The 140,460-nt window shown below is 43.6% G+C and overlaps 17 protein-coding genes and 1 long non-coding RNA gene across 37 annotated transcripts; 8 read left to right on the forward strand and 10 right to left on the reverse strand.

The window, feature by feature from the left end:
* LOC8065620 (U3 small nucleolar RNA-associated protein 18 homolog) lies at positions 9,190-10,351 on the reverse strand. The gene has a single exon (XM_002438964.2). The coding sequence runs from the start codon at positions 10,349-10,351 to the stop codon at positions 9,392-9,394; it is 960 nt and encodes a 319-aa protein (XP_002439009.1). The 3' UTR covers positions 9,190-9,391.
* LOC8065621 (U3 small nucleolar RNA-associated protein 18 homolog) lies at positions 13,614-17,469 on the reverse strand. Its single transcript, XM_002438965.2, has 2 exons — positions 17,203-17,469; positions 13,614-15,616 (listed from the first exon to the last, which is right to left on the reverse strand). The coding sequence occupies exons 1-2, from the start codon at positions 17,452-17,454 to the stop codon at positions 13,925-13,927; spliced, it is 1,944 nt and encodes a 647-aa protein (XP_002439010.2). The 5' UTR covers positions 17,455-17,469; the 3' UTR covers positions 13,614-13,924.
* On the reverse strand, positions 17,663-21,100 carry LOC8065622. The gene is made up of 5 exons (XM_002438966.2): positions 20,744-21,100; positions 19,509-19,681; positions 18,978-19,020; positions 18,361-18,424; positions 17,663-18,278 (listed from the first exon to the last, which is right to left on the reverse strand). Exons 1-5 carry the CDS (start codon positions 20,937-20,939, stop codon positions 18,158-18,160), a joined length of 597 nt encoding a protein of 198 aa, XP_002439011.1. The 5' UTR covers positions 20,940-21,100; the 3' UTR covers positions 17,663-18,157.
* Positions 34,603-35,375, forward strand: LOC8065624. Its single transcript, XM_002437541.2, has one exon. It carries the CDS (start codon positions 34,603-34,605, stop codon positions 35,311-35,313), a length of 711 nt encoding a protein of 236 aa, XP_002437586.1. The 3' UTR covers positions 35,314-35,375.
* Positions 37,833-39,022, forward strand: LOC8064985. Its single transcript, XM_002437542.2, has one exon. It carries the CDS (start codon positions 37,833-37,835, stop codon positions 38,934-38,936), a length of 1,104 nt encoding a protein of 367 aa, XP_002437587.1. The 3' UTR covers positions 38,937-39,022.
* LOC110431202 (protein FAR1-RELATED SEQUENCE 5-like) lies at positions 39,813-42,810 on the forward strand. The gene is made up of 6 exons (XM_021449933.1): positions 39,813-39,958; positions 40,038-40,116; positions 40,258-41,191; positions 41,357-41,393; positions 42,033-42,093; positions 42,715-42,810. Exons 1-6 carry the CDS (start codon positions 39,813-39,815, stop codon positions 42,808-42,810), a joined length of 1,353 nt encoding a protein of 450 aa, XP_021305608.1.
* Positions 54,750-56,604, forward strand: LOC8068582. Its single transcript, XM_021450523.1, has 3 exons — positions 54,750-54,888; positions 55,035-55,098; positions 55,227-56,604. Exon 3 carries the CDS (start codon positions 55,266-55,268, stop codon positions 56,385-56,387), a length of 1,122 nt encoding a protein of 373 aa, XP_021306198.1. The 5' UTR covers positions 54,750-54,888; positions 55,035-55,098; positions 55,227-55,265; the 3' UTR covers positions 56,388-56,604.
* LOC8069181 lies at positions 59,918-61,594 on the forward strand. The gene is made up of 2 exons (XM_002437544.2): positions 59,918-60,162; positions 60,265-61,594. Exon 2 carries the CDS (start codon positions 60,617-60,619, stop codon positions 61,301-61,303), a length of 687 nt encoding a protein of 228 aa, XP_002437589.1. The 5' UTR covers positions 59,918-60,162; positions 60,265-60,616; the 3' UTR covers positions 61,304-61,594.
* On the forward strand, positions 63,005-64,630 carry LOC110431415. The gene is made up of 2 exons (XM_021450524.1): positions 63,005-63,095; positions 63,408-64,630. Exon 2 carries the CDS (start codon positions 63,447-63,449, stop codon positions 64,596-64,598), a length of 1,152 nt encoding a protein of 383 aa, XP_021306199.1. The 5' UTR covers positions 63,005-63,095; positions 63,408-63,446; the 3' UTR covers positions 64,599-64,630.
* LOC8064988 lies at positions 67,601-69,338 on the reverse strand. 2 transcript variants are annotated; one of them, XM_021450526.1, is made up of 2 exons: positions 69,198-69,338; positions 67,601-69,024 (listed from the first exon to the last, which is right to left on the reverse strand). In XM_021450526.1, the coding sequence occupies exon 2, from the start codon at positions 68,996-68,998 to the stop codon at positions 67,796-67,798; it is 1,203 nt and encodes a 400-aa protein (XP_021306201.1). In that variant the 5' UTR covers positions 68,999-69,024; positions 69,198-69,338; the 3' UTR covers positions 67,601-67,795. The 2 variants fall into 2 exon arrangements, with proteins under 2 accessions (XP_021306201.1, XP_021306200.1); XM_021450525.1 differs by having other exon boundaries at positions 67,601-69,028.
* LOC8069182 (UPF0183 protein At3g51130) lies at positions 69,845-74,200 on the reverse strand. Its single transcript, XM_002438971.2, is given in 16 exon segments — positions 69,845-70,189; positions 70,303-70,351; positions 70,434-70,538; positions 71,020-71,093; positions 71,175-71,274; positions 71,380-71,493; positions 71,815-71,862; positions 71,947-72,009; positions 72,443-72,612; positions 72,711-72,771; positions 72,879-72,984; positions 73,142-73,209; positions 73,594-73,668; positions 73,749-73,831; positions 74,009-74,161; positions 74,164-74,200. Coding segments are annotated over 15 exon segments (1,290 nt in total). The 5' UTR covers positions 74,186-74,200; the 3' UTR covers positions 69,845-70,189; position 70,303.
* Positions 74,287-76,202, forward strand: LOC8069183. Its single transcript, XM_002437545.2, has 3 exons — positions 74,287-74,423; positions 74,557-74,649; positions 74,779-76,202. Exon 3 carries the CDS (start codon positions 74,814-74,816, stop codon positions 75,921-75,923), a length of 1,110 nt encoding a protein of 369 aa, XP_002437590.1. The 5' UTR covers positions 74,287-74,423; positions 74,557-74,649; positions 74,779-74,813; the 3' UTR covers positions 75,924-76,202.
* On the reverse strand, positions 80,983-82,882 carry LOC8064989. The gene is made up of 3 exons (XM_002438972.2): positions 82,727-82,882; positions 82,548-82,632; positions 80,983-82,444 (listed from the first exon to the last, which is right to left on the reverse strand). The coding sequence occupies exon 3, from the start codon at positions 82,420-82,422 to the stop codon at positions 81,256-81,258; it is 1,167 nt and encodes a 388-aa protein (XP_002439017.1). The 5' UTR covers positions 82,423-82,444; positions 82,548-82,632; positions 82,727-82,882; the 3' UTR covers positions 80,983-81,255.
* LOC8069184 lies at positions 83,490-90,243 on the reverse strand. Of its 8 annotated transcripts, none has more exons than XR_002448419.1 (8): positions 89,925-90,241; positions 89,509-89,628; positions 86,153-88,282; positions 84,942-85,030; positions 84,755-84,869; positions 84,530-84,665; positions 84,262-84,440; positions 83,490-84,019 (listed from the first exon to the last, which is right to left on the reverse strand). It is a non-coding gene; the product is annotated as an uncharacterized LOC8069184 (long non-coding RNA). The 8 variants fall into 8 exon arrangements; XR_002448420.1 differs by having other exon boundaries at positions 89,984-90,240; XR_002448417.1 differs by having other exon boundaries at positions 86,153-89,628; positions 89,984-90,243.
* On the reverse strand, positions 91,369-103,973 carry LOC110431213. 10 transcript variants are annotated; one of them, XM_021449965.1, is made up of 4 exons: positions 103,570-103,973; positions 101,968-102,050; positions 93,271-93,443; positions 91,369-92,771 (listed from the first exon to the last, which is right to left on the reverse strand). In XM_021449965.1, exon 4 carries the CDS (start codon positions 92,764-92,766, stop codon positions 91,690-91,692), a length of 1,077 nt encoding a protein of 358 aa, XP_021305640.1. In that variant the 5' UTR covers positions 92,767-92,771; positions 93,271-93,443; positions 101,968-102,050; positions 103,570-103,973; the 3' UTR covers positions 91,369-91,689. The 10 variants fall into 10 exon arrangements, 9 of the variants coding, with proteins under 9 accessions (XP_021305640.1, XP_021305638.1, XP_021305639.1 ...); XM_021449963.1 differs by having other exon boundaries at positions 101,968-102,084; XM_021449964.1 differs by lacking the exon at positions 93,271-93,443 and adding an exon at positions 95,167-95,533 and having other exon boundaries at positions 101,968-102,084.
* LOC8069185 (UPF0183 protein At3g51130) lies at positions 107,061-111,975 on the reverse strand. 3 transcript variants are annotated; one of them, XM_021449213.1, is made up of 15 exons: positions 111,483-111,975; positions 111,224-111,306; positions 111,055-111,129; positions 110,346-110,413; positions 110,081-110,186; positions 109,920-109,980; positions 109,657-109,826; positions 109,161-109,223; positions 109,029-109,076; positions 108,595-108,708; positions 108,389-108,488; positions 108,237-108,310; positions 107,651-107,755; positions 107,520-107,568; positions 107,061-107,367 (listed from the first exon to the last, which is right to left on the reverse strand). In XM_021449213.1, the coding sequence occupies exons 1-14, from the start codon at positions 111,790-111,792 to the stop codon at positions 107,521-107,523; spliced, it is 1,425 nt and encodes a 474-aa protein (XP_021304888.1). In that variant the 5' UTR covers positions 111,793-111,975; the 3' UTR covers positions 107,061-107,367; position 107,520. The 3 variants fall into 3 exon arrangements, with proteins under 3 accessions (XP_021304888.1, XP_002439019.1, XP_021304887.1); XM_002438974.2 differs by having other exon boundaries at positions 107,061-107,407; XM_021449212.1 differs by having other exon boundaries at positions 107,061-107,423.
* On the reverse strand, positions 112,390-115,505 carry LOC8069186 (NADH dehydrogenase [ubiquinone] 1 beta subcomplex subunit 9). The gene is made up of 5 exons (XM_002438975.2): positions 115,215-115,505; positions 115,069-115,110; positions 114,832-114,913; positions 113,372-113,427; positions 112,390-112,666 (listed from the first exon to the last, which is right to left on the reverse strand). The coding sequence occupies exons 1-5, from the start codon at positions 115,488-115,490 to the stop codon at positions 112,628-112,630; spliced, it is 495 nt and encodes a 164-aa protein (XP_002439020.2). The 5' UTR covers positions 115,491-115,505; the 3' UTR covers positions 112,390-112,627.
* On the forward strand, positions 132,109-138,503 carry LOC8069187 (CDPK-related kinase 3). Its single transcript, XM_021449595.1, has 11 exons — positions 132,109-133,006; positions 134,539-134,669; positions 134,969-135,010; positions 135,105-135,213; positions 135,397-135,475; positions 136,200-136,496; positions 136,688-136,797; positions 137,238-137,342; positions 137,470-137,532; positions 137,805-137,972; positions 138,097-138,503. The coding sequence occupies exons 1-11, from the start codon at positions 132,371-132,373 to the stop codon at positions 138,232-138,234; spliced, it is 1,878 nt and encodes a 625-aa protein (XP_021305270.1). The 5' UTR covers positions 132,109-132,370; the 3' UTR covers positions 138,235-138,503.

The following is a 140,460-nucleotide window of genomic DNA, read 5'->3' on the forward strand; positions in this document are numbered from 1 at the left end:
ATCATCCCCAACTTCGCGGCCATGGCGGGCGACTTCACGTTCACCGTCAGCTTCAACAGCTTCACCGCCATGACCACGGAGGAGGTGTAGATCCGATCTGCGCCAACCACTTCTTCATCGACGTCGGCCGCGGCTCCAACCACGCTGGCTACGACTCCAACTACTCCAGCAACGTCTCCGACCACGCCGACAACGCGTCACCCGCTTCTCTGCTACAAAGGGAGGCAGATCGACGACACCGACCTGCTCAGGCTATCGACCAAGTTGTTTGGCCTACTTGCTCTGACCACGAGTCGCAATAATAATCGCCGCGAAGAACGGCGCTACGACAGCCGCGACCACCATCACGACAACAAGTCAAGCAACTCTCCCGACCAGACTTTCGTCCAAAGATAAGTACACTTCTAATATTTTATTTATTTTTGGCATAATATTTTTAATATTATTATTCTTCAAAACAATTTTTTTAGCCGACTAGTTTTTTCTCCTACACGAGCTTTCCAGAGCCGGTACTGTCTCCGACTCCTCCCTACACGTGCACGAGATCCGCCCTCTGCGTTCCGGGTGGTCGGCAGTAGCTCTCTGACGTGGCTGACAATCCTACGCGTGCCTAGGTTCCGCACCTCATGCTGATTGTTGGCTAGACCAGAGCTGGTACAAGCTCTAGGACGAATTAACTACTCGTGCTAATTTTATAACAAAAAATCTAAAACTTATCTCAGTACTGATTTTTTTTATCTAGAGTTTATTTATACATCATGTACTACCTGTTCTCTATATTTATTTTTCAGGAGTTTGGTCCAGTCGACAAGCTACGCTCGGGGACTCGTCGACTATTCCCTACGCTGTGTCCGGGGACTGCTCCGACCACCGAGCACGTTTACGTTCCCAACCACGCTCGGGGACTTGTCGACTACTCTTTACGCTGTGCTTGAAGACTGTGCCGACCACCGAGCACGTTTACGTTCCCAACCACGCTCGGGGACTTGTCTACCAGTCTCTACGCCGTGCTCGGGGATTGTGCCGACCACCGAGCACGTTTACGTTCCCAACCACGCTCGGGGACTGGCCGATCAGTCTCTATGTCGTGCTCGGAGACTGTGACTACCGATCGTGCTCGGAGACTCATCAATCACTCCCTGCGCTGTGCTCGGGACTTGCTTCGATCACTCTCCGACCACAGCTCGGGGACTGCTTTTCTCAGTTACATATGAATTGGACTGGATAACTTGAATTTTTTAGACCTTGCTACAAGGCTCATACTTCGCCTTCCAGCAAGCTCGGGGACTACATCGGTACGATGCATCTGGCGATGCATCTCAGTTTCAGAATTTCTTTGAGAACTTTTCTTTTGATCCTGGCACCACGTGCCTACGTCACCTACTACCAGGCTCGGGGACTAAGTGGGCACACTTCACCTTGCGGTGAATATGCTTGCTTTTTGAAAGACTATACTTTTCAGAAAAGTAAAGTGGGCACACTTCACCAGGAAAGAAATCTTTTTTGATTAAGAGCACCATGCATTTTTCGAACAACCTGCTTCTTCGATGTCAATGTTGATCAACTGTCATTTGAGTTGGTCAAAATACCGTTGCAACTGTTTGGGCGACTTTCCTGCTTATTGAAGACGTCAAGCCTCACTGATCGAAGAAGCTCAAGACGGCGTGTTACATCATAATACATGGTGCTCGGGGACTAGCTGTGGGGGTATAAACCCCTATACCCTCATGGGCCTATATGGGCCGCACCATCAGAGGTGGCTCGGCCCACAGGATGAAGACGTGCGGCGCACGACTGGTCGGCGTGCACCGCAAGGCTACAAGATATTGTACCAAATAGGATACTTTGCTTGTAACTCTGTCCCTTCAGGATATATAAGGAGGGGCAGGGGTCCCCTAGAGGACAGGTCATACACACGATATTCTCTCAGCACAAATCAATACAACCAGACGCAGGACGTAGGTATTACGCCAACTCGGCGGCCGAACCTGGATAAAAAGCTTGTCCGTGTCTTGCGTCACCATCAAGTTCGTAGTTTGCGCACCGTCTACCGATAAACTACTACCGTGGGCATACCCCAAGGTAGACTGCCGACTAGCTTTCGTCGACACTTAGCTTTCTTGATTTTCCTGGATTTGGGAGCATGCCACTCAATGTGTTCCCCATCACTTTCTTTATCCAGGAATGACTCCTTATCCATCATGTCTTCTGCACATTCACCCCCCTTGGTGTTTAGCATCTGACCATTCTGAGAAACAGAAACATTCACTCCAAGGGACTGTGACATCAGAGATTCTTCCTGAGTCAAGACTTCCATTTCTTCTGTTGTCTGAACCTCTTTTTCTATGGGAATGATTAACTTGGGCCACTTGCATTTGTCCATCAAATAGTTCCCTTCTCGACCATGTACCAAGATCTTAGAATCAGAGTGGGAATCAAATTCCTCTATCACATTCTCAACAATGTTATCTGTAACCCCCCCACCAGGGATCACTATTTGATTTTTGTCATGAATACCATCAGTACAGTTACCTGCAGCATTGTACTCCAACATCAAATCTGAGTTCAGCCTCCTAGATTCCTTTCTAGCTTCACTTTCATTATACTGTCTTCCAGCTTGCAAAATATCCATCACACCAACGCCTGGACAAAACATTGCCAATGGAGTAGCCACTACCTGTTCAGACTCCCCCTCTGTCACTTCTGAGTTGCCCTGAACCTTCTCCAGATCTTCTTCCATCGAATCATCATGATTAGGATCCATTTCTTTATCAATTTGGCCCATTCTATCAAACTTACTCATGCTCTTTTTAGTATGATCTTCTTTAGAATGCTTGTCTCTGTCTTTGTCAGGCTTGTCATCATACTTATTAGATCCTGGAGGGCCTCCCATTCCCCCCTTTCCAGAACTTTGTTTTCCCCCTTCTACCTCAAATCTGATGAGCTTGCCACTACCATTGAAGAAAACTTCTATTGCCCCTTTGATAGCCCCCGGATTCCTGCACCTCCCCTGTACCCTAACCGGGTCTTCCTTGATAATGCTGAGCTCATCAACCACAAGAGGTTCAATCACCAGACCTGCAATCTCCTTAATAGACTCCACATCCCTAGCCAGATCAGGAACCCCATGGATCTTTATCCAAACAGTATGTAGGATAGAAGAAGTATCATACTCCCTTGCAGTTTTCTCTATCTTACCTTTCAAGCCATACAAAGACATTTGGAATTCAGACAATTTAGAGAAAGTCTCTAGAGAAATTTTGTCTGGAAAAACCACTAGAAACTCATGAGTGTGAATCTGTTTAACCTTGAAGTCCCATTCTTCTCTAACTAAGTTCTTCAGTTCTCTGTCCACCCTCTCCTCAGTAGCCTCCCCAGCTAGGATAATGAGTAATCCAGTATTCTGATGTGTCTTGATTTTTGCTTCTGTAAAATTCATGGTATAAAACCCCTGCCCTGGCACTCCAAAACCAAACATCTTGAGTTTTTTGTACTCATCTTTCTTGCAGTCCATTGCCATGTGGCCTACCTCTTTGCACTTATAGCAAACTGGATCATTTGTGCAGTCCACCTAGAAATGTCCAGTACCTAGGCATCGAAAACATTTGACATCTTGGTTAGGGACACGGTTTCCCTTGTTGCTGATGTGCCCCTGATCTCCCTCTTTACTCATACCTTGGACTAGGTTAAGATCCGGCTGCCTTTCTCCAGAACTACCAGTAAACCGCCCTCCAGAATCTAGGTTTCGATTGCCATGCAAATTTGGACCTTGAGACCAACCCCTTTGCTGCCCTAGGTTACGAGCCTGAACTCTGCCCCCTTGATGACTTTCTCCTCTACCACCCACGAAACCTTTGCCACGGAAGATCCTCTCATGATCAGGACCGCTAGGAACCAGAGCTCGTGAGTAGTTACCTTCTTGTTTTCTCCCCCTGACACTCGCATCCAGATATCTTGGATCCTTCTGCAGTTGGCGTCTCAGGTCTTGATCTTGTTTGAAATCCTCTTGAAGAAGATCGTCCTCCTCCATCCACCCTTCAGTCCGCCAATCCTCTTGCCTTCTTTTTGGCGGTCTGAGATGCTCCCGGTTTGCCATCCCAGCCTCCACTATCCTGGAGAACGAATGGTAGAGCGGCGCAGGAGAAGGAAGACGACGGACCTTCTTAGCTAGGTATCCAAATCGTCTGATCTCTTGTTGTTGGGCTGGATAACAGGTCTCCATTGTAATATTTCCTTTAGGAATCCAATACCAGCCTGGCCCAGGATCCAGCCCATTAGGAACCCAAGAGTGGTCAAACCTATGATCTATCTGATTCTCCACTATCTCCTGCCCCTGCTTTGTGGGCTGTTTCTGCATTTCCAACGCACATCCCCATTTAACCGACGACATTCTCCCCATAGCTGACTCCAGGTTCTGCCAGGACGAATCCAAGTCCTCCATTTCCGAGTTTGTTGGATGTGTAAAGATGCATTGTCTTATCTCTTCCTCTAACTGTCTCTTCGCTCTACGTTTTCCCCCAACCGTAGACAGAGTGTATCCTGACTGATCCTTTAGTGTAACTGGTATAACCTTCAGACCCATTGTACCTTTATTACTCATCGTACTAAAACCAAGCTGAGGCCAATTTTTGTCCCAATCTGAGTCGGAAGAGATAATGGGTTGTTCAGAATTACTATTCTCAGTCTCATTCCTCTCCCCTTTGCTTGGGCAGTGTGATAACTCCCCTGTCATCACACCCAAAGCAGTAGACTGAATCTCCTTGGAATTGCCCTTTAAATAGCTATGACATATCAGATCCTTGTTCCCCACATGATCAGCACATCCTCTCTCATTTGCACCTTCCATTTGTGTTCGATCAGTTTTATCACCTGGAACTATTGGTGTGCGCGACCCCTGATTCAGAACAGACCTAATTTCTAAATCCCCTGGAGCGAAATTGGGCAGCACCAACCTCCGTGAACAAGGAGTATTCAGTTGACATGTACTAATCCGATTATGTTTTTTAGCCAGGAAATTTGCCTCATGAACATGTTTGTCACAATCATCACAGAGGAAAGCATCATCCGCCGGACAAAAACAGGATGCAGGATCATCACAAATATCACAGAGTCTTAATCCTCCCACCATGGCGAACCTTAAACGCTCAATCCCTAAATGTGCGATCCAAGGAGGTTGAGGAACTCACCGGGCTCAGTGTCGCCTCCCGAAGCCAATCACCACCCGCCGGAGAGAAGTTACCCAGAGGCGGATCGCCCTTCGCCGCGCCCCAGAGCAACGACCCCCCGCCGTTCCCTCCCCACCCTCGGCCGGCGGTCTCAGCGTCGCCTCCCAAAGCCGGTCGAAGCCCAATCGCGAGACTCGCCGGAGAGAAGCGAGATGCTCGGAGGCGAACCGCCGGAGAGTCGCCCTCGTCTCCGCTATGGTGACTCGCCGCCGTCTCACCAGGTGATTTTCCCCCTTGACAGGTTCACATCTCACTGGCACAGCCGACCCCGGCTCGTACTGTTTCTATAGCTATTAGCTAAACCATTGGACTTGTAGCACGGAGTGTAAGCTATACTATTTGATTACTGTGGGTGTTGTTACAAGTGCTTTGCCCGGGGAGCAGCAGCAGCTTGCGCATGCATGTCGAATGTGGCAGTCAGATGAGAATACGAGATGTGCCGCGCGCCGCCCCTGCCCGTTCGTCTTCGTCCTCGGCTTGACTGATGACCCCTTTTGTACTGTACCTGTACTGGATGCTTCTTCCCTTCCCTCGGCTGGCGCGCGGCTGCACCCAACTCGCAAGTCGCAAGTGGCGAATGAAAGCAGCAGCCGCCCCGCACGGCGTGTGTCGACGACCGTACCCCGAGTTTGGAAAACGTCCACGTCGTGGCTCGTCAGAGGCTTCAAATCCTGTCGACGGCAGCAGCTATGTTGGAAGCGGCCTGGCTCCAAGACGGACTCCGACTCTGATCCTGAGCCGCTGCGACGAACCGTACCGAAGCGAACAGGGCAAGCGCCGACAATAAAATGAGACGCGACACCACCGACTCCTTCCTCAATCGAGAGTTCGAGATCTAGAACTAGGGTTCCAAAATCCCAATAGACGAAAGGAATCCCCAAAATCTCCAGGCGCGGCAGCCCAGATCCACCTACGGTCGGCGAGGAGGATTTCAACATGGTGAGCACCACCAACAACGCTGGTTGCAGAGGAGACGGGCGGTTTTTCTAAAGAGGCAGAGGCGGCGGCGGCAGTGGTTGTAGAGGAGACGTCTTCTTTTTCCATGGATGACAAGAAGGCACGTTCTCCTACGGTGGTGCAGGACTCTAAGGCCGTGGCCGATGCGGAGGAGGCTGTTGCTGATGCCAAGGCAGCAGCGGCCGCCGCCGGTGGCGACGGAGAGGACGAGTGCCCGACGTGGATGACCTGGACGCAGTTCGTCGTGGCCAATAAGAGGCTATCCCGGGAGGAGATTGATTCAATCCTGTCCCGGCAGCGGAAGCCTTTCGAGTCCACGGATTTGTACGAGGATATGATTGAGGACAGCTCTACTACTAAGGAGGATCTTGAGCGTGAGGCTGCAGATCACGAGTACCACGAGGACAAATTATCCGTGTGGCGGGACAGGGTGCGCAAGGAGTATGCAGACAAGGGATTCTTCGCGGTGGACGACGATTATATTGCCGAGAGGCTCGAATTGGAGGAATATTACAACCAGTCTGTGAGAGAAATGCTCTCTGAGCTTAATCTAGACGCGTCCATCTTCGGTGACGAGTGAGCAAGACAAGGAAGTGAAGATTAATGTGGAGATTTATATGTAATCTACCCAGCTGGGATGATTGCAGACTATATGTCTATCTTTGTTTTTTTTTATATCTATCTTATATTCTTAATTATTTTTGTTGCCCTCCACCAATGTAATGGGTCTATCCGTCTATGAAGACAGTGTCTCTGTCTATCTTATTAGCAGCTATGATGCCCAATGAGCAGTACATGTTGCAGACCAGAATGCTTTTGTTGATTGAAATGATGTTTTCAAGGTCTTGGGTTCACCGAGCATGAACTCTGGATAATCTTTAATATCATAAATTCATAATATCGATCTATGGTGTTATCCTTTTTCGTTTCTTAATTTCTGTTGCTTCGACACCTCTTTTTTCTTCTGTTATTAATATGTATTAACCAGTTCAATGCGCTGATGACACTTTATATAAAAATCCTGTTTACAACAATGTGCTATTAATATGCCGAGAGATCCAAATTCTATGGTGTTAATTTGTGCAGTCCTCTGTGTTACAACAATGCGTTGTTCAATTCTTCATTGAAAGATCTAGTAAGCTTGCATGAACTGGCCTTTGTTCAGACATGCTGCTAGAGAAACAGTGATAGCTAACATAATTTCCTGGTGTGTGAAGCAACATGTGGCGTTTAGTTATTTTAATTATTAGCAACTACTCACTCTGTCCTGAAGGTAGTACTTCTATTTTCATATAAGTAAAGTTGTAATTTGTGTTACTATAGACCCAAATAGTTGCTTAGTAAAGCATGCCCCAAAAGTCAGTATTTATGTATATAGTTAAGGGGAAATAGTTGAGGTTTTGTGATGTTAACCTTGCTAGAAAATATAGTTGCTGTTTTTCCCCTTTACAGTAATCTTTTCTTTTTCCAATGGGTTACAGTTTTCTTGATCAATCAAAAGTTTCAAGTATAATTGTTTGGTTATTCGTTTTCGTTTGCTTTACAGTTGAAGTTTCTGAATGCCTAGGACTGCAGGATCATATTGCATGATAGAATGATGGCCAAGCAGCCCTTCAGTCTGATTAAAATCAATTGGTGCTTTATCATTGTATTGTCATATAGTCTTATAGACTATGGCTGATAATCTGGCTTGTCTCATTACAGTTTGGGTGCACACTAACATGAAGATGCTGACAGGCAGAATGACTTCTTGACTTCGGTGACGAGTGACCAAGATGACGACTTCCTCGACAAGGAAGAAGGAAAGGCAGATTAATTTGCAAGATGAACCCTTGTATGACATATGAGGTCTTTCTGAGAGTTAATTTGCAACCAATTCTGCTATTAAGGGAGCTCTGTACGTTTCCCCTATATTTTCTGATATCTATGAAGGAAAGTGGTTTTCGTATCTTACTGAAAAACATTTGCCATGTTGATGGTCACATGTGAATTGTGAGTTTTGGATACAGCTAGGAAGTACTTCATACATGAACATTTTTACCATGAATAAGAGTTAATTTTCCATAATCTTTAGTTACTTTCAGATCTACGGCTATCATAAAAAAGTATAGGATTTTCATAGGAGGGCACATCAGCATAAATTACAAATTGATGTATTGGAAACAGAGAAGGGGACTGCAACACTAGAAGCAAGAGCCTCTGTCAGGGAATTTAGCTTTGATGTCTTCAAATTAGAGGACGGCAGGAAATCCATAGTACATCCGTAGTTACAACATCTTTGACCGATAACCCTCGACCAAAGGAGCGACGCTCAATACAAACATGTAAATAGTACTCCTAGGCCAAGGGGTAATAGTGTAGCACCGCTATATTTTAAACTTAAACAAAGATTCTAAAAGTAGAACAACAGCTTGCATTTAGATAACGTCTTTTTTCTTGTATGATCTCAAATCAGAACTCTGTAACATCATTTCGGGTCTCAGATTAGCTTAAACAAATAATGCAGTACATACGAAGCAAATAAATGGCTGCTAGCAAAAGTTTATTCACAGCAGATGAAGCGCTCCATTCCCCAGCAGATTGTAAGTTCTTGTTGATTGGTGATGAGCACCCGGCACAGCATCACTTCAGGGAACATCCGCCAAGAAAGGATCAGGATCGCAGCAGGCGAACTAGACGATCAAAATCGCACAGATATTCAGTGAACATGCTTACAGATGGTAACAGCTGCCATGATGCAGGACTAGTGCTTCACAATTAACAAGCATTTGGGTTAAAAAAAATATCACAAGCGCTATATTTCTAGCCGTCGGAGATAGTTCACCACCAGCTCGGAAGACAAAAGGGGATGCTTGCATACATCCAATCCAAAGGATTTAGATTCTGACTGCAATGAACATATGAACATACCCCTGTATACTCGCATAATATATGGCTCCATACTCCAGGATGACTCCCATAAAAGCCCAGTAACAGGAAATTGAAATTCCGCAATCAACAACCACCATAGAGCAATAGCAGCATAACAAACTGCATACGACTAAAAAAGAGAAGTACGAGATTGCCAGCATGTATCAAGCATTGAAACCAGTGGCAGCAAAGCGTAAAGTGCAATGACTGGAACGAATCAGCATACACTTGATTCATGGAGTGTTCAAGAGTACAAACATAATGTCAAAACTGGGTTTTGCCAAGTAACCATCCTAGTCTCATGCGTTTTTATAGTGGTGAAGCTTGTATAGAAGGACTTTTCCACCCGCGTGTCCAACAGACAAGAACCCGCTGCCAGGGCTGAAATCCAGGCAACGTGGATAGTGAAGGCTGAACCGAGGCCCTGGCCAGTTCTGGAACACGCTGAACGACGGGACATGCACAAGCCTCATCCCATTCCTCTCTTTCCTTGAGCTGATTGCCAAGATCTGGGCATCATGGTTGAATTTCATTTCGCCAATGTCAGTGGTCAGGTTTTCGATCGTCTTCAGTGGCTTCCTCTTCCCACCAAGAAAATCATCCCTCTTGTACACATTCACGATGCCGCTGGTGGAGCCTGTGGCAAACAAAGAGCTGTCCTGCGAGGTGCAAAGTGAAATGCCAGCCAGGGAACCATCGTCAAAAGCCTTGTGGATGCACTTCCTCGTTCCGAGATCCCAGTGGTAAACATGGCCATCTCCACCGCTGCTCAGCAGCTGGTTTCCACCATCCGCAAAAGCCAGTGAACGCACGCTTCCGTTCATCTTGAGGGTTCCAATGAGCTGCTTTGTCTTGGCAGAAATAAGAAGGATGTACCCTTCGTTACCGACAAAAGCAATGGTTCTCGAATCAGGTGATATCTCAAAGCTCTCCAGGCTTTTCTCCTCACGCCCCGTCAAAGGTCCAATCTTGCTAACAGCAGCATTCACCAGGTCAAATGAGTAGAAGAACTTTCTCCTGCCTGATAGCATCACCTCAGAGCCATCAGGTAGAAATGAGGCCTTGTGTACTGGACAGTCCCCAATGAATATGCTCTGGATCTTGGGGTTTCTCTTTCCATCAATCTGGAAAAACCTGAGATGCTTGTCCAAACCTGCAGCAAGCATCAGCTGCCCATTCCTATGAAACTGCACTGAATTGATAGGACCACTTGATGGATCCTGGATATTGGCATCAACAAGTCTTGAGAACTCTAACATGCCCAGCTGTCATGATACGGGCTGTATGGACATCCCTATGGTCAAGTATTGCAGGTGTCATCCTTGGTTTTTACTCCACCCACCCTAAATCCGACCGTTGTCATCCCTACCTCCACCTTGCTGCCGTCAATGTTGGAAACGGGCCCTTCGTTGGATCTTAGGCCTGGCCCATCTATGTTGGAAGCGGCCTGGCTCCAAGACGGACTCCGACTCTGATCCTGAGCCGCTGCGACGAACCGTACCGAAGCGAACAGGGCAAGCGCCGACAATAAAATGAGACGCGACACCACCGACTCCTTCCTCAATCGAGAGTTCGAGATCTAGAACTAGGGTTCCAAATCCCCAATAGACGAAAGGAATCCCCAAAGGCACTGGTTGCAGAGGAGACGGGCCTCTTTTTCTAAAGAGGCAGAGGCGGCGGCGGCGGCAGTGGTTGTAGAGGAGACGTCTTCTTTTTCCATGGATGACAAGAAGGCACGTTCTCCTACGGTGGTGCAGGACTCTGAGGCCGTGGCCGATGCGGAGGAGGCTGTTGCTGATGCCAAGGCAGCAGCGGCCGCCGCCGGTGGCGACGGAGAGGACGACTGCCCGACGTGGATGACCTGGACGCAGTTCGTCGTGGCCAATAAGAGGCTATCCCGGGAGGAGATTGATTCAATCCTGTCCCGGCAGCGGAAGCCTTTCGAGTCCACGGATTTGTACGAGGATATGATTGAGGACAGCTCTACTACTAAGGAGGATCTTGAGCGTGAGGCTGCAGATCACGAGTACCACGAGGACAAATTATCCGTGTGGCGGGACAGGGTGCGCAAGGAGTATGCAGACAAGGGATTCTTCGCGGTGGACGACGATTATATTGCCGAGAGGCTCGAATTGGAGGAATATTACAACCAGTCTGTGAGAGAAATGCTCTCTGAGCTTAATCTAGACGCGTCCATCTTCGGTGACGAGTGAGCAAGACAAGGAAGTGAAGATTAATGTGGAGATTTATATGTAATCTACCCAGCTGGGATGATTGCAGACTATATGTCTATCTTTGTTTTTTTTATATCTATCTTATATTCTTAATTATTTTTGTTGCCCTCCACCAATGTAATGGGTCTATCCGTCTATGAAGACAGTGTCTCTGTCTATCTTATTAGCAGCTATGATGCCCAATGAGCAGTACATGTTGCAGACCAGAATGCTTTTGTTGATTGAAATGATGTTTTCAAGGTCTTGGGTTCACCGAGCATGAACTCTGGATAATCTTTAATATCATAAATTCATAATATCGATCTATGGTGTTATCCTTTTTCGTTTCTTAATTTCTGTTGCTTGGACACCTCTTTTTTCTTCTGTTATTAATATGTATTAACCAGTTCAATGCGCTGATGACACTTTATATAAAAATCCTGTTTACAACAATGCACTATTAATATGCCGAGAGATCCAAATTCTATGGTGCTAATTTGTGCAGTCCTCTGTGTTACAACAATGCGTTGTTCAATTCTTCATTGAAAGATCTAGTAAGCTTGCATGAACTGGCCTTTGTTCAGACATGCTGCTAGAGAAACAGTGATAGCTAACATAATTTCCTGGTGTGTGAAGCAACATGTGGCGTTTAGTTATTTTAATTATTAGCAACTACTCACTCTGTCCTGAAGGTAGTACTTCTATTTTCATATAAGTAAAGTTGTAATTTGTGTTACTATAGACCCAAATAGTTGCTTAGTAAAGCATGCCCCAAAAGTCAGTATTTATGTATATAGTTAAGGGGAAATAGTTGAGGTTTTGTGATGTTAACCTTGCTAGAAAATATAGTTGCTGTTTTTCCCCTTTACAGTAATCTTTTCTTTTTCCAATGGGTTACAGTTTTCTTGATCAATCAAAAGTTTCAAGTATAATTGTTTGGTTATTCGTTTTCGTTTGCTTTACAGTTGAAGTTTCTGAATGCCTGGGACTGCAGGATCATATTGCATGATAGAATGATGGCCAAGCAGCCCTTCAGTCTGATTAAAATCAATTGGTGCTTTATCATTGTATTGTCATATAGTCTTATAGACTATGGCTGATAATCTGGCTTGTCTCATTACAGTTTGGGTGCACACTAACATGAAGATGCTGACAGGCAGAATGACTTCTTGACTTCGGTGACGAGTGACCAAGATGACGACTTCCTCGACAAGGAAGAAGGAAAGGCAGATTAATTTGCAAGATGAACCCTTGTATGACATATTAGGTCTTTCTGAGAGTTAATTTGCAACCAATTCTGCTATTAAGGGAGCTCTGTACGTTTCCCCTATATTTTCTGATATCTATGAAGGAAAGTGGTTTTCGTATCTTACTGAAAAACATTTGCCATGTTGATGGTCACATGTGAATTGTGAGTTTTGGATACAGCTAGGAAGTACTTCATACATGAACATTTTTACCATGAATAAGAGTTAATTTTCCATAATCTTTAGTTACTTTCAGATCTACGGCTATCATAAAAAAGTATAGGATTTTCATAGGAGGGCACATCAGCATAAATTACAAATTGATGTATTGGAAACAGAGAAGGGGACTGCAACACTAGAAGCAAGAGCCTCTGTCAGGGAATTTAGCTTTGATGTCTTCAAATTAGACGACGGCAGGAAATCCATAGTACATCCGTAGTTACAACATCATTGACCGATAACCCTCGACCAAAGGAGCGACGCTCAATACAAACATGTAAATAGTACTCCTAGGCCAAAGGGGTAATAGTGTAGCACCGCTATATTTTAAACTTAAACAAAGATTCTAAAAGTAGAACAACAGCTTGCATTTAGATAACGTCTTTTTTCTTGTATGATCTCAAATCAGAACTCTGTAACATCATTTCGGGTCTCAGATTAGCTTAAACAAACAATGCAGTACATACGAAGCAAATAAATGGCTGCTAGCAAAAGTTTATTCACAGCAGATGAAGCGCTCCATTCCCCAGCAGATTGTAAGTTCTTATTGATTGGTGATGAGCACCCGGCACAGCATCACTTCAGGGAACATCCGCCAAGAAAGGATCAGGGTCGCAGCAGGCGAACTAGACGATCAAAACCGCACAGATATTCAGTGAACATGCTTACAGATGGTAACAGCTGCCATGATGCAGGACTAGTGCTTCACAATTAACAAGCATTTGGGTTAAAAAAAATATCACAAGCGCTATATTTCTAGCCGTCGGAGATAGTTCACCACCAGCTCGGAAGACAAAAGGGGATGCTTGCATACATCCAATCCAAAGGATTCAGAGTCTGACTGCAATGAACATACCCATGTATACTCACATAATATATGGCTCCAGACTCCAGGATGACTCCCATAAGCCCAGTAACAGGAAACTGAAATTCCGCAATCAACAACCACCATAGAGCAATAGCAGCATAACAAACTGCATACGACTAAAAAAGAGAAGTACGAGATTGCCAGCATGTATCAAGCATTGAAACCAGTGGCAGCAAAGCGTAAAGTGCAATGACTGGAACGAATCAGCATACACTTGATTCATGGAGTGTTCAAGAGTACAAACATAATGCCAAAACTGGGTTTTGCCAAGTAACCATCCTAGTCTCATGCGTTTTTATAGTGGTGAAGCTTGTATAGAAGGACTTTTCCACCCGCGTGTCCAACAGACAAGAACCCGCTGCCAGGGCTGAAATCCAGGCACCGTGGATAGTGAAGGCTGAACCGAGGCCCTGGCCAGTTCTGGAACACGCTGAACGACGGGACGTGCACAAGCCTCATCCCATTCCTCTCTTTCCTTGAGCTGATTGCCAAGATCTGGGCATCATGGTTGAATTTCATTTCGCCAATGTCAGTGGTCAGGTTTTCGATTGTCTTCAGTGGCTTCCTCTTCCCACCAAGAAAATCATCCCTCTTGTACACATTCACGATGCCGCTGGTGGAGCCTGTGGCAAACAAAGAGCTGTCCTGCGAGGTGCAAATTGAAATGCCAGCCAGGGAACCATCGTCAAAAGCCTTGTGGATGCACTTCCTCGTTCCGAGATCCCAGTGGTAAACATGGCCATCTCCACCGCTGCTCAGCAGCTGGTTTCCACCATCCGCAAAAGCCAGTGAACGCACGCTTCCGTTCATCTTGAGGGTTCCAATGAGCTGCTTTGTCTTGGCAGAAATAAGAAGGATGTACCCTTCGTTACCGACAAAAGCAATGGTTCTCGAATCAGGTGATATCTCAAAGCTCTCCAGGCTTTTCTCCTCACGCCCCGTCAAAGGTCCAATCTTGCTAACAGCAGCATTCACCAGGTCAAATGAGTAGAAGAACTTTCTCCTGCCTGATAGGATCACCTCAGAGCCATCAGGTAGAAATGAGGCCTTGTGTACTGGACAGTCCCCAATGAATATGCTCTGGATCTTGGGGTTTCTCTTTCCATCAATCTGGAAAAACCTGAGATGCTTGTCCAAACCTGCAGCAAGCATCAGCTGCCCATTCCTATGAAACTGCACTGAATTGATAGGACCACTTGATGGATCCTGGATATTGGCATCAACAAGTCTTGAGAACTCTAACATCCCAGGTAAGAGCTTGACAGTATCCTTGACAACAAGCTCATCGTTATTTTGAAGGATATCATCAACACAACCCTCATCATCAGACTCACCATCTGACGCGGCAGGAAGAGAAGTTTTCCGGTCCATATCAGCCCAGCCAGTGAAGGGGTTCAATTTGGCATGCTGACCACGCAGCCTGGCCTCATACTCTTTCCCTGAAATCAAATGCTCATCTTCCTCTTTTCTTAGCTTCCTCAACCTTGAAACCTTCACGATGTCCACTTCTGTCCTTTCTTCTTCCTCATCCACCCATACAGGCTTCCTCCCCTTGATACGCACCACATCTTCCTCATCTTCATGGGCCATATCCTCCTCATATATAGGAAAATGATCCACGCCACCACCAGCGGACCTATCTGTGAAAAACAAAGGCGCATCCCGGTCAGGAGCTACTACTGCAGCCCCAGCCTCAGTGCCAAACTCCAGTGGCGCATAAAGGGAACCAAACAATGAGCTCTCCAGCTGCCGCATCTCCTCTTCCTCTTTGTTCTGCTGGGACTCCTGCACCTTAGTCCTTTTCTTCTTCCTTTCCTTATTGTGATTCTTCAACTTTGCTTCCTTCCCAACCTCTGCATCTATGGAGGTCGGAGAGCCAATGTTCTCGTCATTGCCATCATCAGCTTCACTTTTCTTGAGGCGGCGCTTCTGGACCGCGTTCTGGGATATCAAGCTCATCTTTCCTGAAGAATTAGTCTGCCAAAACAACAAAGTCCTGTCAAAATCATCACAATAACATAAATCATACAACTTCTAATAGGGCCTGTTTGGTTCCCCTTGCTAAATTTTAGCCAACTAAAATTATTTTAGCTATTCTTGGGTGACTAATGGAACTAAACTATTTTAGCTCCTTTTTAGTCAGTGTGTTTGGAACTTTAGCTACTAAAGTGACTAAAGGTTAGTTGCCTAAAATTTAGTAAGGGGAACCAAACAGGCCCATAGTTATGCATTTGGATATAAAAGCTACAACAGATCAATAGCCTCATAAACCAAGACATGCAAAACAAATCAATGGTGCACACATAGATAAAGTACAGGTTCCTGGGTCCTATGTATAAACTATAAACTACTATGCACCAAGGATAAATAAGCATGTTTTTTTTGGGTTAAAGCAGTAGCAACATAGCATTAGCATTAAAATTGTCATTCATTCTTGCATTGTGCCATTTTGCTAATCTTTTCTAGATTTCTAATAAGCCAAACACTGAAGCAGCCAGGCAACCTGCTGTAGCTGCTGGCTCCCTCCACAATCAGACCAAGTGACCAGACAATTTGACTACAGGAGAAGGTCAGGAAGGGAATACAAGAGAGGGAACAGAGAATAAACTGGCCATGGACTTGCAGGTACTAGATGTGTAGTCCCTGACTCTTAAACACAAACAAACAGGACGTCTAGAACTCCACTCTATGAAGGAGAGTTATGAGTAGTTTCTCTCGGAAAGTGCATCAGATTGGTCATCCAAACTAGATAATGGATAGTTCAGAGGAAACATGACAGATGTCGCAGGACCATGACAACAATTAGTAGTTCAATATGATTGTAGATGAGCAAATTAACATGATCCTACTATACAGCTTAACATGTCATGAGATCAAGAACCCAAAGAAATAGGTCTCAATCTATCTCAACAACACTGAATGATGATAAGACGAATGAAACATTACATAAACAAGTCCAGCAAATGAGCACAATCAGCAAGACATCATGAAGTTCAGAGCGTGCAGTAAAATATCAGCTTACTCAATTGGGAGGGGGATTAAAAAATACCCAACGCTAATGTGTCTTAAGATTATAATTTCCAAAACTTAATAAACAAAAAAAAAAAGACTGCGATTTGCAATCCTGTGGCTAAAACTTGAAAATTCTACTGTGTTATGCTTGCTTGGCATTGGTTATACTTGACACCACAGCTATTTGAAAGTACCGATGAATCTTTATCTTTATTATAAAAGAATGAAATGGCTGAGAACAGAACTCCCTTCTCCACAATAAATACAATCTCTGGAGTGCATAACAACATGGTAGGAAACTCAAATGCTCACCCCAAAAAAATGCTAAATGGGACCTGTAAAATGCTAAACTTAACCTTGTCACCAGTTCAAAAGAGCAAGACAATACAGTGCCAGATATGCGCATACACAATCCTGAGTCCTGATCATGGGCATGGAGCAAATTCGCGTCTAGAACATATGGCTCTTCCAACCAAACAGAGCTCGAGACCTCCTGATTCACTGCTACCGAATTCAAAGCTTGTGAACTATGGCGGGGGATTCGGGCTCACCTTCAGAGGACCGGAGGGGATGGATGAAGACGGCAGGACCCGTGTGGGTGCGACAGTGGAGCGGTGGAGGGAGAGAGCGGGAGAGGCGCGAGCAGCGGCGGCGTGCGGTGAAGTTGGGGCGTGGCCGACTTGGGGGGTGCGGACGCGGCGTGCGGTGCGGCTGAGGCTAGGGTTATACCGTGGGCTGGGCCTTACTGCGGCTGCTTTCGTGGTCCTCACTGCGGCTGCTTTCGTAGTAGAGCCGTGGCCCATGGGCCCGTAGGGCAAAAATCCTACCCCACATGAGCCGTGTTGCTGAGATTTATTAGAGGGCGCAATGTGCAAACTAAGCTGACTTTGAGTAGCTTTGCATGTTTCTGTTCGGAGCTAATTTGATCTTGGCATGACCAGGAACAATTTGCACATGCATGCGTATCAAAATACAATCAGCGTAGCGAAATGCAAAGGCAAAAAAATAATGTAAAAAAACCAAGCACGCCAGATGGCCAAGGTCCATTATCATCTGATGAAGAGTTCAGCGGAACAACGAAATATGAGTCAGTTCGAACATCCTCTACGTACCCAGATACTGCAATGCTCCAAGAAAATACATCACTGGAACCCTCAACAGCACTACGCTACTATTCTCAAGAGGGACGAGACGGGGCTGTTTTAATGTTTTATTACATGACATCCTGTACATTACTGGAGGGACCTAGTGAAATAACAATCGCTCCCAAATGGGGCGAGGCAGTGGGGCTACGAGACAACGCGAAATCAAAGCCCCAACAGCTAGTGGATAACATGCTCCAATTGGCTAAACAATAATTCTTCTCAATTTTCTAGGGCTTCAAAAAACAAAAGAAAACTACTGCTGTGCCCGGTGTATGCGGGGAGTGATTGCTCCGACGTTCCTGGTCATCTAATGTTTACTCCCATACAGGATTTAGGTCTTTAGGGGAGACAGGTCTATGTTTTATTTGGGACGCTTGCGGTAAGGCTGCATCATATCACCCACAGTGTCTTTGATGTAGGTCCCAACTCTATTCAGGTTCTTAGCCACACCATTCGCCACAAGCCCTGCATTCCTCTGAAATCTGCGTTCAAAGACAGTTGTTGAAATGCTAATGCGAATTTCAGAACTTACAAATTCATATATAAACCAAAATACCAACTCACTTAGTTAAGAAATCATCTCCCACGTGCCCTGGTTGCCCTGGTTTGTAATGACGTCGTTTTAGATCTGTGGAATTATACAGATGAGTAGAAGTTTTGAGAACAGAAACAATGTGAATCCTGCAGGCAGATAATTACAAAATAATGCAAGAAAGAAGCATGTTTCAAACACGCAAAACAGCAAAAGTAATGCTTAAAGCACACAGGAGACAGACAAGATACTTGGTAATCAGATATTTTTCACAGTTTCACCAATGACGCGTGTAGTTTTAGGACCAAGTGCATATAAATCAGAACTAAAAATCAAATAGCATTGACAGTGTATTTCAGGTAAAATGCACATGATGGTAGATTGATCAACTAGAAATTAATATATTTGAATAAGCAAGTGCAACACATTAAGCACCTCTGTCAGTGACCAAACATTCGAACTTTTCAAGCATATATATTGTGGTAGCTTTGCCAACACTCTCACGGTGTAACTGGTCAGCACAACACGCCAAAGAAGCGGTTGGCTGAGCCAGCCCGGGTTCGAGTCATGGGACCATCTGGTCGAGTTTTTTTTTGTTTATATATTGTGGCAGCTTTGCAGTTTCTAACAGAAGACAATGTTTTCTTACCTTCTTTCTTAACATTTGTTGGGACTTTTCTATCTGCCAATAGCTGGAAAAGGGGAAAAGATATTCTTTGTTAGCAAAATAGACATGTGAATGATCATAAGACGCAATTTAACTTATAGCTACAAAACACTAGCTGAGCAGTTCAAACAGTCAGTGCAGAATAAATCTGGAGGAAAAACAAGACAGATTTCAGAATAGAATGACCGCATTTATTTGTACTGTGGTTGCGAAAAGAAAAGCTTGCATGATTATTGTAAGAAACATATAAGTTATGAAGATAACAAATTGACATGAATATTCATCCCACCATTCTGACATTCATCAACATAACTAAAGCTCAATTTTCTCATTAGATCCTGAGTCACAATCATCTCTGGTACATCAGCTATAGTTGGATAATGTTCACACTTAACAACATTGAAGACACCATTGTGCCTAACTGCTTCCTTATCCATCATGTCACTCTGACATGGTCCTGACTTGTGAATGCATCATAAATGCATAGGAATTACTTGGTTAAGCAGATATTACCTCAACTCCAGCACAAACAGGTAGTTGTGCACGTGCCTTATCTCGTATCCCTGTGGGAGTTTCCTTGTCATCTAAGTACATTGAATAGCCAATGCATCCATATCTGAAATCTGCAAGATAGCGACCTTCTTGGATAGCTTCCAGTTCAAGTTCTCCAACCATACGCTCAGAAACTGATACACAGTTAAGAGGAAGGAAATAGTCAATCAAACAGTTAAAAAAGAATGGAATCAGATAAGAAAATAGACAGACCATGAAACGGAGTTCAAGAGTAATACTGCTCTCCTTACTTGATAAGACAATAAATCAAGTATATATGTTATAGACACAGGTAATTTTGCAGTGAGTCACAGGAGAGCCTTAGCACAATTTTACAGGACAGATCAAAGTTTAGATTGTCTATAACCTACGCTTTTGGTTGGTAGTTAACTAGCATTAACAATTGCACAGGAGTTTATAGATGAACTCAAGTGTGTCAATTATATTTTTCAACTCAACAGAAGAAATTCCCCTAATAGTAGATCTAACCTAATGCTATTCGGTGGGATAATCTGGGACCCTAAAACTGTACAGAAAAGCTTATATTTCCCGGAACTTTTGGGGACAGCTAGTAGCACACAATCCTAATAGCACCTATCATACATACAAGGTGGGAGAACCCAACAAAATCTCAAATTGAACGCCTCATCATGGAACAAAGTTACATCTTACACAATGTAATGAGCCAATGCAAAAACCCTAGCACCTATCATACATACAAGGGTTAAGACTAAATTGCACAAAGGTAATACTTGGTAGAGAACCTCATGTGAACCATATGCACCAAGCCAAGCCATATAGAATAGTTCAAATTTCGCACTGCTGAAAGCCTACTCATTTGGTTGTCATTTTTCATTGCTCTGTGACCTAGCTGTAACATAGGGCTAAAGAGTTTACATCTAAACCTGTGTGGATAATGGATTAATCAGGTTTGATGGATGATAAGCCCTGATATTACACCTTTCCTAGCACAACTTGAGACCATATACAGAACATCCCTTTGACAGAAAGGGATTCATAGATGCTGAGTGAGCAGCAGAGAGGCAACCAAGAGGAAACCACTACCCAGCAGGCCGCCACTCACAGCGGCGAACCCAGTAAAAGCGAGGGGGATTTGGATGCTGTGGCTGGCCGAATCAGCAAAACCCTAGCGCAGGCAGAGACAGGGGGTTTAGTGGCCGGAGAGGCGCGGCTACCTTGGGGAATGGCGCGGGTGACGCCGACGCAGACGGGGCCACGCGCTCGCGACCTGAGCGCCGACGAGTAGTAGAGGCAGCCCTTGCAGGACTTCCCCTTCACCATCCCTCCTCCTGCCCCCGCTCCCGCTGGCGCTGCCGCTCCCCCTCTCGCCGCCGGCGTGGGGGCGCCCGCCTCCCCGGCAGCGCGCTCCATGGCCGGGCCACGGGCGGCTGGGGCGCGCGGCGTCGGGAGAGGGGTTGCGGCGGAATGGGCGGATCGGCAACCGCGTCGGGAGGCGCAGGCGGTGGCGGCGTGAACTCGAACAGAAATGCTAGGCGTTCGCTGCTGCCGAGGTTTTTACGCCACGGCTTCCAAACGAGACCACGTATTGGCCTTTTGCAAGTGTAGCATAGACTTGCGCACATTGGACACACACCACAGGCCACGACGTGCCGGCAAAATGAATAAATAAATAAATAAATAATCGAACAAGGTGTTTTTCCATCAACAAATCAACATAATTTTAATATGAATTTTGAATCTCCGTGAAAAACTACTTATTTAAACCATCACGATTGCTTAAAAGCAAAGCGACTCATGCTTCGCGTCGCGGCTATGGTTCTAGCAAAACCTGACTCTCCCTTTTTTTCATCTTCATCTTTAATGGACATCAAAGGATTTCACGAGAAAAAGACCGGCCAAGCGCTAGGGGCGGTGGGAGAGTGGCTTAGGGGTCTTAAAGTCGATGGAGCTGACCAGGCTAGGTCAAGCCGGGGGCGTCGCGGCAAGCTCGTCGGTGCCGTTAGGGTTAGAGTGGGCGGGGTCAAGGGGCAAGGACGACACGGCAAGTATGGGCGCCGATCGCAGGGGTGGGGCGGGACGAGGATGAACACGAGCCTGCACGTGAACGGCACGAGGAAGAAGAAAGCTCTAGACGCGAACAAGAGAAGGAAGAAAGCACACCTAGTCATTGGATGTTGTTTGTAAAACCATGGCTGACTGTTCGTTGATTTGTTATGAGAAAAAATACTGTTGAATGACTGATATCAGAAAATAAGTCCAACTGACCAGACTCATAGATCTTGTGGTCTAGATTGTTAACTGCCAATTAAACAATTGTTCAGTCACCTGCCAAGGATATACTATCTTTTCTTAAACTATCTCAAGCACCAATATTTCAACTGTCCTTATATTTGGAATAAAATCTAATCACTAGGGATCATTATATATATATATATATATATATATATATATATATATATATATATATATATATATATATATATATATATATATATATATATATATATATATCTTAGGATGCATCGGAGGGAGTATAATATAGATTTTTTTACCAAAAAAACATAACAATAATTTTTTCAAGGCGATGATCATCAAACCTCTCTCTCTTGTTAGATTTTCACGTACTACTTTTTTTTTTTGGAACCACCATAACCGTAACTCATGATGACTATCACGAATTAGTGTTCTAGATAAAAGTTTCGTTTAAGGGGGTGTTTGGTTAGGATATTAAAGCTTAATAGGTACTATAGCATTTTCGTCTTATTTGACAATTAGTATTCAATCATAGACTAATTAGATTTAAAAGATTTATCTTGCAAATTACTTTCTAGCTGTATTTTTCGTAAATAGTCTCTGACAAGAGTTAAACTTTAGTACTCCATGTGTGTGTCCAAATATTCAATGTAACAGAAGTTAAACTTTATTAGCGTCAACCAAACGGGGCCTAAGTTTTCTTCTGTTGTGTTCTTGACTTCCAAGCCAAACATTGGCAAAAGGATATAATAAGCAGCCTGTAATAAAATCTGCCATCTACAATTCTACAAGCATGCACATTGTCAACACAAGCTTGCTACGGATTGTAGCAGCACAAAGGTGTATCTTTTTTTGAAAAGGCTCTTACAAAACAAAACCAATATAGAAATATAAGCAGTTTATTCATGATATCTTGGATCGTTGTATGACACATCTCTTATCTTAGTTTTCGACAGACTAATAAGACTTGCAGTCCATCCTTGTTTGCCTTTGAAGGGTTTGTGGAATCAAGGGATCGATGCACTGTGATTTCTGGACAATTCCGACGAACTATTTGCCAGATTCTTGTTCTGGACAGAAGAAGCTGTGGCTGAGATAGGCATAGCGGGTGCGACTGCCATCTGTGTTTCCACATTGAAGCTAAGGTCCTCGTTCAGTCGCCAGTTGCCAGTATCAACACAGATTTCTTCAAGAACGCTGGCATGGTCAGCGAAGAATTTGATAAGCCGCAGTCCAAGGCAGCTGGAGATGGAGTTGTTTTCCAGTCGAAACTGCAGGCCGACTCTTCTCAGAGTGCGTTGCAAGCACGCGAACGAGCGGCCACTGAGACCAAGGATACCAGGAACATCTTCAAGAACGCAGTCCAAGGTCGTCTTTGATCCTTTCCGGCACATGAAGCGATCGATGGACTTGTTGTAGTCCAATCTATCTTTCCGTTCTAAGAAATCACGTCCATATCGTGGGTCCTTGTCAGGGAGAGCCGTCATAGTAGTGCCCAGCTTCAGCATGATTTCACCAAGAACAGGGCAACAATGGAGCAAGTTGGCAATGGCCGCGGCCGCCGTCTTGATCTTGGGACGATGCATCCCTTCCAGCTCGAGGCGCTCCAAGCTGGGGAACGTACACTGCACGAGGCTGGCGCAACTCACCTCGCCAATGTCGGCGATGTCCTTGAGGTCGTCTCTCACCTTGAGCTTGAGGGTCCTAGCATTGGTGAAGTTGCGCACAAACTGCCAGAAAAGCACGCGTCTTGTTTGTTTCTCGTCGTCGTCCCGGAGGAAGTGCAGGTCCACCCGTGCAACACCAGGCGGTGTCGCCGCCGCCGCCGGTCGTAGCATGAATCGTCGCATGAGACCCTTATATTTGAAGGACTGCAGCCTTGGTGCATCGATCTTGATTGCCCAGCTGCTCTTGCCGCGGCGGCGATCCCCTGGTTCTTTGCCGCACAACGAAAGCACGAGCGTGGTCACAGCCTGGAAGCTCAGGCGGAGCACCGCTGGTTCTGCTTCTGCTCCGTCGAGTTCATCAGGGTGGGGCAACAAGAAGAAGAGAGACTCCAGTCGCACGGTGGTGAGCTCCGGCGCGGCGTCCAGCAGGGCCTGGAGAACCTTGGACTCGACGGCGCAGTACCTTAGCCGCAACGTCGCCAGCCGTGGGAGTGGGAAGGCAGCCATCAGATTCAGGGCACATCTGGTGAGGTCGAGCACGCGAAGGGTCTCCGACGACGGGAGGGAGGCGACCCCATAGATCCCCGTGTGCCTGTGGTTCTCTTTCTCAAGGTAAAGGAAGGCGCCGTCGGAGGAGACGTCGACGGCGGCGACGCGGAGCTCCTCAACGCGGCGCGCCGCTTGGTGGGAGACTAGAGCGCCGACCACGTTGGCATCGTCTGTGCGCCAGCCCCCTCTGCCATAGCAGAGGAACTGCTCGACGGCGCTCTCCCCGTCGTTGGACTCCACGCGCAGGGTGAGCCTTGTGATCAGACCGGAAATTCCGTAACTAGCAGCGGCCGTGCAGCCTATCTACACGGTCACAGTTCTCTCGAGATTTGCGCTGGCCCCAGCATTGCATGTCACTTTATATTTGTTTATTAAGGTGGGATCCACTTTGGTCAACTTCCCTCTCGCCTGATTCGAGAAAATGCCTGGCTCCAGTTTGTTTTTTCTGCCTGGGTGCCTGGCACGTTTTTTTCTGCCTGCCTTCTTCACGGTGTGCGGACTCCACTTTTCTGCCTGCCTTTTTCCCCCCTTCGCTATACTATTCCATTCCGCATCCGACCAACACGCAAAGCTGCTTCTCTCAGTTCGTCGTCAACCCTAGATCCCCAATCTCTATCCTTCTCCTACCTTCAATGTCGCCTAGCGGCGCTGCCATAGATCCCGGTGAGGGGAACCCGAGCAGAATCCACGCTCGAAGGATTCAGACTAGTGGTTTCTTGTTTCTGGCGAAGTGGTCCAATTCCAATCGGCTGCCAGTACGGTGCTGGACCGGCATGTGGCGCTGCCTTCCTGGGCAGGTCCGCAGGTGGGGTCTCCACTGTCTAGGAGCTTCAACATTTACTCGCCTCACTCCTCACTAACCTTTCATTTCCGATTTGTATGTGTTTACTTACTGATTTATCCTTCTTCTGCTGGATCTGGTATTCCAGGTTCATTTTTTGTTCTATATGTTTAATAGCTGTTTTTAGGGTTCTGTTCTTGTTCATTACATTCAGATAGTTCTGACGTTATGTACTGTGTTTTTCTCCATGGATTTATGTCATCTCAGTATAATGAATCCCTATTTTGCCAATAGTAGCTAGCTCGCATGTATTCGTTTTGCTTGTAACCAATGTACATCTAATTTAAATAATTTCCCATCACATTATGATCTTAACCACCCGTTTGTAACATAATGCCATCTTACCCTTAATGTAAAATCTAGTACATGGCTTCTAAACTTTTACATTTGTTTGATGTAAACTTTATTCTAGCTAGGTGCTTATATTATTTTTCCTATCCTTTTTTTTTCTCCATAACATGTCCTAACATGGATGTGTAGCAAAGATAATCCATTTTTTTTAAAAAAAAATTGCCTCGGTGTGTTAAAATTAAATTGAGATTGTTATATTGGTTCATGTACGCCCTCATAGATATCTATTTGTCAGTTATACTCTTAGTTACCCCTTTACACGGACTGAATATCAGTATAAGGTTCTGTTTCAAGCTAATTACCTGAAGGTGGGGACATGACCTTTTAATTAAACCAGTGTTCTGAGTTTTTTTTGGAGATCCATCCCGTGTACTGCTTCCTTCCTCTCGGAATTTCCTTTGCTCCTCTCCTATATGGCGATATTTTGGTTTCCCAGTGGCTGCTTCTCAGCTTCTTCCCGCCGAGAAGGCATGTGGAGCAGGTGTACGCATGTTTTTTTTTAGCACCTTCACCTTCCGTTTACTTCTTCTTTGCGGCTGCTTCTCAACTTCTTTTTGTTTTTTGTGGTTGGTACATTTTCATTTGTCATAGAGATTATGTACAGTTTATTGCTTTAGTTTTCCTGAAATCATCCTTCTAATTGTTGAGAAGTGTTCTGCAGCTATGTTCCTTTTCCTTTTCTTATTTAAAGATCTGTCCTTTATCCTTTTGATTTGAAGACGTTTTATTCATCCCTATATATATTGTGATATATTTTGTTCTATACAGATTTCCCTGTTCTCCTGAAGCATTTATACTGCTTTGTTCACCTCCCTATATACAATTCTTCTTCTATATTTAATCACGGACAATTCTTCTTCTATATTTAATCACGGTGAAAGTAAGGTACTGATTCATTTTTTAATGCACAATAATTTTGTAGAAGTTCTTCATTCAGATTTTGTTCCAGTTAAATATGAAATATATAGCATGATGTACTTTAGTTTATACTAGATTAGAGCTCTACTGCGATATACTTATGCTGATAGATCAGGCTGGTCCTTTGTGATGTGAAGTCCTTGTAGCCATTCTCCTTAAACATTTATTTTTTACTTTTCTCGTTTTCAGTGTTACCAAAGGCTTCACTTTTAATCACACTTGAATTAAGCTATTTGTTAGTCTATCGAAGTATAGTTATTTTATATAACTTTCTTAATCATGCAATTAAACATTTTAGCATTAGGTTAGTGGAAGATCTTACTTTGTCCTAGTTCGTAGGTACACTTGAAATTTTTTCATTTCTATTAATTTTTGAGTTTCATGGAAATATTGTGTTGTCCTTCTGTTATAGCTATCTTGTTATTTTTATATATTATTAATTCATGGTAATAGTATTATTTTTAGTTACACTTCCTCTTAATGAAAACCGGGCTGAACCCCCAATATAGAAACTAAAATTTTAGTTACACTTCGTACTTAGCATTTACATCACTAGTAATTGTATGATATCCTTTTATAACAAAAGATTTCTACATTGATAGTTATTTATTTGTACTCTATTTCTATTGAAAGGAAGCTTGAAATGAACCTGTTTGCTTCGCCAAAAAATTATTAAATTAATTCTTGGCCATGCACAAACAATCCTTTTATGGTATCTAGTTAGATATCTGAATCTAACCAGCACAGTAGAATTACTTTCCGGATTCAGTTTCCGAAGTACAACAGTCTTTTGGTAAGCTATGCATGTTGCTTGCTTAGTATACATGTTATTTTGGTGCTGCCGCTTTCTTGCTCTAGCACCCTAAGATGAAATACATGGTTTACTGTTGCTTACAGCATGTGATCATCTGTCATTGCAGCTTTAATTCCGAATTATCCTCGTGGTTCCTGTGTTGTTCTATAAGCGCTTATATGTCAGTGTAATCATAGGCACAACCAAACTTACATGTACAGAAACAAATCTGAAAAAATGTTAGCATCTACTCATGTTTTAGGACCATGTTGCAATTTGTGATATTGCAGGCAGCATAGTTTGCATAATATATAGACATTTCCTCATTCCACAGTCTGGAGTTCCATAGATTTGAAATAGTTTGATTTTTTTTAAGGAACAATTTGAAATTGTTTAATTTAATGCATATTCTTCACAGGTTTGGAGTTGCACGATGTGAATATTTGTGGCAACTGCCTCTACTGTCTTCAGTTGATGGCTTGACACCCACGATTTCTCCTTAGTTTGCTAAGTTGCCTAATCTTACTTACATATATACTGAATTTGTGCATTAAGATGTATGCACCATTAAGCTTAAAAAAGTTTAACCGGCAAGAAAATTATATGCGACACTTATTTGGGACAAAGGGAGTATTTTAGAACATCACATCAATACTATCTATGAGCTCAATATACTCTCTCTGTTCCTCTCTCTGTTCCAAAATAAGTACACATCGCGCCTTCGAGAAGCCAAATAAATCTTAGGTTTAACTTGATTTATAAATAATAATAATAATATTTGTACCTCTAAAAAGATTAGCAAAAACATATATGATTGATTAATCTAATGGTAATTATTTGATATTACAAATTGTAGTATTTTTTATGTAGATTTAGTCAAACTTAAGTTTGTTCGACTCCTAGAAGTACGAGATATACATTTATTTTGGTACGGTAAGTGTACTCCATCCGTCCTAAAATAAATGTTGTTCTCGCTTTCTCAGAAATGATTTTAACTTTAATCAAATATATATAATAGTAGTAAACTAATAACAACAATAGTACATAATTAGTATGAAGATAATTTATTCTATTTTTACAATAGACTTAATTAGAAATACAAATGTTGCTAATATTTTTATAAATCAATCGAACTTAAAATGGTTTAACCGACATAAAAACCAATACTTATTTTAGGATAGAGGGAGTATTTTAGAACATCAACCGGTACCATCCATGAGTTTACTGTACTCCCTCTTCCAAAATAAGTACACATCACGCACTTCGAGAAGTTAAACAAATCTCAAGTATAATTAGATTTATAAAAAATAATATTCACATTTGTACCTCTAAATACGATTAGTACAAAAATGTATAATATGATTAACCTAATGATAATTATTTGCTATTAGAAATCTTAGTATTTTTTATGAAGATTTGGTCAAATTTAAGTTTGTTTGACTCCTAGAATATGAGATATGTATTTATTTTCGTATGGTAGGTGTACTCCATCTGTCCCAAAATAAGTGTCGTTCTCGCTTCTCGAGAAGCCAAATGTTTTTTAACATTGGCCAACTATATAAGAAAATATTAATGATTATAGTACATAATTATCTATTTTTATAATAAAATTAATTGAAGATACAAATGTTGCTAATATTTTTTTAAAATCTAGTCAAATTTAGAAAAAGTTTAACTGGCACAAAAGCTATAACAACATTTATTTTGGGACAAAGGAGGTATTTTAGAACATCAACCGGTACCATCCATGAGCTCATTGTACTCGTTTCAAAATAAGTACATATCGCACACTTTCTGAAGCCAAACAAATCTTAAAGTTTAACAAGATTTATAGAAAATAATATTAATATTTGTATCTCTAAACAAGATTAGTAATAAAATATATGATATGATTAATGTAATGATAACTATTTAATATTATAAATCTTAGTTTTTTATATAGATTTGGTCAAACTTAAGTTTGTTTGACTTCTAAAAGTATGAGATGGGCATTTATTTTGGCATCTTAGGTGTACTCTATCCGTCTCAAAATAAGTATCATTTTTGTTTTTCGAGGAGTCAAATGTTTTTAATTTGATCAAATATATAAGAAAATATTAATAATTATATTACATAATTAGTATCATTAGATAGATCATTGGATATATTTTCATAATAAAATTAGTTGGAGATAAAGTTATTTTATATTTTATATGCTCTATATATGTGTCTAAATATTTGATGTGATAGGACAAAAAGTTTCTGGTGGGAACTAAATAAGGCATGAGTTAAAGGCGCAATGGTAATACTTGAGAATGTTCCAGAATCATACCTCTATATGAAAATCCTCAAGGAAGTGTTACCATATCACAGTTTTCTAGATGTGAACACAAATTTATCAAAATTGGAACATTGATGGTAAAACAGGAACAATAAACTGATCATGTCAAACTGTAATGTTCATTGGTTCTTTGACATCCAATTTATACACATGAATTTTTGGTTTCCCTTTTTGCAGGTTTTTATCAATGACAAGGCAGGATTTATTGAACATGTATGCAGAGGATATGGTCTTCCGTCGTGAATCTTCCAAACCAGATTTTCTGCTAGAAGAACGTTAATGGGACAAACAAAAGAATCTTAAGTTCAAAGACCTTGCTCTAAAGGAGAAATCATGGAGTTCCCATAGGATTTTTGCACAAATGTAAACCTGCACTAGAAATGTGCTCGTTATTTTTTCACTAGCCATATCCTCTCGTGTCCGTTGTCATTTAAAATTTTTATTTTTTCAAGAGTTATCATGTTTTGACGTGATAATTGTACAACTGGAATCACTTCTTACATTTTCAAGAGAGTCCATATCATCTCAGCATTACTGTTATTTGCATAATTATATTTCCATGGATTCTTCGACAAATATGATAATGTTGTCTCTCTTCGAAGTTATAATTGTTCTACATATCCCCATGCAATTTTCAACGAACTCCCAAAGCCAATAAATCCCATACGTGCAGGATCAAACCCGCCTGGCTTTTCTAATCTCTGTGCATGCATCCCGTCCTCCCTCTTTCTGGTACATGTCTATCGGCGTTTTGTCATGGACTCAGGCCTTGTTTAGATGCACCCAAAACTTTACAAGATTCCCCATCACATCGAATCTTGCGGCATATGCATAGAACATTAAATATAGATAAAAAAGATAACTAATTGCACAATTTACCTGTAAACCACGAGACGAATCTTTTAAGCCCAGTTACTCTATGATTGAACAATGTTTGTCAAATAAAAACGAAAGTGCTACCGTATCAAAATTCAAAAAGTTTTTGGATCTAAACGAGGCCTCAATGAAGGTTGCAGATGCATGCGATAGAACTGCTCCCCTTCAACGGCTGGCAGCTGACTGTTTCGAGGACCACCGGTGTCCATACTGCTCGTAGTAGAGTACATCCAATTTCTATTATCAGTCCTCCGGTCAAATCGCTTATGTACATAAATAGAGTACATCCAATTTCTTTAACTTTAGAGTAGTACTCCGTAAATCATTTAATTTTGGTACAGTAGCTCATGGAGACATGGGACAAGGGACTCTCTGGTCTAGTTTGTGTATGCATATAGTATTAAATATAGATAAAAATAAAAACTAATTGTATAGTTTATTTATATTTACGAGATAAATCTTTTAAACTTAATTAATCTGTGATTAGACAATAATTATTAAATACAAACGAAAGTGCTAAAAAAATCAAGAGGGCCTCATTGTCACATGTCACATCATTGTTCTTACTGTAGTTATGGAGACATGGGACTGTATCTTATCATAATTTTATTGTCAGTGTTGTTTCCGGTATGGAGTAGAGCGTTTATTTTCGAACTAGACTACCTCTATTTCCTTTTAAGTATTTTATGATATTCGAGCTGATCAATTTTTTTAAAATTTAATTAGAATTGTAAAAATTATAGCAAAATTTATATCTCTGAATAAGTTTATTATGAAAATAAATACATATCTACTACTTCTAGGAGTTAAACAAGCTTAAGTTTGACCAAATCTACATAAAAATACTAATTTTTATATTATCAAATAATTATCATTAGATTAATCATATCATATATTTTTAAACTAATTATATTTAGAGGTAGAAATCTTATTATTATTTATATAAATTTAGTTATACTTAAGATTTCTTTAACTTTTCGATGTGCACGATGTGTACTTATTCCAAAAGAGAGTACAATAAGCTCATGGATGGTAGCGCACAATAAGCTCATGGATGGTACTGGCGTGATGTTCTAAAATACTTTCTTTGTCCTAAAATATGTGCCGCTATGGTTTTCATGTCAATCAATCTTTTCTAAGTTTGACTAAATTTATAAAAACATATTGATACTATTTGTATCTTTAATTATGTAATATAATTATTAATATATATATATATATATATATATATATATTTGGTCAAAATTTAAAATGTTTGATATTCCAGGAAGCGAGAACGACACTTATTTGGGACGAAGGGAGTACAATCACAACACCAAGAAAATGCATATCTTAATACTCTCTCCGTATAGAATTTAGAAGTCATTTAATATAGCGGGACAGTCTCCAAAACATAACTTTGATCTCTTATTTTTATAAAAAATATTTAAGAAAAAATTATATATGTATACTTTTATGAAAGTATTTTTTCAAGACAAATTTATTCATATAACTTTCACATTTGCAACTCAACAATTTAAAAGTTATTGATAATTTATACGTCTAATGTTTGACCCAAACCTTGTTGATGATTTATATGATTTAAAAATATTAGCATAACTTAGAACTCCAATTAAGTTTATTATGAAAATAGATTTAATGGTCTAATTAGTAATGAGCTCGTTCGCAAAAATAAATGAGCTCGTTTGACTCCTATGGAAAGAAGACTAGTACTCCCTCTGTTCCAAATTATAAGTCATTCCAAGAATCTTGGAGAGTCAAAGCATTTTTAAGTTTGACCAAAAATATAGAGAGAAATATAAAGATTTATGTCATAAAATAGGTACACTACGAAAATATAACTAACAAAGAATCTAATGATACTTGGTTGGTACCAAAAATGTTATTATTTTGCTATATAAATTTGGTCAAACTTGAAAAACTTTGACTCTCCAAGATTCTTGGAACGACTTATAATTTGGGACGGAGGGAGTACTTATTTTGGGACGAAGACAATCACACTACCAAAATAAATGCAAATCTCATACTTCTAGGAGTTGAACATAATTTGATCGTAAATTGCAAGACAAATCTTTTAAACTTAGTTAGTCTATAATTAGATACTCCTTCCGTCTCTGAAAGGTTCAACTCAAGTTTGACCAACTTTACAAAAAAAGAGCATCAATATGTAGGCAACGTATCATATACAATCCAGCTTCGTGTGCAAATATGTATGATACAAAATGAGTATCTTATGAAAATATATTCTATGATAAATTTAGTGGTATTAATTTGATACTATAAATCTTAGTTTTTTTTAAAAAAATTCAGTCAAAGTTTTAAAAATCTAACTTAGAATAATTCTAAAAATTGCAGATTTTAGCGACAGAATAGTACTAACTACCAAATACAATACCGTAACTAAATCTAAAAACTTTTTAGAAGGCTTTGGGCCCAGACCTCTACTGCTAGAGCTGCCATCTGCTCGTAAAAAAAATATAAAAAAAATGGCTGCAGCACTGCGACGTCCTCTCAGCCACACATTTCATCTCATGTACTTCCTTCGTCTATTTTTAATTATTGCTTGCGCTTTTCAAAAAACAACTGCCGATAATTATATATTAAAAAATATTAATATTTATAATACATAAGATTTTTGAATCTAGTTTTTTAACAAATTTTTTTGGAGATACACATGTTGCATGTATTTTCTACAAATCGAGTCAAACTTGTGGCACGCACACCAACAACGGCAATTAAAAAGAGACAGAGGGAGTACGTATCTTGTATTCTTGTGCTAAGTGCTAACACTGCAAAATGTTACATACATAAGATTCAATATAATAGAAAATTTTATTTTTTAAAAAATTTTTAGGATAAACTAAACAAGTCCTCAAGAGAAAAATATAGCCATGAGAGGAACAGTTCGACACGTATTAACGTATGGAGGAGAAGCTGACAGCCGGACTTCAAAACAACCAAAAGAGGATTGAAGTGTGGAAGTGGAATCTGTCCGCGTGCCTGAGAAAACCAAGACCCAGGCAAAAAGTACAAGGGAACGAGACGGGTGCGGAGGCAAAAATGCCACACGAGGCACTCAGGCAGTTGACCAAAAGGGACCCACCTCTGCAGAAAGCTGCAACAGAAGCGCATGCAGCGGAAAAAGAAGCCAATCAAAGAAGAGGAATAAGCTCAACGGCCGCTGCTAGTTACGGAGATGCATTTCTGGCCTTGTGATGGAGACCTCGGCGGCGTCGAGCGCAGCCTTGGCGGCGTGGACGAACGCCTCTTGGGCCAAGAAGGCGGCCTCCTCTCTCTCTTCGTACGAGGAGTACGTTCTGTGGTACCGTCTGTTTAGGTAATCGTAGGCTTCCACGGCGAGGTTGACGGCGCCGGACGACCGCCAGAGCGAGCCCCACCGCCGCGAGACCACGCAGAGGATGCGCCGGAGAAGGTCGTCGCAGAGGTCGGACAAGCGGTCCTCGCTGCCGCCCTTCGTCATCGTCTCGTCGGCGGCGTTGTGACTTTGTGATGCGATCTTGATTCGTCTTTTTATTAATCTCGCACATAAGAGGATCTTGGTCTTGGCGGCTGGCGCTGGCGCATTTTGTGGATCATAAAAAACAGACTCTAAATTATTAGTGAAAAAATATCACCGATAATCGATCAGATCAGATCAGATATACTAGGATGTTTCTGATGTGGACCGATTGACAAGGGCCAAGGGCCACTTCACAAATGCATGCAGGCTGAATCCCTAAAAAAATGCATGCAGGCTGAAAGAAAGGCGAGAGGAGACGCGCCGCACAGGGCGAGTGCCCACTGGGGCGGACGGGAAGCTTGGCACCCTCCTCACGCCGGCTGCTGCGGCCGCCGCCACCGCGCTGGCCCTTTTCCTGTCCTGTCTCCTCTTCAGGTCTGTCGCTTGTAGTCGCAGCGATACAATTGCATCCCAACATCTTGTTATTTGTTAGGATTTTGTGACGCATGTCACGCATCTCGATATCAGCTTTAATTTGAAAGCACCGCTGCAGGGACCAGAAGGGCGAGTAAACGACTTGGGGATCGAATCTAGCGGGTTGATCGAGTTCATCGGCAGGGGCAGCTTGAACTCGAGGTTGGGATCGTCGTCGGCAATGGGCGTATTGAGCCGGCGGCGGTTCCTGAATCTGATCGTGGCCGGGTGCTCCCCCGGCGTCAAATCGCTGCGCCGCATCAACCTGCTGGCGCAGCTGTTTCACCGTGACACACCACCACCACCACCACCATCAAAGACGACGGAGATGGAGACGCTTCGTCTTCCTCGTCCAAGCTTCACCTTGCGTGCTCTAAACAATGGAACCTGAACTGCTTCCCGTTCGCGGACTCCAAGGTCATCTGCGGGGATGATCAGTTGGGGCTCGGCTTCATCTTCGACCTGGACACACGCAAGGCGGGGACCATGCCCGCGCTCCCCAAGCTGCCGACGGTGAAGCCCGTCTCCGTCTTCGCTCACAAGCCCCACGTCGACGACGACATATTTTGCCATGGCAACGGTAGCAGCCTCGGAGAGGGTTCCCCATCTAGAGCCGATCTCCAATGAAGCGCGGGAGAGCGAGCAGTTCGTCGGCTTCATCAACCATTATCCGAGCGGGCCTTGGGGCGCCAAATGCTTCGCCTGCCGCCTCCTTTCGCCGCCGCCGTTCGTACGAGAGACATGGAGCTGGTACAACAACAACCCCGAGATCACAGCCTATGGCGTCGGCGGCGGCGGCTCGCACGTCTGCATCTCCGTTCAGGGTGTTGGCACCTATTGCCTGGACACAGCAGACCACAGGTGGAGCCAAGTTGGAAAATGGACGCTGCCCTTCCATGGCAAGGTTGAGTACGTGCCTGAGCTCAAGCTCTGGTTTGGCCTCTCCGGCGATTCCCGGCACTTGGCTGCTGCTGACCTCTCTGACATGGATTCCCAGCCACAGCTAGTGGGCGGCCCTTGGAAGGAGCTTGATCCACCAGATGCATGGAAGGAATGCAAGGATCCTCAGTTTGTCAGCCTGGGTTCTGGCAGGTTCTGCATTGCAAGGTTCTTCCAACAAGCTGCAGGCTCTGCTGGTGATCAAGCGATCAATGAAAATGTCGTTGCTGTCTTTACTGGTCTTGAGGTCAATAGCAGTGGCACTGCAGGGAAAGTGGAACTGCAAATGGCCCCTCACAGATCAAGACGTGTCAACAACACTAGCATCGAGACATTGTTTTAAAATAAATAATTTTGGTGCTTAATTTGCTCTTCAGGCTCACTGTTTTAAGTATCCATTATCTATCTTCTGACTTCTGATGAGGTAATTCATTGTCATTGGGTACTTGGAGTGTAGGAGGCAACTTAACTGTCATCATGGAACTTGGACATTCTCCTGAAGTGCAGTGATGCACTGATGCTACATATTACTCAATTGAACTATATATCTTAATTTGATTCTGGTATCACCTTTGTATATCAATAGTTTCCTATGACGATATATTCAGTGATCTACCCTCTGTCATCAAAACAAATTAACTTTAAGGGTTATCACCAATCAAACTTGTGTAAGTTTGATAAACTTTTATAGTAAAGAATATCAACACCTATGCACACTGCCCCTCTTCTTCTTCCTCCCCTGTCACATGATCAATATTGATTATGCTTTGCTCCAAGTAAAATAAAATAATAATATGTGGACCCCACATGAAATACTCTCAATGGGTGTGATAATGTGCATCGGTGCATCCCTTTTGTCACTACGAATATTCATATCACTATATTCGTTAAGCAAGGAGATCCGATTTCAATGGATAGATAATGGAGTAAGCAGTCTGTAGTCCTCACTTTATCAACCTTCAAAACTATCCATTATCTTGTAGTTTAGCAACTCCTCAGATGATTTTGGGAGGGAAAAAAGTGTCATCTCCCAACAGTTTCCCATAAATCTCTACAAAGAAAAAACAAATTTAGGTCCAGTCAATTTTTTGTCGGTAGTTTTTTTTCTCGCGGGAATTGACAGGTCGAGTACCCTTTCCCGTGACGCCTGCCTAGGGCTGGATATCGAGCTAGCTCGGCTCGTTATAGCTCGGTTCGTTATGGCTCGGCTCGTTATGGCTTTTTATATAAACGAGCTAGAAGGCTGACTCGGCTTGGCTTGTTAGTGAGCTCGAGTAGCTCGTTTGGCTCGCGAGCCGAATCATAAAAATATAGTACAAAGAGACTATAAATTTATAAAAGCAATTGAGCAACAAATACATCACATGCATACTTAAAATGAACTAAATAAAGTACTTATAGCTTTAACAATTCAACAAACAAACTACATTTTTATCCAGCCAGCCCACTACGATCACGACCGTAACTACATGATAGTCATACTCATACAGTTTAAGCATCATCCATTGATGGATAAAGTTAGGGATTCACGAATGGGCTAGGTCGAGAAATCTTAGGTATATAGCCGAGCCAATTTTAGTTGCTAGCATGATAATTGACTGACTCGTTATGGCTCGCGAGCAGCTCACGAGCTGGCTTATTATAAAACGAGTCGGCTCATTATAAAACGAGTTGAGCTCGAGCTGAGCTATTACGAACGAGTCGAGTGAGCTAGCGAGTTACGAGTTTTTTATCTAGCCTTACGCCTGCCCACTGCCACAACTCAATTGTTGCCACCTGAGCCTGCGACGTCGTATTTTCCATGACTATGTTGATTTCACAAACTTTAATTTTTGGATTAAATGATATGTTAAAATTAATATTTAATTTTTATAGTATTGTTATCTTATCATATGATTTATGTATTTTTAATATAAAAAATTAATTATCCTGTAGTAACACACGGACACGCTATCTAGTAGTTTTATAAAAGATGAAAAAAACAAATCACACAACTCCACCTAGAAGATCAACGACCCACTTTGAAGCCGAGCATGAGTATACATTGCCATGCAGCCCATGGCCCAGTGCCACGGCCCGTGGCCCGACGATTTGGCCCGACCCGAGCACAGCCCGGCCCGGTAGTCATCGGGCCCGGGCCAGCCCGGTCTGAGGGACCAGGTCGTGCCTGAGCCGTCACTTAGGCACGTGGCACGGCATGGGCACGAGCACGACCCGTTCGAACCGTCGGCCCGGTAGCGGTCGGGTGAAAATTAACTATTAATATAGTTGTGACTATATATATGTTGTTAATTATTATACTAGTAAAAATGATAAATTATTGGTAAAAATGATAAAATATTTTATGGTTTGGAAAAAATATTGATAAAAATGAGTTGTTGTCGATTTAATGGGCCATGGGCCTACACAACACGAAAACCGCCCTGCGGGCCGTGCCTTGGGCCGAAGGCCGGACACGAAGCCCGTAGAGGCATGGCCTGCTAGGCACGACGACTCGTAACGGCCCGACGTGACGTCGGGCCGTGCCGGCCCGGCATGGCCCGTTGGACATGTATAAGCATGAGGTTTCTCCACATTAAACCCTAGATGTCCAGTTCCCAATATCCTTACTACTCCCCTTCCCTTCCCTCTTCGGGGCCATTCTGGTCGGGCACAGGTGTGGAGCAGCACGCCGGCACTTCGGAGCGGGCTACTACTCAGGTTCACCGCTTGTACATCTGCTGCACCTTCATCCTATTTGATCGCTAATACTTCTGTCGAACTGAATGCTTTATATTATATTACTAATTTCGTTCTTTTCCCGTTGGGTTTTTTCCTCCCCAATTGACAGATGAGATCGAACTTGGAGTCGACGTCCGAACCATGGGCTTGTCGCGGCGTTTTCTGAATCTGATTGTGGGAGGCCACGCGCCAACCGTTAGATCGCTGCGCTGCATCGATCTGAAGCGCCTGCAACTCTTTTACCCAACCCCACCGTCACCAACCAACCCCGCCGCCAGCACCATGGAGACCTTTGGGCTTCCCGGACCAACTCCGATCTTCCGAGCCTGCGATTCGGGTGCTGATTGCCAGTGGAGAGTTGCTTGCTACCCACTTTCACAACGGAGGGTGCTCTGCACAGACCAGTGTCGGCGCAACTTGCTCTACGACGCCAGCACGCACGAAGTGGCAGCTATTCCCGAGTTCTACAGGCCTAGGTTGGATTCTCTCTCGCTCTTTGTCCCGGCCAGCGGCGAAGAAGGTGAAGATGAAAAGGACCGCCAAGAGGGCAGTGAAGACGACGATGACCAACAACGTGGAGGCGGCGGTGGCAGTCTCTTTCTGATGGAGAAGATTCTCCGACCGGTAACTGGTGATTTAGAGGTCTTGTTCTATGGCAATGGCAGAAGAACCTCGCACTGCAAACTCTTGCCACCTCCGCCCTATATCCATGAGCCCTCCAAGATCGGGTCTTACGCTGTGGTTGGCAATGGCGCTCATGTTTGCATATCGGTCAATGGCAGAGGCACCTATTTCCTGGACACAGCCGGGCACACATGGAACAAAGCTGGTGACTGGACTCTTCCCTTCCATGGCAAGGTCGAATATGTACCTGAGCTTAAACTCTGGTTTGGCCTCTCCGCCAATGCCCAACACTTGATTGCTGCTGACCTCTCCACCACGGATTCCCAGCCACAGCCAGTTAACAGTTGGAAGCTGTTTCAGCCTCTAGAAGAATGGATCGAACACAAAGACGCTCAACTTGTGAACCTGGGCTCAGGCAGATTTTGCGTTGCAAGGTTCTTCATACATGACTTTGATTTTGTTGAACAAGATGACTCTCCCCGTGATTGTATTGTCTTGACCGGTTTGGAGGTGATCCCGCGTGTCCTCAATGGTAAAGTGAAACTCGAAATGATCCCTCACAAATCGATGCGTCACACGACTTTGCCTGTCTATGGAAATTCCGTCGATTTAGTGTTCTGATGAATAAAATTTGGGGATTTGCTTCCAAACTCTCTTTTATCATCATATGCGGTCTGGATGTTTCTGGGACTGCTAATTTCCTCTGAGTGATTGTGTATACTTTTAAAATTTTAAGGATTATATATAGGGAGCGTATGCTATGGAAACCAGCTTCGTATGCAAACTATGCAAACTCTTATCAGGAGCGTAGGATGATCATCCGATGGCTAGAGGCAATGGTGGGATATTTTCCGCTTAAACCCCCCACTCATCCTACCCTAGTTAGTTCTTTTGCAAATCAACCCCCTGAAACCCAGCAGAACGCACGCCGCCGTCACACGCGGAGGAACGTCGTCGCCTCGTCACCTACGCGAGGAACGCGGCTCCCGTTCAGCCCGTCGGTGGCGCACACGCACATGTCGAGCAGCAACTAATAATCAGCCGATTGTTTGTTGGTGCGGCAGTGGCAGGGATCCGGTGGCACACACGCGCCTGCTTCATCAGTTCGTGGGGTGCGGCACTGGTAGGGATCCGGTGGAAGAACTGGTGCGGCAAGAATTCCATATTGCAGAACATAAAGAAAGCTTTACCTTTGCTAATTCACCATATGACAAGTTTGCCATGTCTAGTTTATCCTTCAGTTTTGAGTTTTCATCACGAACTTCTGCCAGTCTGGATGCTAGTTTACCTTCTCTCCATTAAGTACATCTATCAATTTCAGCAACGAACTTTTTGGAATTATTTGCAGGTTGAGCTCTCTTTTCTACGCGCGAGGAACGCCGTCGATCGGCCCGTCAACCTTCACACGAAGAACGGCTTCGCGAACGGGAGAAGACGTCGTCGCCCCATCTTCCACGGCCGCCGCGCAGCTGGCCGCGGCCGCCTGATCACGTCACGATGGATCAACTTGTTGCCCTCGTCGCGATGGTTTCCAGCGGTGAGGAGACCGGCGCTGCCGCCGCCGCCTGGGAGACAGGCGCTGTCGCTGCCGCCATGGAGAACCTCGCTACCGGAGAGGAGGGCGTCGTAGGAGAAGGAGCACAGTAAGCCGTCGATACGCCAAACACTTGGATGCTCGTGATCGTGTGCTTTGCCGATCGTGTGCTATTGTGTGCTTTGCAGATGTTTGCAGCCAGAACATGCCCACCAGGGCGCTGATGTTGACGCCGATGAACATGCTTTCATCACGGTGGACGCCAGAGTTAGAGGTCACATTCAACAGCCTAGCACACCTAAGCCGAAACCTTCTACAAGTTTAGTAGTAAGTAATTTTGAACATGTTTTTTTTGCAACCAACTAGTTTTGCATGGTCTATTGCTTATACAATTTGATACACTCACAGATGAAACCCATGGTTGGAATGACATTTGATACACTCACAGATGTGGAGAAATTTTACAAATCCTATGCACACGACGCTGGTTTCTCTGTTCGTGTTGGTCAGCACAAGAAGCAAAATGAAGAAATAATATTCAAGCGGTATTATTGTTCAAGGGAAGGATATAGACAGGAGAGCCAAAAAAAAGATATTGATGAATCCGGGAAAAAAAGGAAGTCAACAAATATGATGGAAACCAGATGTGGCTGTGAGGCACATATTGTTGTCAAGCTTGAAAGTGACAAGAAGTATCGGATATCTTCAATGGTTGAGGAGCACACCCATGGTTTTGTATCACCGGATAAGAGGCATTTGCTAAGATCCAACCGTAATGTTAGTGAGAGAGCAAAGAGCACTTTGTTCAGTTGTCATAAGGCTAGTATTGGCACCTCACAGGCATATCGACTTCTCCATGTCAGTGAGGGTGGGTTTGAGAATGTTGGGTGCACTAAGAGGGATTTGCAAAACTATTTCAGTGACCTCAGAAAAAAAATCAAGGATGCAGATGCACAAATGTTTGTGGCACAACTTGAGCGCAAAAAAGAAGTGAATCCTGCCTTCTTTTATGATTTTATGGTGGATGAACAAGGACGACTTGTTCGTGTATTTTGGGCAGACGCTACATGCAGGAAAAATTATAGTCTTTTTGGTGATGTGATTTCAGTAGATGCAACATATACCACCAACCAGTATAACATGAAATTTGTGCCATTTACTGGAGTGAATCATCACTTGCAAAGTGTTTTTCTTGGTGCAGCATTCATAGTAGATGAGAAGATTGAGTCATATGTATGGTTATTGGAGACCTTTCTTAAGGCCATGGGTGGAGTAGCACCTCATCTAATCACAACGGATGAAGATGCAAGCATGATGGCTGCTATTGCTAAGATTCTACTAGGTACGGCACATAGATTTTGCATGTGGCATATCATGGAAAAGGTACCTGAGAAGGTCGGGCCCTCTTTAAGAAACGATGAAAAATTTTGGCAGAGACTAAACAAGTGTGTTTGGGGGACTGAGGATTCAGATGATTTCGTGTCACAATGGAATTCTATCATGACAGATTATGACCTCCTAGAAAATGATTGGTTTTCCACAAGGTTTGCCATTCGGGAATCATGGATTCTGGTATACTTTCTGGACATACCTTTAGCAGGAATGCTTAGGACTACATCACGCTCGGAGAGTGCAAATTCTTTCTTTAACCGTTTCATTCATAGAAAGTTGACCTTTGTTGAGTTTTGGCTAAGGTTTGACACAGCTTTGGAGTGTCAGCGCCAAGAGGAGTTGAAAACTGACAATGCAAGTCTGCACAGCACTCCTAAATTGATGACACCATGGGCCATGGAGAAGCAGTGTAGTGGGATATATACACATGAAGTTTTTAGTAAATTTCAGAGTCAACTTATAGTTGCAAGAGACCATTGCATTATTCAAAGATTCTCTGAGTCGGAAGATAAGAAAATTGTGACCATTAGTAGCCAATCTGGAAAAGAGCGAGTGGTTGAGATCAACAAGTCAAACATGTTCGGTACGTGCTCCTGTAAATATTTTGAGTCCTATGGCATCCCGTGTCGTCACATCATACAAGTGCTTAGAACCGAGAAGCAAAATGAGATACCAATGGGTTATATTATGAAGAGATGGGAGAAAATATGTAAAAGGTACGTATTTTTAGAGTTTCTATATGCCTATTTTGTTACGATATTATTAAATTTCCTATGTTTGTTTTGATACAGGGAAGTGTTATTTGATGACAAAGGTAACCTTTTAGATGAGAAGCCTAAAGATGCTAAGGAGGTGGAAATGCGGAAAAAGATTTCAGACTCACGCAACATGTTTGAAGACCTTATTCAAAGGGCAAAGAATTCTGAACAAGGAATGGACTTTTTATATTCTAGTTTGTCCAACCTAGTAGAACCTCTCCAAAAGATCACGCCTGCTGCTACGGATAATAAACAGGATGAGTATGAATCTTTCCTTGGTAGTACTATTCCAAATGAAGTCAATATACATCCACCAACTGATGTCAGGTCGAAAGGGAGAAGCAAAAGAATTAAGAAGAGCAAAGAGATGAGGGCTCCAAGCAAACGGAGATGCGGAAAATGTAAGCAAGTAGCGACTCATGACGCACGCAATTGTCCAAACAACATTGTTGGCTGACTGTAATTTTCATGGTTTCATTGAGTCATATATATGGATTATATTGCTGCTGCCATTTTTTTTACAAATATTGCTGCTGCCATTATGCTGTGTACCTCTGAACTTTCTGAATGAGATGAATTGTGACAAATTTTAAACCTCATAAAGTTATTTATTTGGGATACAGGGAGTACGTGTGAACAGATGCCGCGTATATGCTGTGTACCTACAGTTTGTTGATCGATTAAAAATCCCAACAAACAATCGGCTGATTATTAGTTGCTGCTCGACATGTGCGTGTGCGCCACCGACGGGCTGAACAGGAGCCGCGTTCCTCGCGTAGGTGACGACGCGATGACGTTCCTCCGCGTGTGACGGCGGCGTGCGTTCTGCTGGGTTTCAGGGGGTTGATTTGCAAAAGAACTAATTAGGGTAGGATGAGTGGGGGGGGGGGTTTAAGTGGAAAATATCCCACCATTGCCTCTAGCCATCGGATGATCATCCTACGCTCCTGATAAGAGTTTGCATAGTTTGCATACGAAGCTGGTTTCCATAGCATACGCTCCCTTATATATAAGGACGTACTTGGGTATGAAGTCTCAGCGTTGACTGTTGATTTATAGTCGCATGTATTCTGAATTTCTGAAATAATACACCATTATTTAGTGTTGAACATAGGGCCTCACGCCTGTTATATGCACTTCAATTTCCTTTGCTACAACAACGAATACCAGTAATTATAATGAATGCTACTCTAAGTTCTGTCCTTGTGTGATTACAAATCGAGTCTGAAAGTTTTATATTTTGACCTTGTTTAGTTCACCCCAAAATCTATTTTTTTTTTCAAAATTTCTCATCATATCGAATCTGGCGGCACATGCATGGAGCATCAAATATAGATTAAAAATAACTAATTATATAGTATGTCTGTAATTTGCGAGACAAATCTTTTAAACCTAGTTAGTCCATGATTGGACAATAATTATCAAATACAAACAAAAATGCTACAATAGCCAAATTCAAAAGTTTTTGGATCTAAACAAGGCCTTTCTTGTCAAGTTAGGTTTCTACGATTGGCAATTTTTTTTATAAGGGATACTGCATTGTACAACCGAAATTTATTCTATATAAGAATGTGGCCTTCTCTACTGCTCCTTTTGTTTGTCAGATATCAAATTTAGTCGATAGTCGTGATGATTGATCAACAAGAAACTCATGAGGGAATACCTAAAGAGGTCAGTTTCGTTGTCAACAAATTAGAGATAAGTAAAAGTAATTATTCCCTAGATTATCATTTGATAAGAGTACATGACTGCACGCGAGAAATGCTCAGTAGAATCAGATTAGACAGTGAGCTTTCATGCTTGTGTTAGGTGCTTGCATCAATTGATATTAAAGGGAAATAGGCCTTTGCCCATGGCTGCAATTTATAATATGTTTTTGTAGTAACAAGTTCAGCAATTAGATATTAGTGTATCACAGTGCGTCAACTACAATAAGCTTGTCCAGTACCCATAATTAAATAAAAATTATACATACCAGTTTTATTTCAAATATTTGGTTTGTGATTGAATTTTATTCTCACCAAACAAACATCCATGCCAAGGAAATAATTTATCTTTTAAAAATATGTTAACCTTGTGAATGCTACCTAACTTTTTTATGAATCTGGAAAAGCACTCCATTTTTTAAAAGTGGAGCAACAACCTTAACATTGCTTTAGGGATTTCTTTTCAGTTCTTGTTTAAAGCATCTACCTGCACACATGATATAACATAAGCAACAAGGATGCACAACCATTGTGCAGACAGACAAAGGCAAAAAAACATACAAATGTAACATCCTCAGCCACACCTCTCTAAAAAGGTAGCTTGTTCCCACCATTCAGGCCTTCTTTTATAACACAACTATTTTCCAAGAAACACATTATAACAATGGCTTTTCCACGACCCATATTCGAACAAATCGTTATATATGTGATATAAGGCCTTATTTAGTTGGTGAAAAAGTTTGGGTTTGACTACTGTAGCATTTTTATTTGTATTTAACAATTATTGATCAATTATGAACTAACTAGGCTCAAAAGATCCGTCTCATAAATTACATACAAACTGTGCAATTAGTTATTTTTATTTATATTTAATGCTCCATACATATGCCGCAAAATTCGATGTGACGGAAAATCTTGAAAAGTTTGTGAATTTTTGCTCGAACTAAACAAGGCCTAAACTGCATGTCAAAAACTGAAGAACCCAAACCACATGCTCAAAGCACTAGACATGGGACCGAGCATATAATATTACTAGAAACCTACTGCAAAAATTCTAGAATTATTGCTAGCATAGATTAAGCATGAAAATTCATATAAGTTCACGAATTATCCATTTTTTAACTATTTTAACTAATTTAAGAATATATGAAAACCATACGAACTATGTGAACTAATTATACTAGTAGATAGATCATGATTTTATAAATCTAATAAAATTAGTTTCACTATTTTGGACATCCACAAAGTTTTATATTGAATTTACAATTCTGCTGTAGAAACTAATTTAGAAAAGCTTTCTAAAAAGAGAAAGCGCGGGCGTCCCATTTCGGACCAGCGACCCGGCTCGGCCCATGCGGAGGATCAGCGCGCGCGACAGACCGGCCCAACAAGCGATCCGCTGCAGGTGCCCACGCGCGTGATTGAACGTTTTCCAAAAGCGCCCCTAAGCACATATGTTATTCCGAGACGCCTCTTAGCACTATTTCGACAGAGACAAATTTTGCAGAAAGAACCCTGTAACTCATCATCTTCACCAAGGTGCAGTCCTTGGCGTGCACGCGAGCACCGGCGTGGCACACCAGTGACCATGCCGCCCACGCCAGTCACCCGAGAGCCATGGTGACCCCAAAGCGAGGCTGACCACCATCAAGGGTTCCCTTAGTGACGATTGGAGGAGACAGCACGCAGAGAGACGCTCTCAGGTATGCCACAGCGGGAGGCGGCTACTCGAGGCGGCGGCGCAACTGTTCCGGTGAACCTACGCGCTTTCAGAGACGTAGCGATGGAGCGTGAGCAACGAGGACGCACCTGGAAACACGCCGTGGTGACGATTGGGGCCAAAGAAGGCCGAAGTGGCCTGCCCACGTGCGGGCCGCAGAGACGACGGCGCTCCGTGGCTGGCACGGCCGCGTCACCACGCCTCCGGCCGGCGTCCTGGCCAAACAGGGTGAGCAAAAGGTATAGGAGGTTAAGACAAACCCAGGGACCAAAGTAATCGAACCCTGAGGCCTTACCCACATCCCTACCATCACGGCGGCGCTCATGACCGGCGATGACCGAAACGCCAAATTGGCGATTGGTAGCGCGTGACCTTGCCTGGGACCGTGCCGAGCTATGAGCTAGCTACTTTTACTTGCTGCTAGCACGAGGGTTCGAGCCGCGAGGCTTTGAGCACGGTGAATTGGAGAGGGCAGGGAGGCGGGCGGTCTCTGCTATGGTAACGCCGAGGAGAGGCTTGGCATGAAGTGCACGGCTTGGAGCGGCAGGAGCTGAACAGGCTCACCAGCGACATCGAGCGGACAGGGCGGGGCAGGGAGACACCGAGTGACCAGAGGCATCACTCACACCGCGACGAGAACGAGACAGTGGAAGCAGGCACACCGACTCGGTGGTAGCCTGGTAGGTGGGGTGAGCAGAGGAGCGAGTGCCACGTTGGCGGTCAGGGCAAGAGCCAGACTCATCGTGGCCAAGCACGACCGCTCGGATCACGTGGTGATCACGCCCACCAGGCCGAACGACCTGAACAACGTCACGCACGCATTTTAAAGCGGGTTAAAAATTAGTAACGTTCTCGATTGAGGTTAACTAAGGGCTTGTTTGGCACAGCTCAACTTCAATAGTAAAGCTGTTTTTTTAGAAAATAGCTTCAGATGAAGCTAAGCTGTTTTAGAAAAAGTGTTTGACAAAATAGATTCACCAACTACTTCATGTATAGTTGAGAGAGAGAAATGAAGGAGAAGCTACAATAAGCTAATTTTTTCAGCTTCATCCAACTTATGTTTTTGTGAGAGGAGGGGAAAAACAGCTTCACCCATGAAGCTGTTTTGAAAATAAGTGTTTGACAAAAAAAACAGCTCACAGCTATACCAAACAAGCCCTAACTTTACTACCTTCAAGTAGACACTGTCAGCTACCAAACTAGTTCTCACTCCGATCTAAGAACTACCAGAGATAGAGATACGCGCATGTCAACCTAGCCTTGCCACTGGAATGCTGGTTCGCGAACAGAGTATCTCTGACAAGGTTCCGACGCGTTCTAGCTAACTTCGAGCAATTTTTAAGAGGTCAAAACGACACTCAAAACCACCACGACCTACACCAACCTCAAGAGCTCACCTAGCTGCAACCAATGAAGAGAAAACATGATTTAAGCGTTTAAGCATTTTTGTTAGAATTTAAATGCCAAAAGGGGCATTGTTTATTGTCGATACGGACTTGACGAATTTCTAGGCCGCGGCTAAAACTATCGCTTCCTGGCACTTTTGCCTAAAATTTTAGAAGGTCGCAACGTTGCTAGTTTCATCTAACGAACATACTGCGACGTAGCCCGCACTTCGTACTATGCGGCAGAAGCGAAGCTTATAGACATTGTTTAATTATTCTTCACAAGATCATTCTCTAAAACTGAACTTTCTAACCATGAACTATGTGCCCCTGTGTTTACATAAATTGTTTTTCATACCGAACAAAAGTTAAAACACCGGAGTTTGACTCATTGATTTCTTTTAGGTTTTAAGCAAGGTGCTAAACGAGCTCGTAACACCAGGGGTGTTACAGCGACGAGTCCGAACAACTTCGTGACGATGCGCGCCTCCCGTCATCATGGGCGAGTCCGAACGGTTCAGTGACGTGTGGCGGCGACTGGCACTGTCGGCGCACGCCCCCATCGTCGCAGGCGAGCCCGATCGGCTCAGTGACGTGTGGCGGTGACTGGCACTGCCGGTGCGTGCCTCCCACCTCTGCGGGCGATTCCGAGAACGACTCCACACTGGTACTCCTTCCATCCAAGACATGGAGCTTACGGTGCGTGCCTCCCACCGTAGGGAGCGAGCCCCTCCTCGCCTTTCTCTATCGCGGGCGGATAAACAGGAGCACTTGCAAAGGTTTTAGGCGAAAGCTCAGCTCAGATCATGTTTGGGCTAGTGACAAGATTTCCTTCTTGAAGGCGTCACTGAAGAACCCTAGCAGCTGCCTCTCGTGGATCGACCCCTTAAAATGCAGCTCCTCGTCGAGGCTCAAGCAAAAACCTAATCAAGCTTCTGCTTGGCTCACGAAAATTACGTTCCGGAGCTATTGTGCCTCTCGTATGGTAGTCCTTGCATTCCGCTTGTGTTTTTGTGGTTTTACCACTTTTCGCTTTGGTGCTAGGGCATTTTGATGTTTTTGTTGTTTATTCCTTAACGTCTGTAAAATTTATAATGTGCCGTTTTGGGCTATTTAATACATATTTAGGTGGGGAATAATCCCCCGGTGACATTAAAAAAAACAGACGTGGCACGCGTGTGACCGATCCAGAGTAAGGACCCATTCGTTGTTCCAACTCCTCAAAGCTTATATACAATAGACCAGGGTTTGCTAGTAACCGTCTAACCGAACGAGCTCTAAATGACTGCCGAACAAAGCAAAAGGATGATGTACGCATTAGTTCATACTATATATGGAATATATCATCACATGAGGCAATGTACAAATTACACCAAGGTATAACGATTTAAACGTAAACGGTAAGGGAATCAACTTAATAAGATAGCTTAAACTTAACGGGGTAATATTTTGCATCAGTACAGGAGAATATTAAATGGGGCAACAGCTAATTAACGGCAGGCTTCCATTTCTAACTTCTATATGATGACAGATAAAACAGAGAGTCTGGTGAACGAAGCACCATAATTAGTTAGAATAATATCTCGATGCTAGTGTTGTTGACACGTCTTGATATGTGAGTGGTCATTTGGAGTTCCAATTTCCCTGTGCCACCTTTCCCACTGCTAGTATTGATCTCCACGCCAGTCAAGACAGTAAAATTCTTGAGGACCGCCACTTGATCGCCTGCTTCAGCTTCTTGGGAGAAGAACCTTGCAATGCAGAACCTGCCGGAACCCAGGCTGACAAACTGAGGATCCCTGCACTCCTTCCATTCCTCTGGCAAATGAACAAGCTCCTTCCAAGGGCCTCCCACCAGCCGCTGTGGCTGGGAAGAAGAAGAAGAATCCAGCATGCCAGAGAGGTCAGCAGCAGCCAAGCAGTGCCGCCGGGCACCAGTGGAGAGGCCAAACCCAAACCAGAGCTTGAGCTGAGGTACATACTCAATCTTGCCATGGAAGGGGAGAGTCCAATCACCGACTTTGTTCCACAAGAGGCTTTCTGTGTCCAGACAGTAGGTGCCAACGCCGCCCTCAACAGATATGCAAACATGTGAGCCACCACCGACCACACCATAGGCTGTGATCTCGGGGAGGCATTTGTTGTTGGACCAGTGATATGCTGTCTCCCGTACAAATGGTGGTGGTGGAAGGAGGTGGCAGTGCCAGGATTTGCCAGTGACGGCCAAACCATTACGGCGGTTGATGAAGCCCACAAACTGCTCACTCTCCTGCTGCACACTAGCTCGTCGTCTCACTTCCGGTTGGGGAACCTTCTCCATGAGGAAAAGACTGCTGCCCTTACTGTCGATCCGCAAGTTAGCATCGACATGGGGTTTGTGAACGAAGATGGAGATGGGCATCACCTTGGGCGCGCGGAGTGTGGGGATGGTTCCCACCATAGCTGAATCCAGATCAAAGAAAAAGCCGCGCCCTGAATGGTCCGCACAGATAACCTTGCTCTCGCTGTAATCCGCAAGCGGGAAACAGTCCATCTTCCACTCGTTGTTCGATGCTCGGAACGTGAAGCTGGGATCAGCAAATCTGATCGTCTCCATCTCTAAAGCCGGTGGTGGTGGTGATCCGACTTGGTAAAACAGCCGCTGGCGCGTCAGGTCGATGCGGCGCAACGATTTGACACCGGGGGAGCAGCCGGGCACGATCAAATTCAGAAACCGCCGCGCCAACAAACCCATACTCGTTGATTGCCCCCAATTTTTCAAGCTGCATTACCGATCGAAAAGGCGGTGGAGGGAAATTAGTTAGAGAAGAACGAGGATTTTCAGATTTTTAGGTCTAGCGGAATTTAAGGACGAAAGAGTGTACCTGCTAGCTAGGTTAATCAGATTTGATCACCTCGTCCTTAATTTCCCGCAGCGGTGAAACAAATCCAAGATGCCTCCTATAAGAATATCGCAGATAATAACCAAGATAAGAGCAAGTATTATGGTGGGCTGTAAGCTGGCTAAATGCTGATGTGGAGGAGAGAAGGGAGGAGAGAGAGGAGAAGCAGGCTGTAAGCTTACAGCCAGCTTAGACACAAGAACCAAAAAACTTTGTGAGAGAGATAAGTGGGCCATGTATTAATAGTGAATAGGTAACTATTGTATGGGTGGGCTGGGAGAAGGCTGTAAGAAATCTTACAGCCAGCAAGTGGGCTGTATTATTAAACTTGCTCTAAGAAAACTCAAAACGGCAGCAGCCGCGACGGCGTCGTCATCGGCCGGCCGCCATCGCGGGTCACACAAGGCGGCGTGGGCGCACGTGACGACTGACGAGTCGAGTTGCGAGGTCTCGGGGTGGGCTGGCGGCGGGCGACGGAGGAAGAGAAACCGCGCGACGATCGAGTCGTGAGTCGCATAGGGGGAAGTATAATTAAAACTAAAATAAATAAAAAATAGTATGAAAAAACAAAAGAAAACAAAAAATAAACAGAAAATATTTGAAAATAACAAAATAAAAAAATTAAATAAACATAAATAAATCAATAAATAAAATAAGAAAAGAACAAAAAACGCGGAGAAGAGAAAAAAACAGAAAACATGTTGATAAGGTTGAGAGGAGCTGCAACATACCATATGGTTAAACAAGCATAAGCTTTGAAGCACATGTGGGCTCATAGCAAAACAACAACATAATAAAAACACATAAAATAAAAATGAATAAAAAACTTTAAAAGAAAATAAAAAAGGAGATATAAATATAAAAAAGGAAAAATGATAGAAAGAAATCAAAAGAAAAAGAAAAATAAAAGGTAAAATGCAAATAAGAAAAAATAAAATAAGAATGAAAAGCATAGAGAACTAAAAAGAAAAGAAAAAGGAAGAATAAATAGGAACAAGGAAATAAAACAATAAAAAGAAAACGATAAGAAAAAAGAAAGAAAAGGGAAACTAAATAAGAAAAATATAAAAAAAGAGAAGGAAACCGTAGGTACCTGCTACTACTCCGCGCAAAGTCTGTCGTTGTTCCGCGCGCGGGCGGCCTTCCCGCGCGTCCTCCCGCGCACTGTTCGGCCAGCGGCTTCGGTCCGGCCGTTCGGACCGGATGCGTCAAGGCGCGCGGGCTGGCGATCAGACCTGCGTACGTCGGCACCCAGGTGGCGTTGCAACGACGGGGCCGACGATCGGATCGGTAGCAGGAGGTTGCGCAGGCGATGAGATCAGCTATACACTCGGCGATGAGATGAGTAGCGATCAGATCGGCCATTGGCTAGGGTTGCGGAAGATTAGCGGATCGTAACCGGGATTGAGTGTTTTGGGAACGATTAATTCTATTGCATGAATATGCATCATAGGTTTTTTTTTGGATTTCTACCATTATAATTCTTCGACTTCCGAAATCTGCCATTATAATTCGCCTATTCTGAAACTTGCCATTGTAATTCTTCTTCTACCTGATTCTTACCATTATCTACTTCTTTTTTAGGTGTTTAGACACACTGTCAAGCCATGTACGTTACGCATCTTTTGTATGCACCAAAACACCCCTAATACTACTTCTCTTTTCCTTCCGTTAGTGTCATGTGGGCTCCACATGTCAGCTTCTCCTTCAACCTCAAACCATCTTCCTCCTTCAATCTCTTCTCCCTTTAGTCACTGTCCAAGTAGAGTGCTTGCCAGCTCGTGCACCCACGAGGCCGCAGTGGCGGCGGCTTGCCTGTGCCTCGCGTGCGCTGTGGCGGCGGCGCGGCTGCATGCTCGCGCGCCCGCGCGCCTGCACAAGGCCGTGGCGGTGACGGTGACGGCTAGTTGCCAGCCCGCGCGCTCAAGGGGCCGCGGCGGCGGTGGCTCACCTGTCCCGGCCATGGCGTCCACGATGCAAGAGATTGGGCTTGCAAGCAGGAGCGGCACGAGGTGCGAGCGGCCAGGTTAGCGAGCAGGAGCAACGCGAGGCACGAGCAGCCGCAGACCATGTTTGTTGGCGTCGGGGGCGGATGCTCTCCGGCTCGCGTGCCCGCAAACTGCCGGCGGTGACAGCTCGCTAGCTTGCGCACCTGCGGACCGCTGTGGCAGTTGGAGTCTGCTCACCAGCTTGCGCACGTGCGGCCATTGCGTCGGCGTGGGAAGTCGTGGTGTCGTTGCAGGAGATTGAAGGTGGCGAGGTTGAAGGAGAAGCTGACGTGTGGGGGCTGCATGTCAATGACAGCAAGAGTGTTTTGGTCCATACGTAAGATGCGTACACGTATATGGCCTCACAGTGGGTCCAGACACACGTAAAGACGTTGATAATGGCAAGAATCGGGTAGAAGAAGAATTGTAACGGCAAGTTTCAGAATAGACGAATTGTAATGACAGATCTCCAAAGTCGAAGAATTGTAATGACAGAAATAAAAAAAACCTATGGAGGCCAAGGTGGCTTAGGAGCCAACCGCACAGACATGGTACATGCCACAAATAAATCAAGGGCTACCTACACTATAATTACACATACTATAATTACAATAGGCTAACACTACACGATGGAGATGCTGCTTTGGTAACGGTAACGGTAACGGTAATGATATCCTATGGGCGTTCGGACGAACACATCCGACTCGACTGAGCCACGAGCGCCCCGCCCCTGACTCCTTATCCGTTTCCATCTGTTCCGTGACCTCGCGCCCATTCTCTCTCTCCCTCGCTCCGCTCCCCTCTTAGCTCCTCCGCATCCACTCCACCGCCATTGTTGCGTGCTATTCTTCGAGTCACCGTGCTAGCCCCATGTTGCTGCTGCTCCTCCCTAGCTCCCTCCCTCCCTCCCTCCGCCACCACCACCAAAGACGAGGACGGCGGCTCCGACGAGGTAGGTCGATCCTCTGGATCTAAGATCTCTTCTTTGTTCTTTTTCTCCTCCTCCTTCTTCTCTGAATCTGAGCTCTCCTCCTCCTCCTCTTCTGGACTAAGCCATTCTCCTCTAGATCTGGCGAGCTCTGGGGTCCTTTCCTCCTCCCTCCAATGAGTTTGGAGGTGATAGAACAAGGCTAGAGCAGCCTGTATCTTGAACTCGTCTCCTTGTTGTTTTCTCTAGGATGCAATGGATTTTTTTGATGTTACAATAGATGATTTCCGAATGTTGCAATAGGATTTTTTTTGTTTGTTGCAATAGATAATTTTTGAATATTGCAATAGCATATTTTAGGTTGTTGCAATTCTGAACAGTCCCATTTTTCATGTTTCAGTGTTGATTTTTGCGATTTTGTAGTACATATTTTTTAATGTTGTAGCAAATAATTTTTGATATTGCAGTATATTTTTCGAGTTGCAGCACATTTTTGATGTTGCAGTATGTATTTTTTGATGTTTCATTAATTATTTTTTTGATGTTGCAACATGTTTTTATGATGCTATAGCAAATAATTTTTTATGTTGTAGTATATGTTTTCCGATGTTGTATTACTTGTTCTTCCGATGTTGCAATACAAGTTTTTTGATGTTGCAGCACATTATTTCCAGTTGCAGTACACATTTTTGTGATATTGCAATTATTCATATTTCAATGTTGCACTACGTTTTGTGGAGTTGCACTTGGAAGTGTTTTCGTGCTCTTGCGCGGTTGGGGAACCGGGTGATGCGGGGGAAGGGCGAACAGGCTCTGTTCTATTTCTTTGGTGGGGCAGACAGTTTGGGAAAGCGGGGAGCGGCGTTCCGTTCTATTCTTGCGAGGGGACAGACGGAGTTGAGAACGGAGTGACGTTTTTTATCGTGTTCTATCCCGTGTGGGGCCAGGTTGGGCGGGTTTATTTTTTTAACAAGGGTGGGCGGGTTTTGGAATGACGCGGTGTGAAAGGCCCGGCGTCCGGATGTGTCTCGCACACCGGACTTCTGGGCGCTAACATTTCCGTTTTGGTAAATATGGTGTTGCCACATATATCAATCAAACCAACATGATCGATGTACCTACCTTAAGGAGATGATCAAATACGGTAATGATCAGTACTGCAGTTTAGTACTTTACAAAAGACAATGACTTAAACCAGTTACTACAGGATGCTAATTGGGGAACTTGAAAGCAAGTACCTCCATGGTTGAATACTTAAATTTTATCTACACTCACATAATAGCTGCCTTAGATAGCATGAGTACTATTTTCATTGATTTAAATGACTCATATTTTATGCATGTTAGGGAATTTTAACGGTTTAACTAAGATTGAGGATTGACCTATAGTCCTATAGAAGATAAATAAAAGTTTTTTGTGAACTGATAAGTCCAGTCTCAGTGGCCCGTTTCAATGCACTGTTTCCAAAATAAATCCGCTGACAGGGCATCAATGAAACGAATAATGAAACAACCTCCACAATGCATGAGTTTCACCTTGACGTTTCTTAGGCTGGGCAAAGCATTTAATTACTGCAAAATGATTGGATCACATGCAAGATGGTAAACAATTTAGCCCTCAGTGGGGATTTCATCCCGTTTCACCGCGTGGGAAACAATGCCCGCGGGGTTTCACCATGGTGAAACTACTTTCTTCTCTCTCCTCTTCGTTTCATGCAAAAAGTACAATTTTCCTAACATGACGCTCTAATAAATGTGCATGACATTCTGATGAACCCACTATGCATGTTTCATAAGAGTGTCATGCACATTAAATAGGGTGACACATAAGCAAAATTGCTGACTTGACAGGATCATTAAATGAAGGAGTTTCATAAGATGAGAGAGAAGTTTCATCCCCATGAAACTCATCTGGCTCGGTTAGTTTAGAGTCTTGGTAACTGCGCCATGAAACTATGCATTGAGACTGGCCTAAATGATCCGAACATTGGATAAAATATGAGATGTCTTTCCCTAGGATATACTTTTAATATGGTATACATCTGAATGGATGTGCGGAGAATGTCATTAATATTCCTCCATTGTATATAAATAGCTTTTATAAACACATGCGGCATATAGTTTCATAAAAAAGATGAAAAAAAAAAAACAAATCACACAACTCCACCCGGAAGATCGACGATCCTTACTACTCCCCTCCCCTCCCCTCTGCGCCGCCATTCTGGTCCGGCACAGGTGGAGCAGCACGCCGGCACTTCCCCTCCCGGAGCGGGCTTCTCAGGTTCGCCGCTTGTACATCTGCTGCACCTTCATCCTGTTTGATCGAAAGCCGTCGCCTTTGGTTTCGTTTGATCTGTTTCCTCCGTGATTTTTGTTACGCTCTAGTCATGCTCTATTAATTGTTGCCTTTGAAGGCTGATGAAGCAGGCTCCTGGTTAGGTCGTTCGCACAGGATTTGGTAGTCGGATCTCTTTGCTGCCTTCTTCTGGAGGTACTCTTTCTTCGTTCTTCGTACTTATATAGATCTATATATATATATTCTGTCGAACTGAATGCTTCCCGGCCGGCCGATTACTAATTTCTTTCTTTTTCCCCATTGTTTTGTTCCCCAATTGACAGATTTTTCAGATCGAACTTGGACTTGACGTCCGATCAACCATGAGCGGCCTCTCCCGGCGTTTTCTGAATCTGATCGTGCGAAGCCACGACTCAGCCGTTAGATCGCTGCGCTGCATCGACCTGAAGCGCCTTCAACTCTTTTATCCAACGATACCACCACGAACGCCGCCGCCTACTACCATGGAGACCTTTGGGCTTCCCTCTCCGAACCCCAACTTCCAGGCCTGCAGCGCGGATGCTGTGGACCAGCAGGGAATTGCCTGCTACACACTTGCACAAGGAAAGGTGCTCTGCACGGATCAGTGTCGGCGCAACTTTCTCTATGATGCCAGCACGCACCAAGTGACAACTATGCCCGAGTTCCACAGGCCTAGGTTGAATTCCCTCTCGCTCTTCATCCCCAGTGGCGAAGGCAAAGACAAAGACGACAACGACCGTGGAGAGGGGGCCGACGAAGACCGATGTGGAGGCGAAGGCAGTCTCTTTCTGATGGACAAGATTCTCCAACCGGTAACAAGAGGCGACATTGGGCACCCAACCGGTGATCTCGAGGTCTTGTTCTACGGTAATGGCAATGGCGGCATAACGTCGCACTGCAAACTGTTGCCACCACCACCCGCCTACGACTGGAATGCGCCTTCTAAGATCGGTTCCTATGCTGTGGTTGGCAATGGCTCTCATGTTTGCATATCCGTCAATGGCAGAGGCACCTATTTCTTGGACACGGCGAGGCACACATGGGACAAGGTCGGCGACTGGACTCTTCCCTTCCTTGGCAAGGTTGAGTATGTGCCTGAGCTTAAACTCTGGTTTGGCATCTCTGCCTATGACCAGCATTTGGCTGCTGCTGACCTCTCCACCACAGACTCCCAGCCACAGCTAGTTCACGGTTGGAAGGAGTTTCAGCCCCCAGAAGAATGGTTTCAAGTTGGAGACCCTCAACTTGTGAACCTTGGCTCAGGCAGATTTTGCATCGCAAGGTTCTTCACAAGTTTCTTTGAAGATGACTATGCCCAGGAGGTTTCTGTCTTGACCGGTCTGGAGGTGGTCCTGCGTGAACTCAATGGCAATGGTAAAGTGAAACTCGAAATGGTCCGTCACAAATCGATGCGTCACACCTCTATTCCTGGCTGCCGAAATTCCATCCATTTAGTGTTCTAATGAGTCTGGGGCTTTGCTTCCAAACTCTCTTATCACCATGTGCGCTCTGGATGATTCTAGGACAGGACAGTTAATACTGACTATGTGTGCTTTTGTATTTTTCTTTTAAATTTTAAGGACTTGCATGTGAAGTCTCAACGTTGACTGTTAATTTAGTTGCATGTATTCTGATATAAGCTGGTTTGTGATGTGATGTCTGTTCACCACTTTGAGCAAAGCCGGGGTAAACAAATACGTCTTATTTAGACAATATTTATCTAGATGCATAGTAGAATGTATATACTAAAATATGAGGATTGACCTATAGAGGATAAATAAAAGTTTTTGTGAACTGATAAATGATCTGAGTGCTGGATAAAATATGAGATGTCTTTCCCTAGGATATATTTTTAATATGGTATATATGAATGGATGTGTGGAGAATGTCATTAATATTTTCCTCCATTGTTTATAAAAAATAGTTTTTATAAACACATGCGGCATATAGTTTCATAAAAAAGATGAAGAAAAATAAATCACACAACTCCACCTGGAAGATCGACGAGCTTTGGGCTGGACATTGAGTCGTTCACGCCGCCGACGTGCTTTGATGCTACTGAGGTGTGGCTTCGGCCCGTTCGGAGAGGCCCACGGTCCACACTTTGAAGACGAGTATACACCAAAGGGAATTTTACATATTTATAATTATAACGGATGACACTTATTAAAATTGCACTCTTATAATGGCGTTTACATATTTAATAGTTTTAAATCGCATGTTTTTACCATATTTGCCTACGTGGCATGCCAGGTGGGACTGACACGCTCAAGCACAGCAAATACGCGAAATGTCCTTGTTACTCCTGCCTTGCTCCTCTCTCTCCCTCTCCGAGCTGAGTCCCACCACTCGTGTCACTGCCAAATGGAGACCTCCAGCCAAACAATCAGGCAACCAATCCAAAGGTGAGAGATCAATCCACCTGCCGTCCATGTACTCCCGCAACGGGTCCATGCTGCCGTAGTACATGTCATCCCGGGGCATCCCGCCCAGCGACGCCACCAGCTGCGGCAGCCAGAGGAAGATATCGTCATCGGCATTCATCACGTAGTCGTACGGCTCGTCGACGTAGAGCCGTGCCACCGTGGACAGGAACCTGTACGTCTTCCCGTCGTTGAGGTTCTCCTCGCAGCCGTCGAGCACGATGACGTCGTCGTGGGTGAGGATCCTCGAGCGGCACCAGTTGAAGCGGATGTCCACGTGCACGTGCGTGGCCAGGGGGTCCTCCTGCGACGCGAGCTGCCGCCCGTACACCATGCGCGCGCAGCAGGTGCCGCCACTCGAATATGTCCGCGCGGGTCAGCACGCTGATGAGCAGCCGGAAGTCAGGCTTCCGGCGGACCACAGCAACGCCCGTCTTCGCCGGCTCCGCCGAGGGCGGGCCGCACGCGCTTAGCATCGCCTGCAGGTGGAGGGCTTGATGCACGGTGCACGATGTGGCGCCGATGGAGATAAGCGATGCCCGACAGCACCTGCCGCGCCACGCGTGCGTCAGGAAGTGCTCGTCCATGATGTGGTGGTTCTTCAGGGATCCCCGTCCAGTAGGATCTGGAGCTCGCCGGCCTGCTCGTACATGTCGTGGCACCGCACCACGACGATGCTCGATGGTGCCGAGGATGGCGATCTCACGCATGATCTACCGACGCTGCCCCGACTGAAACAGGCAAGCACCCGGTTGAGCACCCGTGGCGACGGCGGCACTGCGATGCACGGGTCCACCAGGTCCTCTACGCTAAGCCTGGGCATTCAGGTTACCTGATTTTTTCGTGTCGGGTAATTCGGGTAATTCAAATTGTTACCCGATATTAGTTCCGAAAAAACACTACCCGCAATTTCGGGTACCCGCTAATTCGGATTCGGGTTCGGGTATTCCCGATTTACCTGAATTCAAAAAACAACACACTATACAAATTTTCAATAGTAATTTATATATAATTTCAGCAACAATTTGTATAGAATTTCAATACCATTTTGTAGAGAATAATATACTACTATCATTTGTTTAAACAAAGAGAATTATATTCTAATAAATTGATAAATTCTAATATTTAACTAACAACACATGATAAATACAGAGATATAGACAAAAATTTGGGTAATTCGGGTACCAGAGGATATTACTCGAATTACCCAAATTAATTTCGAGTAATCAAAATCACTATCCGAATTTAGGATCGGGTACCTTGGATTCGGGTAATTCGGGTTCGGATCCGGGTAATTCGGGTACGGGTAATGGGTATCGGGTAATTTGCCCAGGCCTACTCTACGCGTCGGCTGCCCTTGAACCACTCCACCAGGTTCACCTCGTCGGTGCCTTGAACCACTACCGACTGGAGGTGGAAGACGGCGACAAGTGAGGCCCACCTAACCGTGATAAGAGTGGCGGGACCTAGCTGTCAGAGAGGGAGAGAGAGGAGCAAGACAGGGTTAGTAAAGACATTTCGCATGCCTCTGCTGATTGTACTTGAACGTACGTGTCAGCCCGACCTAACGTGCCAAGTAGGCAAATGTGGTAAAAATAAAAGACGTGCAACTTAAAACTATTAAGGCCTTGTTTCGTTCCCAAAAATTTTTAAGATTCCCCGTCACATCGAATCTTTGTACGCATGCATAAATCATTAAATGTAGACGAAAATAAATACTAATTACACAGTTTACCTATAATTTGCGAGATAAATCTTTTGAGCCTAGTTACTCCGTAAATGGACAATAATTGTCACATACAAACGAAAGTGCTACAGTAGCCAAAGCCAAAAATTTTCGCGCACTGAACAAGGCCTAATATTTAAGCGCCATTATATCATCCGTTATAATGGTAAATATATAAAATTCTAGTTCCCAATATCCTTACTACCCCCTCTATAGGTAGCCATGCAGCCCGAGACACGACGACTCGGTCCACGGCATGACATTTTGGCCCGGCCCGAGCACGGCACGACCCGGTAACTCGTGGGCCTGGCCCGGTGGTGCGGGCCGTGCTTGGGCCGATGTCTGAGCCTGCGGGCTGGCTCGGCCTGGCCTGAGTTTTAGGAGTTGTCGTGATAACGGTTTGGTGCTACCTCCGCAGACATTGCACAAACATCTCATTTTTATGTTACATGTCTTTTGATGTTATTTATATGATTTAAGACTGAGATTGTAAATCTGAGAAGTTGAGAGTTGTAAAAAATTGATTGTAGTATTATGTTGGTGAAGTGATCATTGTCATTGTGTGGTTATTTTATTTATTTCTTTTACAAAACCAGGCTATGGGCTGACCCGGCCCGTCGGGCTACGCGGGCCGGCACGGCATGAAGTCAGCCCGTGGGCCCGCTCGTGTTTGGGCCGAAGGCCAGGCACGCGGGCCGCTAAGGCACGCACGGCAGGCACGCGGGCCAAGTCGGCACGGCACGCTACGCCCGTGCCTGTCCCGGGCCCGGCCCGGCCCGATGCCCATCTACAACCCCCTCTCGTCACCTCTGCGCCGCCATTCTGGTCCTGCACAGGTCGAGCAGCAGGCCGGCACTTCCCCTCCCGGAGCGGGCTACTCAGGTTCGCCGCTTTGTACATCTGCTGCACCTTCATCCTGTGTTTGATCGAAAGCCGTCGGGTTTGGTTTCGTTTAATCTGTTTCCTCTGTGATTTTTGTTACGCTCTAGCATGCTCTATTGTTGCCGTTGAAGCCTGATGAAGCAGGCTCCTGGTTAGGTCTCGTTCGCACAGGATTTGTTAGCCGGATCTCTTTGTTGCCTTCTTCTGGTATAGATCTATCGTAGTAGGCGTCGTTGTCGAACTGAATGCTTCCCGGCCTATTACTAATTTCTTTCTTTTCCCCAATTTGTTTTCTTCCCCAATCGACAGATTTTTCAGATCGAACTTGGAGTTGGACGTCCGATCAACCATGGGCCTCTCGCGGCGCTTTCTGAACCTGATCGTGGAAAGCCACGAGCCTGCCACCAAATCGCTGCGCCGCATCGATCTGGAGATCGAGCCTGCAACTCTTTTTTCCACCGCCAGCGCCAATTCGGCGACCAACAACAAAGATGGAGGACATCCCGGTCCCGCTTCCCGACCCGATGTTGAAGTTCGAAGCCCACAGCTTTAGAGGTACAGGCGATCTGTGGAGCTTAGCCTGTTACCCATTTGGACAACGGAAGGTACTCTCCACGGACCAGGCCGGGTCAACTTCCTCTACGACCTCGACACGCGCGACATGGCGGCCATGCCCAGCTTCCGCAAGCCTAAGTTGCGCGGTTGCCTCTCGCTCTTCGTCCCTGTCGGCGATGGCGAAGACGACGACCACGAAGGCGGCGGTGGCGGAAGCCTATACCTCATGGTGAGGGAACTCCGAGAGGTGAGAAGGCACAAGATTGAGGTTGGGCAGCCAAGCATGGATTTCGAGGTCTTGTTCTACGGCAATGGCAGGACGACCTCGCACTGCAAACTCCTTCCGCTACCACCTTTCGTCCTTGAGCCCATCCGCAAGAATGAACTCCCCGAGATCCGTTCCTACGCCGTCGTCAATGGTGGCTCTCACATCTGCGTGTCCGTCGACGGCAGAGGCACATACACCCTGGACACGGCGAGCCACACGTGGGACAAGGTCGGCGACTGGACCCTACCCATCCATGGCAAGGTCGAGTACGTGCCGGAGCTCAAGCTCTGGTTCGGCCTCTCCGGCGATGCCCAGCACTTGGCTGCTGCTGACCTCTCCACCATGGACGCCCACTCCCCGCCGCAGCTAGCTGCTGGCCACGGTTGGGAGGAGTTCCAGCCTCCGGAGAAATGGGCAGAACAAGGACTGCAAATAGATCAAGAGGATGTTCAACTGGTGAACCTGGGCTCAGGCAGGTTTTGCATCGCAAGGTTCTTCGATCGTCGACTGGCGGGAGAGCCATGACAGTGTCTTCTACTTTGTCGTCTTGACCGGCGTGGAAGTGGTCAAGCGTGTCCTCGACAATGGTGAAGTGAATCTTGAAATGATCCCTCACAAATCCAAGTGTCATCACAAGTCGCCTGTCGACGGAACTCACATCGAGCAATTGTTCTGAACAACCCAACTTTATCACTATGCATGTGCCGTCTGAATGATTGTGTTGGGATTGAAAAGTGAGGCAACTGAGGATCCTGTACTACTTTGTATAAGGTCTTGTTTAGTTCCGAAAAAATTTCGGATTTAGCTACTGTAGCACTTTCGTTTTTATTTGACAAATATTGTCTAATTATGAACTAATTAGGATCAAAAGATTCGTCTCGTGATTTACAGACAAACTGTGTAATTAGCTTTTGTTTTCGTTTATATTTAATGCTTCATGCATGTATGTACCGCAAGATTCGATGTGACGGAAAATCTTGAAAACTTTTTGGATTTCAGAGTGAACTAAACAAGACCTAATTTTAAAACCTGCACATCATCAGGTCTCTGCGATGTTGGTAACCGCGTAGCTCATAGTATTGTCTACTGCAATGCAATGGTACTTAAATTGAGGCGGGTTGTTTGCTTGCAATGTTAGATTGTTATTATGGCGTTTGGTAATCAAATAGCTAGTCTAGGAGTTCTATTGGCTACGAGGATGTCTTTAATAGCAATTTGCAAATAGCTAAAAAAAATAACATTTTCATTGGCTATCAAAAAGAGAGATCAAATAGCTAGCGACTTTTAAATAACCTATTTCGGAATTATTGAAAACGCCCTATGTTCCCCCTTCAGTTTTCAGAAAGTCTTTTCGACGGGATTCTGAAGCGCGGGGTGCTTGATAGCCTTTCCATGAACGTACGGCACCACAAGGCGAGGAGGCCAGCCAGGACAACATGATGCAACAGATCAAAATGGAGCACAAGGCGGACAGACAACTTTACACTACCTCACTGAATATCACTAGGCTTTCATATAGGCCTTGTTTACTTCCACCCCAAAATCCAAAATTTTTCAAAATTCTCTGTCATATCGAATCTTTAGACGCATGTATGGAGTATTAAATATAGACGAAAATAAAAACTAATTACACAGTTTGGTCGAAATGTACGAGACGAATCTTTTGAGCCTAGTTAGTCTATGGTTAAATAATAATTAACACACACAAACGAAAGTACCACGACGGTGCTCGATGGTGCGGAGGATGGCGATCTCGCGCATGATCTACCGACGCTGCCCGACTGGAACAGGCAAGCACCCGGTTGGGCACCCGTGGCGGCGGCGGCGTGGCGATGCACTGGTCCACCAGGTCCTCTACGCGTCGGCTGCCCACCCTGCCCTTAAACCACTCCACTATGTTCACCTCGTCGGCACCCTGAACCACTACCGGCTGGAGGTGGAAGACGGCTGACAAGTGAGGCCCACCTAGCAGTGATAAGAGTGGCGGGACCTAGGAGGGAGAGAGAAGCAAGGCAGGGGTAGTAAGAACATTTCGCGTGCTTGTGTTGACTGTGCTTAAGCGTGTCAGCCCGATCTAGCGTGCCACGTAGACAAATGTGGTAAAAATGAAAGACGTACAACTTAAAACTATTAAATATGTAAACGTCATTATAAAAGTGATATTTCGATAAGTGTCATCTGTTGTAATGGTAAATATGTAAAATTCCCGTTCCCAATATCCTTACTACTCCCCTCCCCTCCCCTCTGCGCCGCCATTCTGGTCCGGCACAGGTGGAGCAGCAGGCCGGCACTTCCCCTCCCGGAGAGGGCTTCTCAGGTTCGCCGCTTGTACATCTGCTGCACCTTCATCCTGTTTGATCGAAAGCCGTCGCCTTTGGTTTCGTTTAGTCTGTTTCCTCCGTGATTTTTGTTACGCTCTAGTCATGCTCTATTGTTGCCTTTGAAGGCTGATGAAGCAGGCTCGTGGTTAAGTCGTTCGCACAGGATTTGGTAGTCGATCGGATCTCTTTGCTGCCTTCTTCTGGTATAGATCTTTCGTAGTAGGCGTCGCTAATACTTCTGTCAAAGTGAATGCTTCCCTATTACTAATTTCTTTCTTTTTCCCCTTGTTTTCTTCCCCAATCGACAGATTTTTCAGATCGAACTTGGAGTTGACGTCCGATCAACCATGGGCCTCTCCCGGCGTTTTCTGAATCTGATCGTGCGAAGCCACGAGTCAGCCGTTAGATCGCTGCGCTGCATCGACCTGAAGCGCCATCAACTCTTTTATCCAACGATACCACCACGAACGCTGCCGCCTACCATGGAGACCTTTGGGCTTCCCTCTCCGAACCCCAACTTCCAGGCCTGCAGCGCAGATGCTGTGGACAAGTGGGGAGTTGCCTGCTACACACTTGCACAAGGAAAGGTGCTCTGCACGGATCAGTGTCGGCGCAACTTTCTCTATGATGCCAGCACGCACGAAGTGGCAGCTATGCCCGAGTTCCACAGGCCTAGGTTGGATTCCCTCTCGCTCTTCATCCCCAGTGGCGAAGGCAAAGACGACGACAACTGTGGAGAGGGGGGCGACGAAGGCCAAGACGACGTCCGCGAAGAGCGCAGGGAAGACCAAGACCGACGTGGAGGCAAAGGCAGTCTCTTTCTGATGGAGAAGATTCTCAAACCGGTAACAAGAGGCGACATTGGGCACCCAACCGGTGATCTAGAGGTCTTGTTCTACGGTAATGGCAATGGCAGCATAACGTCGCACTGCAAACTGTTGCCACCACCACCCGCCTACGACTGGAATGCGCCTTCTAAGATCGGTTCCTATGCTGTGGTTGGCAATGGTTCTCATGTTTGCATATCCGTCGATGGCAGAGGCACCTATTTCCTGGACACGGCAAGGCACACATGGGACAAGGTCGGCGACTGGACTCTTCCTTTCCTTGGCAAGGTTGAGTATGTGCCTGAGCTTAAACTCTGGTTTGGCCTCTCTGCCGATGACCAGCACTTGGCTGCTGCTGACCTCTCCACCACAGACTCCCAGCCACAGCTAGTTCACGGTTGGAAGGAGTTTCAGCCCCCAGAAGAATGGTTTCAACTTGGAGACCCTCAACTTGTGAACCTTGGCTCAGGCAGATTTTGCATCGCAAGGTTCTTCAGAAATGACTTTGAAGATGTTGACTATGCCCAGGATGTTTCTGTCTTCACCGGTCTGGAGGTGCTCCCATGTGAACTAAATGGCGATGGTAAAGTGAAACTAGAAATGATCCGTCACAAATCGTTGTGTCACACCTCTATTCCTGGCTGCCGAAATTCCATCCATTTAGTGTTCTAATGAGTCTGGGGCTTTGCTTCCAAACTCTCTTATCCCCATGTGCAGTCTGAATGATTCTAGGACAGGACAGTTAATACTGATGCTTTTGTATATTTTTTTAGAAAGGCTTTTGCCATATTTTTTATTAGACGATAGAAACAAAAAAATTTTAAAATACAACTGGACTACTCTTGCAAATCAAACAACTACTACGACACCTGCTACTATCGACAGAAAGAAAATTATTGCCCATTAGCTACATTAACACCAGTAGCCCGCTGATATTGGTCAAATTCTTCCTTGCATAAGAAGGCCACCTCCCTTGGTTGTAGGCTTTTGTTTTGGAAGGTTCTCTTATTCCTTTCTTTCCAAATATTCCACCAAAAATAAATGATCAGGCCGTCAAACCTCCTCCGATTGACTATCTCTATTTGCTTTCAGCATTTCTTCCAGTAATTATGAAGCAACCCCCTTGTAGCAATTGTGTCCAAGGTAGAGAGTCCATACCACATTTTTAGACATGACCATACTTGGCTTGAGAAAATGCAATCCTTGCACAAATGCGTGGGTGTCTCTGGTTCGGTGGTACACTGCTTACATATTGGATCATGTGGCCAATTCCTTTTTTAGTAAGTTGTTCACTGTGAGGATCTTCTTGTGGAGAAGTGTCCATGCAAAAAATCTGCATTTTGGCTCAGCCTTGGCTTTCCAAATTGGCATAATCCCTATCTTACTGAAAGTCCCTTCAAACTAAAGTTGTATGTGCTTTTAGCGGTGTACTCACCATCAGATGTCCATCTCCATGTAATGGTATCTTCCCTGCTGTTGTCTAGTTGGATGGACTGTAGTAAGACATATTCTTTGATTTCCTCTTGTGTTAATATAGGCTTGATATGTGAAATCCATTTATTTCCTTTAAGTGCTTGAGATACTGTGATCTTCTTCCTTTTCGCCTTCTTTTAAATTTTAAGGACTTGCACGTGAAGTCTCAGCGTTGACTGTTAATTTAGTCGCATGTATTCTGATTTCTGATATAAGCTGCTTTTGTGATGTGATGTCTGTTGACCGCTTTGAGCAAAGCCGGGGTAAACAAATATGTTTTGCTATGTATTTAGACATTATTTATCTAAATGCATAGTAGAATAGATATACCAAAAAAACGACTTATAATTTGAAATCCAGAACAGAGGGAGCATTATATTAGCCTATAATTTATATAACATCTTGTTTTATGCGTAAGTCCTCCAATACTGAAGTTTCAAGATTGTTCGTGTACATCACCGCAAAGCTTATTTCATCGTTCTGGTGTTTTCGACCCAGCTAAGGTCTTGTTTAGATTTAGGGGGCTAATAATTAGCACCTTGGATCCAAATAGGTATAGCTAATAGTTAATTGAATACCCAACTAACAAGTGTTTTAGGAATGGTTCTCAAATAGCTAATCTAGGAGAAATTTTATTGGTTATCAATGACAATTTGTAAATAGCTAGTGAGATGAGATATATAAATAAGAAAAAATAAATACTATAATGGAGAGTTATGTGAGAGATATTTATAAGAGATCATGCTAGATTAGCTATTTGTAAGTCGTTAGCTATTTAGGAGTTGCTAGCTATTTGATCTCTCTTCTTGGTAGCCAATGAAAGTATTACTTTTTTTATTATTTTTATACCTATCTAGTTAGCTATTTGCAAATTGTTATTAAAGACATTCTCATAGCCAATAGAACTCCATATAAACTAGCTATTTGATTATTATTGGGGACGCCGTTATTGGTTAGACCAAACTAGTTAATAATAGTAGGTAATATTAGCTGTGACCTAATAGCTAGCTGTAGGTGTTATTTAGCTAGGTACACCTTGTTTTCGCTGAAATTTGACTTATGCTGATGCTTATATTGATTTGTTGTGAGGAAAAAACACCGTTCGTTCATCGAAAAAAAATATTAAAGTAGTTCAGCGTAGAAATATTTTAAAGTATTTTTGTTGTCGGACCGAGCTTCTAGCTACATCTACATCAATGTGTTGTTTGGTTCAACATTTGTAAATACAATCCGTATTTGGAAACTGGTTACGGAAATGTGTAATGGGCTAGAGTGGACTTTGGATGAAAACGGATTGGATACGGACGGATTTCACCGATATCATATTTGTTTTTATATTTTTGGTCGGATTTAGATTCAAATACGAATAATGTCAATCATGTCGGATAAGATATGATTGGATGTCGACATCATAAATATACGATTTAAGTATTCAGATACGGATACAGTATCGGATATTGAATATTCGGACTTGGATATAGACAGATTTGAACCCCTCTAAACGAATTTGATATCGAATATGGTCGGAAAATATTCATACCGTTTTCGTCGGTATAAGACTGCCATTGCAGTCGGCAATGTCCACGCTACAAGAAAGCAAGCAAAGGAGTGAGCCATCACCACGAGCACGAGCCAGAGCAAGCCAAAGCAGATGCCAGTACGTCCCGCGTGTCCCGTGAACTCCTGAGGTTGTGGATTCGTGTAGAGCAGTAAAGAGGTATTTTGTTTTCTCAAAATATTTATACCCTTGCAACGGGTGCAAAATAATACCTGCTAGGTTGTAAACCATAAAATACCGTCTCCTAAGCTTCTCACAACTGGAATCCTATTTATAGGCCTTGTTCAGTTGGTAAAATTTTAGGTGTCATTATGTTTGTGTTTTTGCAATATCCTAGTCACCTTATGCTAGGTGTTGCAGATCAAATTGTAACAGACATAGCTGGTCAGGACCTCATAGATTTATTTGCCTTGTGTACCACAAAACACTATCATTACCAGAAGTAAATTTCATTGCCGCATACAAATTGTAAGAGACATGGCACGACCGATATCCAGCTGACTAAATGGCTAGTGATCAAAGCAAAATGATGATCCACGCATTGTATAATCTATATACTAATCATCAAATGAGGCAATGTACAAATCAAGATAACCATGCATATAAACTGTATGGGAAAATCAACTTAATAAGATAGCTTAATATATGGTGTAATATGTAGCATCACTGCAGGAGACAACACAAGATTTATCTATTATCTCACCATGCTCACCATACTCACTGTTTTATCTATCATCTCACCATGCTCACCATACTCACTGTTTTATCATTAAAAGTCGGCTCCTACAGCCCAAATTCCTCAAGCCCTGAGTATGGTGAGCAAAGCACCAGTACTTAGTTAGAACAATGCCTCGATGCTAGTGTCGTTGACACGTCTTGATCTGTGAGTGGTCATTTGGAGTTCCAATTCCCATGTGCCACCTTCAGCTTTGCCCCTGCTATTGACCTCGACGCCAGTCAAGACAGTAAAATTTTTGTGGGCCACTCCATCACTAGAGCCTGCAGCTTCTTGGAAGAACCTTGCAATGCAGAACCTGCCGGATCCCAGACTGACAAACTGAGGGTCCTTGCACTCCTTCCATTCCTCTGGCAGATCAACAAGCTCCTGCCAAGGGCCGGCCACCAGCCGCTGTGGCTGGGAAGAAGAATCCAGCATGCCAGAGAGGTCAGCAGCAGCCAAGCAGTGTCGGGCACCAGTGGAGAGGCCAAACCAGAGCTTGAGCTGAGGTAGATACTCAACTTTGCCATGGAAGGGGAGCGTCCAGTCACCGACTTTGTTCCACGTGTGGCTTTCTGTGTCGAGGCAGTAGGTGCCAACGCCCTTGACAGATATGCAAACATGTGAGCCACCACCGACCACGCCATAGGCTGTGATCTCGGGGCAGTTGTTGTTGGACCAATGAATTGTCTCGTGTACAAACGGTGGCGGCGGAAGTCGATGGCAATGCCAGGATTTGTCACTGCCGGGATTAGTTGAACGGTGGTTGATTAAGCCCACAAACTGCTCGCTCTCCTGCACACTGTCATAAAACACATGACCACCACCACTTCTGGCCTCTGGCTGGGGAACCTTCTCCATGAGGAAGAGACTGCTGCCGTTACTATAGTTGTCATAGTTACCGTCGACCTGGGGCTTGTGAACGAAGACGGAGATGGGCATCACCTTGGGCGTGCGGAGTGGAGGGATGGTTCCCACCTTTGGTGAATCCAGGTCGAAGACGAAGCCGCGCCCTGACAGGTCCGCGCAGACAACCTTGCACTCGCTGTAATCCGCAAGCGGGAAGCAGTCCATCTTCCAGTCATTCTTCAGAGCTCGGAAGGTGAAGCTCGGACCAAGAAACCGGACCGTCTCCATCTCTAGAGCCGAGGGGCGAGAGATGGCGTCTTGCGCTCCTGCTGCTGCTGGTGGTGGTGGTGCTGATTCGAATCCCACTGGGTAAAACAGCTCGTGGCGCGTCAGGTCGATTCGGCGCAGCGATTTGACGCCAGGGGTGCAGCCTGGCACGATCAAATTCAGAAACCGCCGCGCCAAGACACCCATATGTAGTCCTTGGTTCCAATTTCAAGCTGCCTTACCGATCCATGGGATGGGGATCGAAAACGTGGAGGGAAATTAGTTAGTGAAGAACGAGGATTTGTTATTCAAAAAAAAGAACGAGGATTTAATTTGTTGATAATCACAAATTAGGTCTAGCGCAACTGTGTGATTAATGAAGAAGAACTCAAGGACGAGAGAGTACCTGCTACTACCAGAAGCTAGATCAATCAGATATGAATCCCAAATCCCTTAACTCGTCCTTTGCTGCAGCGCGGGGGAGGTAGCGAGGTCGGGACGTCTAGGGTTTATTAAGTGTGGACCTCTGAATTCTGAAACCCATGCGTCCGTGCACGGTGCGTTGGGCTTGGGCGTTGCCTGCTTTGAATGGGTCTAGTCCAGACGCTTAAAATGGGCCGTCGTTTTAACCAGATTCGCAAAGCCTTTGTCCTAAACTGAGATATTATTCCTCAAAAAAAACTGAGAGATTAAGGGGGGTTTTATTTTATCTCCTGCTAGTTAAAACCCTCCACGTATCTTGTTTGACTACACTCACATTTATCTCAATCCATATGCGTAAAAGTATATTAAGATAAAAATTAACTAGCTTTGATCTCAATTCACTTCAACACATGTAAATTGAAACATGTACAAATACAACAAAACAAGCCCTTAATTATCATTTGTGCAGTTTATTCTCCATACCGATTAATTATGCAACCTTCAATATACTCCAGCAGCTTGTTGTTAAACTGAGATTCTGTAGAGTGAACTGTGATTCGCAGAAAAACTGGAACCAATATCAAACTACTGGACGAATCACATCAGTACTCACATGAGAGATGAGACGTATAGCTAAGAAACAACGTTCCATTAGGCGACCACATGGCAGTATGTATATACATTTTCTTTCAACAAATAAAGACCATTTATGTACACAAGGTGAGGTCACAGAGTACAGTTAGTTCTGGTACAATGAGCGGCATATCTACAGCACAATTACATGGCACGGTGTTAATCCATATCGACTGCGCAGCTGCATCGCATTCCATAAACCAAGCATCGTCAGAAGGCTCCATAGAGTTGGCTTCGGCTTGAAATTGCTGCTGCTGAAGCACAAGTACACCTTCTTTCTGTAGGTTACCTAGCTTTGTTGTCTATGCAGCCAGAATTCAGAGCAGCAACACATGTAGCACACTGTCAAAATGGAAGAATTTGACAGTTAACTTAGTCCATTCTCCTCAATGATCAAACATAGCATAGCCGTGCCTCGGCGATGTGCATTATGGGCAAAAACTTGCATTACATACCTCATGATTGGAAGAGAGTAACAGTTGCAATATATCCATTTTTCATCACCTAATAACCGATAAAATAACACGATGTCACATCTGATATACACAGGGAAAACAGATTTGGAGTGTGATCGAGTAACACCCACCTCGAAAGCAATATTCTGATATCCATATACAAAAGTCGATCCAAATGGATTGTTCATGGAGCCTTGTGTCTGGATTGCAGCTCGGCCACAATCACCGAGGATCTCCTAATACAGTAAAAACAAGGGTTGTTTAAAGGACAGAAAAAAATTGGCATAAAAGCATGCAGTAAGATAGCATATTGGCATTTGGCACTCAAAGCGTTGCTTCATTGATAATACAGCTTAGAGCAATATCTACTTAAAAGGTAAGTGCTCTAGAACAAGCAAAGGCAAAGCTGAATTCTTAGTGCAAGAAATTAGTGTGACTATGCTAACAAACCAACTATGCAAAAGAAAACCTAGTAGATCATTTAACCTTGAATAAGTTTACCGTTCACTGTTTAAGAACTAAGAAGGATGAAAAGGACTCGTGAAACAAGATGCAAAAAGGGGTGTGCAAAAATTGTTACAAATGGCATTTCAAAGCAAAGATGGTAACTTTAGAACTACATGGCAAAAATCAAACGGCATTCTGAAGCCAAATAAGACATCAAGGACTACCAGTTGTACCATCAGCAGTGTTAATAAGTCATGTAAAACACCATACCTTCACTTGTTCCCATTTTGTACTAGGCGTTATGCAATTTTTCGAGACATTACCAGGCTGAACTGTACCTTCAGCTGAAAAAAGACCAGATGGATGATTGGATTGGATTATTCCATCACAACAAACTTTTTTTTTTAATTACGAGTAGTTCAGACCTTCAGCGTCATATATAACAAAGTTGCATTTCTTATATGAGTTGAAATCTGAATGACCAGGGAAGTTTGTGTGCAAAACAAACTTCTTTATCTTATGTGTCTGCAAGGACAATAAACTCTGTCAATATGCTATTTCAAGTCCAAGCCAATAAAAAAAAGCTATTTACAGTGTTGCACAATCCTAGTGTGATGAAATACTCCACACCTGTCCATCAAATAAGATATCAATTCCACGCGAGAAGTAGTTGTAGAAGTAATCACCACAAAGTGTTGTACGAGGCCGGGGTTCTGATGCAGAGTGTATGACCATTTGATCCACCTACAAGATGGGAGAGCTAACATAGTAAGCATTCCAGTTGAGAATGCACCAATGATTCCAGGGAGAATGGCATTCCTTCATACTGATCTTTACCAAGCAAAACTTAATCATATGCTACAGAAATACTGCTTAGTCTCACACTCTCAATAGCTTTGTATAGGCTAAAGTATTATCTACATGCTTCCATGAGTAAGCAAAAAAAAGTAAATTCTCATGGAAACCAATTCAGTTTAGCTTATGTCATATGTTACATAATGTTGGCAACTCAAAGAAATACATGTTATGTGAAATCTCTACTCTGGTGCCACAATTAAAACTGACCTGCTTCTGATGGATACCACAAGGACGACCCAAGTCAGTCCAGACATCCTGAAAAAAGAAATTCAAGCAAAAGACAAATCAGGGCCAATGTTAAAGTTAAATTTTACTTCAGCAAATAGATATGATATGCACCTGTGGTGATGCACCAAAAGGAATATGCTGCCCCCCTATTGTGAACCAAAGTTCTTCTCCAAGCTGAAAACAGTACAAAATTATACACATATAAGAAAATGTTTGCTCCATTGGTAAGACTTGGTAAGACAAAACAACATACAAAAAACCCCAATTTATTCATATACACGAAGATACTAGTTATTGTATGATTCTCCCTAATGCAACAAAGCAAAAAAAATATTTTTTATTCAACATTAAAAAAGAGTCTCTAAAACAACCACACATTGAAAGGCATATCCCACGACCAGCTTTTTCTTCATTTTATTTTTGCTTAATAGGTTCATACATTTCCTAAGCAAAGAGGTGCATGGGTGGGTGGGGACAGGACTGGAGAGCTAAGAGGTCAAACTAGATAGTCTGGATCACTTGGATTATGAAGCATCAAAATATGTCTTCAGCTTCAACAAAACCAGTAAGCCAGAAACATTGTCAATAAACCAAAAACATAGCATACCTTGGCGTGCACCTCCTCCATATACAGACTGCCTGCAGGCAGTGCAGGTACCACTGCTTTGTCCATCAAAGATCCAACCCCGACCTTGCTATCTGTCGAGCTGTCGTATATACAAACCTGGCAAGTAACAGGGGTCGTTCCGTCTGGGAATTCCAGGGGCAAATCTGCCACTGCCATAGCAATTACAGAAGTGGGGTAAGATGCCACATAAATATGGGTACTAATAGAATAGAACATTCACAACTGAATTGGCTCTAAGGTAGAATACCTTCCCCATTGGTGAATAGATTTGTATATTGGCTGGGAATAGGGAATGCAAAGGATAAACCCTACAAAAAAGCTTACCAGTAAGACAAACCCACCAACAGACCAAGAGAAAGAAAACAAGATGAACTGCAAAAGAGGGAAGAAAAACAGAGCTATTTTCATGACATACTGGGTAGAACAACGTATAAATACCCCTCTCTTTGTCATATATACCAGGGAAAGTAGGTCCAAAGAGTGCATACACAGCTGCAAAAGTGGCTAATGTTGACGGGCCACTGAAAGTGAAAAAGAAAATAATCAGTAACACCACACAACCTTGTGCTGAAGGGTTAGTAACTGAGCGCAACAACATATCTGAACAGGGTTTATTTGAGTACTTCCACTGTTTCACACAGATTTAACAATGAAAGATCATGGTCACAAGATCCTTACCCAATTAAAGCTGTCGCATATCGCAATTGCAATCTCTTAACATCATAAATTTCTACAAGACGGAGTCTCTGCAAGGATAATACAAACCATATAAGTTTAGTAATTTCTGAAGCCTGAAAACAAGTGTCATTTCCACACAGCACACATTCTCAAATATTCTTTTCCCCATACATAAATCAGAATTATTAACCATGATGAGTTCCTTTTCTCAATTACCCTCATTATATTTCCTATATTTCAAGCATAACATACTCACACATAACAGCAGCAAACCCTTTTAGCCACAAGAGTTGGGGTAGGGTAATGCATAACACACCCCAGTTTGAGTTTGCAAAAGTGGTCCACTATAGTCTTAATTAATCGCCGTGAGCAACTGATTTCTCATGCATTCAACGCTGGCTGTTTCAAAACAAAAAATGCCTAAAATGTAACAAAAACTAGCCCAAGTATACCTGCGACCAAGGATCAAAGCGTAGGTGAAATCCATGGTCCGGAAAGCTAATGACAAAGTCCAGCTTGAGAGGCTCCTGAAAACACAACCAACAACACCGATCAGTTAAGAATATTTTGGTATCCCTGGACCCTGGCATCCGACAAACTCGTGCACCTCGTCGAAGTACTTCACGTGGACAACGTCGTAGATATTTGGCTGGCGCTCTATCTGCGCAAACGCATCGGAGATCGGCATCCCTGCACCGATTGCGACCTCCCATGTCAGAATTGGCTCAAAGTTTGAAAAATTTAACTAACCTCTTGCTTAAAGTCCTTTTTTTCCCTCCCGTCCAAACCGAGAGGAAAGCAAAGGAAGCAACCAACGACCGCCGTTTCCTGCCGAGGCGGCGGGCGGTGGGTGGTTAGGGTTCTCACCGAGGGTGAAGGGGCCGACGCCGAGGCCGGGGCGGAGGTCAAGCGTGATGGCTCCCATGGCCGTGCCCTCGCACCGCCGCCGCACCGGCACCGTTCCCTGGGACGGCATCCCAACCGCCGCCCCCGCCGCCACGGCGCCGCCACCCCCGCTATCGACGGTGACCTCTGCGCCTGCATCCTGTGTACACTTTTTCCTACTACTTACTACTGAGGTGTGGCTTCGGCCCATTCGGAGCGGCCCACGGCCCACTTTGAAGCCGAGCATGAGGTTCCTCCACATTAAACCCTAGATAGACTAGATGTCCAGTTCCCAATATCCTTACTACTCCCCTTCCCTCCCCTCTGCGCCGCCATTCTGGTCCGGCTCAGGTGGAGCAGCACGCCGGCACTTCCCCTCCCGGACCGGGCTACTCAGGTTCGCCGCTTGTACATCTGCTGCACCTTCATCCTATCTGATCGAAAGCTGTCGCCTTTGGTTTCGTTTAATCTGTTTCCTCCGTGATTTTTGTTACGCTTTAGTGATGACCTTTGATTTTGTTACACTTTAGTGATGACCTTTGAAGGCTGAAGCAGGCTCCTGGCTAGGTTGTTCGCACAGGATTTGGTAGTCGGATTTCTTTGCTGCCTTCTGCTGGATTGAGGTAGTCTTTCTTCATTCCTCGTATCTTCTGGATGTAGCGTAGGCGTCGCTAATACTTCTGTCGAACTAAATGCTTTATATTACTAATTTCTTTCTTTTCCCCCTTGGGTTTTTCCTCCCCAATTGACAGATCAGATCGAACTTGGAGTCGACGTCCGATCAACCATGGGCTTGTCGCGGCGTTTTCTGAATCTGATCGTGCAAAGCCACGCGCCAACCATTAGATCGCTGCGCTGCATCGATCTGAAGCGTCTGCAACTCTTTTACCCAACCCCACCGTCACCAACCAACCCCGCCGCCAATACCATGGAGACCTTTGGGCTTCCCGGACCAACTCCGATCTTCCGAGCCTGCGATTCGGATGCTGATTGCCAGTGGAGAGTTGCTTGCTACCCACTTTCACAACGGAGGGTGCTTTGCACAGACCAGTGTCGGCGCAACTTGCTCTACGACGCCAGCACGCACGAAGTGGCAGCTATTCCCGAGTTCTACAGGCCTAGGTTGGATTCTCTCTCGCTCTTTGTCCCGGCCAGCGGCGAAGGTGAAGAGGGCAACAAAGATGAAAAGGACCGCCAAGAGGGCAGTGAAGACGAAGACCAACAACGTGGAGGCGGTGGTGGCAGTCTCTTTCTGATGGAGAAGATTCTCCGACCGGTAACTGGTGATTTAGAGGTCTTGTTCTATGGCAATGGCAGAAGAACCTCGCACTGCAAACTCTTGCCACCTCCGCCCTATATCCATGAGCCCTCCAAGATCGGGTCTTACGCTGTGGTTGGCAATGGCGCTCATGTTTGCATATCGGTCAATGGCAGAGGCACCTATTTCCTGGACACAGCCGGGCACACATGGAACAAAGCTGGTGACTGGACTCTTCCCTTCCATGGCAAGGTCGAATATGTACCTGAGCTTGAACTCTGGTTTGGCCTCTCCGCCAATGCCCAACAATTGATTGCTGCTGACCTCTCCACCACGGACTCCCAGCCACAGCCAGTTTACAGTTGGAAGCTGTTTCAGCCTCTAGAAGAATGGATCGAACACAAAGACGCTCAACTTGTGAACCTGGGCTCAGGCAGATTTTGCATTGCAAGGTTCTTCAAACATGACTTTGATTTTGTTGAACAAGATGACTCTCCCCGTGATTGTATTGTCTTGACCGGTTTGGAGGTGGTCCCGCGTGTCCTCAATGGTAAAGTGAAACTCGAAATGTTCCATCACAAATCGATGCGTCACACGACTTTGCCTATCTATGGAAATTCCGTCGATTTAGTGTTCTGATGAATAAATTTGGGGATTTGCTTCCAAACTCTCTTTTATCATCATATGCGGTCTGGATGTCTCTGGGACTGCTAATTTCCTCTGCGTGATTGTGTATACTTTTAAAATTTTAAGGATTATAAGTACTTGGGTATGAAGTCTCAGCGTTGACTGTAGTCGCATGTATTCTGATATAATACACCCATTATTTAGCGTTGGACATAGAGCCTCACGCCAGTTATGCACTTCAATTTCCTTTGCTACAACAATGAATGCCAGTAATAATAATGAATGTTATAACCTCTTAGTTCTATGTCCTTGTGTGATTACAAATCGAGTCTGAAAGTTTTATATTTTGGCCTTGTTTAGTTCACCCAAAAATCTATTTTTTTTAAAAAAAAAAATTCCATCGTATCGAATCTAGCGGCACATGTATGGAGCATTAAATATAGATTAAAAAATAACTAATTATATAATTTGTTTTTAATTTGCGAGATAAATTTTTTAAACCTAGTTAGTCCATGATTGGACAATAATTGTCAAATACAAACGAAAGTGCTACAATAGCCAAATTTAAAAAGTTTTTTTATCTAAACAAGGCGCCTTTCTTGTCAGGTTAGGTTTGTACGATTGGCAATTTTTTTATAAGGGATACTGTAGTGTACAACCGAAATTTATTCTATAAGAATGTGGCCTTCTCCACTGCTCCTTTTGTTTGTCACATATTAAATTTAGTCTTCGACGGTCGTGATGATTGATCAACAACAACAACAAGGAACTCATGAGAGAATACCTAAAGAGCTCAGATCCGTTGTCAACAAATTAGAGATAAGTAAAAGTAATTATTCCCTAGATTATCATTTGATAAGAGTACATGACTGCACGCGAGAAATGGTCAGCAAAATCAGATTAGACAGTGTGCTTTCATGCTTGTGTTAGGTGCTTGCATCAATTGTATTAAAGGGAAATAGGCCTTGCCCATGGCTGCAATTTATAATACGTTTTTGTAATAACAAGTTCAGCAATTAGATATCAGTGTGTCCCAGTGCGTCAACTACAATAAGCTTGTCCAGTATCCATAATTAAGGCCTTGTTTAGTTCACCCTGAAAACCAAAAAGTTTTCAAGATTCCCCGTCACATCGAATCTTGTGGCACATGCATAAACATTAAATATAGACGAAAACAAAAACTAATTACACAGTTTAGCTGTAAATCACAAGACGAATCTTTTGATTCTAATTAGTCCATGATTGGATAATATTTGTCACAAACAAACGAAAGTGCTAAAGTACCGAAAACTTTTCACTTTTGGAAACTAAACAATGCCTAAATAAAAAATTATACATACTAGTTTTATTCAAATATTTGGTTTGTGATTGAATTTTATTCTCACCAAACAAACATCCATGCCAAGGAAATAATTTCTCTTTTAAAAATATGTTAACATTGTGAATGCTACCTAACTTTTTTTCATGAATCTGGAAAAGGACTCCATTTTTTAAAAGTGGAGCAACAACCTTAACATTGCTTTAGGGATTTCTTTTATCTCTTGTTTAAAGCATCTACCTGCACACAGGATATAACATAAGCAACAAGGATGCACAACCATTGTGCAGATAGATAAGGCAAAAAAAAAACGTACGAAAGTAACATCCTGAGCCACACCTCTCTAAAAAGGTAGCTTGTTCCCATTGTATGTGCACCATTCAGACCTTTTATAACACTACTATTTTCCAAGAAACATATTATAACAATGGCTTTTCCACGACCCATATTCGAACAAATCTTTATATATGTGATATAAGGTCTTATTTAGTTGGTGAAAAATTTTGGGTTTGACTGCTGTAGCATTTTCATTTGTATTTAACAATTATTGACCAATTATGAACTAAGTATGCTCAAAAATTTTGTCTCGTATACAAACTGTTTAATTAATTATTTTTATTTATATTTAAGGCTCCTTGTATATACCGCAAGATTCGATGTGACGGAAAATCTTGAAAAGTTTGTGAATTTTTGCTCCAACTAAACAAGGCCTAATAAACTGCAGGTCAAAAAATGAAGAACCCAAACCACGTGCTCAAAGCACTAGACATGGGACCGAGCATATAATATTATTAGAAACCTAATGCAAAATTTTTAGAATTATTGCTAGCATAGATTAAGCATGAAAATTCATACAAGTTCACGAATTATCCATTTTTAACCATTTTAACTAATTTAAGAATATATGAAAATCATATGAACTATGTGAACTAATTATACTAGTAGATAGATCATGATTTTAGGAAGCTAAAAAATTGGTTTCACTATTTTTGGACATCCACAAAGTTTTATATTGAATTTACAATTCTGCTGCAGAAACTAATTTAGCAAAGCTTTCTTTTTTTGAGAGGAATTTAGAAAAGCTTCCTAAAAAGAGAAAAGCCCGGGCGTCCCATTTCTGCCCCAGCGACCTGGCTCAGCCCATGCGGAGGATCAGCGCGCGCGGCAGACCGGCCCAACAAGCGATCCGCTGCAGGGTTCCCACGCGCGTGATTGCATGTTTTCCAAAAGAGCCCCTAATCACAGATATTATTTCGCGATGCCTCTTAGCACTATTTCGACAAAGACGCGTTTTGCAGAAAGGACCCTGCAACTCGTCATCTTCACCAAGGTGCAGTCCTTGGCGTGCACGCGAGCACCGGCGTGGCACACCAGTGACCATGCCGCCCACGCCAGTCACCCGGGAGCCATGGTGACCCCAACGCAAGGACGACCACCATCAAGGGTTCCCTTAGTGACGATTGGAGGAGACAGCACGCAGAGAGATGCTCTCAGGTATGCTACAGCAGGAGGCGGCTACTCGAGGCGGCGGCGCAACTGTTCCGGTGAACCTACGAGCTTTCGGAGACGTAGCGATGGAGCGCGAGCAACGAGGACACACCTGGAAACACGTCGTGGTGACGATTGGGGCCAAAGAGGGCCGAAGCGGCCTGCCCACGTGCGGGCCGCAGAGACGACGACGCTCCGTGGCTGGCACGGCCGCGTCACCACGCCTCCGGCCGGCGTCCTGGACAAACAGGGTGAGCACGGGGTAGAGGAGGTTAAGAAAAACTCAGGGACCAAAGTAATCGAACCCTGAGGCCTTACCCACATCCCTACCATCACGGCGGCGCTCATGACCGGCGATGACCGAAACGCCAAATTGGCGACTGGTAGCGCGTGACCTTGCCTGGGACCGTGCCGAGCTACGAGCTAGCTACCTTTACTTTCTGCTAGCGCGAGGGTTCGAGCCGCGAGGCTTTGAGCACGGTGAATTGGAGAGGGCAGGGAGGCGGGCGGTCTCTGCTATGGTTATGCCGAGGAGCGGCAGGAGCTGAGCAGGGCGGGGCAGGGAGACGTCGAGTCGCCACTTGTGACCAGAGGCATCACTCACACCGCGACGGAGGAGCGAGTGCCACATCGGCCGTCAGTGCACGAGCCAGACTCGTCGTGGCCAAGCACGACCGCTCGGATCACGTGGTGATCACGCCCACGAGGCCGAACGACTGGAACAACGTCACGCACGCATTTTAAATCAGGTTAAAAACTGCTAACGTTCTCGATTGAGGTTCAACTAACTTTACTACCTTCAAGTCAACACTGTCAGCAACCGAACAAGGTTGTCACTCCGATCTAAGAACTACCAGAGATGGAGATACGCGCATGTCAACCTAACCTTGCCACTGGAACACCGGTTAGCGAACAGAGGATCTCTGACAAGGTTCCGATGCGTTCTAGCTAACTTCGAGCAATTTTTAAGAGGTCAAAACTACACTCAAAACCACCACGACCTACACCAACCTCAAGAGCTCACCTAGGTGCAACCAATGAAGTGAAAACATGATATAAGCGTTTAATCATTTCTGTTAGAATTTAAATGCCAAAAGGGGCATTGTTTATTGTCGATACGGACTTCGAATTTCCAGGCCGCGGCTAAACCTATCGCTCCCTAGCACTTTTGCCTAACATTTTAGAAGGTCGCAACGTTGCTAGTTTCATCTAACGAACATACTGCGACGTAGCCCGCACTTCGTACTATGCGGCAGAAGCGAAGCTTATAGACATTGTTTAATTATTCTTCACAAGATAATTCTCTAAAAACTGTACTTTCTAATCATGAACTATGTGCCCTTGTGTTTACAAAAATTGTTTTTCATACCGAACAAAAGTTAAAACATCGGAGTTTGACTCATTGATTTCTTTTAGGTTTTAAGCAAGGTGCTAACACAGCGACTGGCACAGCCCCCCCCCCCCCCCCTTGTCGTTGCGGGTTAGTCCGATCGGCTCCGTGACATGTGGCGGTGACTGGCACTGCTAGTGCATGCCTCCCACCTCTGCGGCGACTCCGACAATGGCTCCGCGCTGGTACCCCTTCCATCCATGACATGGACGCTTACGGTGCGCGCCTCCCACCGTCACGGGCGAGCCCCCCTCGCCTTTCGCTGTCGTGGGCGGATAAAGAAGCACTTGCAAAGGTTCTGGACGAAAACTCAGCTCAGATCATGTTTGGGCTAGTGACGAGATTTCCTCTTGAAGGCGTCACTGAAGAACCCTAGCAACTACCTCTTGTAGATCGGCCCCTTAAAATGCAGCTCCTCGTCGATACAAGGCTCAGGCGAGAGCCTTGTCAAGCTTCTGCTTGGCTCACGATGATTACGTTCTGGCATCATTCACCTCCCTGTGAGTATCTTCTGCTTGGCTCACGATGATTACGTTCTAGCATCATTCACCTCCCTGTGAGTATCGTTAAAGAGCTATTGTGCCTTGCGCATGGTAGTCCTTGCATTCCGCTTGTGTTTTTGTGGTTTTGCCACTTTTCACTTTGGTGCTAGGGCATTTTGATGTTTTTGTTGTTTCTTTCTTAACGTGTGTATATTTATAATGTGCCGTTTTGGGCTATTTAATACATATTCAGGTGGGGGAATAATCCCCCCCAGAGTAAGGACTCATTCGTTGTTCCAACTCCTCAAAGCTTATATACAATAGACCAGGGTTTGCTAGTAACCGAACGAGCTCTAAATGACTGCTGAACAAAGCAAAAGGATGATGTACGCATTAGTTCATACTATGGAATATATCATCACATGAGGCAATGTACAAATTACACCAAGGTATAACGATTTAAACTTAAACGGTAAGGGAATCAACTTAATAAGATAGCTTAAACTTAATTGGGTAATATTTTGCATCACTACAGGAGAATATTAAATGGTGCAACAGCTAGCGGCAGGCTTCCATTTCTAAGTTCTATATGATGACAATTAAGTTGCCTCAAGGCACGGATAATAGATAAAACAGAGAGTCTGGTGAACGAAGCACCATAATTAGTTAGAATAATGTCTCGATGCTAGTGTTGTTGACACGTCTTGATATGTGAGTGGTCATTTGGAGTTCTAATTTCCCTGTGCCACCTTTGCCACTGCTATTGATCTCCACGCCAGTCAAGACAGTAAAATTATTGAGGACCATTTGATCACAACCAGAGCCTGCTTCAGCTTCTTGGGTGAAGAACCTTGCAATGCAGAACCTGCCGGAACCCAGGCTGACAAACTGAGGATCCCTGCACTCCTTCCATTCCTGTGGCAGATGAACAAGCTCCTTCCAAGGGCCTCCCACCAGCCGCAGTGGCTGGGGAGAAGAATCCAGCATGCCAGAAAGGTCAACAGCAGCCAATTGCTGGGCACCGGCTGAGAGGCCAAACCAGAGCTTGAGCTGAGGTACATACTCAACCTTGCCATGGAAGGGGAGAGTCCAGTCACCGACTTTGTTCCATAAGAGGCTTTCTGTGTCCAGACAGTAGGTGCCAACACCCTCAACAGATATGCAAACATGTGAGCCACCACCGACCACACCATAGGCTGTGATCTGGGGGAGGCATTTGTTGGACCAGTGATATGTCTCCCGTACAAATGGTGGTGGTGGAAGGAGGTGGCAGTGCCAGGATTTGCCAGTGACGGCCAAACCATTAAGGCGGTTGATGAAGCCCACAAACTGCTCACTCTCCTGCGGCACACCAGCTCGTCGTCTCACTTCCGGTTGGAGAACCTTCTCCATGAGGAAAAGACTGCTGCCCTTACTATCGATCCGCAAGTTAGCATCGACGTGGGGTTTGTGAACGAAGATGGAGATGGGCATCACCTTGGGCGGGCGGAGTCTGGGGATGGTTCCCACCATAGCTGAGTCCAGATCAAAGACAAAGCCGCGCCCCGAATGGTCCGCACAGATAACCTTGCTCTCGCTATAATCCGCAAGCGGGAAGCAGTCCATCTTCCATTCGTTGTTCAAAGCTCGGAAGGTGAAGCTGGGATCAGCAAATCGGATCGTCTCCATCTCTAAAGCCGACGGTGATGGTGGTGGTGGTGGTGGTGGTGATGGTGGTGATCCGACTTGGTAAAACAGCCGCTGGCGCGTCAGGTCGATGCGGCGCAACGATTTGACACCGGGGGAGCAGCCGGGCACGATCAAATTCAGAAACCGCCGCGCCAACAAACCCATACTCGTTGATCCCAATTTCAAGCTGCATTACCGACCGACCGTCACGGGGGATCGAAAAGGTGGGGGAGGGAAATTAGTTAGAGAAGAACGAGGATTTTCAGATTTTTAAGGACGAAAGAGTGTACCTGCTAGGTAAGCTGCAGCAATCAGATTTGATCACCTCGTCCTTTCCTGCAGCGGTGCAACAAATCCAAGATGCCTCGCAAAAGCCTAACGAATATCGCAGATAATAACCAAGATAAGAAAACTGAAAAAAATTGTCTTTCGATCAAAACTTTCAAGGGTGGAGCAGATCTAGAAGAACCTGAGGCGCGCGGTGCGCAAAGGGAGAGAGGCAGTGCGTTGCTCCCAGCGACGAAGCAGGATGGCGGCGGGGACTGGAGAAGGGCCGCGGGGGAGGTGCGAGGTGGGGTCGGCGGGGATGGATGTGGGACGTCTAGGGTTTATTTTAGTTGTGGACCTCTGAAACCCCGTGCGCGGTGCGTTGTTGGGCGTTGGCTGCCTTAAATGGGCCTAGTCCGGACTGTAAAATGGGACGGTTTTTTAAAGGGCCGCTTAAAATAGGCCGTCGTTTGAGACAGATTTGTAGTTTGTTCAATTACCGTAAGGTCTTGTTTAGCTGAGGAGATAAAAAGTTATTCGATACTATAGTATTTTATTTTTATTTAGTAATTATTATTTAATTATGAACTAACTAGACTTAAAAATTTTCTTACAAATTACAGTTAAATTATACAACTAGTTATTTTTTTTTATATTTAATGTTTAATGTATGTGCCGCAAGATTCGATATGTTAAAAAGTTTTTAGATGTAACTAAACAAGGCCTAACATTATTTGTAGTTTGTTCCGCTGGCAAAAAAATGCGAAAACATTGAAAAATCTGTCAAATTTTTGTCAGATGACAGCTCACTGAAAAATGCCGACAGATAAAACATTGCGAAATCTGTCAACTAATGTCTTGTTTGGTTCACGTTAAACTTTACCGCCTATCACATCGAATGTTTAAACACATACATGAAGTATTAAACATAGACTATTTACAAAACTAAAAACACAGCTAGAGAATAAATAGAGAGACGAATATTTTAAGCTTAATTAGTCCATAATTAGACACTAATTGCCAAATAAAACGAAAATACTAACTGTTAAACTTTAACACCTCTAACCAAACACCCTCTAAAACATAAATAGATCATCTCATAATGGGTTCCCATCCATTAACGGTAAAAAACAAAACGCACTCTTGATTTATGGTACACACACACAGCTGGCTCACTATACACGCCTCACTGTCGTCACTGCTCACTTGCTGTGCTTGCTCCCTAGCAGCCGCTTCAGCTCGATGTCACTGCTCACTGTTCTTGCTCTCCAACAGCTGCTTCAGCTCGATGAAGATTGGGACCATGATCTGGATCAGGTTCTTCACGACCTGGGTCACCACCCTCCCTTTGGCCACCAGGATCCTCCGCCCTTGCCAGCTTCCTCGTCCATCTCAGAATTCTCTGACAAGATGTTGAGGTGGATGTACATCGCCTTCTCTGACAAGATGTTGAGGTGGATGTGCATCTCCTTGCAAGCCGGTATCTATAGAGATCCTGTTGACAAAAAAAAAATTAAATCATCACAACTATGCAAAAATAGCAGCATAGAAAGCCATTTAGCTATCCTAATCATTTAACACACTAAGCATGTAACATAAATAAGCATGAATAAAAAACTCAGGCTGCATGTGCACATTGCAGGTCAGTCAAGTGACAATCAGACTATAAGCACTCATCAAGATGTTAATGGTTGTATCTACTATCTAGGTATTGGATATCCAAGACACTTTTCTTACCTGAAGTACAACCCTTCCACCAGCATCATCATCACTGAGCAAGCCATATATCGCAAACAGCTGCCAAGATCTCAGCACATAACTTGGCCTACGTGGCTAAAAGGTGCTCTGGTGCCATTTGTTTCAGCAAAGAGACATAAATGTGCATTCATTTTTATCCCGATCGTTCGTCAGTACCACTGCAGAAAAAAATTAGAGTGATAAAATTAAGCTAGGAATGAAGCATCTTCCGTGCAAGGACTAAGGAGAACAGTTTGAGTTGTTTTACGGAATTGCAAAAAGGGCAGATCTTCTGTCTGAACTTCCCTGAGACTGAGAGTTGCTATAGACACCATGTCCAGTGCAATTGTTTAGAACATATATAGCTTCAATAAAACTATTATATGCAAGGGGTGGCGCTTTAGCTGCAAAATGTAAGCAGATGTTAATTAGTGACTTGATACATGTTAGTCAGTGGCTTAAAACAAGAAAAGTTTAGTACAAAAACAAATACCTTTCTAGATGTTTCCAAAAAGGTAGTCAGCCAAATGCCTAATCTTCTCAGACTCATCAACTAAAGATGGCAGAAACCGAAGGAAGAGAACCCCTCTCCACTTTACATAGTCCCTCTGGACAAAAATAGCAGTCTCATTAACCATGACCCAATATTCAAAACAAAGCATTACAGAAGTGATTAGCACCTGCAGCAACTTAGAGAGTAGGATAAAATGTTTGTCTCCGCACTGCTTCACAGGGATCATGTAGTACTTTTGTTATTTTTGACATATAACTGCAGAAACATCACAAATGAGAGATCAGTTAAACGCGCGCGCGCGTGCACACACACACACACACACACACACACAAAGCTAGCAAACAAAAAAACAAGTAAAATAAGCAACTCAACTAAATTCACCAAAAAAAGCAATGTTCAAACTCAAACATAAAAACAATGCAAATCTACACTACACACATAGAAGTCATTAGCTGCCCGAACCTCGGAGTGCAGCAGCTCAAAACCAACCTAGAGAAAACTAAAAAACAAAGATACATAGTCACAATCACACACAGACCCCAAAGCTAGCATACACAAACAACTAAACTAAAAAAAGAAAAGAAAAAAGGCCCACCCACACAAGAGACACACACAAATAAGAAAAAAAAAGGAAAAGGCCCACAAAAAGAAGAAGAAAAAGAAAAAAGAAAAAAAAAGACACGCACACACACAGAAAAAACACACACACACAAAGAGAGAGAGACACACACACACCCATACAAAAAAAGCAAAAAATTTGAAAAGAGAAAGAAGAAGAAAAAAACATACACACACACACACACACAGAGAGAGAGAGAGAGAGAGAGAGAGAGAGAGAGAGAAGAGACTAAGAGCAGTAAATACGGAATCAGGTGGCAAATGAAGAGGACACGCATATATCAGTTAATGTAGGGGGAAGTTGTGCGTGCCAGAAAACAGGGAAAACAAACAATTCTATGTAAAGTTAGACACTATTAATCACCATCATGTACCTTCCAGGCAACACTCAAAAAAAATTGCACAGATTTTAACTGAAATGCACATTCAGGCACTCAACATGCCTACTGAAATGCATATGTACAAATACATCTGCAAGCCCATGCTGTAATGCTCCATAATTGCCACCGATAGATGGCAAAAAAATTGATTATCTCTGAAACTACCACACCTGATAGCACAACTATGTACAGAGTTGATAACTGAGTCAACAGAAACTGTTTTTTCCATCATTTTATCCAGTCGGGTAAACAATTGATAGATATTGTTTGCTTGGTTATTTTCTCTACTACCCTCCTAGTCCCTTTTCTTTAAACCACTACTTAAAGCAATAGAATAGCCGTGTAGCAGACTTTAGCAGCTAATGTGCAGAAAACATACTTTTTAGACTGAGCAGACACGGATAGATCAAAGAATTCCATGGAAACTCGACCTTCAACAGAACTTAGAGCATATCCTGAAGCAAGACACAGAAGACTGAGATCAGCGTACGGCATGCATATTTGGTTTATACACATCATACAATAATTTGAAAATTAAATAAACAATATTGAACAATAAATGTACCACATACAGGAAGCTTGAACAGCATACTATAAACCTATAATTATTAAGAAAAGGCCAGACCAGTCGTCCAACCTAGAAAAACTAAAACTGAAAGTTGACCAGTATGCCAGCACCATACTACTTGGACCATTATAGAGCAGCTAATAGCAATCAAACTATAGTTGAATCAGAAGGTTTCCTGTAAACAAGACTCACTTGAATTGGCCACCCAATCCTCGAGAAATGTTTCCCAAGAGTGACAAACACATGACTTTTCAAAACAGGGGTAACACTTCTCAAATACCCTAATCTACCACCTATGTGTAGGCATGATCTTGGATTATACACATGTTTCAAGTAGTAACTAAATGGAACAAGCCTTGTGTACTGTGGTAATCTGTAGCTTACCACACTTTCCATTATTGATAGAACTAAGGGATGTGATGCCCTTCTAAGAAAAGGTTAAATACAGACAGTGCATCAAACAACCAATATAGGAATTCATTATACAAATACAAGCACTAATTTACAATTTTAATAGAATGTAAATAGATAATTATTGTTGAACTCAGAAGTATATTCTGAATTCTAATACAAGAATAAGCTCTCACAGCATGGTAACAAGAGTGGCATAGTTATTGTGGATTATTCCTTCCATACTGCTATTGATTTGGAAAATAGATCATGAAAAGCTAGTATAAACAAAGTTAAGTTGCAACTTGAAACTTACAAGACGTGGACAGATGACAGAGACAGCACCAGAAAACTGTATTCACTTAAGTTAAATCAACAGATAAAATTCTAATACCCCAGCTTAATATGTGATAAAAACCACACTAAAAAATTACAGAAACAAATGTTAATGATACATTTTTAATAGGTTTTCTTATCATTCATGTGCAACAACTTAAAAGACTAACCATGTGCTGTCCAGATTTAGATTATTTGACTTGGTAATTAAACATATAGAGGAAATTCAATGTCCATTTGAATGAACATACCTGATAATCCTCAACTCAAACTCATAAATAAAGGTTCAACTGAACTTATGGAACGAACCTGTCATGGCCCTGTATGGTCCATGGCCTTGTAGGGCTACGACAGAATCTGGAGGCGCCCCTAATCTTTATTCTAGATGAAAACCCCCATCACACATAAAGACAACCAAACAACTAGCAACACTTACACAAATTGACTGACTCCTCTGTCACGCCGCCATGCATGGCACGGCAGTGTTATTTGGCCGCACCATGGTTCTAAGCGCGGCCAAAGGGTTAGTTTTAAAAATTAAAAAAAATAGTGTTAAATTTGAAATTTGTTTTAAAAATAAAAAAAATCGTGGTGGACAGGTGTGACTTTTAAAAAAATTGCATCGGTGCATGATATATGCATCAGAGCCAAAATGATCTGTGATCCTCAGACCTATTTTTGTCTCTTGCCAGTTTTTCCTCCTCTAGTTTAATCATTTTTGCGTCTGTTTTTTCTTTTAGTTTAAGGACAAAGCTAGTCTTTTAACTAATGCCAAATGACAGTTTAACCGTTTACATCATTGCGAATGGCATCTCATTTGGAAATGCTTAACAGCACCGAGTTAACTCCACTTACCGGACCACAGCACAGAGGAAGGAGAAAACCAGAACCTAAACAGAACTAACCAGCAAAGACAAACAACGCCAAAAACCAAAACCCCAGCTATGCCAAGACTGTAGCCTTACACCGGCAGGGAACACCACTCTGAGACTCCACCAGGCTTGTGTCACATTGTTGAAACTTCTTCCACCACATCCCAGGTCTGTAGCTTCTTTCCTAGTGCTGCAGCCAGAAAATTTGTCCATCCAACATCTTGATTACTCCAATTTTCATTTGCATCGACTCCCTCTTCTCCTCTTGACACAAGATCACCCAATTTTGGGCTATAGCCACAATCTAGTGGAGTAGTATGTCCATGCTCCTCCTATCTGTTTTCTGAAAACAAATATCATTTCTCAATTTCCAAAGACACCAAATAGCTGCTGAGGAGATCATATTCAACACACCATTTCTTTGACTCCCTCCATTCCAAATTATAAGTCATTTCAAGAATCTTGAAAAGTCAAAGCATCTTAAGTTTGATGAAAATTATAAAGAAAACTACAAAGATTTGTGACATCAAATATGTATACTATAAAAATATAATTATGAAAAATCTAATGATACTTAGTTGGCATCATAAATGTTATCAGGCTAGTGCAATTATCCTGTCACCATTTTGAAAATTTTGATAAAAAATGTCATATAGGAATGCACAACCAAAATCTTTTGGCCCTAAGCGATTTAACAACCAAGCCGCACTATAGGTGCAAGTTAGTGGTTCAAATAGGTAGTAACAAGAACAACCATTCCATGACGACAAACACTGCAGTTACAATGGGGAACTACGACACTGCATAAATAGTTAGGTGCGACCCACTGCTGCTACCATGACAAAGTGGTTCCATATATACATCCCTAGTTCACTACCCCACAGAGAGGACAGTTCCATCGACACATGACTACTTCCCAATGTTTTCAGGTCGTCCGATTAATCGCGATTAATCGTCCTGGTCGGTCAAGAGTGCTCGATTAGGAGGTCCGACCCGACCAGGTCGACCAGAAACCTGGTCATCCGATTAGTTGTCCACTTATCGCGATTAATCATCCGATTAGGACATGGACGACAAGGTTGTGTGCTATGTTTTTGGGCTCTTTTGACTGGGCAGATATGTGGGGGTTATGGAGATGCTGTTGGTTGTCCCAATTCTCCAGAAATAGTTAAGAAAGAGATGTTGGTTTACATCAAAAAGAGATCAAGGACTGTTCTAGAGGCGCCAACACAAATTGAAGATGAAGAGGAATGTTGGTTTACACTAATGCAGTCTTGATGCTTCCTTTATTGTGTATAATATAGTGTGTGTGTGTGTGTGTGTGTGTGTGTGTATACTGATATGCCTGGACGACCAGGGACGACCAGGGTCGATTAATCGACCTGGTCGCTGATTAATCGCAATTAATCGCCCCTGGTCGGTCCCAGGTCGACCAGGATCGACCAGCCGACCAGAAAACATTGTTGCTTCCTAGTGACAAACTTGCTTTTGCAGTACTTGGCAAGGTTCTTTATCTTCTCTTTCAGCTTCTTCTCAAGCTCCTCAATTCTGCTAGAAAAGATGTCATACATGTCGAACAATATCATTTGTGCCTTCCAGGTTCAGCTCTAAATCCTGAATCTTATCCAATAGTTCATCCAGCATGATCTTGACCACCTCTATCATCTCAGTCTGGCTATCAAGGGCCTTCTACAAAAGTGAATCAAAAGGCATTTAGTGATAAGGGATAACTGAACTAAAATCAGGTTTGGGAACATATAAAACTGAAATGAACTTGAATGGCTCCTAAAATTGAGAAAGGGTAAGAGCAAAACTAGAGAACGAAACATATATCATATGTTAAATTTCTGAAGCTGCAGTCTTTAAAAAAAACTGAAGCTGCCCACACCTCTTTGTGCAGTAGTAACACTATAAGTTGTATGTATGCAGTAGTTGGAACAAGTAAAAGCTCAAAGTTAAAAGTGTTGTATGTACGTATCTCTCACTTGTTTGATTGAACCTAGCAATTTTCTCACGAAATGGATGCAGGAAACAATAACAGTACTCGGCGGCTCGGGCCCGCCCTAGGCGAGGGAGGAGATCGGCAGCTTGGGCCCGCCGCGGGGAAGGGAGCTGGCGACTCGGGCGCCCCGACGGTGGAGAGCAGCTTGCAAACTGTCCGCGCTAGTCGCGTGGTTGATCCTGTGCGTTGTGTCCCTCTTCCCGCCGGTCATCTTCCCCACGCCGCGCCGTCACCGCGGATGAAGGGGGAGGTGGAGGGGATCTGATGCGGAGGGGGAGTCGAGTCGACGCAGGCTGATTGGGCCGGCCCATTAACACACTCAGTCACTCACGGCACCGTTGGTATTATTTTTTAATTTAAAACTACATTGGTAGTTTTTTTTTTTTTGAGATCATGTATATCATGGAGTACTGCTATTTGCTTAAACGTTTTCATTCTGATACAAGTGCGAACTAGAATGTCGTAGCTTGCACTTTCCACAGCAATAGTCAACACGCTAGCGATGCCTCTGCGGAGCATCCGCGGTCGCCTTTGCCTGATTGACTCTGTTTTCGTAGTGAGCTTGGCCGTGTCCGCCACGCACCACTCCAGACTGTCGCTGTTCATGGAGATTGGAGACACTAGCACAAATGTTTCAGTTCTGTTCAGCGACTGCTTCTTAACAAAGAGAACTTCTGAATCCACTTACACATTCCTGACTGCTGACGAGCAAAGTGTTGTTAGAATCTTATATGAGAACCATTTTCTTTTTTGGTTTTGATTTGAGGTGCCGTTGGCATTACAGCACAATTATTCTATTTGACTACTGTTGGAACTATTAGCATTCCCGACTGCTGACATCAATACATGAAAACTTGTCAAATCAGTATCTAACATTTATATCTCCAAATAGTTATTACTATGAAACTATATTTTATGATTAGTTTAATGACAGTATTAGCAGAAATGGGATGATTATATGATCAAAGGAAGAGAATACAAACCGGCAAGTAAGCTGACTCAATTAAGAGGTGGAAACAAGCGACAAGATATAAACCCAGCCCATCAACCAGATCATTCTACTACAGAAAATAAGTCCAGGACCCTTCAACCAGATATCAGTATCAGGATGATCCGACAGGGGATCATGGTATGATTTTGGTAGAAAATTTGGGAGTAAAAGGATAGCTTCTTAATGAAAGAGAGAACACGAGAGAGAAGAATTTTTTTTCCACAACAGTACAACTGAATTTCATTACCAAAGAAACGAAATTATAAAGGATCACTGTTCAGCATCACAAACCGTAAGACAGGAAAAACAAAACCATTCAAACATGTGATCACAGAGGGAACACATGCCTGAACGCCCTACCACCTTAAACGAAGTTTAACAGCGCCAAAACAACCACGAGGGGAGCACAAAAGAGATGCTACAAGCATCACACAGGTTTAGCAACGCAAAACGACTCCCAACAATTAAAAGTCAACAACAAATGAAACCAGCTGATGTTCATCCCGCGGGCATGATTCAAGATCTTGCTTGTGGAAGAGTATAAATAGGCTATTCTCAAGCCGGCGCACTGGGATTTTATCCCCTGCTACTTCCGGAAGACATATACTTTACAGCAGTATATCAGTTTAGCCTCCTCTTAAGGGTACAGGCTTACAGCAGCGTAACCAATGTATTAAAGATATGGGCTAAGCATCTAAATCACTAGATGTTGAACCGTCCTGATAACTTATAGATATTGTATTCACAGGAAAACGCCTTATTTACTAACGCGGGGTGCAACATATCCATAGATGCTGGGAACTGGGAGCCTCCTATGCATACTCAGTGTGTACCACAACTTGTTGTTCTCGAAAGATCGTGCCACAGCCTGGGGATAATGAGGGAACTCATACCTCATCCCCCGAATCACTTCCTGCCACGTGTATCGGTTCAACAGATCTGAAATACCAAAAGAAAGTGGTGATGCCCTGGCTTTATCCAACGTGCTCCACTCGATGCAGTGAGTAGCTGCGTGTCGGTGCACGTCGACCACCGCAGAACCACATGGAGGCCATTTGCAAAGCTTGACCGACGTTGCTCTTGGTTTCGCAGCATGAGCACCAAGAAGATGAGTCAATAGTGCATTTTTCTCACAAACATCAATACACTTGAAATTGCCATAACAACTTTCCATATCTGATAAGATTCTGTCCGAAGAATGTCCCTGCCTCCGCACTGGAAATTCATGCCGAATCAGCCGGTGGGCGTCCACATAGAAATGGGCAATGTCCATCTCCCCCAAAAAAAAGGGGTTGTGCAAGAGAAAATCATCATCCGGAGGATGCTCTTCTTGGAACAAGCTCAGATATTTTTTTAACTCGTCTAGTTGACCTGGAGCTTCAGGACCATACAGAGCGTCTGGACCATACAGCTGGCTGAAGAGATTTTCAACAAACAAGCAGAATTCTTCATGGTTTGTGTTTTTCAGGCCATCCATTCTCTCAAACCTTCTAAAAGCAAGAACATTAAGATCCCTCAGCACTCCAACATTGTCCAGGTCAAAAGCCTTGTAAATACAATCAGAGTTGGCCTTGCAGTTGACTGAGTGAACTAATCCAGAGAAGAATAGCCTTCGCCAATGCTCTTCCATCTGATTTGGTTTATCAGAAGCTACATGAAACAACCTTCCAGTAGGTACTTTTGAGACCAATGGGCACCGAGTTGCATATTCAACGATAGGCTCAAACATGTGTTGAGGAAAAGTAATATCTTCATACTTCCCCCTAATAACACAAGTTGAGATTCCTCTCAGGCCTGTCTTCACTTTCTGGGCAACCTTAAAAATGTAAGCCATTTTAACTGCATTTTGACAAAAAAAAAGAATGACGTTAGAATAATTGTCCCATTATAATAAAGTCTGAGCTCTGTCACACCATTAAATAAATCAACGAATGGACATTATGCATTTCCTAATATTCCCATTCCTATGACTTTCCTGCGAGCATCCAAACATCTATCTTCTGTAACTTTCCTATAGGTTTTAATCCTCTGTATTACAATTGCATTCCTATGAAATTCCTATATTTCTCCTATTCCTATGCTTTTGCAAGTTGCAACGCTGTGTTCCTTGCAGCAACAGTAATTTAACTTAAAAGACTGCGAACTACAAGAGAGACAAACATGTTTCTCTTTCACTGAAGATGAAATGACACCAACAACTGCACTGATGAATGACACAGATCGAGTAACCCTAGCATAAAAAAAAACTGCCGAGGTGGAGGGAGAGGGAGACGCGGGAATAAGGCAACGAGAAACCCTAGAGAACTGGGGCAGGGAGATGCGGACGGAAATAGATCACCTGCAGAGGCGCATGCACATGGTTCGAACTGGGGCGACGAAGACGGTGGCGGCGGAGAAGACGGTGGTGAACTGGTGATGCGTGCGTGCGGAAGTCGGGGTAGGGTGTCGGGGACTGAGGGAGGGAGCGTTGCTTCTAACTGGGCTGGTCCGTATCCAAGAGGTAGATCCAAACTGGCCCACGTACTCAATATTCGGGAAATTAGTAAAAATTGAATAACCAAAGATAAGAGCATCTCCAACTCCAATAGATTAACCAAAATGATTATCTAGATTTAGTGATTTAGCTATTTTGTAAATTGAATCTTATGACCACTCCAACAGACTATCTAAGGCCTTGTTTAGTTCATTGCCGAAATTTTTTCGGAACACTGTAGCACTTTCGCTTGTTTGTGGTAATTATTGTTCAATCGTGGACTAACTAGGCTCAAAAGATTTGTCTCGTAAATTTCGACCAAACCGTACAATTAGTTTTAAATTTTTGTTTATATTTAATACTCCATGCATGCGTTTAAAGATTCGATGTGACAGAAAATCTTGAAAAGTTTTTGAATTTTAGATGGAAGTAAACAAGGCCTAAATTAAGACTTTTTGTATTCAAAAACCTGCCACGTCACCCAATCTCCCGGCGGCGGCGACGTCGTTCGTCTCATAGGATGCCTGGGAGCTCTGCAAGTCATCTTTGTCAATTTGAAGCCACGATCTGCTAGCTAGCCAACACACATGGGGGCGGCGTAGCCATGTCCAGCCGGCCGCATCGCACAGCAAAGGGCATCGCCCAGCACTGCGCACGCAACAGAAGAAGAAGAAGTAGGTTGTTCGAAGAATGCATAGTGCTCTTGAGAAAAAGATTTCTTTTTGTAACGTGCTCACTTTATTTTCTGTGAAGAAAAGCAATAGTAACTTGTATAGGTGTGATTTTAATCATCAAAAGTCGTAGGGGTCAAAAAAGCAAGCACATTCACCTAGAGGTGTTAGTCCGTGAGCCTGGTAGTAGGTGATGTAGACAAGTGGTGCTAGGGTCTAAAGAGAAAAAAATCTTCAATATGGTTGAAAAATCCATGATCATTCGAGCGATACGAGATACACCGACAAGTGCATCATACCGATGTAGTCCTCAAGATTATTGGAAGGCGAAGTATAAGCCTTGTAGCAAGGTCTAAAAATAAAAAGCGCCTCTCAGTTATATATAAGTCTAATTCATATGTAACCGAAAAAAACAGTCCCCGAGCTATGGTCGGAGAGTGATCGGAACAGTCCCCGAGCACAGCGTAGGAAGTGGTCGACGAGTCCCCTAGTGCGGTTGGAAATGTAAACGTGCTCGGTGGTCGGGGCAGTCCGCCAGTCTCCGAGCACAGCGTAGGGAATGGTTGATGAGCCCCTAAGCGTGGATGGAAACATAAAAGCTCGGCATCCGAGGAGTACTAAGAAGTCCTCGAGCATAGCTTGTTGACTGAGCAAAGCTCCTAAAAAATAAATATGAAGTCGTAACTTTAAGCAAAAACTCTGTTTTTAGTTTTTTTATACTAAAGTTAGCATGAGTAGTTAATTCATCCTAGAGTTTCACCAATTCTGGTCTGACCAACAATCTGGAGCATGAGGCACGAAGCCCATACACACGTAAGATTGCGAGCCTTGCCATAGAGCTACTACCGACCACTTGAAACGTAGAGGCAGATCTCGTGCACGTGCGGGGAGAAGTCGGAGATAGTGCCAGCTCTAGGAAACTCTAAGTAGGAGAAAGAACTGGTCGGCTAACCATTAAACAAAAAGTTGTTTGGAGAATAATCATGTCGAAGACATTATGGAGAACATCATGCCGAAAATTGTATAAAATATTGAAAGTGTACTTTATCTTTGGACAAAAATCTAGTCTACGGCGACAAAATTTTCTGACCTTGATGCTCTCGGAAAGCTCGTGGTTGACTTGGTTGATGACCTCGGGCAAGTCGATGTTGTCGATCTGTCTTCCTTCGTAGCGGGGAAGCGGGTGACACGTTGTCGTTGTGGTTGAAGACGTTACTAGAGTGGTTAGAGCCATAGCCAGTGTGGTCGAAGCCCCAACCGACGTTGGTGAAGAAGTGATCGGCGCAGATCAGATTTGCGCCTCCTCTATGGTCGTGGCGGTGAAACTGTTGAAGACGGTGGTCCAAGTGATCTGGCCGATGGTGAACGTGAGGTTGTCTGCCACGGCCGTAGAGTTGGGGATGATGACCATCTGGTTTGCCTGGGAAGCTATACGCACACCCCTACCTAGCGCGCCACTATTGACAAAATATGGTCGTCAGTCTACCTAGAGGTATGCCCAAGGTAGTAGATTGTTGGCAAACAAGTGTGCAAGCTACGAACTAGATGGTAACATAAGACAAACACAAAGATTTATCAAGTTTCGGCCGCTGTGAGAGCGTAATACGTCCGTCCCACGTCAGATTGTATTATTCTGTATGATGAGATATGTATGACATGTTCTCTAAGGGACTCTTGCCCCTCCTTATATATTGTGAAGGGACAGAGTTATAAGTAAAGTGTTCTATTTGGTATAATATCTTCTTGTAACCTTGTGGTACACGCCGACCAGCGTCGTGCATCGCACGTCTTTATCTTGTGGGCTAGGCCATCTCTGATGGTGCGGCCTCATGTTAAACCATGAGAGTATAGAGGTTTATACCCTCATACTGTTGGGGAAGGCATGGGGAGGGAAACACCTAGCGCCTAGCGCGATAACAACTGGATGGCAAGCGATGTGGATTGGGTTGTCCAGGAATATTATATATAGAGCGGAGGGGGAGGATGGAGAGCAATTAGATTTGGAGAGTAATTAGTTGGAGAGGCGATAGGAGTATGTTTCATGGATACGTGCAATATAAATGAAAACAAAAACTAATTATATTGTGAGATGAATATTTTAGGCCTAGTTAGTCAATGATTGAACAATATTTGTCAAATACAAACGAAAGTGCTACAGTACCCGAAAACCCAAAATTTTGCCAACTGAACAAGGCCTTACTAGATCCGAGTATGAGGCTGAGATTAGCTGAAGTAGTGCCGAGTATGAGGCTAAGATTAGCTGAAGTAGTGCGGACGCGGGCTCAAGACTCGAGTGCTCCTAGCAGCAAACCCAAGCCTAGGAACTATGGCACGACAATGAGTAAAGGGGGTGGCGTCGCAATGGAGGAGAGGCGTCTCAACTCCCCTCCAGACGAACGAGATGATCGAATCATTGGCCGAGCGGGTGACTACAAGTAAAGGGGGCGACATAGCAATGGGGGAGGAGCGTCTCTAGCCCTCCCGGCAAATGGGATGAATCATTGGTCGAGTGGGTTCATCAGCTATGACTGCTCAGTTAGGGCGTGACTTAATGAATGATAGATTCATATGGAACCTCCTAACTCCCAATGCTACTATATATTAAACAAATATAAACAATCTAGAAGGTATAGGCCAACATTGTGCTTTTTCTTTGCTTTATTTTATTTGTTGTCACATACTCCCTCCGTCCCAAAATAAGTGTCGTTTTCGCTTCCCGAGAAATAACTTTAACTAAATATATAGTAAAAAATATTAATATTTATAATACATAATTAATATCATTGAAAAGATCTTTAAGTCTAGTTTTTTAACAAATTTATTTAGAGATATAAATATTGCACGTATTTTCTACAAATCGAGTCAAACTTGTGGCACGAAAACCTAAAACGACACTCTTTTTGGGACGGAGGGAGTATATCTATACTTCTCTAGACGAAGGTACAGGTGACAATAAATATAAACAATCAAACACAATGCTACTAATGCAAAAATCTTAATAGAGCATGTTCAGAAGTCGGAACAACCAAACACCAACACAATTTTACTAAATGCAAAAATTTTACTAAATGCAAAAATCTTGATAGACGTAACATGCATGTTTAGAAGTCAGAACAACCACCAACGTATTGCACTATTGCATACGTTTATACAATCGTACTTAGCTTGATTGGCTGTGATTCTTTCAGTTGCGTGGTGGCTGCGCTGCAACTATTGTCTACATTAATATAAATGAACTTGCTTTTTCACGGTCACAGTGAGCTATATAAGGCCGCAACTTTTCATCGAACGAACGATGTTTTTCTCTCGCAACAAATCAGCATAAGCATCAACATTAGCCAAATTTTAGTGAAGGGCCAAGTCAATGCATGAGTTTTTGTACCCACTAGCCACTACGGCAGACAGCGCCTTTGCCTAGCGCCTGGTTATTTGCCGAGCGCTATTCATCGGGCGCTCGGCAAAGACCACCTTTGCCTAGCGCCGGGCCCTCGGCAACGACTGTGCTCGGCAAAGATTTCTTTGTCGAGGGCCGTGCGTCAGGCAAAGAACATCTTTCCCAAGTGCGTTCTTTGTCGAGGGCCGTGCGTCAGGCGCTCGGCAAAGGCTCGCTCTCGGCAAAGAACATCTTTCCCAAGTGCCAAGCGCTCGGCAAAGGCTCGCACTCGGCAAAGAGATAACACATATAACATGGGGTACCTGCCGTCACCCTTTGCCGAGCGCCCTCCGTTAGGTGCTCGGCAAAGGCATCTCTTTGCCTAGCGCTGACTTTTGGCGCTGGGCAAAGGCATCTCTTTGCCTAGCGCTGACTTTTGCTGACTTTTGGCGCTCGGCAAAGTTTTTTTTTTATTTTTGCTTTCAAACTTTTTTGTTTTGTATTACACATTATTTAATAGTCTACGTTTAAGTTTTGGTAGTTTTTAAAATCTTTTTATTATATATCATTAGTTTATTTGGTTTAATTGAATTTCTACGATAAACGCGGGTTTGAACTGCAGGTGTATCGAATCTCCAAATTTGACGATTCAAAAATTGATATTCGCATTACATAGCGTATGTTAAGGCCATATCCAGGAGCACGCATGAAATATCGAACATCTCGCGCACGAAACACGGCGACCAAGTTGCGCGTGAAGTGCTATTAAATTTTATAAAATGCAAATGAAGTCCAAAAATTACATAACTTAGCGACATGTCTTTGGAGCACATGTGGATGCTATGGTAAAAATTTGGTAAAGTTTCGTGCATGTTGTCACGGAAGTTAGTTAGAAACCTAGACATCTCTCACGTGATAACTTGTTGATGGTGATGATGAGACTTACGGTCTAGCTAATCCCGATCATGAAAAATATTTGTAACATACATGTAATACCTTCAGATTTTGTAATTTAGTTTTGTTTATTTTATATCTATTTCTAATTACGTATATTCCTTCTTAATTGCAGGTGATTGAACAACAATGCCAGGAGGCCATCGGAGGAGCCAGAGCCACTTCTACCAGGGCTCTGGTAGTAGAGGGGGTGCGGACGACGTGCCAGAGCCCACTCCAGTGGGGACGAGACGCCGCAAGATGGCGAGGAGGCCGACGAGGAGGATGACTCTCGTGGTCCAGCCTGAGCCTCAGGAGGAGGACGACGAGGAGCAGCCGCAGGAGGAGGAGGATGAGGAGCGGTGGTGCAGGACAAGGACGAGGAGCAGCAGGTTGTGGTGCAGCAGGACGAGGGGGACGAGGGGGATGACGACGGGGACCTCGGCGGTGGCGGGGCTGAGGGCTCTGCTAGGACGTCATCTTCCACTACTACGGGCAGTGTCTACTTCCGAGGTCCCATGTCTCTCCCTGACAAACCGAGGCGACGCGTTTCGATTGTCCCAGAGGGGCAAGCGTAAGACACCTCTACATGTTATCACTATAACTTTGTATCCTTTGTTCAAAATCTAAATATATACTAATATGTCTACTTTATCACTTGTGCAGGACCTGGAGGGTTGTGTCGGAAGGAGATTCACGCCATGTGAATGGCGTCCTAGGTGCCCTGGTCAGGCACTACTTCCCTGGCATTGTAACGCATGCCGGGAAGGACGAGCCTGCCTACACGTGGGCCCACTACGAGTCCGCCCACCATGCCACCGCATGCAACGTGGCAGCGCTCATCCTTCATGAGTTCTGGGTAAGCCTTCCTCGCACTACATGCCTCAATGCAACGCATTCATTGGACCTACTTGAAATAACTAATGCATACATTATGTCTTCATATGCAGACATACTTCAAGCTCGACGAGAGCTACGAGGGCAATGCGGACGCCGTGGCTAGGAAAGCTTGCATGAAGCGCGTCACGGACATGTACCACGAGGCGAGAATCCAGGCCATCAGAGGTTACTATGGGAAGCAGTTTGGCGAGAGCGTCAACAAGCAACAAATTCGAGAGCGGAGGCTCTCCCTGACCAAAGAGCAGTTCATGCAGGTAACTGAGCAACTTTAAATTAAGTTCCTTTCAACATTAAGTGCTATAAACTTAACTGCCTAACATGTCGATTACTTCATGACATGTAGGTCATTCTTTGGTGGTGCGAAAAGTCCCCTGAGGCGTGGGGGCAAATCGTGGACCGTTGGTTGAGTGAGGAGTGGCGGCAGCAGCACGCGGCTTTCCGGGCTCACCGTTTGGCCATGCCAGGTGTGCCTCACCATCAAGGCAACCGCAACGTTGGCGGCTTCGCCCGAGCTTGGGTACGTCATCATGTTTGTAACTGTTTCCATGCTTTAATTTAACTAGGCAAAGACTACTAACAAACTTCTTTTCGTTCTCGCAGTCGGCGGCGCACGGTGGCCAGCCATGCTCCTACTTCGCGGCATATACCATGTCACACAAGGGCAAAGGCGACGTCCGACGTCTCCTTCAACCCGGAGGACCCGCCCGAGGCGTACACAAGTGAGAGCGCCTACAAGAAAGTCACCGAGTACCACGAGGCGGTGAGGGCAATGCATGGGTTGGATTATGATCCAACGACTGACAACATCGATGCACGCCTCGTCATGTGTCTTGGAAAGGGAAAGCAGCATGGGCGCTACTGGATGGCGAATAGCGTGATCGACAGCACCACTACTCCCACTCTCTCCCAGATCCGAGCACAGACCACGAGCGGCTCCGGACTCCCGCCGATACGCGAGCGGCCGGCCTATGGACAGGCCCGGGTCGAGGCACTACAGGTTAGTTTTTGTTTACTCATCATGCATTAAGGATTTTCTTCTCGCTTCACTAACATTACCTTTGCAACAATGTATAGGTCCAGGTGGAAACTTTGAACAAGAGGGCCGACGAGCTGGAGGCGGTTGTGGCTTCAGAGCGGGCGGCGCGGCTGGCAAGTGACCAGAGGATGTCAGATGTGCTGGCGTTTCTGCAGAGTTCTCTGGGTGTTACTTTGCCACCCAACTTGATGGGTCCACCTCAGCCTCCTCCCGTCGTTCCTCCCTTCGTTGCTCTCCACACTACTCCGGTGAGTAATATATATCACACATGCATGTTATTTACCTATTTAACTTTGTCTCATGCAATCGCTGCTCTTGTGTGTAGCCTCAGTCGGCGGGTTCGAACCAAGTGGCGAACGAGCATGGGATACCGTCGCCGCCGTCAAATGGGTGGCCCGAGTACGCACCTCCACCGCCGCCTTAGTGAGTAACGTCGAAGAAGTTGTCATGTATTCCTTCTCTTCGTGTCATGGTCTTGGACTTGTTGTGTGGAACTTCATGTCATGGACTTGGACTTGTTGTGTTGAACTTCATTAGAATCAAGTTGTTGTATGGACTTTATCGCCGAATAAGTGATGCTATTATGAGATATATGTGCTATTGTGATATATATGGTGCCGGTGGTGATAAAATTGATGGAATTGTGATATAAATGGTGCTTGTGTTCATGGTGATATCAATGTGATATATACATATGATTTGTTGTGTTTGCAGTGAAAGAAAGCAAAAACCAAAAAAAACTGGATTCCAGCTTTGCCTAGCGCAGTGCTAGGCAAAGAGCCTTTGCCGAGCGCGGCGCTCGGCAAAGCTGAAATATTTGGCGCGGGAAAACAGCAACCTACCCAGCTTTGCCGAGCGCCAGGTTGGAGGCGGTAGGCAAAGATTTTTTTAAAAAAACAAATTTTTCCTCTTTGCCGAGCGCGTTGTTGGAGGCGCTCGACAAAGAATTTTTTTTTTTAAAAAATTAGTTTCCTCTTTGCCGAGTGTTATCTTGTAGGCGCTCGGCAAAGAAATTTTCAAAAAAAATGTTTTGCTCTTTGCCGAGCGCAGAGTGGAGACGCTCGGCAAAGAAGGTGTCACGGTGCATAACGGTCATGCCCGTCGCTTTTCTTTGCCGAAGGCCCTCGTGGCGCTCGGCAAAGGCTTTGTCGAGCGCCCGACAAAAGACGCTCGGCAAAGGAGCCTTTGCCGAGCGTTTCTTTGACGGGAGCTCTTTGCCGAGCACCATGCTCGGCAAAGGCTTTGCCGAGCGCAAATCGCTCTTTGCCGAGCGTCCCAGGCGCTCAGCAATCCCGCGGTCTGCAGTAGTGAGCTTTGCTTGGTTGAGCTATATATAAGTCAATGCATGAGTTCTTGTTTATTTCAATCATCCACAAAATATAAATTCTTCTGTAAAGGAGTTAATTAACAAATGCATGGATATTAATTCCCTATTACTCGTATAAATATTTTTTTCCCTGGGATAAGCCATGAAGGTTCTGAATAGCTTTTCTGACATAGGCCAACAACAAAGAAATTATCCACATGACCATTTGCTCTACACTTATTCTCCCAACGAAGAACAAAGTAGTTTTTGTCTTAAGAATTTTAATGGCAGGAAAACTGTAATGAGGAATGAATAAAATAATATAAAACGTATAAACACATACCAATCCCATTGAGCGTCGAAGACCACGTACAGACCAGCAGGTCATAATACGGCCTTTCCATATGACACTTCCTGGAAGCCGAGCTGATGCAGCAATGTGTCCTTCAGACATATTTAACTGAGCATGGAAATGAAGAGGATCTGATGCCTTAAATCAACAGTATACACAATTTCTTTTTATTATGCATTTCGTCAGTTAATTTGCTCACCGTAAAGCACTTCCAGGTGAAACCTGGGGAACACTAGTACAAAAGTGCTCAAAGCCAGCGGTGGAACATAATTTTTACAGGCGGTTTTAATTAAAAAACGCCTATGAAAAGAAATTGGCTTACCCGACTACAAAACCGTCTGTGAAAATCAATTTTTACAGGCGGTTTTTCTAACAAAACCGCCTGTAGAAATCATGTATTTCTACAGGCGGATTTCTTAAGAAACCGCCTGTAGAAATATGATTTCTACAGGCGATTTCTTAAGAAATCCGCCTGTAGAAATAATTTGAACTTGAATTTTTTGAGTTTTTCAAATGACCTCGTTTGAGAAAACCGTCAAAATGAAAGTTGTAGATCTTGAAAAGTTGTGAAACTTTGTAGTTGATAATTTTTTCATTTGAAATCATCTTGTCATCGAAAACTACGTTGAATTTCTCAAATTTGAAATTCACATTTTGTAAATGACCTCGGATGAAGAAACTACCAATATAAAAGTTGTAGGTCTTAAAAAGTTGTAAAACTTTGTAGTTGACGACTTTTCCATTTGAATCCGTTTAGGACCTCAAATAATCAATTTATGCTTGGTTTATGATAGTATGTGGAGAACTAAACTCTATTTCAAACAACAAATGAGTGATAGGTGAAGTGAGTGATAGGTGGAGTGGTAGAGGAGGGTACGCGCGAGAGTGAGGTCTCAGGTTCGAATCCCACCAACCGCGTAGCACGCGATTTTACGCGAAAAAATGCGCGATTTGCGACTTCGACGGAGACGGGCGGGCGAATAACCAGTGAGCCTTCCCTGAAATAAAATGTTTTTTTCCTATTTTTAAAAACCGATTTCATATTTTCTGGAAAAATAAAATACATTTCCACAGGCGGTTCTCAGTTACCCGCCTGTGGAAACTCTTGATTTTCAGGCACCCAGCGCAGGCGGTTCTCCAAACCGCCTGTGAAAAGGGGTTGGGAACCGCCTGTATAGTGCTTTTGTGTACTAGTGAAAGAAAAATTGAGAAAGTAGAGTTGAGAGAAATACAATAATTACTGTAAAGAATCAGATGTCAAAAGAACACTATTATTAGTACAGTAGTTACTGTGAACTAATAAGATGCGGTAAGTAACATCTGAGCTTTGTCTCATAGGCGAACAGAGTGAATAGCATTCCGAGTGCTAGAAAATTAAAGCAGATCTGTCATCTGTGTTGTTGGCAAGTGAGCCCACAGAGTGTACAATAAAAATGACTTCAAACCTAATCATAGCAACAAAGTAAACTTATTCATTCTTAACTTTAGATTTAACGTCGGATGGGGTGTGTGTTTGGGGGTGGGTTGGGGAGCTAAATTACCATGCATAGCACAGAAATAAGCAGAAATTGAAATATGCAGGAAATAGATTACCTTAGAAATTAACAGTGTCTTGCTGAGGACAAACTTTGACTGATTGATTGATTGAACGGTTTAGTCAGACCAATCGTTGCGACGTCACCACGACACCACCACCGGGGATTCCGTCCGGAACCAACAACGGCAACCATCAGCGCAAAGCTTCGCCAGTCTTTCAGATCCGGGAAACTAAAGAAGCAACGACAAGTCGCCGAGCGCGCTGTTTCTCGGTCGGTCACTTCGTTCTTCTCGACCAATCTAGTATTCTAGTTGAAATTCTCGATCGATCTTGTTGCTTTGCATATGCTGATAATGCCCGCCAGCTGCAGGTTTGCTCGCTTTTTGCCGCAACGCCAAAGCAAAGCCCAGCAGGAGGAGCGAGGCTGATGCGCGGTCGGTGTTGCCCCCCCCCCCCCCCCCCCCCCCTCCCCCCCCATGGCAGCTTTGCTTCCTGCACAAAGGAAGAATAAAACAACTAAACAAAAATGTAATCATAAATAAAGAAATTTAAGACTGATTTTTGAAGAGAAGATAGATCAGAGGGGAATCGAGTTACATACCAGTTTCCATATAACTTCTTCTTTGATGAAGAGTAAACATATATATCTCCATATATATAGGGGCAAACAAATCAAGAGGATCGATGAGATATCTTTCCATGGGAGCGGGCCGGCCGGCCGGAAAAACAAAGATCAAGGGGAGGAACAAGCTCTCTCGCTCCCTCTCCCTCTCCCTCTTTGCTTGAGAGGCAATATATGCAAGGAAACCCTAGATATGATGAGGAAGCTAGCTTCATTTGGACGAAGAAGCTGATAAGAATAAGAAAGAGATAAGGGTGTGATGAGGCTGCTGCCTGGCTCTTCAGAGCTTCCAAGAGGCCATCCACCAGCTTAGTACTATATTAGGCAGCTGAGGACGAAGTAGATTGTGAGTGAGCTAACCCTAATTACAGCTCTTCTTAACACAGAAGAGGGCGAAATAAAAGTTATAAAACTATTCGTCGAGATGCGCGCATCCACTTCGAGATGCCATTTGAGGTACACGGCACTGACAGCAAAATTGAAACACCAGCTGGCGTATTCGGACCTCTGGCAATAATAACGATGCGCCTTTTGTACAGGTCCACGCATCATGTGCGCCCCCCATCCGTGCAGTGTGGGCGCGGTGGCACGCATGCAGCAACACCACTCGCGACGTGGCAGACAGCAATACAGCATGCCAACATCAGTGGTCATTCATAAGTCATAACAAGGTCCGACTTCCTCCGTATATCGAGATTTAAATTTTAAAAACTTTAATTAATAATTAAAATAATATTTTTAACAATTATAATATTAACTTATATATTAGATTTACAAAGAATTGTATTATTCAATGATTATAAGGTCATAAATATAAATAATATAATATAAAGTAAATAAATTGTCAAAGTATAATCTACGAGATCATGTTGTTCTAACTTATGCCAGATAAAATTAACCAGAGAGAGTAACTATTAGGTTTTATTTATCATAGTTTAGCTTCACTATATAAGCTATTTTCTTCTTTTTGTAAAATGATTTTATGAACAACTTTTTTTATTAAAGCTAAGCTATTTTGGAATAAGTATTTAGTAAAACAACTTCACATAATAGAATAAATACTCCCTCGTCTTGTAATATAGTGCATTACATTTTTAATTTGTCCTCAAATATAAGACATTTTAGAAGACAAAAAGCAATTTTGCATTAAATACTTTATATTTATCAACCAATCACCACTATCGTGTTGATGATAGTGTTTTATTAGAAAAAAAGTGAGGGCACATGTGTCCTTTATGATCTCTCTTAAACTGTTCTAACATGTCTAAAATACACTATATTACAGGACTAAGAGGACATGAGATGAAGCTAAGATAAACTACCTTTTCTAGCTTTATGCCAATTCATATCTTTGTGAGAGGAAAAACAACTTTACGCATGAAACTGTTTTAGAAATGAGTGTTTAGCAAAAAAAAACAGCTCACAACAACTCATAAAAACGTTGTGAGTTGTGCCAAGCAAGCTTAGTTGGTTAGTCCAATTAATAAGATATAGTACGTTGTTAGCTAGATATTAGCTAACAATTAGCTAAATTGTTAGTTGAATTTGTATAGATTTAAAGAAGCTAATTACTAGCAGCTAATTGTTACCTATATTGATCTAAATTAATTAACTATTCCCAAATATGTAAATAGATCCCTCCCACACAGCTAAAGATTAGCTATGATAATAGCTAATTGTTAGTTTAATGGTAGGTGAGACATTAGTTAATTATTACCTACATTACCGTGCTTTGGCAATGTGCATTAGAGCATCTTCAAGAGACTAGATAAAATTATATTCTCAACTACAAGATTTAGCCATTGTGTAAAATAAAAACTCATCCAAAGCATAAAGTTCCACAACAAAATTTGTATAGGATAGCTAGTGGGGACGACATGTTATATATGACAAGCGAAAGTTTAGAAATAGCAAACTTGCTATTTTAGCAAACCAAATAACACATCTGTTAGACCTTAATTTTGCTTTGAAAATGTAAAAATAGTCTAAATAACATTGATAGCATATTTGTTGAAGTTGCTCTTATTGGCAACAGCTACATTACATCCCTCATGATCGGAAGAGAGTAACAGTTGCAATATATCCATTTTTCATCACCTAATAACCAATAAAATAACACGATGTCACATCTGATATACACAGGGAAAACAGATTTGGAGTGCGATCGAATAACACCGTACCTCGAAAGCAATATTCTGATATCCACATATACAAAAGTCGATCCAAATGGATTGTTCATGGACCCTTGTGTCTGGATTGCAGCTCGGCCACAATCATCGAGGATCTCCTCATACAGTAAAAACAAGGGTTGTTTAAAGGACAGAAAAAAAAAGGCATAAAAGCATGCAGGCATATTGGCATTTGGCACTCGAGGCATTGCTCCATAGACCTTTAATTCTTCAAACGAAGGCGTTGTTTAGGTCACAACGTTTTTGAATTTTGACATTGTAGTACTTTCGTTTTTATTTGACAAATGTTGGCCAATCACGAAGTAACTAGGTTTAAAAATTTAGTCTCGCGATTTACAGCCAAACTGTATAATTAGTTTTTATTTTTATGTATATTTAATGCTCGATGCATGTGCCGCAAGATTCGATATGACGAAAAATCTTAAAAAGTCTTTGGTTTTTTGGATGAACTAAACAAGGCCCAATCACCCTTTGGCCTCTTCAAACCAAGTTAACCACTATACGAAGCTATTGATCTGTTGTATTTGTTACAGCTTATATTATAAAGCTTTTAATAGATGTATATTCTCATTTGTGCAGTTTATTCGCCATACCGATTACGTTAATTATGCAACCTTCAATATACTCCAGCAGCTTGTTGTTAAGCTGAGATTCTGTACAATGAACTGATTCGCAGAAAAACTGGAACCAATATCAAACTACTGGACGAATCACATCTGTACTCACATGAGACGTATAACTAAGAAACAACGTTCCATTAGGCGACCACATGGCAGTATGTATATACATTTTCTTTCAACAAATAAAGACCATTTATGTACACAAGGTGAGGTCACAGAGTACAGTTAGTTCTGGTACAATGAGCGGCATATCTACAGCACAATTACATGCCACGGTGTTAATCCATATCGACTGGGAGGCTGCATCGCATTCCATAAACCAAGCATCGTCAGAAGGCTCCATAGAGTTGGCTTCGGCTTGAAATTGCTGCTGCGCTGAAGCACAAGTACACCTTCTTTCTGTAGGTTACCCAGCTTTGTTGTCTATGCAGCAAAAATTCAGAGCAGCAACACATGTAGCACACTGTCAAAATGGAAGACTTTGACAGTTAACTTAGTCCATGCTCCTCAATGACCAAACATAGCATACCCGCGCTTCGGCGATGTGCATTATGGGCAAAAACTGCATTACATACCTCATGACTGGAAGAGAGTAACAGTTGCAATATATCCATTTTTCATCACCTAATAACCGATAAAATAACACGATGTCACATCTGATATACACAGGGAAAACAGATTTGGAGTGTGATCGAGTAACACCCACCTCGAAAGCAATATTCTGATATCCATATACAAAAGTCGATCCAAATGGATTGTTCATGGAGCCTTGTGTCTGGATTGCAGCTCGGCCACAATCACCGAGGATCTCCTAATACAGTAAAAACAAGGGTTGTTTAAAGGACAGAAAAAAATTGGCATAAAAGCATGCAGTAAGATAGCATATTGGCATTTGGCACTGGAAGCGTTGCTTCATTGATGATACAGCTTAGAGCAATATCTACTTAAAAGGTAAGTGCTCTAGAACAAGCAAAGGCAAAGCTGAATTCTTAGTGCAAGAAATTAGTGTGACTATGCTAACAAACCAACTACGCAAAAGAAAACCTAGTAGATCATTTAGCCTTGAATAAGTTTACCATTCACAGTTTAAGAACTAAGAAGGATGAAAAGGACTCGTGAAACAAGATGCAAAAAGGGGTGTGCAAAAATTGTTACAAATGGCATTTCAAAGCAAAGATGATAACTTTAGAACTACATGGCAAAAATCAAACAGCATTCTGAAGCCAAATAAGACATCAAGGACTACCAGTTGTACCATCAGCAGTGTTAATAAGTCATGTAAAACACCATACCTTCACTTGTTCCCATTTTGTACTAGGCATTATGCAATTTTTTGAGACATTACCAGGCTGAACTGTACCTTCAGCTGAAAAAAACCAGATGGATGATTGGATTGGATTATTCCATCAAAACAAACTATTTTTTTATTACGAGTAGTTCAGACCTTCAGCGTCATATATAACAAAGTTGCATTTCTTATATGAGTTGAAATCTGAATGACCAGGGAAGTTTGTGTGCAAAACAAACTTCTTTATCTTATGTGTCTGCAAGGACAATAAACTCTGTCAATATGCTATTTCAAGTCCAAGCCAATAAAAAAAAAGCTATTTACAGTGTTGCACAATCCTAGTGTGATGAAATACTCCACACCTGTCCATCAAATAAGATATCAATTCCACGCGAGAAGTAGTTGTAGAAGTAATCACCACAAAGTGTTGTACGAGGCCGGGGTTCTGATGCAGAGTGTATGACCATTTGATCCACCTACAAGAGGGAGACCTAACATAGTAAGCATTCCAGTTGAGAATGCACCAATGATTCCAGGGAGAATGGCATTCCTTCATACTGATCTTGACCAAGCAAAACTTAATCATATGCTACAGAAATACTGCTTAGTCTCACACTCTCAATAGCTTTGTATAGGCTAAAGTATTATCTACATGCTTCCATGAGTAAGCAAAAAAAAGTAAATTCTCATGGAAACCAATTCAGTTTAGCTTATGTCATATGTTACATAATGTTGGCAACTCAAAGAAATACATATTATGTGAAATCTCTACTCTGGTGCCTCAATTAAAACTGACCTGCTTCTGATGGATACCACAAGGACGACCCAATTCAGTCCAGACATCCTGAAAAAAGAAATTCAAGCAAAAGACAAATCAGGGCCAATGTTAAAGTTAAACTTTACTTCAGCAAATAGATATGATATGCACCTGTGGTGATGCACCAAAAGGAATATGCTGGCCCCCTATTGTGAACCAAAGTTCTTCTCCAAGCTGAAAACAGTACAAAATTATACACATATAAGAAAAATGTTTGCTCCATTGGTAAGACTTGGTAAGACAAAACAACATACAAAAAACCCCAATTTATCCATATACACGAAGATACTAGTTATTGTATGATTCTCCCTAACGCAACAAAGCAAAAAAATATATTTTTTATTCAACATTAAAAAAGAGTCTCTAAAACAACCACACATTGAAAGGCATATCCCACGACCAGCTTTTTCTTCATTTTATTTTGCTTAATAGGTTCATACATTTCCTAAGAAAAGAGGTGCATGGGTGGGTGGGGACAGGACTGGAGAGCTAAGAGGTCAAACTAGATAGTCTGGATCACTTGGATTATGAAGCATCAAAATATGTCTTCAGCTTCAACAAAACCAGTAAGCCAGAAAATTGTCAAGAAACCAAAAACATGGCATACCTTGGCGTGCACCTCCTCCATATACAGACTGCCTGCAGGCAGTGCAGGTACCACTGCTTTGTCCATCAAAGATCCAACCCCGACCTTGCTATCTGTCGAGCTGTCGTATATACAAACCCGGCAAGTAACAGGGGTCGTTCCGTCTGGGAATTCCAGGGGCAAATCTGCCACTGCCATAGCAATTACAGAAGTGGGGTAAGATGTCACATAAACATGGGTACTAATAGAACATTCACAACTGAATTGGCTCTAAGGTAGAATACCTTCCCCATTGGTGAATAGATTTGTATATTGGCTGGGAATAGGGAATGCAAAGGATAAACCCTACAAAAAAGCTTACCAGTAAGACCAACAGACTAAGAGAAAGAAAACAAGATGAACTGCAAAAGAGGGAAGAAAAACAGAGCTATTTTTCATGACATACTGGGTAGAACAACGTATAAATTCCCCTCTCTTTGTCATATATACCAGGGAAAGTAGGTCCAAAGAGTGCATACACAGCCGCAAAAGTGGCTAATGTTGACGGGCCACTGAAAGTGAAAAAGAAAATAATCAGTAACACCACACAACCTTGTGCTGAAGGGTTAATGTAACTGAGCGCAACAACATATCTGAACAGGGTTTATTTGAGTACTTCCACTGTTTCACACAGATTTAACAATGAAAGATCATGGTCACAAGATCCTTACCCAATTAAAGCTGTCGCATATCGCAATTGCAATCTCTTAACATCATAAATTTCTACAAGACGGAGTCTCTGCAAGGATAATACAAACCATATAAGTTTAGTAATTTCTGAAGCCTGAAAACAAGTGTCATTTCCACACAGCACACATTCTCAAATATTCTTTTCCCCATACATAAATTAGAATTATTAACCATGATGAGTTCCTTTTCTCAATTACCCTCATTATATTTCCTATATTTCAAGCATAACATACTCAAAAATAACAGCAGCAAACCCTTTTAGCCACAAGAGTTGGGGTAGGCTAATGCATAACACACCCCAATTTGAGTTTGCAAAAGTGGTCCACTATAGTCTTAATTAATCGCCATGAGCAACTGATTTCTCATGCATTCAACGCTGGCTGTTTCAAAACAAAAAATGCCTATAATGTACTCCCTCCATCCCAAATTATAAGTCATTCCAAGAATCTTGGAAAGTCAAAGCATCTCAAGTTTGACCAAATTTTATAGGATAAGATAACAACATTTATGATACCAATTAAGTATTATTAGGTTCTTCATTAATTATATTTTCATAGTATATCTATTTGATGTCATATTTTTTGTAATTTTTTCTATAATTTTGGTTAAACTTGAGAGACTTTGACTCTCCAAGATTCTTGGAATGACATAATTTGGAATGGAGGGAGTAACAAACTAGCCCGAGCATACCTGCGACCAAGGATCAAAGCGTAGGTGAAATCCATGGTCTGGAAAGCTAATGACAAAGTCCAGCTTGAGAGGCTCCTGAAAACCCAACCAACAACACCGATCAGCTAATAATATTTTGGTATCCCTGGACCCTGGCATCCGACAAACTCGTGCACCTCGTCTCACAAACCTCGTCGAAGTACTTCACGTGGACAACGTCGTAGATATTTGGCTGGCGCTCTATCTGCGCAAACGCATCGGAGATCGGCATCCCTGCACCGATTGCGACCTCCCAAGTCAGAATTGGCTCAAAGTTTGAAAAATTTAACTAACCTCTTGCTTAAAGTCCTTTTTTCCCTCCCGTCCAAACCGAGAGGAAAGCAAAGGAAGCAACCAACGACCGCCGTTTCCTGCCGGGGCGGCGGGCGGTGGGTGGTTAGGGTTCTCACCGAGGGTGAAGGGGCCGACGCCGAGGCCGGGGCGGAGGTCAAGCGTGATGGCTCCCATGGCCGTGCCCTCGCACCGCCGCCGCACTGGCACCGTTCCCTGGGACGGCATCCCAACCGCCGCCCCCGCCGCCGCAGCCGCTGCCACCGCCGCGGCGCCGCCACCCCCCGCCATCGACGGTGACCTCTGCGCCTGCATCCTGAGGCCCACCTCGCGGCCTCCCCTCCTTACTCCTCGACGGCTTATTCCTCGGCGTGCTGCTGGGCTCGACTCGATGGGATTCGCGTGGGATTGCGTCCACTCCACCACCATCTCTCGCGCGGTGCGGTGCGGTGCGGGCTTCTTTAGCTTAACGAGAAACCAACGCGGGAGTTGGCTGCGTATGACACGCGGGTCCGGAGCCGTCAGTGGCTGTAGCCTAGAAGTGGGGCCCGGATGTCGGCGGGAGGATCGCCGTGTGCACCTGCGTCGTCGCCTCAGGCCTTTTGCGCCGGATTACGTGCGGCGGCGGAGGAACCCGTCGCGCGGCAAGTAGGTGGCCGGCGGGACACGTGGCGGACTCGTAGCGGAGGGCACTGCCTGTTTGCTGCGAGCGGCGAGTCGCGTAGGCCTGCTTCTGCTTCTGGTTTGGAGTTCGCGTTAGGATCGGCTCCAAAGGCCCGGTTTAGTTTTCAAAAAAAATCAAAATTTTCCATCAGACACATACATAAATTATTAAATAAAAAATAAAAAAAATTAAGTATACAGTTTGGTATACAGTTTGCCTGTAATTTACGACATAAATCTCCTAAACCTAGTTAATTCATGGTTAGACAATAATTGTCAAGCCGAATTCGAGTCCAGATTTCAGGAGGGGGAAAAAAGAAACTACAGAAAACGTGAAAATGCAGCAGAAAAGCCGAAGAAAAATTGGGGAGACGTAGCTCGTCAGTTTAAACTGCATGACAAAGATAGCATAGTTCCATTTTATGACAGCAAACATCACTTGAATATGCACTAGATGTAGAGCACATGGTTATCAGAACAAGGAAATGACATGCATGGATGGAGTCCAGTAATTTTCGTTCTTATTTCTCGTACAACAACTCAATTAAACAGGAAGTGATTTGGAATTCTGGAAGTTCTGCCCCGCTCGCAGGACTCTTGTTTACTGGTCCTCCTTGCCATAATTGTAGATGATCTCGATCTACAAGACACAATTGCCATTAGTACAACATTTTGGTGTACAGAATCTACTACCCGAAAACAGTTTAGCAATGCTAAATGCTAGAACCAGAACAAGATAATGTCGCCATAAAAAATGAAGTCATTTTGTAAACTCTACTATGTAGCATCCAAGTAGAGGAAAGCCTGTTATGAAAAACTACCTTTGTGAGCAAATCAGTATGGGAACTTGGGAAGGATATTGTGGCCATCGAAGATGTAGTCATTTTGTAAACTCTAAGCTAGTAATATGATACTACACAGCAGTTGTTTGGCAGGGTTGACCCCATCACGCCCAAGTAGAGGATATTCAATTATGAAATAATTGTAAAACTAACTACCTTTGCAAGCAAATCAGTTAAAGTTCCTAAGATGAATTTACAGTTTTGGCCAAAGCACTACAACTAATAATCCACTAACAACAAATAATAGCTCTGGCTCGCTTGTCCATTGAGAAATTACAGATGAAACCTTAAGTACTGCTACTTTTTTGCGTTCAAATTAAGTTAGCTTAAACAACGAACATTATACCTTTTTTAGACGATCACAGGAGAAAAAGACAAGCAAAATATTACGAATGGTAAGCATTGTGGTGAATCTTTAGCATAAGGCAAATATATTACATAGCATAAAGAGCAATGTAAGCTATATTACATAGCATAAAGAGCAATGTAAGCTATGATCTTACCCCTTGAGGTGGAGGGGGGTTTCTAGTGAATTTAGTGCCGCCTGGTGCCCATGGAACTGCAGAGATAAGAAGAGGCACATAAAGATAGCATTCCAGTAGAGACTTCACCTCAGTTGGTAACTCATACAGATTAGCACAATCATTGTATCTAAGATTAAAATTTTGACATCAATCAATTACAACTAACTTTTCAACTATATCTCACAAAAAAATGCTAGTATCTTCCAGCATATTTGCTGTGGCCACTCATTGGTAAACAGAGGCATTGGCATCAGGACCAGAATCAATTCATAAGTTAGGCACTTAGACTGTCTCCAACCACGGAACCCAAACGCAAAAAATAGGTCATGCACAGTGTTTTGCATCCTAAAATTGGCATCCAACAGAAGACCCATACCGGACACTCATTTTGGGTATGAGGCCAACGAGAACGCAAATAAGCGTCTTCCAGAGAGAAGACACAAATCTCTGCCACGCCGTAGTGGTGGGCCCGTAGAAGGCGTCGCGGCGGGGCACGGCCGGCGGTGAGGCGAGTCCGCGGCGGGGCGGGTCTCCCACGACCCAAATGTTCGAGGTTTCCACAGGAGGAGTGGAGGAGGTGGACGAAGGAGAGAGCACTGAGGACCCGCCGCCGAGCGCGAGCTCAGGGGAGCCATGGCCGCCGCCATGCGCGACCTTGGGAGCCGCTGTCGCCGAGATCTGGTGGTTGCCATCGCCGGGATCTAGGGGCCGCGCAGCTGTGCATGAGCTTGGGGAGCCACGGCCGCCGGGATCTGAGGGTCGTGCAGAAGAAGTGTAGGGCAGAAGGAGGAGGTGGACAGTAGAATGGCTTGCCGGAGGAGTAGGGGCTGCGGAGCAGGAGTGGAGGAGGCGCGGCCGTGCGGGGTGGGAGGACGAGGTGTGAAGGGCTCTCCTTTTTTTGCGTTCTCTGCTGTTGGAGAAGTGAAATTTTGCATGTCTGACCTTTCTCCTATGCGTGACCCAAATCATGATATGGGTCTTTGATTTGGGTTCGTGTTGTTGGAGATAGCCTTAGGTCTTAGGCTGAAGCCTCACAACAGAATTACAATACCAAATACCCACAAAAATTAAAGCAGCATCAGCTTGCATATTTAGTAATTAATTAATCCATAACCATCGGTGTTACTAGAGCTGAGCAAACTTGTTTATTTCAAACTGTTGTACATCAAGAGTAAGCAGATTGAACTGGGAAGGATTGCATGCCAGTAAACTGTACTCTAGTCATTGAAAGGTTTTGACCCAAACGAAAAGTGTGGTTGAATACCCCAGGTATACAAATGTATAATGAATGCAATGCAAGAATTCGGAAAACTTTACTGTGACTTCGCTTACTCAATATCCAATGATCTATCCAAATAAAAGTGCCAGTGCCCTTTCTACGTAATTTGATGTGAAACATCCACTGAACAAAAAGGCCAGGACGGCAAGAGAAAGCTTACCAATGTAGGGATCGGGGTGCTGGAAGTTCCTGTACCGAGCCTCCGCATCGTCGATGAGCCTATCGATCACGTCCATGTTATCCTGCACCAGCACCCCACACGAAATCCATCATCTCACAGTCACAGCACCACACAGAAACCATCACCAAACGTAACTCGCGAATTCCCACCCCGTCGGCAGTAAAATGGGAATGAGACGAGGTGCGCAAAAAGAGAATCAGCAGGAGGCGGCCTTACCACGTGTCGGTTGGCCTCGAACTTGTCCCGGAGATCCGACGCCTGCGCGGGAGAGGGAGCACGAGGTCAGATCCGCCCGCGAGCGGAAAGGGAGATCCAGATCGAGAGGGAGACGGAGGCGGAAGGAGGGAAATGGGGGAACTGACGTCCTGGTAGAAGAGGTGGCGGTGAACGGCCCAGTTGAGCGTGTCCTTGAGCGCCCTGCGGTAGAGCAGACGCACCCGCTCCTTCTGCGCCGTCCGCCGCGCCAGGTACCCTGCCGTGGACGCCATAGACCTCCCCGCCGCCGCCGCTGCTCCTTTCCTTCTCTCTCCTCTCGCTGCAGTAGTCGAGTTGGGGGATTGGGGATCGGATTCGGACGGGGTCACGGCCTCGCAGGTGTCTATGGGCTGTTTGGACTGGATCGGCCACTGCTCGGACATTGGGCTGCAAGCCCACTAGGGCCCATTTTGTTCCCCTCTTTCTTTCTGGTCCACTTCCCTCTCTTGAGTGTGCACACATCTTTTTTTGTGGACTATTTCAACCTACTTCAAAAAAAAAAGTTTTTATATAATTCATGTAGCGTGTGGAATATGGCAAAAAAGATTGCATAGCTAACAGTGGTTGAATATTGGCACCAAATAGGAGTATTAAAGTCGAATATTTCACCTCTACTAGTCAAGCTGACCCTGTAACATCAATGCTTCTTTATTTGTGGGATTGTGGTGGTGTTCTCACAGCCAGGCAGCTTGATGCCTACTACAGTACTTTGTGTAGGTGCATATATGCTGAAGTTCTGAAGATTATGATATGAGGATTGAAAGTTCAAATTTCTCAACTTATAGTCAATGGCGGCATATGTAGTGCACTTATTTGCAATGTATGATAAACAAGTGGCACACTACTAGCTACAGTTGACTAGAAACTCTACATATATCATAAAATAAAACTAGAGAAGAACCATAAGCCCATTTGGATTATCTTTCGATTTCTATTCCCACATTACCAGCTTTCAAAGAAAAATTGTGTTCTGTATCCGTAAGCATTGACGAAGTCAAAGTATAACTAAAATTTTTTAATTTATATAAGCTACATTTCCACTGATGATGAAAAGAAACAGCATGTATATATACATCTCCTCCCGTGATCCTATCCCTTGTGAGCTGTGAGTTGACATTGATGATTCCTGAATTTCTACAAGCAGATAAAAAAGAATCTAGCTTGGTCATCCAAAATCCCAAATCGCCTCGCAAGATGGATGGATGTACGGCCGCACCGAAAGTTGTTAGGAGTTGACATTAGCCTGCAGGTACATACATACTGGCCACATGGTAGCTGGAACAGTAACTAGTATTCTATCTCGGAATAAATTCAGTTATGCGCCACTGCTTGTACATATGATATGTGTAGTGTACTGTGTACATACATACCGGTACTGCTGTACTAGCAAGACACGGGCAGTGAGGTACAGAGTACATAGTACTATAGACAGTGCAACTTATCATTCCTCTTCTCATAGAAGGTGTCAAGAAACAAAAAGGGGGGAAAAACTTATTCCCTGGTCATCATTTACAGCCACAGCTAGTACTACAATGTGACGTGAGATCTAAGCAGGGTGCTCATTAGCCATGCCATTGGTATGTGTTGGTAATATGCCCTAGAGGTAATCATAGAGATGATTGTATTACATTATATCCATGACATATTATGAGTATATTGAATATCCATTGAAAGGCAACTTGTATCGATTGACAATTATGTGAATTGTTTGTGAAACTCTTTTACTTGTATGGTTATTCTAAAGTTGTCCCTGATCAATGTGTGTGAGACATACAAGTATATTAGATCAGCACAATATTAGTTGATGACCATGTTTCACAGGTCATGGACATAGAGATGTCAAACTAATATTGTGGGCACATGTATGACATAGGGCTGGATAGACCCAACGTGAGATGTTATAGTCTCTATTCACATCATATATGTTATGTCCTTAGACCTGAGATTGTCGTATGCATTCGAGATGTGAAACGACCTACTTAGAGACTATCAAACGCTACTCCGTAACTGGGTAGCTATAAAGGTAGTCTTCAGGTTTGTCAGGAAACATGCTGCGAGGCATAGTCAATCAAGATGGAATTTGCCCCTCTTGATTGAGAGAGATATCACTGGATCACTCAAGTGATTGGATCAACAAATGCATGGTCGTGCTTGGGTTAAGTGTTAACCCACGAGTTGAACCAAATATCATGAGGCAAGGGAGCAACATGTATGTGGTGTAGTGGTTCGTCTGATATGATCATTTGCGTGCATATAGGAGTTGTCACGCCTTGCTAGAGGCCGCTGTCAACTATTGAGCGAGTAGGAGTACTCGGCCCATGTCTATGTGTACGTGAACCCATAGGGTCGCACGCTTAAGGGGCTGGAAGCCTAATTCGGGTTGGACCCGAATTAGACAAGGCTTAGGGTTACTAATGGGCCTCCAACTCGGGAGCACATTAGGGACGCCTATATAAGTAGAGGGAGGGGCGCGGCCAGACTTGATCCACGCCTTTTGGCAGCCGCCGTCGCCCTCCACGCTCGCGCCTTCGCTCCTCGCGGACCTAGCAGTCCGGAGGCGCATCGCTTCTTCCCCGTACGTGTGGGACACCTCGGAGGTGCTGCATCTGGAGCACGAGGACGAACCGCAAGTGGTGGGAGGACTTGCTGGACGACCACGCAACTGCACGGCACTGCTACGACGTGTTCGACTACATCGAGTCGTCTTCCGCTGCATCTACACGTCGAGTGGTATATCCGTAACCTATCTCTAGCAGTAGATCCTGGATTATGGGGCGAAAATTTTGATTTTCTGGCTAGCGTAGCGTCCTCGTAACTCTACAGTGGTATCAAAGCTATTACTGCCTCGTTATAGGTTCGGTTTTGTTCATATGATGATTTGTGCGGTCGTTGATGAGTCTCTGATCTTGGTTCATCATCTTGCCGTGATTGGTCATGTAACGATCTACTCGTACCGGTCGGAATTCCGCCATCCGAGTTAAGTGATACATGTAAATCCAATCATGTCGAGTTAGAGATCAATTAGATTGATTGAATTGAACCCTAGGTCAAGTGCCGGGCGCATATGATGCGCGGCGGTGGTAGATGGGATCTACTGCTGGACGCCGGGTTACCGCTGTTCGGTAAAACAGCCATAACTCTTAAACCGTAACTCGGATTGAGACGATTCCCGCGTTGCCGCATAGGAAATGAAATTTTAGATCTGATTTCGCACCGCTTCGCCGTGATCGCCGATTTTAGAATCGCGAAAAACCTCTTGGAAAATAGAGTTTTTGCCCCTGCAAGTTTATGTGTCAGAATCGCATAACTCTGTTTTGCAGGAATTCATGACTGGTATAGCCCTTATGTGTATGTGATGCATGTGTGTAATTAATTCATGGCTTGCACGTCATGAGGACAATATGGCAGGAGCCTTTTGATATTGTCAAAATTAATGTAATGGCCTGCGTGCCAATCTGTGATGATACAATCCGCGATTATGTAATTTTATTTCACTGCCTTGCGTTAGTGATTGATTAATCATGGCGGATTCATCACATGAAGGATGGCATACGTAAATCATGGAGATGGAGATCGCCATGGTGAACAGAAAGATGGAGATAGAGATCCCCAAAAGGAACCATGGGCTATACCAAGTCATACGTGTTTAATGCCGTTCTTACTACGTTCTACTTTCATATGCGATGATGTTTTTGTCTACATAAGCGCGGTAGTGAAGTAGAACGATCCCTCAGCAATGTCTAAGTGGAAATGCTTCCCCAAACCTTGCACTGTCACCGGTCTTGTACAATTGGTGGTGGGTCTATGAAATTAGGGTACCACTAATTTTCCTTGACTAGACAGGTTTGTATCGGATACTTACTGCATAAGGGTTGGTTGCTTAGACAAAGTCATCCTAACGGTTAGGGACTTTGAAGCATGAGAGTTGGGCGTGAGGCATAGAGATGCTACCCAACAACAAGAGTCATATGAGATATGATTAGCAAGGAGTTGCTTACCGATTTACCATGCCTGCTAGCGGTGATGCTAAAGCTCACTAGTAGACATGTTAGATGTGGATCTTGAATCACTAAGTATCAATAGAGGGATATTGATTTTAGTGGGAGTAGATTAATAAATTGTTTATTTTGTTTTACTCCGTCTTGGATATGTTGTCTTAGTATTTTGCATACTTTTGTTGTAGATCAATGGCTGCCGCTAACAAGCAACCGTTTTCATTGCGTTCAATTCTTGAGAAAGATAAGTTAAATGGAACAAACTACGCGGATTGGATCCGCAACCTGAGAATTGTTCTCAGGGCTGAGAAAAAGGAAGATGTTCTAGACACCCCACTTCCTGATGAGCCTGCTGAAAATGCACCCGCTGCTGAGAGAAACGCTTACAAGAAAGCATCTGATGCTGATCTTGAAGTGAGTTGCCTCATGCTTGCTTCCATGGAACCAGACCTACAAATGCAGTTTGATGGTCACTCGGCGAACGATATGATCGTGGCGCTTGAGGAAATGTTCCAAACTCAAGCCAGGACTGAAAGGTTCAATGTCTCCAAGGCTTTGGTTGAAACTAAGCTAGCAGAAGGCGCAGCGGTTGGACCACACGTGATCAAGTTAGTTGGTTACACAAACAGGTTGGAGAAGCTAGGCTTCCCAATTGGCGATGAGTTAGCCACTGATTTCATTCTTGCATCGCTTCCGCCTAGCTATGGGAACTTCATCTCGAACTACCATATGCATGGGGCCGAGAAGGGCTTGAATGAGCTGTGTGGGATGCTTAAGCAAGCAGAGGCAGACATCAAGAAGGGTGCTAGCAGTAGCCATGTGATGGCAATCCAGAACAAGCCTAACTTTAAGAAGAAGGGCAATGCGTGGAGGAAGAAAAAGGGCAAGGCTAAAGGTGAGACCTCTAAGCCAAACCCACCTGCACCTAAGGCTGGACCAACTGCGAGCACCAAGTGCTTTCACTGTGGTGGGGAAGGTCACTGGAAGAGAAACTGCAAGGTGTACTTGGAGTCCATAAAGGATCGTGGCAGTAAAGGTACTTCCACTCGTACATTTGTTGTTTATATTACAGATATTTTTCTCGCTCAATCTTATATCAATTCTTGGGTATTTGATACCGGATCGGTTGCTCATATTTGCAATACGATGCAGGGGATGATAAGAAGTAGGAGCGTGGAGAAGGGAGAAGTTGATTTCCGCGTGGGCAACAATGCAAGAGTTGCTGCGTTGAACGTCGGGATAAAGCAGCTTCACCTTCCTTCAGGATTTATTTTGGAGTTGAATAATTGTTATTTTATTCCTAGCTTGAGTCGAAACATTGTGTCGCCTTCATGTTTGATGGAGGATGGTTATACATTCGCGAGTAAAGACAATGGTTGTGTAATATCTCGTAATGGCATGTTTGTGGCTTCTGCTTCCATTGTGAATGGGTTATTTATTTTAAATCTTGATGATTCACCTATCTGTAATATAAGTGCTAAAAAGCCTTGGCTTAATGAGTTAAGTCCTACCTATATGTGGCATTGTCGTTTAGGTCATATTAGTGAGAATCGCATGAAGAGGCTCCATAATGATGGACTTCTAACTTCGTTTGATTTCGAATCTTACGAGACATGTGAGGCTTGCTTGCTTGGAAAGATGACTAAAACGCCTTTCACAGGTTTTCCTGAGAGGGCGATTGACTTGTTGGAACTTATACATAGTGATGTGTGTGGACCAATGAGCACGACAGCTAGAGGCGGATTCGAATACTTTGTAACCTTCACTGATGATTTTAGTAGATATGGTTATGTCTACCTAATGAAACACAAGTCTGAAACCTTCGAAAAGTTCAAGGAATTTCAGAACGAAGTAGAGAATCAACGTGGCAAGAAAATTAAAGCTTTACGATCTGATCGTGGAGGTGAATATTTGAGCCACGAATTTAGCAATCATCTAAAGAGTTGCGGAATTGTTCCACAGCTTACGCCGCCTGGAACGCCACAGAGAAACGGTGTGTCCGAGCGACGTAATCGGACTTTGTTAGACATGGTTCGGTCTATGATGAGCCAGACAGACCTTCCACTATCGTTTTGGGGATACGCTCTAGAAACAGCCGCTTTCACACTAAATAGGGTACCGTCTAAGTCCGTAGTTAAGACACCATATGAGATGTGGACTGGTAAGAGTCCCAGTTTGTCTTTTCTAAAAATTTGGGGTTGTGAAGTTTATGTTAAACGACTTATGTCAGATAAGTTAACACCCAAATCGGACAAGTGCTTCTTCGTGGGATACCCAAAGGAAACTTTAGGGTATTACTTCTATAACCGATCAGAGGGCAAAGTGTTTGTTGCTCGGAATGGTGTTTTCTTAGAGAAAGAGTTTCTCAAAAGAGAGAAAAGTGGACAAAAGGTGTATCTTGAAGAAGTTCAAGATGAGCCGACAGGAAACGACTCCAAAAGTGATGCTAATGTAGCAGAACAAGATGAGATACCTGTGGCACCACCACAACCACGAAGGTCTACAAGAGTCATAACCCCATCGGTAAGACTTCGTGAAGCACGAGGGGAGCTGTTGTTGTTAGACAATGACGAGCCAGCGACTTATGCGGGAGCAGTGATGGACCCAGATTCTGAGAGATGGCAAAGTGCCATGAGATCCGAGATAGATTCCATGGAAGCCAATCAAGTTTGGAACTTGGTTGATCCACCTGATGGTGTTAGACCCATCGAGTGCAAATGGATCTATAAAAAGAAAAGGGATATGGATGGAAATGTTCAAGTCTATAAAGCTCGACTTGTCGCAAAGGGTTTCCGGCAAGTTCAAGGAATTGACTACGATGAGACATTCTCTCCAGTAGCGATGCTTAAATCTATCCGGATCATTCTAGCAATAGCTGCTTATTTCGATTATGAGATTTGGCAGATGGATGTTAAAACAGCCTTTCTAAATGGAAATTTAGAAGAGGACGTGTATATGATACAGCCCGAAGGTTTTGTTGATCCAAATAATGCTAGAAAAATATGCAAGCTAAAAAAATCTATTTATGGGTTAAAGCAAGCATCTCGGAGTTGGAACATTCGTTTTGATGAGGTTGTCAAAGGGTTTGGCTTCCGTCAGAATGAAGAAGAGCCTTGCGTTTATCAAAAGGCTAGTGGGAGCGCTGTTGTGTTTCTGATCTTGTATGTGGATGACATACTATTGATTGGGAATGACATTTCTATGTTGCAATTTGTAAAGACTTCAATGAATAATAGTTTTTCTATGAAGGATTTAGGAGATGCAGCATACATCTTGGGTATTAAGATCTATAGAGATAGGTCGAAGAGGCTAATAGGATTATGCCAAGATACGTACATTGACAAGGTGTTGAAACGGTTCAACATGGAGCAGTCCAAGAAAGGGTTCTTGCCTATGTCACATGGTATGCGTTTTAGCGACAAGCAGTGTCCTTCATCAGATGAAGAGCGCAAACGCATGAGTAAGGTTCCATATGCTTCAGCAGTTGGTTCCATCATGTATGCCATGATATGTACTCGCCCAGATGTCTCATATGCTCTAAGTGTTGCGAGCAGGTACCAAGCTAATCCTGGTGAGAGTCACTGGACGCTTGTTAAAAACATTCTTAAGTACTTGAGAAGGACTAAGGATGAGTTCCTAATCTATGGAGGTGAGGAGGAGCTCGTTGTAAATGGTTACACCGATGCTAGCTTCCAAACTGATGTAGATGATTCACAATCTCAATCAGGTTTTGTGTTCACAATAAATGGTGGTGCAGTTAGCTGGAAAAGTTCCAAGCAGGAGACAGTGTCTGATTCTACAGCAGAAGCCGAGTACATTGCAGCTTCTGAAGCTGCAAAGGAAGGTGTTTGGATGAGACGGTTCCTCATTGAGCTTGGTGTGTTTCCTAATGCGGCTAGCCCATTGAATCTACATTGTGACAACAATGGGGCAATAGCGCAGGCTAAGGAGCCAAGGAATCACCAGAAGAACAAACATGTACTTCGGAAATTTCACCTCATTCGTCAGTTCATCAAAAGAGGTGAAATTAAAATGTGCAAGATACACACGGATTTGAATGTAGCAGATCCGTTGACAAAGGCCCTTCCACAGCCTAAGCATGAGGCGCACATGAGGTCTATGGGTATTAGACATCTTAGAGATTAACTCTAGTGCAAGTGGGAGACTGTTGGTAATATGCCCTAGAGGTAATCATAGAGATGATTGTATTACATTATATCCATGACATATTATGAGTATATTGAATATCCATTGAAAGGCAACTTGTATCGATTGACAATTATGTGAATTGTTTGTGAAACTCTTTTACTTGTATGGTTATTCTAAAGTTGTCCCTGATCAATGTGTGTGAGACATACAAGTATATTAGATCAGCACAATATTAGTTGATGACCATGTTTCACAGGTCATGGACATAGAGATGTCAAACTAATATTGTGGGCACATGTATGACATAGGGCTGGATAGACCCAACGTGAGATGTTATAGTCTCTATTCACATCATATATGTTATGTCCTTAGACCTGAGATTGTCGTATGCATTCGAGATGTGAAACGACCTACTTAGAGACTATCAAACGCTACTCCGTAACTGGGTAGCTATAAAGGTAGTCTTCAGGTTTGTCAGGAAACATGCTGCGAGGCATAGTCAATCAAGATGGAATTTGCCCCTCTTGATTGAGAGAGATATCACTGGATCACTCAAGTGATTGGATCAACAAATGCATGGCCGTGCTTGGGTTAAGTGTTAACCCACGAGTTGAACCAAATATCATGAGGCAAGGGAGCAACATGTATGTGGTGTAGTGGTTCGTCTGATATGATCATTTGCGTGCATATAGGAGTTGTCACGCCTTGCTAGAGGCCGCTGTCAACTATTGAGCGAGTAGGAGTACTCGGCCCATGTCTATGTGTACGTGAACCCATAGGGTCGCACGCTTAAGGGGCTGGAAGCCTAATTCGGGTTGGACCCGAATTAGACAAGGCTTAGGGTTACTAATGGGCCTCCAACTCGGGAGCACATTAGGGACGCCTATATAAGTAGAGGGAGGGGCGCGGCCAGACTTGATCCACGCCTTTTGGCAGCCGCCGTCGCCCTCCACGCTCGCGCCTTCGCTCCTCGCGGACCTAGCAGTCCGGAGGCGCATCGCTTCTTCCCCGTACGTGTGGGACACCTCGGAGGTGCTGCATCTGGAGCACGAGGACGAACCGCAAGTGGTGGGAGGACTTGCTGGACGACCACGCAACTGCACGGCACTGCTACGACGTGTTCGACTACATCGAGTCGTCTTCCGCTGCATCTACACGTCGAGTGGTATATCCGTAACCTATCTCTAGCAGTAGATCCTGGATTATGGGGCGAAAATTTTGATTTTCTGGCTAGCGTAGCGTCCTCGTAACTCTACAGTATGGTATCCAAGGAGATCAGGGTTAAGTTCCAGAGTTTCAGGCATTGCCTTGCCCAGGAGCCAGGACCAGGAGCCTGCCCAATGCAACCTGAAACCAAGCTGAGAACGAGAGGCAGCAGATGGGGGGGGGGGGGGGGGAGTGGGGACTGGACTGTGGAGGCCGTTGCTGTTTCGGTTCACAGGCGGAGAGGCCCAGCGTCAGCGCCGGCAGCCATTGGGAAAACGAAAACTTGTCCCGTCTGCATTTACTCGCAGCACGAGAAAGACGAAGGCATCGACAGCGAGTTGGGTGAGGTGAGGTGAGGTGAGGTGAGGTGAGGTGAGGTGAGGTGAGGTGAGGCGAGCAGGTTTAATGGCGCTCGCGTCAGCGTCACTGACCTCGACCTCGACCTCACTCCTCTCTCTTTTTCTCAGCTCTGAGCTCCGTCCGAGGACAGGATACTGGAGTACGTACAGTACTGGACACTGAAGAACTTCTGAAGAAAATACGCAGGAACACAGGCGCCTCTTCTGAAACTTGCCACCTGCAGTTGGGGCGTTGTTTAATGGCTTGGAACCTTCATCTGTCAGTCAACCAGTGAGCCAGTGAGCGCATCAGTCCAGATGCTGCCGCTAATCACAATCAGACGCTAACCACGAGTAATACTGCGATTATTTTACGGCACCCAACAGCGTCTTGTCTTGTTTTTATAGCACATCGTGATGAGGTGCAGCAGCAGTGTTTGTTTATGCCAATGGAGTGGAGATGAGATGCTTCTGTGCTGCTGCCAGCGCCAGCCACAGGCTCCGGCCGGTTTCTTTACTCCAGTGAGGCGCGGCAGCTTGTGGTACGCCGTTTCCTGCTGGATCTTGCCCATGCGTGCGTACAGCGTACTTGCTTCCACGGATCCGAGTTCTTTGCTCCTGATAAACTCGGCTCCGTGTTCCAGCTCATCAGAGATAGTGCTGGGACTGCATGCTGGATCAGCTAGCTGCTTCACCAAAACTTTCCAAATGCTGCTGCATGCATGATCCTCAGTTTAATTGTGTGCCGCGTGCCGGTGAAAAAGACAGTTGGCTGAGGATGCGATAGCTTGGATTAGTTGGCAACTGGGGGTGATAGCAAGACTCCTAGTAGTAGGTAGCTGGCTGGCAGTTTAGGACAGATTAGTGCTGCTTGCCTGCTTGTACAGCAAATGGAGTAAGATTTGAAGTGGTTCATCCCTGATGACCTGTTCTTCTTTGGGACTCTTGCTCGTAGGGATGCAACTAAGTACGCCATTGAAGAAGTTCAGGCCCCTTTTGGATTGCAGGATTTTTTTTTTCATGCTCCTGTGTTTTTCTGAAATTGTTTCATGTCAAATTACAAATAATTGCCATGAAATTCCTGCGTTTCAAAAGGGAGCCCTTAAGAAGAAAAAGAATCCAAGGATTATTTGGATGGTGTAGTATTAAGAACCCGTAGTATTAAAACTAGTTTTATAGAACCATAGATATGTAAAACCAAAGGTTTCCAAGAAAAAAAAATAGGTAAGCAGACTTATGCCATATTTGGATCTAAAGTGTTTTTTTTCAGTTTTAGAAAAATATTATGGTCTTCTAGGTTAAGAGTTCAGTCAAGTGTTTACAATGACAACTTTGTGTTTTAAAAACCACAACAATGTTAAAATTGTAGTCTTTCTGAGTTTTGTAAAGTTTTATAATGTCCACTCTAAACCAAAAAAGAATTGTTTGTCTTTAGATTTTAATATTACAACATCCAAACAGTGCCTTTGTTCTTGAACATAGGTTTTAGAACAAAAAGAAACATCTAGCCCTAAGGAAATATAGATTGAAAAAAAAATGATATAATGGCTCCCAAAGGGCCATGACCGCAATTTACGGTTAGTGACAGACCTGTTAAAGAATGATGGCACGGTCATCGGAAAGCTCTCTTTCGGTGAATGAAGTAAGCAGGCATTATTATACCTTTTTCAAAAAGGCATGGGACAAAAGAAAACATAAAAAAGGAGCCAATTAACCAGGCATTGATTGAGAAACCTGGAGTATTTTCCTGCCATGGAAAAAAGTCATGACTAGTTTCTTGCTGTGCCGGTAACACAACTGCTACTCGGAGAAAAAAACTTGTGGCTGTTAGATGGCACAACTGTGCTTCATAATTCCTGCGGTGATAGCTTATCAAGCCCTGTACGTACGGCTATAGGATTTGCACCACGAAACAGAAGCGGCCCATGGATTTGACCTCTGCGTTGTGAACAGTCACTGCTAGGTTTACCTAACAACACGTATATAACCTAGATTAAAAGCTTAATTAATGTGGCAACGAGCCAACGATGCTTAATCGTGCACGCATGTCGGATCCCCTACATTGCATTATACGTTACATACATGATCGATAGAGTAATAACTCCCTTGAGGGGCCTCCAATTGAAAATGCGGCGGTTGTCGACAAATTTGCTGACATGAATTGCATGCTGAGGTGGGCATTGCTTGTGAGTGAAATCATCTGAGGTCTTGTTTGGATGTAGTCGGATTCGCATCAATCCACATGTGTTGGGGTGGATTGGAGTGGAAGTTGAACTAAATTCCACCCTAATCCACTCCAACACATGTGGATTGAGGTGAATCCGACAACATCCAAACAAGGCCTAAAGAATTTAGAAGCCTGATGAAGCTTGTTCTGCAAAGTGCAACAACCAAGGGCAGGACAAAAGTTGTGTATAAATCAGGGTTTAGGGACACAACATTTACCAACCACGATATAGATAAAATTAAAGCAAAGATCATGCGATGGAGTTGGATTATTTGTTAGTACCAAATATGCGTGCGTAGATCGTGTGAATTGCATCATGGATGACATTGGTATAGGGGTGAAAGTGGTGTGGATAATTCTCCGAACCGATCCGATCCGAATCCGAATTTTGAGGATATGGAGAAGAACTTTTAACATCCGTACGGATACGGATAATCCGAATCCGATTATCTGCGGATACGGGGTAGGATATAGAATAGGTAAAATCCGGCGGATATGGATTATCCGCAAATTTTATGCGGATTATCCGATGTTTAAAATAGGATATCCGAAGGTTTCTCTTCCAAGACTAAAGAATTTAGGATTTTAAAAAGTTTGTTAGTTGAGGACTTTTATTTTATGATGTGGTTGTTTAATGTTCTAATTTTTAAATTAAGAAATTTGCTAGATGTTATTATTTATTGGCTAATAACTTATTATTTTTGGTGAAGATATCATGTTAAGTGTTAACTATTAGTATGAGAGCAGCAACATGGAATACAATGCAAGATTATTATCTATTGCCTATTCTTGTTCTGTACTAAATAAATTCTTCACAAGCATATAATTCTCTATGTATGCACATGTTACTCGACTATTAAAATCCGTCTCCGATCCGTTTCCGCTCCATATCCGTACCAGTTCCGACTACCGAAAAAAACTGTATCCACATCCACATCCGTGTATTATCCGCTCCGCACCGAATTCGACAAAGAAAAGCGGATTAGGATATGGGAAAGACATTATCCGCACCGATCCGATTCGTTTTCATCCCTACATTGGTATATATGTAATGAAGTTTATACAAGTGTTGAAGCGTCGCCTTCCTACATCAACATGCTCCGAAGTTGGGTACTATCTGAAAAGTAATCGAGTTTGCGTAGAACACTCACACCAGGAAGATGAATTGGAAGAACAATACAGCTAGCCGTTCAGAACAGGAGATACGAAGGGACAGTCCCTAGACATCTTGACCCTCTTGAGTATCTGGAACTGCCGAAATGATGTCATCTTCAGAGAGGTGCGCAAGACAGACCAAGTAACACTCACGATGATAAAAGACACAACACAACAATGAAGCTAGGCAGGCTACAATGCTCTCAGGGGTCGACCATGTAACTAGAGAGTAATCCGTTATGTAACTAAGCCCTACGTGGCCTCGGCAACGGGGGGCCCACAGCTCGCGCATGTAATTGGATGTTTGCTCCCTCTCTTATTAATGATTTAAAGCCGGTAATACCGGTTCTTTAAAAAATGCCACTTGGAATTGTTTTATCACTCTTGCATTTTTCTGGTGGGACATATATAAAGCTATGTTCTTGAAGAAAGAAAGAAAACTTGATCTTAAAAAAGACACTATGTGTTCATATGAGATGGGAAATGTAGTGCTCTCTGTAAATTGATTGAGGAATTACAAAAGAATATTTCCTCCTCTAGCTAGATAGAAAAAGAAATGCTCTCTCTAGATTGTGTTGAATTTACTCGTTTGGTCAAGAAAAAAAAGGATCATGTACGTCTGACAGAAAAGCTACACATGTCCAATGCAACTCTAGTCCACAGGATTTGAGATCACTTTCCAAAATCCCTTGCTTGCGTACACTGATACACATATCCAGAGCCAAGACAAAATTTTCCCATGAAAGGGATTTGCAAGGCAGAAAGCATATCCTACTTTTGCATATATCATCTAGAAGAAAAGGCGTAAAAGTCCTGTGGAAAATGCACATCACTATCCCTTTCAAGCTTTCACTGTAATAGTTGACAGTAGAGGATAGCAGAACTCCCTCCTAAGGCCCTGTTTGGTTCAGAGTTATAAATTTTTAATCTATATAATATTAAATATTTGGACACATACATAAAATATTAAATATAAACTATTTACAAAACTAAAAACACAACTAAAAAATAATTTGTAAGATGATTTTTTAAACCTAATTAGTCTATGACTAGACACTAATTACTATAGTTATAAATTAGCTACAGTACCTATTAAACTTTAGTGCCTCCAACCAAACACCCCTAAAAAACATTTTAATTCTACTTCAAAACTAAGTCAAAGTATCTTAAATTGATTATTTACATAAAAAATATCAACCTTTATTATATTAATTAAGTATAATTAGGGACTGTATTTTTTCATAGCAGAACTCCCTCCCGTATTTGTCTATATATTTAATTGAAAGTAGATTTCTTTTTTTTTTTAAAATGCACAATTGCATTCTTGGAACAGAGGCAGTAGAACCCAATGGCGGCAGCTGCAGCTAGTCAAGCTGCCTGCCGCTGTCCATCAACGTACGGGAGGTACCATCCACTAATTCCATCCCCAAACCACGACCGGTTCTTGGAAGCTTGACGCATGGCCTGCCGCTAACTGCTGGCTGCTGTGGGCACCGTTAAATCGCCGCGACAGCGATGGTGCCGGCCAATGCCATCCGGCCGTCGAAGCCATCAATCGCGTCAGAATTCAGATGCCATTCGCCTTGTGCAAGTACTACGGCCTTGTTTAGTTTCCAAAATTTTGCAAAATTTTTCAGATTCTTCGTCACATCGAATCTTTAGACGTATGCATAGAGTATTAAATATATATGAAAATAAAAACTAATTGCACAGTTTGATCGGAATAGACGAGACGAATCTTTTAAGTCTAATTAGTCTATAATTAGACAATATTTGTCAAATACAAACGAAAGTGCTACTATTCCTATTTTGTAAAAAAATTTTGGAAGTAAACAAGGCCTACTACTGCTCATGAACTCATCATCTTTGCTTGTCTACGTGTGCTTATCTAGCTGCTAAAAGCCGTTCTCCTTTTTCTTTCCGCAATGGCGGTGACACTACTGGCCATGCCGCCATGCAGGGCTGGCTGATCAGTGGCTGGGTTTCAGTTTTTTTTTTTGGTTCCAAGGACTCAGTATTTGTTTCAACTTTGATTGTTTTTGTTATTTTCCCTCTTAATGAAATACAAAAAATTTGTTTTTTTATGACAAGTTTTCTGGGCTTTTTTCACACAGACATTTGATTGGGATACCACAAGGCTTCATCTTTTTTAACAAAAAGATAAAAAAAAACATAAATGTATTCTCTTCTTTATGTAGGAGTAGTCGTCAAATTGCACAACGAACAAAAAGAAGTCAGACGAAAAGTCCTATACTAATTCTCCGCGCCTGATCTTTCAGAATTCAGACGACAGTAGTAACTGTTAACATCATGCACGGTTCAGGTCTCGGCTGCTTTAGCTATCAAATGCTAGCTGCAGCTCTCTTTGAAGCGAACGAGTCAAGAGATGACTTTTTTTGGCCCGTTTATATCAGTTCTACCCAGTAATGGCAGCAGCCGGAAAATGTCAACGCGGTTGCATCAGAGGCACGACACTGCGAGTAGCAACAGCAGTGTCCCATGACACAGAGACACCGAGACCAGCGGTGACCAACTATTCAGCGTCAAAAGACGAGCTTGGGCTGGGGGTCCGTCAACAACTTGGAGCGATTCCAAGTTTGATGAGTAAAGCCTTGTTTAGTTCTAAAAAGTGAAAACTTTTCGGTACTGTAGCATTTTAATCATGGACTAACTAGAATTAAAAGATTCGTCTCGTGATTTACAGCTAAACTGTGTAATTATTTTTTGTTTTCGTCTATATTTAATGTTTTATGCATGTGCCACAAAATTCGATGTGATGGGGAATCTTGAAAAACTTTTTGGTTTTCAGGGTGAACTAAACAAGGTCTAAGTAGAAGATGATGATGAGTGTTTGCAGAGCGTCGGCTCGGAATAGTTCCAATCATGAGAAAAGTAAAGCTTTGTTCTCGTTCTTCTTCAGTGGTAGTAGAATGTTAAAATCACGACAAGAGAAGAGTAATACCCCCTGTAGTATTTCCGCGTCGTCAAAAGATGAACAAGCGTATCAACAGTCGAACACCGAGAGCAAATTGCTCCCGAATTCCAAGCTGGAGTATTACTAAAACGAAGGGGACCAGTACATATCATGGCGCCCAAAAAAAAAAAGGAAAAAACCCAACCATTTCGACATATAAATAAATAAATAAAAGAATCCAATTCCATTGAAATCAAATTCATTCAATGATCCGAAACAGAGAAATGGGAGCACATGACGCTGCCTAAAACTAGGAAAGGCGTTAATGACCCAATCAAGAGCCAGATTAGCAAAATTCCAACCACTCCTAGTACTGGGGAAAAAAAGGCGAGAGGATTAAGGGAGGCTCGCGTGACGCGGCCGGCAACGCGGCGGAGAGGGTGTACAAGCGGACAACGGAGGCGCCACCTGCCCCCGCCCACCCGCCCGCCGCCGCCGTGTTTCTGGAGGAGGACGGAGCCGCGGGACCGGGACCTCCCGGCCGGCCGTCCAAACCGAACCACCCCCACCAGCGCGGCACACCCCAAACCGCCGACCGGTGGCCCCGCCTGTCAGCCAGGCCCCCGCTCGCCTCGTGCATTTATTGGCAACCTCCTCGCTGACATCACCCGCGCCGTTTCCCCACGCACGCACGCACGCACGGCTGGCTGGCTGCCTGCCCGCCCGCCCTGCCGTGTGGCGCGGGCAGGTGGGGGTGAGTGGATGGCAGGTGGGCCTGCGCCGTGCGGGGACCTCCGGTCAGAAAGGCGTTTTCGGGTGAAAAAAAAGGGAAAAAGAGAAAGGTGGTTTCGCCGTACGCGCTGAGGAAGCGAGAGATCTCGCTTTCTTTCTTCCTCCCGCGGGTTTTTTTTGCGTCCAGCCCCCCGGAAACTGGGTGAATTCACGGTCGCCTCCCTGGGACGGACCCGACCCGGCCCCTGCCCTGCCCCTCTCTCTCTCCTCCCAGCTGCTGCGCTGTAACCGAGGAAGGGAGGGAGGGAGGGAGGGGAGGAGAGAGAAATAACGGACGCCACCTCCTCCCCCTCGCTCGCTTCCTCCTCCTCTCTCTCTCTCCCCTGCTTCTTCTTCCCCTTCCATTCCCAACGAGGCAACGACTCGCCAGCCTGCCTGCCTGCCTGCCCGCCCTTCCTCACCCTCGCACCCGCGGCGGCGCGGAGGGCCGGACCCCAAACCCTAACCCTAGCGGCCCGGGCGCCACCTCCGGTCCCGCCCGGCCGCGATGGGGCAGTGCTACGGGAAGGCGGGGGGAGGCGGGTCGTCGCGGGCGGACCACGACGACGACCCGGCGGGGGCGGGGGCGGTCGCGCCGCCGTCCCCGCTACCGGCCAACGGCGCGCCGCAGGCGCCGCCGCTGCCCGCCACGCCCAGGCGCCGCAAGTCCGGATCGACCACGCCGGTGCACCACCAGGTGGCCACGCCCGGCGGGGGCGGCGGCGCCTGGCCCAGCCCCTACCCCGCCGGTGGGGCTAGCCCGCTCCCCGCGGGCGTGTCGCCGTCGCCCGCCCGCTCCACGCCACGGAGGTTCTTCAAGCGGCCCTTCCCGCCGCCCTCGCCCGCCAAGCACATCAAGGCCACGCTCGCCAAGCGGCTCGGCGGGGGAAAGCCCAAGGAGGGCACCATACCGGAGGAGGGTGGCGTTGGCGCCGGCGCCGGCGCGGCCGTCGGGGCTGCTGATTCCGCCGAGGCCGAGCGCCCGTTGGACAAGACGTTTGGCTTTGCCAAGAACTTTGGGGCCAAGTACGACCTCGGGAAGGAGGTCGGGAGGGGCCACTTTGGCCACACCTGCTCCGCCGTCGTCAAGAAGGGCGAGTACAAGGGCCATACCGTTGCCGTCAAGATCATCTCCAAAGCTAAGGTGAGGGGATCATACATAGCTCTGGGGGGTATGCTCATGTCAAATTCCACTTTTGGGAAATTTTGAAATTTCAAATACTAGCTCTTGCTCTTCTGTCAGGTAACCGGTATGTGTTCGCGCCAATTCTGCACTAGTAACCGAAACTTAGGTGGTTAAATGGTCTGAATTTTGCGTGCTGAAGGATACTTTAGGGATTACCTATTTCAATTTTGGAATTTTGCTCTTAAGTTGTTTGGCATTGGTGGCTTGTTGTACAAAGTAACATAGGGAATTCCAGGATTTTGCATGGTACTTGACTAGTTGTATTTTAGCGATATGTTCTCTAGCGCGATATCTTCCCCTTTTTTTTGTCGTTTTAGGATTTTTATTACTTGAGACAGTAGGGTTGTGCCATGAAAGTTTAGCATTTACTGTCCCATTGTTCAATCCCGTTAACATGACTGCAGTTACTCCGCTAGATAGTTAGGCTGGCGAGAGTAAATTGTCCTTTTTTTTTGGTCGTGATACTGAGTAGAGGTTTTGACAGTTCTCGACAGGTTCGGTTGATGTTGTAAATCATGCTAATCTTATTTTTTGTGGGGGTCAATGGGAAGGGAATGCATGTAGGAACTTTAGGATCTCGAATAGTACAGTGATTGAAATTCTTGGTGGCTTACCCAATTCTTGTTTGTTGTTAATGATAAACAATAGAGGGCATATCCTGATCTATGCTTTCATTCCCCCTTCTTGTTTGGTGAAGGTCTGTGCATTTTCTAGCTGGATTCTGTGGCACTTTAGGAAAACCTAGTTGATTGTGCTTGTCCTGTTAATGCATTGCAATTACTAGGAGTGCATGTGTGGAAAAACTTAAAAGCGAAGAAAGTTCTCATGGAGGAGCCTAGATTTGATTAAGATGCCCAAGCCCCAGAGGAGATAGCATTGCATAAACGAGACAATAAGAATGCCTTACATTGCATTACTATTATTATCAGGAGACATTTCTTCATGAAGGAAGGATATTGGACTGGTTAGCTAGATCAAAGAGCTGATAATTTAATAGCTTATAGAAATTTAAAGATTTAACTAATGTAGCATTTGATCTATTTTTATGGGGGTATGAAGTTCCCAGAACGCCACCACTAAATTTCGTTGTCTCATCCAGATCTGCATGGAAAAAGGAAATCATTCATTCTTGTTGCTGATATAAGCAATTTACTCCATAAATATCTGTTGCCTTGATCTGTGGCGAAGCTAGGTCTAAATTTATGGTGGTGCGTAGCTAAAGAGACATTCATAGTTTAGTAGAAATACATGGTAAAAAATTGTCTAGCTAGTGGAAAAAAATTTCTTACCGTGGTGCATTGGCACCAGGCAAGCTGTACGTAGCTTCGCCACTGGCCTTGATTATCATTTGGCTATGCTTTGTGATGCTTTCTTCTCTTCAAATTCTTTCCATGTTAATGTAGAAATACTTACATTTTTCTTTCTATGGATGATGTTAATATTGCCCCTACTTCTGACTGAAATGAAATACCATCTTTTGGTTTTGGTAGATGACAACAGCCATTTCCATTGAAGATGTTCGTAGGGAGGTCAAGATTTTGAAAGCTCTATCAGGGCACAATAATCTCGTCAAATTCTATGATGCATGTGAGGACGCCCTCAATGTCTACATTGTCATGGAGTATGTTTTTTTGTGACCTTTTGTATGTGACTTTATAGACTTAAAATTCAGAAATACTAGATTAGGATTCTCTAGATACAACATTTGATCACTGACTTCTGCTGGCACACATTAAAAACTGATCTTCCATGGCTGGGTATTTTCTTAGATCACTCACTGCTAACCATATCCTTCAATGTGTACACAATATAGTAGTTGTATCTAGCACAGTGCATAAATGCTCTTCAATGCAACTAATGTAATAGTAATACCTATGACCTATCGGATGGTAATTTCTTCAAATTGTTTCTTTTGAACAGATTATGTGAAGGTGGAGAGTTGCTAGATAGGATTTTAGCCAGGTACTTTTTACTACATAGTATATTCATCTCTAGTATCCGAGTAGCAGTATCTCTTGTTAATGCTTACCAAGGATGCAAACTTGAACTATTGAAGAGGTGGGAGATATACAGAAGAAGATGCCAAAGCGATTGTTGTACAGATTTTGAGCGTAGTGGCCTTCTGTCATCTTCAGGGAGTAGTGCACCGTGATTTGAAGCCAGAGGTATGCTTGAACCACTTTGTGTATAGTTTGTATATATGTGCGGTTCAGTAGGTGTTTGACTGGGGTTACTTCTGCATCTTGTTAACTGCATTGCTGTTTTTTGTTTTCAAGTGACAGCAATAATGCTTGTTTTGAAAGCTAGGCTGCCTTTTGTGACACAATTGCTATATTTCATTGGCACAGAATTTTCTTTTCACGACAAGAGATGAAAGTGCTCCTATGAAGTTGATTGACTTTGGTCTGTCTGATTTTATTAGACCAGGTAATGTACTCATATTTATCTCTTTACATGGCCCATGTGTTTACAGTTATTTCTGCTCTTGTAATTAAAAGTCATTACTTTGTTGAAAGGTTAATTCTAGTTTTCTAATGTGGAATTGGATAAGCAGCATCAATTTCTCAGTAAGCAGCTTAAATAACAGCATTTGGAAAGGTGTTAGTCTGAACACGGTTTGTTAATAAACCTAAGTTTAGGTGAACTTCTTACAATAGAAATCGGGCAATGCGGTGTTAGTATCAGCATTTTTGGTTGCTCAGGGTCAAGGATTTCATCATGCAAGTTTGGACCGGATGTACTTCATGTTATGGTTTTGCTTTTCCATACCTTTGTTCTACTTCGTAGTGTGTCCCAGTTAGCTCTTATGCTGAACAAACAAATGTTTGTCATATGCTGCATTTTGATGATTGGCAGGCGCAAAATAATATGAAAAAATTTGAAAAATCTGAACACAACTAACCAAGGAAATTGCATTTTTTTTATTTGTGCAGAAAGCATCTGCTTGTTAGTCTTGCGTTTTAATTGTTTAGCGTGCATACATGCTAGGATCATTGTGTGTCATATTCCAGATAAATAGTGCATACATTTGTATATGACTATTTGTTTTTTGCAGGTTTCTTTACGTTTGGTAGTTGGAATACACTGTCAATGTTTATAGTTAATCATTTTTTTCTGCTCACTCATATGTGTTCTGTGCTATGTATTGCAGATGAAAGGCTCAATGATATTGTTGGAAGTGCATATTATGTTGCTCCGGAGGTTCTACACAGATCGTACAGTATGGAAGCAGACATTTGGAGTATAGGTGTCATAACATACATTCTTCTGTGTGGCAGTAGGCCATTTTGGGCAAGGACAGAATCTGGGATCTTCCGGTCTGTGTTGAGGGCTGATCCCAACTTTGACGATTCACCATGGCCTTCAGTATCTGCTGAAGCTAAGGATTTTGTGAAGAGATTTCTGAACAAGGACTACCGAAAAAGAATGACTGCTGTCCAAGCACTGAGTAAGTCACCACATATGTGTATTTTGTGTTGCCCCGTGATTTTGATATCACAATATCTCACTTCGCTTTTTGTACTTTAAGCAGATTTTATTAACATCTATTTTTACTTTTTTAGGAACTGCTAGTTAAAAACATTATATGACATGATAATGAAACAAAGTTGAATTTACTTTTCCCTTACCTGTTTGCAGCTCACCCTTGGTTACGAGATGAACAAAGACAGATTCCATTGGACATACTCATTTTCAGATTAGTTAAGCAATATCTTCGTGCTACTCCTCTTAAACGTTTGGCATTAAAGGTACAGTACAGACTTCATGGCCTTTTCTGTATTTGTAAGCATTCTTTCTATTCTTCATTGATCTTTGTTGATACAGCAATATGCAACTGATAGATGTACATGTGCTAGATGTGCTAAAAGAGGCCACATGATGGCTGTTTAACCCTCCAAACAGTAGAAGTTACAGAAGATGGGTTCATTAGTGGTGTATGTTTCTATTTGCAATGTTTTTTAGGTGTTTATATTTTATTTTCCTTTGTGATCCTGTACCTTTTCAATTTATTATGAGAGGCTGGTGTTGCTGATCATAATATTGCTCCAAACTATTATGGACTTCCATAGAAGTCATGAATACAAATATGTTCATAGTGGCAAATTGTAGTGTAACTGACAACCAGCAAAGTACTGCTCATTAATGTAGTTATGTGTGTAGTAACACTTAATATTATTCCTTGTCACAGGCACTATCAAAGGCTTTAAGGGAGGATGAACTTTTGTATCTTAGATTGCAGTTTAAGCTGCTTGAACCCAGAGATGGGTTTGTATCACTCGACAACTTTCGGACAGTACGTTATTTGTTGTTGCCAATTGCCTCATCATTATGAAGACATGTCAAAAGCAGAACACTTGCTCATGTCTTCCTTTGCGCATTATGTTCATGTTCTAACTTCTGAACTCCCATGGTGTAACCAGGCTCTGACAAGATATTTAACTGATGCTATGAGAGAATCAAGGGTTCTTGAGTTTTTGCATGCGGTAAGGATTCATCAGTATGCCCCTAAGCAAAGGATTATACTGTGATACTTATCATATCCGTCTGTAGGGATATCGATAGAAATTTTCCATATGATTATCTTTAACTGTAATGTTGAAACAATGCCTTAGCTCAATTCTGAGCTGATGCTGTGATGTTTCAGACCTGTTGCTTAAATCCTTTATTTTAGAACTTTTGCATCTTGTGATTTTTATTGCCAGTAATTATTGTATTGATGGTTGAAGTTGCTGACCTTCTCATGTTTCTATCTCAGCTGGAACCACTTGCGTACAGAAAGATGGACTTTGAAGAATTCTGTGCTGCAGCAATCAGCCCATACCAGCTCGAGGCTTTGGAAAGGTGGGAAGAAATTGCTGGAACAGCTTTTCAGCACTTCGAACAAGAGGGCAACCGAGTTATATCGGTTGAAGAGTTGGCACAGGTATTCAGTGGATGTGCTTATCCTTTGGATCAACATTTTCAGCATGTGCACTTGGATACATGTGGAAGATCATCACCTTATCGTCGGCATAATTGAGTACCCTGACTTTTTTCATTGTGTGTAGGAACTAAATCTCGCGCCAACTCATTACTCCATCGTGCAAGATTGGATCAGAAAGTCGGACGGCAAGCTTAACTTTCTTGGGTTTACCAAATTTTTGCATGGTGTCACAATACGGGGCTCAAATACAAGACGACACTAAACGGTTGCAAATTGTATTCGCTTCTAATTTAAAGCCTCTCATCAATTATATGGCCCTGATTGCTGTTACCCCTACCTCCTGCTTGCCCTGCCCCTTCGTCTGGTCAATGACCATTCTTGTTTGTGATGTCGCCGGTTGTTGTCGTCATAGCTTTTGTAGAGTACATGTAAAGATCCTTGTAATGGCGAAATCATATGGTTTGCTCAAGAAATATAGTGTCATTTGTTCTTTTTGGCTCACCAGTTTTGAACCATTATTATCCGTGGATAGTCTTTTGTCGACTTGGTGCTTAAGTTGTTAGCGTTGCTCAGCTAAATAACATTTCAGGCACCTGTAAGGCTGTAACTCCCCGCTGTACTTGTTTTGTATGCACATACATTATTGGCGTAAATTAGTTGTACATTATCAGCTTATAACTGGGTTATAGAGAAATGCCAGATATGTTTCCATTTCAGAATTCAGGTCACATGTTACTAGTAGACGGTTTGGAACGAGGATCTTGCTTTATTAGATATCAAGAGTTAACCCAGAATAAACAAATATCTATCTAAGGCCTTGTTTAGTTCATCCCAAAAACAAAACAAAAAAATCAAATGTTTCGCCACATCGAATCTTGCACCATATGCATGGAGCATTAAATGTTGTCAAAAACCAAAACTAATTACACAGTTTAACTGTAAATCACAAGATGAATCTTTTGAGCCTAGTTAGTTCATGATTGGATAATAATTGCCAAATTAAAACGAACATGCTACAGTACCAAAACCAAAAAATTTTGAAAACTAAACAAGGCCTAAGTTCTATTGTTTTTGTTTTTGGCAGATGGCCTTTCATATACTAGTTCTTTTTGTAAATATATGAATTAGGTATAATGTATAAGATGCCTATAATTCCTGTATAATAACGTATAAGATGTTTGAGGGCGTCTTTTCTTAAAAAAATAATACTTATGAATAAATATCAATGAAATATATTTTATAGTATCTTTATTTGAAGTTATAAATGTTAATAGTATTTTTTTAGAAATTTATTTAGATTTAAAAAATTCATTCAAATTTAATCCAGAATTATATATGTTGTGTGTGTGGGGGGGTGGGGGGGGGGGTATGGAACTATAAATTTGATGAAGAATGGCTAGAAAGAAATATCTTTTTTTTCGCTGGGGTAGAAAGAAGAGGGAGGCCCTCATGGTCTCCCCTCACCGGCTACATTTAGGGATGTAAAAAAGGTTCTGTCTAGTTTTTAATTTTTATCCTACTCATTTCCGTATTTGTAGGATTTTATTTTCATATATACGGAAACAGAAGGGGTAGGGTTCTTGTTTGTTTTTGTGGAATTTCGTTTTTCTTGGGATAAACTTGTATTTATTCTGTTTCCAAATTATGTGGGATATACCTAAGAAGTACTAAATGTCATTGTATTATGTTAATAAAATCTACTAATAATGAATTTTACATATTAATGTGCTAACATACATGGCATGCAAATTAGTACTAAACCAATCTTCATATGTTTACATTGTTGTTTCACTTTATCATACATGTATACTTGAGCATATTAGATCGTGTGATTCTAATTTAATTTTCTGGCTCTCCATCCATATTAGTTCGGTTCCGTATATCCGCATATCTCTTTTCTGACCCCCCGACTTTTCTTGACTTGATTGATCATGAAGAAGGCAGTGTTTTTTTTTTTTGCCCGTTTGGTTTGTTTTCATCCCTGGCTACTACATTCATGTCTCTGGTGCCACTGCATGACACAAAATCTCAATTCATTTTCGGCCTGGCTGGCTTTGAATGGGCTTACTTGGAAGCGGGAAATAGCCCAGCAGGACACGCGCGTGCTAGCCTGCATTTTACTTGCTTCTGGTTCACGGGCCGAACTGGGCCTAATTTCTCACAGAAGTTATTATCAGATAATATAAGTACTCCTTCTACTAAAGAAAAAAAGATAATTAGTACTCCTAATTCTCCAAAACAAAGATAATAAATAATTGTCGTTTTACCATAAGTATATATATAGTCAAAGTTATTTTTCAGAAAGCGATGATCATAACTACTCCCTCTATTCAAAATTATAAGACGTTCTGTTTTTTAGATGTATAATTTTTGCTATATACTTAGATATACACTATGGGCATGTTTGGTTCCCCTTGCTAAATTTTACCTAACTAAAATATTTTAGCTTTTTTTAGTCAATGTGTTTGGAAGTTTACCTACTAAAGTG

Source organism: Sorghum bicolor, chromosome 10, assembly GCF_000003195.3.
Source record: "Sorghum bicolor cultivar BTx623 chromosome 10, Sorghum_bicolor_NCBIv3, whole genome shotgun sequence".
Classification (NCBI taxonomy): Eukaryota; Viridiplantae; Streptophyta; class Magnoliopsida; order Poales; family Poaceae; genus Sorghum; species Sorghum bicolor.

What these genes read in the sequence shown, in the direction of transcription:
- LOC8065620 (XM_002438964.2), bottom strand. Translation starts at nt 10,351, where the DNA reads ATGTTAGAGTTCTCAAGACTTGTTGATGCCAATATCCAGGATCCATCA.
- LOC8065621 (XM_002438965.2), bottom strand. Translation starts at nt 17,454, where the DNA reads ATGGGCCACGGCTCTACTACGAAAGCAGCCGCAGTGAGGACCACGAAA. An exon ending in TCCCCTCCGGTCCTCTGAAG is followed by an intron (nt 15,617 to 17,202) that starts GTGAGCCCGAAT and finishes TTGTTTTGGCAG; the next exon opens with ACTAATTCTTCAGGAAAGAT.
- LOC8065622 (XM_002438966.2), bottom strand. Translation starts at nt 20,939, where the DNA reads ATGGAGCGCGCTGCCGGGGAGGCGGGCGCCCCCACGCCGGCGGCGAGA. An exon ending in CACCCGCGCCATTCCCCAAG is followed by an intron (nt 19,682 to 20,743) that starts GTAGCCGCGCCT and finishes ACTGTGTATCAG; the next exon opens with TTTCTGAGCGTATGGTTGGA. An exon ending in AACAAATGTTAAGAAAGAAG is followed by an intron (nt 18,425 to 18,977) that starts GTAAGAAAACAT and finishes ATAATTCCACAG; the next exon opens with ATCTAAAACGACGTCATTAC.
- LOC8065624 (XM_002437541.2), top strand. Translation starts at nt 34,603, where the DNA reads ATGGCAACGGTAGCAGCCTCGGAGAGGGTTCCCCATCTAGAGCCGATC.
- LOC8064985 (XM_002437542.2), top strand. Translation starts at nt 37,833, where the DNA reads ATGGGCTTGTCGCGGCGTTTTCTGAATCTGATTGTGGGAGGCCACGCG.
- LOC110431202 (XM_021449933.1), top strand. Translation starts at nt 39,813, where the DNA reads ATGGATCAACTTGTTGCCCTCGTCGCGATGGTTTCCAGCGGTGAGGAG. An exon ending in GTCGTAGGAGAAGGAGCACA is followed by an intron (nt 39,959 to 40,037) that starts GTAAGCCGTCGA and finishes TGTGCTTTGCAG; the next exon opens with ATGTTTGCAGCCAGAACATG. An exon ending in AATGATTGGTTTTCCACAAG is followed by an intron (nt 41,394 to 42,032) that starts GTTTGCCATTCG and finishes GTTTTGATACAG; the next exon opens with GGAAGTGTTATTTGATGACA.
- LOC8068582 (XM_021450523.1), top strand. Translation starts at nt 55,266, where the DNA reads ATGAGCGGCCTCTCCCGGCGTTTTCTGAATCTGATCGTGCGAAGCCAC.
- LOC8069181 (XM_002437544.2), top strand. Translation starts at nt 60,617, where the DNA reads ATGGCGGCCATGCCCAGCTTCCGCAAGCCTAAGTTGCGCGGTTGCCTC.
- LOC110431415 (XM_021450524.1), top strand. Translation starts at nt 63,447, where the DNA reads ATGGGCCTCTCCCGGCGTTTTCTGAATCTGATCGTGCGAAGCCACGAG.
- LOC8064988 (XM_021450526.1), bottom strand. Translation starts at nt 68,998, where the DNA reads ATGGGTGTCTTGGCGCGGCGGTTTCTGAATTTGATCGTGCCAGGCTGC.
- LOC8069183 (XM_002437545.2), top strand. Translation starts at nt 74,814, where the DNA reads ATGGGCTTGTCGCGGCGTTTTCTGAATCTGATCGTGCAAAGCCACGCG.
- LOC8064989 (XM_002438972.2), bottom strand. Translation starts at nt 82,422, where the DNA reads ATGGGTTTGTTGGCGCGGCGGTTTCTGAATTTGATCGTGCCCGGCTGC.
- LOC110431213 (XM_021449959.1), bottom strand. Translation starts at nt 93,505, where the DNA reads ATGCTCTTATCTTTGGTTATTCAATTTTTACTAATTTCCCGAATATTG. An exon ending in ATGTGCATGCGCCTCTGCAG is followed by an intron (nt 92,772 to 93,270) that starts GTGATCTATTTC and finishes GTCAAAATGCAG; the next exon opens with TTAAAATGGCTTACATTTTT.
- LOC8069185 (XM_021449213.1), bottom strand. Translation starts at nt 111,792, where the DNA reads ATGGTGGTGGAGTGGACGCAATCCCACGCGAATCCCATCGAGTCGAGC. An exon ending in CTTTTGGTGCATCACCACAG is followed by an intron (nt 109,077 to 109,160) that starts GTGCATATCATA and finishes TTCTTTTTTCAG; the next exon opens with GATGTCTGGACTGAATTGGG. An exon ending in GTGGTATCCATCAGAAGCAG is followed by an intron (nt 108,709 to 109,028) that starts GTCAGTTTTAAT and finishes TCCCTCTTGTAG; the next exon opens with GTGGATCAAATGGTCATACA.
- LOC8069186 (XM_002438975.2), bottom strand. Translation starts at nt 115,490, where the DNA reads ATGTCCGAGCAGTGGCCGATCCAGTCCAAACAGCCCATAGACACCTGC. An exon ending in GCCACCTCTTCTACCAGGAC is followed by an intron (nt 115,111 to 115,214) that starts GTCAGTTCCCCC and finishes TCTCCCGCGCAG; the next exon opens with GCGTCGGATCTCCGGGACAA. An exon ending in TCGAGGCCAACCGACACGTG is followed by an intron (nt 114,914 to 115,068) that starts GTAAGGCCGCCT and finishes GTGCTGGTGCAG; the next exon opens with GATAACATGGACGTGATCGA.
- LOC8069187 (XM_021449595.1), top strand. Translation starts at nt 132,371, where the DNA reads ATGGGGCAGTGCTACGGGAAGGCGGGGGGAGGCGGGTCGTCGCGGGCG. An exon ending in AGATCATCTCCAAAGCTAAG is followed by an intron (nt 133,007 to 134,538) that starts GTGAGGGGATCA and finishes TGGTTTTGGTAG; the next exon opens with ATGACAACAGCCATTTCCAT. An exon ending in CGGTTGAAGAGTTGGCACAG is followed by an intron (nt 137,973 to 138,096) that starts GTATTCAGTGGA and finishes CATTGTGTGTAG; the next exon opens with GAACTAAATCTCGCGCCAAC.